General features: G+C 40.3%; 1 protein-coding gene and 2 pseudogenes across 1 annotated transcript; 2 read left to right on the forward strand and 1 right to left on the reverse strand.

Annotated features, from left to right (window-relative positions):
* Window positions 1–8071: 8071 nt before the first annotated feature.
* Window positions 8072–102644, reverse strand: PLS3 (plastin 3). The gene is made up of 17 exons (XM_075539280.1): window positions 102501–102644; window positions 54105–54202; window positions 52032–52114; window positions 36593–36756; window positions 28901–29030; window positions 28104–28236; window positions 26077–26158; window positions 23764–23929; window positions 21825–21967; window positions 18328–18423; window positions 16407–16602; window positions 14937–15015; window positions 14137–14251; window positions 13467–13600; window positions 10554–10677; window positions 10237–10361; window positions 8072–9302 (listed from the first exon to the last, which is right to left on the reverse strand). Exons 3-17 carry the CDS (start codon window positions 52102–52104, stop codon window positions 9170–9172), a joined length of 1893 nt encoding a protein of 630 aa, XP_075395395.1. The 5' UTR covers window positions 52105–52114; window positions 54105–54202; window positions 102501–102644; the 3' UTR covers window positions 8072–9169.
* A 7743-nt stretch (window positions 102645–110387) lies between these two features.
* LOC142434637 (dual specificity protein phosphatase 1 pseudogene) lies at window positions 110388–110910 on the forward strand (annotated as a pseudogene).
* Window positions 110911–142749: 31839 nt separating this feature from the next.
* LOC142434763 (transcription initiation factor IIA subunit 2 pseudogene) lies at window positions 142750–143203 on the forward strand (annotated as a pseudogene).
* The last annotated feature ends 976 nt before the right edge of the window (window positions 143204–144179 follow it).

Raw genomic sequence — 144179 nt, forward strand, 5'->3', positions numbered from 1 at the left:
ATAGAAGACAATAAGTATTGAAAGACCACTTTTATTTTCCCTTAAAAACTGAAATAGAATACGGAATCATCAAATGTAGTGGGGCAACACTGGCAGGGTCATATCTTTTGCTTTCCTTCTCCCGCAGTTGGTCCACGCAAGAATTCTGAACCAGCAGAAGGACACTGAGGTATATATCAGAAGCCTCCTAGTTCTTTGCCAGTAGGGGATATATTTCTAGTGACTGTTTGGCTATTGTGGTAGTTATGTAATTTCAAGTCCACTTGATAAATAAGTACAGGGGTGGAGTCTAGCCTGTCAAATCACAGCCTGATGGTGCCTCCTTGTGGGTGTGGACTTCTCACGGGGATTCTGGGAACTTGCTCTGTTTCTCCTTGGAGAAAGGCCACCTGCTCTCTCTGCTTCACCTTCCTGTGGAGGAGCCACACTTGGAGAGCTGGAGGAGCCACGTGGAGACTTCTCAAGACTTCTCACCCACCAGCTTGTGATCTTCCTGCATGTTGCATCATTGCATGTGACTGTGTGAGTCTGAAGGATTTTTGCACTAGTATTGAACTTATGAGCTAATATCAGACTTATGGATTTGATCTGGACTGGACTAGGATGTTTACTCAATATACAATTGCTCTTTGATATAAAGCTCTCTCTTACACACATATGAGTGTCTCTAGATTTGTTTCTCTAACCCACCCAGACTCACAGCTATTGGCTCCTGTAAAGAATTACAGTGTCTGGAACTCTGAGGGGGCAGTTCTACTTCTGTCCTATAGGGTTGATATGAGTTGGAATCACCTTGATGGCAGCAAGTTGTTGGGGTTTTTTGTTTGTTTTGGTTTTGGTTCGAGTGAATGGCAAAACTTCAAGCATATCATAGAGTTGGGTATTGTTCATCTGGGACCTTGTGAGGCTTTTGAACTTACCTGTGACACGCGCATCCAGGGAGCGCCATATAGCTTTCCACAAAGGTTGTACGGATTTACAATCCCATCTGCAGAGTATGAGCATTCCAGTCTCTTTGCACCCTTTCCAGCATGTTTTCTTTTTCCATGGCTGGTGTAAGGTGGTATTTCATCTTGTTTTCTATTAAATGTTTTTTATGCATTAATCATTATGATCATAAGATTTTTCTTCCTTAGCCTGTCAATATAGCAGTTAGCATTGATTGTTTTCAAATATTTAACCAACCTAGCATATCCCACTTGGTCATGGTGACACATTGTTGGATTGCATTTGCTAATGTTTTGTTGAGTATTTTTGCATCTAAGAATTCCTACACTTCGACGACAAAACAAAGAAAGCAATGGGAAAATAAGCAAGGAACTTGAATACACATTTCTCCAAAGATATACAAATGGTCAACATTCACAAGAAGCATTGCGTAAGGCCATCAGTAGCTCATTGCCACCGAGGCAAAACTGCAATGAGATACCACTTCACACCCAGTGTGATGACAATTATCAGAAAAATGAAAAATAAAACAAGTTTTGGTTCTCAAGGAGGTGGAGAAATTAGATCCCATTGTGCATAGCTGGCAGGAATGTAAAAGGTGTAACCACTGTGCAAAATAATCAGACAGTTCTTTAAAATCAACATGAAATTGCCATATGACACAAGAGTTTCACCCCCAAGTATGAGGAGGTGTCAAAAAGTTTGTGGGAAAATGGAATGCAAAGAGAATGGATATTTTCCATGAACTTTTAATCTGAACTAGTTTAAAGTGTTGAAAAATAAGACAAAGGGTGTTGTCACTCTACTTAATTCGACTTAGTAAAAGAGTGTGGTACTGGCAGGGGACAGGAACATGACTCAATGGAACATAATATTGACCTTAGGAATAGAAATAGATCTTGGACTTAGGTATGAGGTAGGGCTGATGGTGAACATGGCTATATAAAAGGTAGCATTAAGGACCCTTGTGACAGAGCCCTGGTGGTGCTGTCAGGTAAGTGTTGGACTGTTTCTCAGTGGTTCAAACCCACCAGCTACCCTATGGGGGAAAAACGAGGCTATCTGCTCCTGCAGAGATTTACAGCCATAGAAACCCTACATAGATAGGCTTTCTGAATAGGAACTGACTCAAGACAGTGGGTTTGCGTTTTCTGTGGTTCACTTCCTTATCTTGGTGCTCTTGGTAGTTCCATGAATCTGTCTACACATGATAAAATCTAATAGAATCTCACACACACGCACATGCACACACATGCTTATAAACAAAGTAAAACTGGTGAAATATGAATAAGCTGTGAATGGTACCAATGTCATTTTCCTGGTTTGCATAGTGTACTTCCTTTATTCCAAAATAAAAATAAAAACTCACTCTCCTACCCTAAATGTCCCGTATCACCTATCTAACTCTACTCACCTAATGAACTCCTTAAACGCATACCATGAATTTATTTAGACAAGGATTAGTAAATATTGTGTCTGACATGAGAGGAATGTTACATACTTCCCCTATTTTTCCAATACAATAAGTCCAAATTGTGGGACAGTCTATTAAAAATCTGAAGTCCTCAAAAATGTCACTAACTTAAGTGACATGAAAAGGCAACAGACTGTTGTAGAATCTTTTTTTTCCTTTTTTTGGTTTCAGAATCTTAAGGGGTACCCTAAGAGCATGACAAGCAAATGCAATGCAGCGTTTCCTTTTTAAAATCCCATCTTCAAAGCATACATTTTAAACCATTAAGAATGTTTGCATTTAAAAACTGTGTATATTATGTATATTATATCTCATACTTATTAGATGTATATTATATATCATACATGTTAATTTCCAAGAGTGTGATGTTATTGGAGTTTTGAAAGAGAATGCCCTTATTCTCAGAAAATGTATGCAGATTTAGAAGTGAGATGTCATGCTGCTTGAAGCTTACTTCTGATGATTTAGCAAACAAAATGTGTGTATATAGTATATATTTATATGTATACTATCTATAGCATATTAATACGTATGTGTGTATTTATCTCTCTGCATACACACACACACAGAGCGAAGAAAATATATCAAAATGCTACAAGTGGTGTATGTTGCTGCAGAATGCTTCAGTGTGCATGCCAAAGTTTTTCACTCCGCTGCGTGTTTAAAAAATGCATTATCTGTTGCTTACCTGATTATCATACTATGTTTTATCTTAACTTTCCTTTTAAACATATATAGAAGTATATAACACAAAAAGAGCAAAGCCCATGTTATCTATCACCTAGGCCTAAAAATCTATTTGCCTAGCTTGCTCAAGATGTTTTTCTATCATGTATTTAGAACAATGAGATTAAATGCAGACATATTTTCATGTGACTACATAGAGCTCTCTGACTCGTTTTAATGTGAAGATGGGGGATAGGGCGTCTTTCATGAAGCTTTGCAGGCATGTGCTGCATACAGTCCATTCAGGGCATTGCCCAGTGGCTTATACGACTGTGTTGTAGCTCCATTCGGAAATTCCAATTGGGAATGGGATGCAATGAACACCACAGCGCCCTGCAGGCCACACATATGATTGAGCGCCCTAGTGTACAATGGTTCCAAACTAAACCAAACCCACAGCTATAGAATCTATGCCAACTCACGGTGACCTTATAGGTCATGGTATAACTGCCCTGTGGGTTTCCAAGCCTGAAACTTGAAAAAATAATTATTTTTTTAAAAATAAATAATTTTATTGGGGGCTCTTAACAGCTCTTCTAACAACTGAAACATCAATTGTATCAAGTACATTTGTACATGTTGCCATCATCATTTTCAAAACATGTTCTATTTGGATCCTTGGTATCAGTTCCTCTTTTATCCTTCCCTCCCTCCCCCTCTCACCCTCGTGACCAGTTGATAAATTATTTTTATATCTCAAGCCCGTAACTCTTGATAGTAGAAAGCCTTATCTTTCTCCTTAGGAGCAGCAGGAGGTTTCTAGCTGCAGGACTTGCAGTTAGCTGCTCCGCTATGTCATCAGCACTGATGCACAATGAGAGAGAGCATATGTAACCTGAAGGCATGACTTGATATATAATAAATGCCTATGTTACTGGCTTGTTTGTGCAATATGTTGTACTGTCGTTTCTATCTACACTTTACTGTATAACAGGGTATGCTTTGACATGTTGGCAGCAGCATCCAGTCCCATGCATTGTGCATGTTGTAAGAGTGGTGTCAGTTTCATTTTCTTTTACAAATATTATGAATATGAAATTGTGCCATGCATCATGGCTCCCCAACCCAGCAAAACCAGGGACAGTGATTCCAGCAGCAAGAGGCACAGGAGTCATGTTAAGAAGTGAAACCAAAGGTTCCAAAATAACACAAAGTTGAACTATCAGTGAATGCTCCTGCTCCCTTTTTGGCGTGTTGTGCCGGACAATCAGCAAATCAAACCCACTGCCACTGTGCAGATTCGGACTCTTAGGGCCGAGAGGGTAGAACTGCTGTGGAGAGTCTGAAATGAAAGCTTTGGGGAGCCGACAGTCTCATTTTCCTTCTGGGAAGTTTGAACTGTGGAGCTTGCAGTTAGCAAGCCAATACGTAACCCAGTACATCACCAGGGATCTGAGCAGTCACGAGACGATTCTCAAAAACCAAAGAAAAATGTCCCAAGTTGTGACGGACTTAGCTCCACTGCAAGCTACATGGCTAATGAAATAGGAGTCGGGCCTGTAACCAATAGGGAGGCAGTAACTTGCAGGTTTGGTGAGGGGGCAGGGAGAGGATGGGGAGAAATGACAAGCTAATAATGCTGCCTACAATGGAGAAAATGTTTGAAACCCATTATGGTGACGATTGTCCAGCTGAATTGTATGACATGTGGATTCTATGCCAATAAAACTTTTGGGGAAAATCCTCACAACAGGATAAAACAACATGCTTATATAAGGAAAAAATAGGAAATTTATAATGATCTGGGCTGAAGACTCAACAGAAATAAGAATTCCTTTCAGTGCGTTGCAGGTCCCTAGTAAGACACAAATCTTGCTTGAGATGCTAAAGAACAAGCAGGACCAGACTACAATGGAGTTCTCCCACAATGTCTAAATCACGTCACATTCTGTTTTCATAAGAGACTAAGTGACCCTGTAGAGACTAAGTGAGCCTGGGGTGAAGTCAATTGCTTAAATTTGACTTTTCCATGTCTGTTTCTGGATTCCCCACCAAATGATTGGGTGGGACCATGTAAATAGGGTATGTGAGGCATTAAAAAAAGGGATTGGCTAGTTTTGCCATTTCACTGGGTATCTGAGAGAATCATCTCAGAAGCAGGAAGAACCTTGCGACATCAAGACAGCAGAGCCACCAGTGAAGTGTGTCTGAGATCCCTGCAGAGACGTCAGAGGCCACAGCAGCGAGCCCATGAGGCAGAGTGAGATTCTCCTTCTCCTTTGTGTACCCAGGAGGTTGGCTGTGGCTCCTATGCCACCTCCTCAGCACCATACGACAGTCGTACAATCGATGTATCGTGGGACACTCCCATACTCACTGGCTGCGGAACTGAAGCACAGGGTAGCGTTTAGTCTGAGAACTATTGCCAAATTGCCTTCAAGGAGGACTATACGCTGACCCTCTCTAAGGTGGTAGACAATGCCCGTCTACTCGTGCCTTCCCCACGACCGGATTAAATATCAAATCATTTAAATTGTATCATCAGTCTGATATATATATATATTTTTAAAGCAATGAATGAAGAAAGAATTCATTCTTGGTTGCTTCAAACTGTATAATCCTGAAGCCCTTTTTATGGTCATGGGTAAACTATTATAGTTTTCCTTGAATGACTATTCATCTGCTTTAGGGAGTTTGCGTTTAGATCACATCAATTTGCAAGAACTCCTAATACAGTCGTTGTGGTAGGCGATTATCATATGTGTCAGGAACCCTGGTGGGACAACCGTGAAGTGCTCAGTTTCCCACCGCAATGATAGCCGTTTTCACTCACCCACTGGGTCCCTGGAAGAAAAACCTGGCAACCTGCTTCTGTAAAGATGATAGCCGAGCTGGGACAGGTGATTGCTGAGTCAGACTCGACTAATAGCACACATCACCCCAACAGCATATGAGTATCAATTTGGGGGAAGAAGGAAGAGATATGGTGTTCAATCCCATTGCTTTAGATCAGTGTTTGCCGAAGTGGGTGATACTGCTCCCTGTGGGGTGCTGAACTATCTAGGAGGGTGTGGGGAGATGGGGAGCTATGAACTGTGAGTACAAGAATGACAAAAATGTTCTAAAGTTCATTGCGATGATTGCACAACTCTCCTTAATGTGTCTGAATTACTGAGCTGTATAGTATGAAAATTATATGCCAACAAAACGGCTTTGAAAAAGCAGACACTCACACTTTATTTTGGATTATGGGCCATAGTATTAAAGTTTGCAATGGTCAGAGGGGCACTACATAAATTTTTTTCTTGAAAAGAGGGAAGTAGTCCAAATACGTTCGCACACCTAGGCTTTAGGTCAGGGATGGGCAATCTTTTCCTGCCAAGGGTCATTTGGATATTTATAACATCATTCTCAGACAAAATTTAGCCCTGCTACCTATGTGACGGCTGGGGCTGCTTGTCTTTGGCCTGTGATGTGAGCTGCTGATTCTTTGGACCTTATATAGCCTACAGGCCAAACGTTCCCTACCTCTGCTTTAAGTGAAGAGCTTCTAACTCTCCAATCATGTATCCCTATAGGGGGTGGTCGAACTGAGGCCGTAACTCTTTCCCTCAGAGTGGCTGGTGGTTTCCACCAGCATACCTTGCGGAAAGCAGCCCCAAATGTAGCCACCTGTAGACAACTATATTGAGACTTTGTGCACTGCAAAAGCCAAGCTGCCACATGTCTTTCTTTTTGTTTCGGACTGTAGGGTTTTGAACCATAGAAAAGTTTTCTCTCAATTGATAAATGTAAGATATTTTATAATTATCAGCATGTAAACATATCCTCAACCCCCTGCTTCTTAGAGAGGGGTAATTTTGTTTCCCAGGGGAGATTTGACCGTGTGTGGAGATATTTTGGGGTGTCATAACTGGAGAATGCTAATGGCATCTAGTAGGTAAATGCCAGGAATGATGGTAAACAGTCTACAATGCACATGATGGCCCCAGATTGGCTGGTGGTTTTGAACTGCTGATCTTTTGGATTGCAACCCAACACCTAAGTGCTATATTGGTATAGGGAAGTGGAAGCGTTAGTCTGCTGTTAAGACTAGAAATGCTTAACATAATTGAAGATTTAATTTAAAATAAATCCAAAAAGGAACAGCACCCCTCCATTACAGGAAAAATCCCTTTTCGGTTTAATCAGCAGGGATGTTCCGACGGAGGAAGGAGGCTAACAAGGTCACTGAGATACGCATGTGGCCAGTCAGGAAGTACCCCAATTTGGATAAGCCAAGGAGTGTGGCGCTTCAAGGGGGTTGTGGCCAGGAGAAATGTTTGTCTAGATAATTTCCTAATGTTTGTTGAAATCTGCCTTGTTCAGAGTATCCATTGTCTCCTGTGACACTGTAAAACTCTGCTAATAATCTCTCCCGGTAATCACTGCAATGAAACAAGCACAGCAGCGACACTGTTTCTCCCCTATTCACTCGTGGGGTCAGAACGAGCTCGCTCTGACCACTGCTCAGAGGAGAAACCTGGCTGCTTGCCTTCTGCAAGTGCTTTTTGCTTGAGAGAATAAATTTAGGATTTTAGTCTGTTTGGGGCTAATCCAGTGACAGGTTTCTCAGAGCCCCTGCATCCACCAAAAGCACAACTGAGAAGTCCTGCTGCAAACCATCTCCGCTCCCTGACTGTTCAGATCCCCGTGGCCTCCGTCTTCCTGTATATTCCAGGATATTAAACGATTGAGGGAGGTGAGAAAAAGACCAGGGCGGGACGAGGATATGGAACACTTGGTAAAAGGGAGAGAGAGAAAGCCAACACATCCCATTTGTACTAGCCTTGACTCAGTCCCTCCCGTTTAGCTCTCAAAGGTCAAATTTACCAAACAGCATTGTGTAGAAGACACCAGAAAAATGCGTTGAGATACTGGACAACAAAAGTGGCTGACATCATTGGCAGACAACTAAGAGCCAGAGCCGGGAGAAGATAGGAATTATTATGCAAATGCCTTTATTTGAACTAATACATGGCTACCCGATTACATCACTTTTCAGAGTTAGAGTAACATGATATTGGAAACTATAGCAAACAGTGGGACACAGTAAGAGTACATTAAGTTCTACATATATATTTCTATTTTTTAGGGACCACATCTCTTAGGTGTAAAATGGAAAAAAATAGTGTACACTTAGCATACTTGGCCCTACTGCATCCTGGCTAACTTCTGAGCACTCTCTTCCTTCAAAAGTGTCCTATTCAACAGCATTTTCGATTTAAAGAGAGAGCTTGGTGATACAGGTTTCAAGAAAAAAAAAAAGAAGGATGTAGTTAACCAAGTATTTTAAGACAAAATATATCAATTGTTTATAGCTTGTGTGGCAGAAAGATGCAAATTTAAGGTACATTTCTCTTCTACTTATCATAATGTATGATTTGGGGGGGGGGTTTGGTTTTTTACTTACTTGAAGACCCCTTTAAAAAAGTAGCAAAATCAGCAGTCTTATTTAATGTAATCAAAATATTCTTAAACGTACAAAAAAGGATCATGTCGAAAGAATACTGTAAAAAGATACTGATTTTTAAGAGTAAACGAATATGAAAAGCCTCCGTGACATTCGGCAAATTTCCAGTCAGACATGCCTGCAGCTATCCTCGGCCTGGAGTTCTCCAAGAAGAACCAGCACACTGGCTGGAAAGGAAAATTACCATCAAATCATATTCCTATCTGATCATCTACACTAATCCCAAGAGGTGGATGATCTAAAAGGCAAAAAGATACATAGCGAGAAGTAACATACAGCCACAGGAAATGTCGAAGGCAGCAATCTAGGACAGAGTAAAATGGTTTGGGGCTATGAGTACATTTTAGGTGTGCCTGACCAATCCAACGCTGGCTATGAGACAGAACCCTCGTTTTTAGTAAGACTCTTTCTCCAAAGGGCTCTGAGGATCTAGTCTCATTCATCAACCTCAAAAGTCCTTTAAATGAGCACCGTTCGTAAGCCATGAGCACTTCACCTTGGAAATAGCTGACTTGCTGCTAAACATGCACCTGGGAGCAAAGGGTGTTTTACTTCGGACTCTGGGGAGTCTACACCCTCTTCATCCCCCTGCCCATCAAGCAGGCAAACACGGTCATGACCATCTTGGGCTTCACTTCTACAAGGTCTTCAGGGAGAGCGTACACTCTGGCTCCAATTCGTCTGGCCATTGACACAGCATACCTATATTTGTGGTTTGGGAAACAGAAATGAAGATGGCATTCTTGTCAGTCAAGAAGACGATAGGAAAGAGCTGTCGGTTCTCATGCAAAAATTCTATAATTAAAAGTGTTATCAGAGTTATTTCATTTGGAGGTCCAATATCCTCGGTTCCTTCTAGTTATGCTGGGTTCTTAGGGTCATTTTCACTCCCCTGCTCCAATATCAAATGCGACTTAAACTTGGAGCATGGACTTCATAGGAAATCTCATAGTTGACTCCGACTCATAATGCCCCTTAAGGCCGGGTCGAATGGCCCCTGTGGGTTTCCAGGACTGGAGCTCATCACAGGAGCGGCTGCTGACTTCAAACTGCTATCAGCTGTTGTACTGGGTGGACTTCAAACTGCTATCAGCTGTTGTACTGGGTGGACTTCAAATTGCTATCAGCTGTTGTACTGGGTGGACTGCAAACTGCTATCAGCTGTTGTACTGGGTGGGGCTTGTGCGTTGCTGCCCTTGCAGTCAGCAGCCCAACTCAGACTCCACAACACCATCACAGCAATCAATCTATCAATCTATTGATGTATTGATCTGTCAAAAAAAAAAACTATGGAGGGTGGAACCCTGGTGGTGTAGTGGTTACACGTTGGGCTGCAACCTGCACGGTGGGCAGTTCAAATGCACCAGAAGCTTCCCTGGAGAAAGATTGGGTGTTCTATTACCGCACACATGTACAGTCTCAGACACCCTTAGGGGGTTGTGATGAGTTAGCATTGACTTGATGGCAGTGATTTCATATATATAAATCTCCTACTTGGTGTCAGGTACAATGCGCAATCCTTTACTTACTCCCCTCCCCCATTAAATCTAAGTCAATCATTACTGCCCCTATTTTATTAATGAGGAAACCGCAGTTCACAATGGGTTCTCCCATGATCATCAGCATGCCCCCTTACTTGGCATTATTGTGCTTGTCATCTTCTGTTAGGGTGCCACTCTTCACGAGGTCATAATTAATGCAGCCTGGCTGGATGGCATCAATTAAATCCACAACTGCCAGACTGGAGCTGATAGTCTTGTCCTAGTGTAAAACGATAACCAATATGACAATTTTTCCAAAGCAATCTTGCATCCCTGATACCAAGGGTCTCAAAGCCCAGTAAATTCTGGTAAGAATTTAGCTCAACAACCATTCTCACTCCCAAAGTGGCTAATGATTGTTCTTCCACACTAGGCATGTCTTCTGGCAGGCATAACATTCAAGGATTCTTACCTTAAAACTCTGAATGGAAGTTGATTTTCCAGCATCCTTCAATGTTCTGTTCACCCAGTTTACGATGATGTCGTCATTAGCTTTCTGACCCTCTCCCAGATCTTCCAGGACATTCAGGGTGTATCTAAGTGAAAGAAGAGACGAGGTCACCATCTACTGTCTGAGAGAAAATGGAAATGCGACATTCAACACTGCGACTGACTCAAGTTGCACCTATGACAACCCCATGGGTTACAAAGTAGCTGCTCCGTGAGGTTGGACTCAAAACTCAGTGCCAACGTCTCCATGCGGACTCAGACCGACCATCCGGGACAGGGTAGAACTGCCCCTGTGGGTTTCTGAGACGAACTCTTTACTGAAGTAGAAAGCCTCATCTTTCTCCGTGGAGTGGCTGGTGGTTTTGCACTGATGACGTTGAGGTTAGCAGCCCAACATATGCCCATGACCCCACCTGGCCTCCTTTATAGGGCATCTGTGGTCATAATGTTCACAGGAGCAAATCATCAGCCCTTCCTTTTGCCGTGATGCTGGATGGGTCACACTCTCAACCTTAGGTGGTGCTGGCCTACTAACCACTGGCAGTTGAACACACACTGTGTGCCACCCAGAGATCTACGTCAGCGTGATGTTTCACCTTCTGTTTCCTGTTTCTTAGGTTGAAAGGCAAAAGATTGTATCCAGTGGTGTCTTGGCAATGTACCCTTGGCAAGGATGGAAAGATTTGTGCATGTGTGTGAGGTTCCCTCCCACTTATTTTGTTGTCGAGCAAATATACAGCAAAACATACATCAATTAAGCAGTCTGCCCAGGTACCAATGTTACTGATGACAGTCCTCAAATTATACCGCCATGCTCACATGCTTTTCGGGGTTGTTCCTACCTCGGTAACACAAACTCACTGCCTCCCAAAGCCCTGAGCTCATCTTTCCAGGGGGTCTGGACAATTTGATCCCATACAGGTAGTTAGTACAAGAGCAATTATGCTCAAGGCAGGCCTTTTTATTTCTTTTCTCTTAATCTAAATTTTTGTTCATTTTTCAGATGATTTGAAGGTAAGGTATCTAGATATTCTCAGAGAGTAGTTTCAGGGGTGCATGCGGTCTCCATCGCTCCATAAAGTCTCGCGTCCTTGAGTATTTGAAATTCTCTTCTTCCTTTCTCCACCTTTGATCCGGATTCTTCTAGCTTCACTGAGCAACAGGGTCCGTCCTAATAGGCAGGTCTTCCGGTCTCACAGCACAGGAGGCCCCTAGCTGTCCACAGAGGCAGCTAGACGCAGAGGCTACCTCCTTCTCTTCTTTCTGACTCTCTTTGCACCTCTGTTGGTCAAGGTGACCAGAGACCCACTGATATGCCTTTGGTGGCTGCTTGCAAGCTTGTAAGACCCAGGCAGTATACAATGTATTTGAAAGTAGAACAAAAACACTGCACACATTCTTAGGCTAAATACATTGGGCTGCTCCATGAGGTAGTTTATTGTGCCAACCTGGTTGATAAACACATGTGGGGTTAATTGAAGGGTAGAGGGATAAATGGCTCGGTGAGCCTCGCCTTTGGAGTTCTCGGGTCTCTTGCTTTCTGACAGTCAGACCAGGGTGCAGTTCTCTGCTTCAGCTGGCAAGACTCACTTCCTGCAAGACATCCCCAAGGAGAAGCCGCATGGACCTACCCCGATATAGCCCTGGGTGCTGGAGCAGCTGTGTGGAGACCCCTGCCAGCACTGAGATGCTTACACATTCACTGACTCGGCTTTCCTCTTGCAGTCGGCATCATTGCGTCTGTTTAGTGAGATGGAGGAGGATTTTGTGGATTGGTGTCGGACATAAGGGTTAATGTTGGACTTGTGGGCTTGAGCAACACTGGGTTGGGATGTTTTCTTGATGTGCACTTACCCTTTATATAAAACTCTCTCTTCTACATGAGTTTCTGTGGATTTGTTTCTCTAGAGCACCCAGACTAACACACTCCACAACCCCAAACTCCGATGCCAACAGATACTTTTGCCATTGTTGATCTTGTAAAAATATCTGTCATACACTTTTGCCAATGCAACTCTGAATAATCTATGGCAATAGCGAGCTATGGAACCCTACAGTTAATCCATGTGCTATTTCTGTCATCCTGACACGCCCTTCCTCTCCCTTCCACCGTAGGTAGCCACTAAATAAACTTTGGTCTCTGTACATTTGCCTTTCCTTGCCTTTTTACATAAGTGACATCACACGACATTTATCCGTCTGTGAGTGGCTTGTTTTGCTCAGCACCATGTCTTCACGTGCCATCCACACCGTAGACTGTATTCAAACGTCATTGCTCCTACTGGCACTGCGGGTAAGAGTAGGGACTCCCAACTACAAGACCGTCCATTCCGACCACCAGCTGCCCCATGGGGAAAAGATGAGGTGTTCGGCTCCCGTAAAGATTGACAGCCTCAGAAATCCTATCCACTGTGTGAGCACGGTCAGCAATGGGTTTTTTTCTTTGAAAGCGGGCTTCAGAAGCTCGGGAGAGGGCCAGGGAGAGGTGAGGTATAGGAGGAAATATAAATATAAAGAAGAAAGAATCACATCTCTAGGGGTAGGGGGTTTTACTAATTCGATTTGATGAGCTAAGCTGTGCAATTACACAGAATGTTTTATTTTTCTTTTAAAAAGCAAATACATAAGCCAATGAAGTTAAATTAAAAAACAGAAAAGAGTGAGAGCTGCCTGCCTTAACCCCACCCCACCCCAGACGCCTTCCGCCTCAGCTCTAAACACTGGTCTGAGCAGCTGTCAAAGGAGGAAGAGTCAAACTGAAGGGGACTTGGATTCTCTGGTGACAAACAAGTTCATTTCAAACAAATGAAAACCAAAATCAGATCACCTACTTATATTACAAAGAAGCTTTAAGAAATGCAATTGTGCACCATACCGTCTCATCAGTTGCCAGACTAAAGCTAGAGTCAGGGTTTGGTTGCCATCATTCAGATCTTGACCCCCAATGCCAACCAGGGAGAATTTGGCAGGATGCTTCCCTAACTCAACAGCATAGTTGCAGTTTTCCAGCTATAAAAACACAGAAGCAAAGAGTTACAGGTTGTCATTTGTGTCATTCGCCCACAGTCATGTGTGTGAGTGGTGCGACGCGCTCGGGACAAAAGGAATAATTAAGAAGATGATAACAGTTCCTGTCCTCAAGGCTTCCAAACAAAAACAAGTTGGTAACTCAAACCTTCCCGCCAAATGACAGACTCATAGAAAATTACTCTCACTTGTTAGGACCGTGCTCTTCAAAACGGTCATGTAAATGAAACCAATCATTCCACATTTATCCTGGACTAACAATCGGACCAGAAAGTAGAGGAGAGCCAGGGATGCTAAATCAATGGTAATCATGAAAAGGCTGACATATTGTGACAAATGTAACCAGTATCACTGAACAATACGTACTGTCATCTTCTTAATTTTTTTGGTCCCGAGCATGTAACTAAGTGAGAACATGCCATGCATAATAAAATATGAAAACTCACCAGAAGCATAATAAAATATGAAAACAACAAATTGAGAATGAAAATAATACACAGAGCACCATAGTGATCTACCTTTTTCATATTGGCTCCAAGTTTCGGGTATGGAGGCTTATTAACTTTGCTCCAATCAACAGGAACTTTAATTCGTTCATATAGTTGTAAGATGACCAGGGCATCCTGCAGGTCACTGACAGATTGAAAAATAACTGCATCAGTATTTTCAGGGAGTGGGGTCTTGGCTTTCCTTAAAACCCTTTAACACTTCGGGGCCAAGCAAAACAGATCTCTACGAACATTCAGATTTTCTTTCAACTTGAGCTGAAAATGGAGCTAAGGTGACCTCTATTCATTTCATAGCATTTCTTGAGAGCTCATGGCGAGAAAGACACAATTTTCTTGAGACTAGGCAGACGCAAGGTAAGAAATTCTGGTAGGTAAACAGGTACATGGGTCTATCCTTAACTAGGGTGAGAGAGTGACAGGTGGCAGTGAAGGAAAGCCTCTCTGAATTGGTGGTGAGCTTACAGAGACATGGGCAAAGAACATTCCAGGGCAAGAAGACAGGAAGCACAAAGGCCCTGAGGCATCAGGAATGGTCTTCCGAAGGCATGCCCAGATTTTTGGTTTCAAAACCGAAAATCCGTGCTCCCTAAGGTACTAGGGAGATATTTGTACATTCTATCACTTAGTCAATAACAATAATTTGGGATTTGGTATACTTGGCAAATAGTGGTGGAAGGCAGTCCTTCAATCTTTCCAATATAAATACTTTCTACAAATTAACATCTAGAAAACACCCAGAGCTACAATGATGTGTGTAACACCCCTTCCTGATGTTCAAAAACATTTAGAACAGCGGTAGGAAGACTTACGCATAGAGATGGTTTACGTGGGGGTTCACACCAAGAGAGTTCATCCAGTTACGGAAAGTTCTTTCTTCACGTGTTTCTCCTGTTAAAAATATTCATTGCCTTTATTTTTATGCACCTGAGATATCTGCAGTGTCATCCAGACGTGACATTATCTGATCCACTTTATGCAGATCTAAAAGGAGCCCGGGGGGATCCACAGTGATGGGGTCGGCAGTTCAAATCCACCAGCCACTCTGCCACAGAAAGATGAGACTTTCTGCTTTTGTCAAGATTTACAGCATTGGAAACCCCCTGGGGCCGTTCTGCCTTGTCCTGTAGGGTCACTTTTAGTTGGGAATGACTGAACCACGGATTTTTTAATACAGATCAAAAATATTTCTTTTAAATAAAGTGCTATGCACTCATTCTATCTAGGTACATACTTGTATTTTTGAGTTGTTGAATTTATGTAAAATAAAATATATACATACTTATAATCATTGGAGCCACTTAGAGTTTTATGCCCTCTTTATAGCTTCTAGCTAATCCTTCTCCAGCATCGTCCCCAAATCCCATATCTGAGAACAACTGCTGTGAAGTTTCATTCATCTTTTAAACTATTCTATCTTTATATGAGCCTCAATCACATGCTTCAGCTTTATCTCTTTTTTTACTGTTTAAAAAAATTGCTGAAAATCTACATACCTTTGATGAAAAACTCTGATTACTCCTTTAACACACCTATGTTACAAGAACAAATTACCGGAAACTTCCAAAGCATAAAAATGTGAAGATTTTAGAGTCATGCCATTGGACACCCAATGAACTAGCTGCGTTTGCTAACTGTAACATATTCTATTTCCTGTGCATATGCTCTGCAAAAGCAAATGCTGCCTTTGTAAAACTGAAATAACTCATTGCCATCACGTTGATTCCGATCCACACTAGCCCTATCTAGGGTTTCCGAGACGGCTCATCTTATGGAAGCAGCCAGTCTCACCTCTCTCCCATGGAACAGTTGGTGGATTTGAACCACCAACCGTGCAGGTAGCAATCTAAGTAATGCCTCGCCCACAGTGCCATCGGGGCTCCTTAGTAGCCACCATGTATTATTAAGTATTATTTGAGGAGGTCTGAGAGAAAACAGTCAGGGCTTATTCCATTCGGTCTGCTTGTAGAAGAATAAAGTGTGTGTGCGCGTATGTGTGTGAGCTGTAACTGTATAGGTCAACTCATAGGCATATGTACATTTTTATATAAAAAGTAATAAACTCCATAAATCCTAAAACAAAGCAAACCACTCGTTTACTAAACGTCCTTACATCAAGTGACCAGTCATCTCTTTCTACCAGGGGGCACGCTCTACTCATCCCGTCATGCCTACTTCGGGCAGATGTTTGCTGAAGGCAACGGGAGAGGGAGACCTCGTCAGCCAGGATCGTGAACCCCCTCGGTGTCCGCCACCACGGAACTGGAAGGGCCTTTGGTTACCTTCTAAGAGAGTCCAGTCAATATCCTGATTCTCGGGCTTGGTTAGTGCCGGATATTTATTAAACAGGTTAGCCACAAAGGCTAAATTCAGCTTGGGGTTTCCACTGACAACATCAGCGGGGGTAACGAACTGTCTGCACCCTAATTTGTCTGCTTGTTGGAGCATACTCTCAGCTCTCTGCAAATCATCCGTTTCCTGTGGAAGTCACAGAAGAAGACATTTCTTAAGAGGCCATACTAAAAATACAGAAATGTTTTCCTTCAATGATATGCCAGATAAACAATTCTACTTTCTCTTTGCCAACATATGGTACTTATTATAAAATTGTTGTGAATGCAAAAAAATAAAGGAAAAAGGTAGCTGTGCAGTACTTTGGAAATACCCTAGATGGCACCAAACCACAGTTCTTAACTACGAAATGCATTTAACTCAATGACGGTTGCGAGTATCATTCTCCGGTGCCCAAATGCAGCAAGGACGAACAACAAAGTCAAGACTCTTCAGAATTGTAAATTAGGCTGTGAAGTAGGTGTACGACTGAGAAAGAGGAAGGGCACTGGGAAATAAGGGGCATATATGAGCAAAGAGGCAGACTTAGAAAGTGAGTGAGGACACCTGAGGCGGCTGGATGATGGGAGAAGCCCAAGGTGAGGGGCATGCAGAGTAATGGGAAACATTGGCTATGAGTGATAGGAGACCTTACATGATGCAAACAGTTGACGATTCAAGTCTTCCTAGAGATGCCTTGGAAGAAAGGCCTGGCAATCTACTTCTGAAAAATCTGTCATTTAACCCACTTCTATTCTGACACCCAAGGAGTTGCCCCAAATCCCAGCTGACTAGACAACAACTGATCTAGGGGTGTTAGAGAAAAATGGGTGTGTAAAGCCTTAAGTGCTAAATGAGCATTTTAAACAGAATTCTAGCGGCACTGTGGGATTCTGAAAAGCATTCTGAAGAGAAAACAGAGAAATAAAAGTATATTTAAAGAAGGAAGGTCATTCAGGACTGACTAGAGAATCAGTAGGGCGGGTGCCATTTACCAAGGCACAAGAACAGACCCTTACCTAGCCATCTCAGACTCTTACTGCACAAGATGGGACCCTTATTCCAACCCAGAGTCCTATGAGCCCAAGAGTTTACTATACTGAACGAAACACGAGAGCCCAAGTCAGTTACAAATTTAGTACTGGAAGGGGCAATGCAAATGGTTTAGCCCGTAAAATCCATTCGATCCTGTTGTTTAATAGGCTAGGTAATTTGGTTTTCTTCATTATGATTAAGCAGCATTACATATCTGGTTGTCAAAATAATCATAAAAACTTAGAGCTGGAAGGAAATTAATTGTCCAGCCCAATTTCTTAACTTCATAGATGAGCAATGTGGAATCCAATTTTGAGCGGGCACCTGGTCCAAAGTGAACAAAGAAGTTAGTGATATAACCAAGACACAAGATCAATGACAGTGGTCCCCCAAATTGGAATTCATTCACGGATCATGAGTTTGCCAACCTATTCACAGTACCCCCGAGGCAGGAATATTAGAGCCCCATTTATGAATATATATGTATTAAATTTATGACCGTGATTATATTCCAAATACTAAGAAAAGGTTAGCCTCCAAAGAGTACCTAAAATTTCATTTCGTCCTCACTTGTCTTAGAGATGTTTTGACTATTTTAAGTCATCATATAAACCAATAAGATACCATTAAGGAGTTGAATAATACACTATCAAAATAAAGCAAATATTTCTGCTTCTTAATTACATGTACAGTACGTAATACAGTTTAAAAGGGATGCTTGGAAAGCACTGAAAACAATGCTTACAGTCAACACCATTGAATACAATGAAGACATTCTTTTATTGGTAACAATTGACATCAATTTTATAAGCCTGAAGAAATCAAAAGGACACTTACGTTGAAGCCCGACATGCTAATATCTATCCGTGATTCACCTTCCTTTTGTCCTTTGGGTGCAATTTGATTGAGAAGATGGAAATAGGCTCTGGAATCCTACAAATGAATTGCAAATGTCAGTGACATCACATTTACAAGGAATGAATATGTCCTATTGTCCCATGTTTGGGAGGATATTTACATTGGATTCTGTGTGACAGTAAGGCACAAATTTTCCCCAGGAAAGCCCATCAAGCTGGCCAAAGCTCTATCTCCAACAGGGAGGAATTGGGTTTTGCGAGGACTTTGCAATGGAGCAATGTTATCAATATAATGCTTGCAACCCCCAAACTAGTTTTGTACCTTCACCGAATTACTGAAGTCAGTGAGCTTGATAGAGAAAACACGCAAGAAAAAGAGAGCAGGCGAGTGAAAATCCAGGAAGCATGAGGAAAAAAACAAACAAACAGGTTATATCATCACAAAGCACCCGATAGACCAGAACCTTTGTCCAGGATGAATACAAGTGACAAAATTATTGAAATGAAGAGCATTTTAACTGGAACAATGGCATTCAACTCTTCGTGAATCTGAAGATACACAAGAAAACAAGCTTTTGCTTTTCCTTCAAAAACTCCAGAACTCTTTTATCACTTGGCAGTTCTCTTGGCATGCCAAGAGATCAAAAGCAAGGTGGAGGGCAGATGAGGTGCGGTGGGGGTGGGGGCTGCTATTTGAATTCACCAGGAGAAAGATGGTGCCGTCTGCTCCCATGAAGATGTACAGCCTCAGAAACCCACAGGGTCAGTTCGACTCTGTTCAGTCGGGTCCCTGTGAGTCAGAATGGACTTGGATGGCAGAGGGTTTAGTTTGGAGACTCTACAAAATACAGCTTGAAAATCACACAAATGCCAAGTCAATCCTCCCTCTGGAATACAGAAGAACAGGAAACTGAACAGAAATCCCTAACTTGGCTTTATGCAGTATGAAGACTTCTTTGCCAGTTCAAACAGTTTTCTATTCCTGGGCCTTGAAAATCCGGACAGATCACCAAGGTGTACTAGACCGTGCACTGCGAGACTGTCCTCAGTATGCGGGTTACTGGTTCCCACCCCAGAGCTGCTGGTGCTCCCTGAGAGCTCTCAAGGATGATGCACCTTCAGCCCAAGCAAGTTGAAACCCAATGCCATCAGTAATTCTGAAAACCTCACAACCATTGCGTTCATTCTGACTCATCATGACCCTATAAGACTCGGTAGAACTGACTCTGGGTTTACCGGGACTTTTAACTCTTTGGGGAGTAAAAAACTTCATCTTTCCCCCTCAGAGTGGCTGGTAGTCTCAAACAGCTGACCCCGAGCTTAGCAACCTCGTGTGTAACCTACTTTGGCAGCAGGGCGTGGAAATCGTTTCAGAACAATCCATGAAATGCCAATTCAAATCCTACTATCGGGAAGCACAGGGCTTCTTTCCATCTCAGGAACAGTATACGGCAGTTTCAAAACTCATAACCGCATGCTATGCTCTTGAACTCATAACCGCATGCTATGCTCTTGAGAAAATTAGTTAATAAGCAGCCCCCCAGCAGCAGAGTAGGCAACACACGGCCCCGAGAGAATACTGACAGCAGAAAACGGGAACGAAGATAAATTGGAAGTTATTTTTCAGATTCTTAGCCAATCCTCTGTTTAAAAAAGAAAAAAAAAATCCAAAGCAGAGCATGAGAAGGAAGTTGTCAATATTTTCCGATCATCCACAAAGACACACAATCATTTGCGCTATACTCTGAGGAGCTGTGGTTGGCTATAGATCCACGGGTTGTTCCTTGTGTCCCAAACATCAGGATTTTAGAGAAGATGCACTCAGTGATTAGGGTGTCACAATTATTTGCTATAGTAATTTTGGCTATCTCTCTGAGGGAGAAAGATGGGGCTTTCGACTTGTAATGAGTTCGAGTCTTGTAAAGTCACAGGGGCAGTTCCCCTCTGTGCTGAAGTGTTGCTAGGACTCAGTGTCCACAGAATGGCCGAAAGCTTTATCCTTGAGAAAAGGCACCAGATGCCCTTTGAGAGAGTGGAGGCGGGCTGCTCCCGGAAAGATTTACAAAGCCTTGGAAACTGTACACGGGGGCAGTGGGTTAGACCTGCAAAGACAAAGGCAGCCTGTGGTGAATGGAAGTCCCCAGTGTCTTCCTCAATTGCTGGTTTCTCTACTGTTTGTCCTAAGTAGTGAGCACATGGAGCGAGGGATTTCTTGCCTTCTATTCAAGAGCCCTGGATTTGATCCCAGTTGATGCACCTTATGTGTAGCTACGATCCTTCTGCCCATGAGGCTGGCATGTTACTATGAGGCTGGAGAGGTTCCAGATCAAGACAGAGGAGGGTGAACGGATCACAGACCTGTTTCTGAAAGGTGGCTAATTACGTCCCGGTGGCTCACAAGGATTTGATTAGCAATCAGTCACTGAGATGGCACAGGGCTGGGGAGCATTTTGTTTTATTGTGCATGGGGTAGGCTGGCGTCAGGACAATGGGATGCCAGGCAAGGAGAACATGTGTGCGCCAGAGACTGTGTGAGAAGTAGATTCCAGTGGGACAACACGAGGCCAAGGGATAAAGTTGAAGACCTATACCTAAATAGGACCTCATTACCACCTTCAAGAAACTTCACATTAGAGCAGGACGGGGAGGTGAGGGCGAGGCTATCTAGCCCAGGGGCCACATGAGGCCTACAACACCATCAATACCAGTTAACATTGCATGCCTCACCAAAGAGACGCACTTCCAGCCACTACAATAGGAGAGAGGTAATTAAATGTTTGACCAAATAGATCAAGCTATTTTTTTTAATTATCAAGAACAACTATCTATTCATGCTCACACAGATGCTACTAGTTACAAATGTGAATAGAAGTGGTCTTACTTCTCTGAGCCCATTCTTTTTAGACTCATCAAATAGGTTCCATACTTGTTTTGAAAGATCATTTTATTGGGAGCTCCGACAGCTCTTATAACAATTTTTAAGTTGATAATTTTGTAATGGTCCATGAATGATGTTAAGGATCAAATGGTCTTTGGCAGAAAAAAGGTTCACTACCCCTGATTAAAAGGTTGGCAAACAGGCTAGGCAGGAAACCAAACTGAATGGGGAAGAGAAATATTGTGGCTTTTCTTCCCTCTTCTGGGGCTTTACTAACAAGTATACCTAAGCCTAGCAAAGGCAGTTCGGAATAGAATAACCACTTTCCATATTTTTATATTCTGCATACAACAATGGGCGGTACGCGAAAGTTACGACTATAATAAATACTTCAATCCTTTCCTACAAAAAGCAAGAAAGACGTGGAGAACTTGTGCCTCTTATATGGCTCCATTGCTCGCCCGAAATCCACCCACAGGCGCCAAGAGCCCTCAAGGCTTGGCGATATAGGCTGTTCCTTCTGGTAAGTGGGCTAAAAAAATATCCCACACCAGGCTTCAACCAGCCCCACCAAATATTACGATTCTTTGCGTGGTTACCTTGATGTCAGCACTGAAATTGTTGATTTTTTGCCAGCCTGAGTTCTCCAAATGAAAGTTTGCCCATCGAAGCAGAAGCTCTTCTGGAGATAATTTCATAAGTTCCTCTAAAGTCTCACCATCTCGAAGTAAAGCAGCCAAGGCTGTAAGGGGGAAAAAAAATCCCACAATCAATGCCTATGATATGATAATAGTCACTGCAGGTCCGTGTCGTCTCTGAACCCTACTTATGGCACAATTGCTGGTTTCAAGGTGCTTATAATCGAATTGAAAAGAAAAATATAGATTGAGCTAATTACAATATAAGATGACACAGACTGGGTATTACAAGATTACAAAGTTTATTTTTTTTACTTCCCAAACACCAATGAGGACACAACATCTAAAGGTTTAAAATTTTCCAATGTTGACAGAAAATTGTCTTACTTAATTTTTAAATCATCAATTTAGTGAAGGATATGAGGAACATTTTACTTTCGCTTTGGATGAAAGGCGCATAGGCACCCTGACGGTGTTTACAGTTAAGGATAACCAACCTATGGACTCTGGAAGGTCCTAAAGAGACTTGAAGAGGAGGATCATTCAACCTGACCTTCTTGGTAGCAACTAATATCTACAAACCCCTTACTAATTCTTGCTATTATGGAATTGACTGTGGAAAAATCCAGGGGGGGGGGGGCTGGTGACTATTTCCATAGATAGCAGACAAAAAGTTTGGGTGTTTGCAAAAAGAGCTGTCTAAATATAAACCTTGTTTTAAAACAAAGTTGTACCATCTGTATGCAGTAATTCCCTTCCATATACTGCAGGGAGATTTATAATAAGCAAGAAGACTGAAATCAGCAGATTTATGAAGAAGGCCAAGGGATCCCTACATCAGATACACACCATGTCTGCAGGATTCTGCGTCATACGGTGTCATTCACAGATTTACCCGAGTAGAGGCAGCATGGTTCTTGCTACAGAATCTTCCCTCTGCTTCCTTTCTCCACCAAACCAGAGGCTAAAAAGAAATCAACAGCCTGCTTCCTGATCTCCACGACCGTGCCAAAGATAAAAGCTTTAGAAAGAACACATCAATGTCCTTTTGTTTTCCTCCCCTCCTTTGTCAACTGAGAGCTTCCATTTCTTTAAGAAGCCATCCACCCTTGTCAAGAAGGGCAACAACAAGAATAATTTTGCTGTTTCTCTCAGAAGATCAAAGTCCAAATGTACACAAGTCATGAAAAGTGTAATGGACAGGCCTGATCGGGTATGAATACGCAAGCTAAGGCAGCTGACAAACCCGGTGAAACCTCGGAAATCCCGAGAAGCCCAAAGATAGGTCTTTCCCCCAGAGGACCCGGGGATTGCAGTGGGGATGCTAGGGACTTTTCCAAGAAAATCTGCTCTGGGGAGTGAGGGGCAATCGTGTACACTTTCTTGCGGCAGGAGGATGCACTACTTCCTTGGCGCGGAAGGACCCTTGCATCCTATCTGCGCGTACATTCCTAGCAATCCATGTTGTGATGTATCAAGAACTCTGCTATGGAAATGGTAACACTTCTGCTGGTTCAGGAAGTGGGGCGCCATCAAGGTCAGCTCAGGGGGCTTTTGAAGAGGGACACATTGGAGATGGTGCACCGTGGTGGAGCTGAGGGTGGTGTCAGGGTAGGGGCTGTGTGGGCAGAGCGGAAGAGAATGGACGCCAAGTTTTGAGACTTGGGGAAAATGTATCAAGTGCTTTGTTGCAAGATGCAGCGGAAGGTGCCAGATAAATGTTAGTTAATACTGCAGAAAAAGTTTATAATTAGGCTGTTTGCCTGACTAACACTATAACATTCATTACCCTGTGTTAATTCTAGTGATCATCCAATTCAGTGGAAGCATAGCAGCCTGGAAGACTGGAGGAAGAAAAGTAAGCAATAAACAACCTTTAACATAATGACTGTCGCAGTACCTTCATTCCGGCTTAATTCAATGTCAGCAAACAAGCCGATCTTAATGATCTGCCAAAGGAGTCCCAAAACCAGATGAGGCTTCCCAGCCCGCAAATCCTCAGCACCGATGTTCACAACGTGACACCCAATGGCAGAGGCAGAGTTCAGTGCCAAGTTCAAGTTTTCCTGCAAGACAGCCAAGTTATACACTTGTGCTTGACCTTCCCATCCTCCAGCCCGTCTTCTTCTCCCTTCACTGGAAATAGCACTCAATGAGGAAATTCATGCCCCGTATGTATTCATTTCACCCATAAATGATCCATGAAAAACAAATTCCAGACTTTGGCTGTACAAAACACAGCTAAAATGAATCCCAGCCTTACTGCTATTGTCTCCTGCAGATTTCCATGGAAAGCTAACTCCGTAGGCGTCTTTGGTCCCTGACACTGAAGGGAAAGGCTTAGGGACTAGAGGACATACACCCTTGTGGGTAACCTGCCATAGTATGAGAAACACTGAACTAAACCCATGGCCCTGGACTTAATTCTCACTCATGGCGACTCTGTAGGGCAGCCTACAACAACCCCGTAAGTGTTTCAAGGCTGCACATCTTTTCAGAAGCAGACTGCCACAGCTTTCTCCCTAGAAGCAGTGGGTGGATTTGCGCTGCCAACTTTTGTATCAGTAGACCAGTGCGTAACTACTGCACAAACAAGGTTCCTTATTTCTAAAAACACCTCAGGCTAATATTACCAAGGGATTTCAGAGTTTTTGTATTAGAGTGCAATGAAACGATAATGGTGTGCATTTTCCATGTGGGCTCTGTTGCTTCTGAGTAAATGGCTGCTTGTTTATCTTCAAGTCTTTAAGACCCCAGACGCTATATCACCTGATAGGCATCAAATAACAAAAAAATTATATCATTGTGAAAATGAGGGGTAGTGCAGAGTGGGGACCCAAAGCCCATCTGTAGATAACGGGACATCTCCTTACAGAAGGGTCTCAGGGAGGAGGTGAGCCCACCAGGGTGCAGGGTAGCAATGATGAAACATATAACTTTCCTCTAGTTCTTAAATTCTTGTTCCCCTCACTATCATGATCCCAATTCTACTTTTCAAATCTGGCTAGACCAGAGAATGTACATTGGTACAGATAGCAACTGGAAACAATGGGACCAGTGGTGAGAGTGGTGATAACGGCAGGGTGGAGGGAAGGTGGGGTAGAAAGGGGGAACCAATTACAAGGACCTACATGTGACCTCCTCCCTGGGGGATAGACAACAGAAAAGTGGGTGAAGGGAGACGTCGGACAGTGTAAGACAAGAAAAAATAATTAATTTAAAATTATCAAGGGTTCATGAGGGAGGGGGAGCGGGGGCGTAAGGAAAAAATGAGGAGCTGATACCCAGGGGCTCAAGTAGAAAGCAAATGTTTTGAGAATGAGGAGGGCAACAAATGTACAAATATGCTTAACACAATGGATGGATGGATTGTGATAAGAGTTGTAAGAGCCCCCAATAAAATGATTTTTTTTAATTAAAAACATTTTATTAGGGGCTCATACAACTCTTATCATAATCCATACATATACATACATCAATTGTATAAAACACATCTGTACATTCTTTGCCCTAATCATTTTCTTTCTTTTTTTTTTTTAAAAAAGTAAAAAAAAATGATTTTTTTTAAAGAGAAAAGATAATGGATTTTTTTCCCATGAACTTTTGGAAATCTCCCGGTGGCACAGTGGTTATGCGATGGCCTGTCCACCGTTAGGTGAGCAGTTTGTCCGCCTCCAGCAGCTCCTTGGAGAAATAACTAGGCTTTCTACTCCCATGAAGAGTTAGTTTCAGAAACCCACAAGGGTAGTTTTACCCTGAAACTACCAGCAGCGAGATTGGAGTTTTATATTGGTATTACATACACCCAAACAAGGTCCAGAACTTACCAATATTCCTATTCCACAGGGTGCTTTTGCCCAAGGGAATTTAGTTTTCTAATCGTTTAATAATCACTCCAGGGGAAGCACAAATGTTCTACATCGTAAGCATGCCATACATAGTTAAGTATGTCAGTACCATTTGAACACTGGACTATGTCATGAAAAGAAACAGGACGTAGGAGCGTGATCTTGATTGGCACTCCAGTTCCAACATTCACCTTGAGCTCGTACAGAAAAACTTTCCTGAGTTCCAGCCTTTTATCCTCTACTAAATCTAGACATTACTGCCAAACTCCAAGGTGTGATGAAGATCAAACGAGACCACAGACGATATGATCTGTGCACACCCGCTTCTCAAATAGAAGTTGCCTGGGAAGGAGTGAGCAAGGTACCTGAATAATGAAGGGGGTAAGTTTCTTCTTGTTGATTGCTCTTTCGTCAATTGTATCAGGAACGGAAAGGTTAATCATTTTACTGAAACAAAGAGGTATGATAGTGAGTCCATTTGTTTTCAGAAAAGCCTGCAAATATCCACAAATACTTTTTCATAAAACTGCTCTCATGTAACTGGGGAGGACGTTGATGTAATAATTGATCTCCTCTCATGTTTATCCAGGATCCCGGGTAGCGTAGTGGTTATGTGTTAGGCTGCTGATTGCAAGGTTAGCAACTCGAAATCACCAGCTGCTCCGCACGAGAAAGGAGACTTTCTACTCCCATGAAGACCAATTCTGCCCTGTTCTCGAGGGTGGCTATGAGCCAGAATCAACCAGATGGCTGTCAGTGATCAGGTGATCACACACATGCAAGTCCACCACAAATGAAAAGCATGTTTTTTTTAAGTCTACAATGTTTAGAATAGTTGGGCATCCCTGAATAGGGAGGAGAGCACTCACTCCATTCTCATTTTAATTTGAGGAGAACTTTCATCTAGAAAACATAACTTGGATTCTTTAAAAAAAAATCAGCTTTACTGAATACATATTGTAAAGAAAAAAATTCTACAGCAACACTTAAAACTTGTAGATGATACAATGCACAATTACAAAGAGCTATTTTTTGACAAAGAGGTAAGATGAGTTGAGCATTTGGTTCTTTTCATTCACCAAGTATTTACTGATAAATTCTGACACTATATTTGGGGCTCATGCTACAGCAGGGAGAGAACGGAAAGTTATTTTAGTTATGGCCCCATCTATGACCCTATTAGGAAGAATCTGATTTGCTAAAATTGGGAGTGAGTCGCTAACAGTTTAGATGTTCCTTTATAACACTGCCCTAGAAAAGTTTATTAGGCAGAGGGAAAAACACGTTTCCTACTGTACAAAACGTAATTACCAAATAAGTAATGCCGTCAATGACCTCTTATCAAAATATCATGGGAAACTCTGGCTTTAATAGCTTATAAATGGACAAAAAAGAGGAGAATCTCTTATATTTATTTTTCAAACAGTTTTTCAGTCTGTCAAAATAATTTCTTTTAAGAAAATTGTACACAATTCACATTGTCATCTGCTATATATAATATATATCTCCCTGTTTTAAGCACTTTCTATGTAGTAACAATGCGCACAACAGCTTTGGGAGGTAAATGCAATAAAATGGGGATCATAAGAGATGTGAAAATGGGAAGGGTTGCTTGCATATCTTCGATGGCAGTTGTATAGCTCTTGAGTGGCCGAGCCTGACTATGGCTCTCTCACAAGCAAACTCAGCTCCTTGCCATCAAGTTGATTCCAACCCATAAGAAGCTTGAATTGGATTCTTTGAGGCTGTACACCTTTATGGGAGCAAATAGCTCCAACTTTGTCCCTTTGGAGTGTCTAGAGGATTTGAATCACTGACCTTGTGATGATCATCTCAATGCCTAACCCACAGCAGCACCAGGGTTCCTTCGTACGAACCAAGGCAGACAGACTATGGAGCATCCTCTTAAGTCTTGTGCTGAATGAGCTCTATGCATGAGAACATTGACGGCACACTGTCGATCTAGCATGCCTGCCAAGGGACTGTTGGCTCTAGGGCAGTAGCAGCTAGCCGAAATGCATTCTTGTCACTAGGTCATTAGTAGTCTTGTTTATCCTACTTTTTGAAAGGCACCATACTCTAGAAGAAATATATCGTGATACATTTAAATTCAACTTAACCTTACTCTTCTGAGAGTCAGTGATGAGAAGAAATTAGAAACAGAAGAGGGATTCCCTGTTAAGTCTCCTTTGGAAATGAATGAGTTTTAGAATCACCTTTGGATGGTGCCTTCGAAGACAGACACAAAGAAGAAATTTAATAGAGAACTTGGCCAAGAGTAGGTCCAAATTATTTCCTAAGGTGAAGCTGTTTAGTCCCCAGAAACAGGTTGCAGCAAATAGGTAGAAAACAATTTCTGGAAATCTGGCTATGAAGTAAGCTAGCCTCTTACCAAAGCACAATTCCGTCACCGACAGCTTTGAACAGGTCATCAGTATTTGGGTTCATAGGTATAACATGCCTGCAATCGGGATCATTTTCCAGGGCTTTGTTTATCCAGTTGACAAAAGCATATTTTTCTTCCTCTACAATTAGGTAGAGTAACAAGGAAATGGTTACATTAGATTCAATAGTCGTTAGATGTGTGTCATGTGGCTACATGAACACGAACAGTAGGTAGTAACCATCACAACAGTGACAAATACAACAGAGCGGGATTCCCTGCCCCTTCAAGGAGTTATTGAAACATTATTTTCCAAATACGTTTGTATGATTGTAGAACTCCACTGTAATAAAGCTTATCAACACCCATATTTGTGTAGTATGTGTCCCCAAAGCTAACAAAGTGGACTGAAATATACATATAGAAGGTACTGAATTGGAGAATGTTTTGTTGTGTATATTGTTCCCACAGGTAAAAATAACAATGATTACACTAAGAGTGAATACAAGGAAGAAAATTTACTAAAATTGTTTGTGATAATGACTGTACAATTTTTCTTGATATGGTCAAACTATTAAATTGAATGATATGTGGCACTGTATGGGGAAACTCTTGAAAAAAGAAAACAACTAGCAAAGCCACACAATAAAGACTTTATGGCCAGGTAGTTTCAAATACAGGTTATGAAAGAAAATTATAACAGTCTTAGTAAAGGGAGAAATGTTATTCAAGAGATCGACTTTACCGATCACAGCACCCACCCTGTCTCGTTCCATGTGCCCATCGAAGACACCCCAAACTGTTACCTGAATAAGAATGCTGGGTTCCTTCACTGGACAGCTCAGAAGTGCCTCCAAGAGCACAGATGCCCTCTTTCCTGTTAATGGCCTTGCGGAAGGTTTTAGCAATATCACTGCTCTTGACCTCTTGGAAGATCTATTGATTCAAAGATATTGTGGATTCACAATTAGTATTGAATCAGGCATGACAACAGGCATCTTTGGTTAAACCGTGTGCTCGCCTACATACCTCCCCAGCCCCCGCCTCAGGTGATGCGTGTTAAAAGTCATAAAAAACGTGTCTTGACTTTGTGAAATGCCACACTAGAGCGACAATGCTGCTACTGACAATGAAAGCACCAGCTGATCAATTGCACACACCTTGGCAAAAACATTAAGTGCTACATGCATGGGCTCCAATGGATGCCAAAGAGCTAGTGGGGTTTAAAGGCACAGGTCAATCTGTTTCTTTTCTATGAACATGGAATGGTTTGCTCTTTTCCTGGGGAGAAAAGGCCGAGGACTCTCCCTTCGTGAATGACAAGTCTTAGCAAAGAAAAAGTCCAAGACTCAACCAGAATCCCACTTTGTGATGTGCTGAGGTAGCTTCAGGGAGAGGCTGTTGAATTGAAAGTTTTGTAGATAATGAAGGTGAAACACATGTATCAAGTCGCCAGCAATGCAGAAATGGCAACAAACACGGAAAAGAACAAGCACATCCACAAAGAGGCTTTTGAGTGCTTATCTTGTTTGGCTGTTTGTGAAGTTCAGCTTTTCATCACAAGGAAGAACACGGTTGGTAAAAGGAATTTGTATAAGCCAAAGTTTTCAACAAAGCGAATTCTACATTCTAGCATAAAACCTTTCTAGAAGGAATGGACATTTTGTAAGTCTTATTTGTATTCAATTCTATAATTTATCTAACCCCAAATTTGTTCCTAATCTCCCAATGTTATTACGCAGTTCTTTTGGCAACTGAAGATGGCTAAATTAGGCACCGCTGGTGAAACAGGAGCAAGATGCAGCAACTACAAAAAACTTTCCTCCAATGGTGTTTGATGCTGTTATATTAGGTGCCGTTGAGTCGATTTGCACCTCACAGCAACCTCGTGTGATGGAGAAGTGCCCCATGGGGTGTTCTAGGTTGTCATCTCTATGGGAGTAGATTGATGGGCAATTTGGACTCACCAACCAACTCCATGGGTCAAAGATGAGGCGCTCGACTTCCATAAAGGGTGACAGTGTCTGGAACTCATTAGGGGCAGTTCCGCTCTGTCTTAGAAGGTCGTTAGGAATCAGAAATGGCCTGCATGGCAGTGAGTTTCTCCCATGGAGCTTCTGGGTGGCTTCACACAGCCAACCTGTTAGCCAGGGAGCACTTAACCATGGAGTCACCAGAGCTCCTCAAAGGCTGTGTAGAACACCATCCATGGGGATTTATCCGGGGGAAAAATTACGGCCCTGATGGAACAGTTGCCAAACACATGAACAAATGCAAAATAATGCAAATGCCTTCAGCATTCTTGACAACCTGCGACACACACTGGAGCATACAGCCAAACACGTCAGGACCGGGCAGCCTCTGTGTGCGCCGCACAGAGTGGGCCCTGACACAGCCCGATGGTTTCCACCTGGCCCGAGAGGAGCTCACATCGCATCTAGGTCCTGCAACACTCACCGAGCCTTGTGGGTTGGACAAGACTCAGTCAGGCTGAAAGGAGTGCTTTAGAGGATGGAGTCTTCCCTGCAAGGTGCCTTTTTGTAATTAATCCATCCACACAGAGTAACTTTTCATGGCTGTCAGTGGCCCTGTCGAATGCATCATTTTCTAGTTATTTTTTCTCAATCCCAACTTGTCTTGGATCTATCAAAGGACAATTTAATTGAGGAAGGCAGTAAGTGTCTACACAATCATGCCTGTTCTACTCCCAGAGCTGCGAGTTCCTGCTTTCCCTGCCATTTCAGAGGCAATTTTCAAATGGACACATGTGTGTCCCCTCACACATATACACCAGAAACCCTACATACCACACATCATCAATGACTTCCTCCCTACCCTCCTCAAGACCATTACACTGCTATCAGCTCACCAGTAGTCATGTCCTGCTGCCTCATACTCTCCAGGGAAGTGTGAAGTTATGAACATTTATTTTCACTTACAATCTGTTGTTCTTAGCCCAGCCCTAATTTCATTAAGTTGGCCTGAATGTCGAAGCCAAGTTTTATCTACCGAAGTGGTTGCACAGGAAAGTAGCGAAGTCTTAGCCGTGATGTCTTTTGTCCCTAAAGTTCGTTTGATAGTAATACTTCTGCCTGGTGACAAAGCAATATAAACTGGCCTGTGTCATTCAGAACTCCGTTGCATTTAGTGATGCATTCTGTAGTACATGAAAGGTGTGCACTTCCTCAGCATTGACATACCATCGTTCACTGGAAGGGCACACAAATAATACTGTTGCCTTAGAACAACGAGAAATGAAACATTTTTTGTTTTCTTTTCTGGCTTAATATCTGGTTTAACATCACAGATCGTTGGCTTCTGGAAACTTGCTTCTGATCCATGACAGAGTGAGATAAAAACACGGAGAGCTCAAATTCTTATTAAAAACAAAAAAGGCCAGTAAAATTGTAACCATAGAAAACAGAGGACGTTGAGACTCTTGCCCTGAGCCATTCTTTAAAGTTAGAGTCGAGCCAATCCTCTGAGTTCCTCTTTTATCGAAAAAACAGAGTGGCACACAAAAGAAAGGACATTACCAGTAAGGTCAGTGGCCTACTTAGAAAACATCAGAATGAAACCAAAAGGTTGACAACTATTCAAAAAGAACAAGATAAGGGGGGAAGGAAATTGGAGCTCTGGCATGGGAGTTGAACCCAGAGACAATGCTAATACACTGAGATAAATCCAAAACAAACAAACAAGCCCAAACTCACTGCCATCATCTCACAGACCCTCGGGGACAGGGTAGAACTGCCTGGTGCGTTTCTGAGACTATAAACGCCCTACGAGTAAAAAAACCTCATCTTTCTCCCAACACGCCTGAGCCCTTCATGTGGAAACCGTCGAATGGGAACTTTTTGCTAAACCTAAAAAAAAAAAAAAATTAAAAAATAGGTTTTTTTAAACAGCTATAATTTGTGTAAAAAGAAATCCAAAGTTATAGGTACGATGGAAATGAGGAATAATTCAAATGCAAAAAATAACGCTTCTGTTGTGTAATAAAGGCATCCTGGTGGCACAGAGGATTAAATGCTGGGTTAAGCAAGTTGGTGGCTTCCAACCCATCAGCTGCCCCACCAGAGAGAGAGGAGACCGTGTGATAAAGATTTGCCTCCTTAGAAATCATACGGTGTAGTTCTCTGTTTTAGAAAGTTGCTAGGAGTCAAAATGGACTCGATGGCAGTCAGTTGTCTAGGACACGAATGAAATAACTTCCATAAACCCATCATCAAATCCATTCTGACTCAGAGGCTCAATAGGTCACAGTACAACTGTCCCTGTGCGTTCCTAAGACGAACTCTTTGTGGGAGCAGAAAGCCTCATCTTTCTCCTGCGGAGTGGCTGGCAGTTTGAACTACTGACCTTGTGAGGAGCAACCCAATGTATATATAGCCCAATACACTACCCAAAACTCCTAACTTGGGAATGACCTGCAACTTTGTACTTAAATTTGTGAACTGTCGATTGTTCTTATCAACCTTACACGATCTTCATCTTGTAAACATTGCCGATTACAAATGTTGTTGTTGCAAGTATTCCTCAATTAATTACTGCAGTCCAGATTAAAGAGTGCTGAAGACTGCCTTCATTCTCGAAGCTGCCCAAGCCCTCAGAAAAGCGCCAGTCCCATCTTTGCGTGCTTGCCGCCGATTGTGCTGCGCCGGGGATGTCGAGCTGGTGGCAGCCCTATGTGCTGAAGATTAAATCAAGCGAATTAAGGCTGATGACCACAAGAAACTAGGGGAGTGGACAGGCCTTTGCAAAACGGACAAGGGAATTAAAACCCGTAAAAGTGTTGGGTTGCAGTTGCGTGCTTGTTAAGGACTACGGCAAAGAGTCTCAGGCCAAGGGTGTCAGCAGAGGGTATCTCAAATGCAATATATATACACACATCTATATGCAAATAACACTTGGTTCCCCCTGTAAATAAAAATGTCAATGATTTAGAGCGCTATTAAATTCATTTACAACATTAGAGTGTGTGTTGTGCCTTTTATTTTCTAGTTTAGAAAGGAAATTTCTCGAGTAGATGATCCAGCTATTGGCTCATACGCTTTGGTTTAACAAAAATCTCTGAAATCAGAGATAACACATGGCCAACTACTGTGCTGGAGTCGCCTCAATGAATCTTTTCAACGTTGCCCATCGTGACACTGATGAGCTCACTGTTTTGTTGTGCCTTTTCTCTCTGAGGAAGGGCTTGCTTTATCATCTGCCAGCCAACTCCTGGTAGACAGGTCTCAGGAGGCATGCTCCACTCCCTGGTCTCTACATCTTTTTCTCTTTCTTTTATGGAATCTTAGAACTACTCTTCCTTTGATTAAAAGGTTCGTGGCCTTCCTCTCAAGGACCCTCAGCCAGAAGCTAATTCCTTTTGATCCCAGTTAGTTCAGTCCAGGACTACTAGGCAAAGTCATCCTGAGGCATATGACTTTAGCGGCAGAAAATATTTCAGAAAAAATTGCCAATTGCCAAACACTGTTGACTGGCTTCCAGTGTTTGGGGCCTGTTTCTCAAGTTGTTTCCAAAGTAACAGTTTTAAATTTTCCCTTTATTTGGGATTTATTACAGAGCTAAACATAGTAATAACAGGAAGATTGCTTAAACAAATAAAGTGAACGACCCCAACAACTATGGATCCACTGTGGGTTCTCAGAATGTGACTCATTAAAGGAGTAGAAAGTCTCATCTAACTCCTGCAGAGTGGCTGGTGGTAGTTTCAAACTGCTGACCTTGTCAACAAGGCTCCATTCTGTCTTTATTAAACCAAACTCCAAGCTCACTGCCCTTGAGCCCAATAGTGACCCCTATAGGACAGGGTAAATCTTTACAGGAGTAGTAAACCTCATCTTTCTTCTGTGGAGTGGCTGGTGGTTTAGAACTGCTGACCTCATTATTTGCAGTCCAATGAGTAGCCAAGTACCATTCTGAAACTTCAAGAAGATTATTCTACTGTCCTCTCAAAACAACAACAACAAAAACCTAACACACTGCCATCGAGTCAATTCCAACTCATAGCAACCCTAGAGGACAGAGTAGAACTGCTTCTGTGGGTTTCCAAGACTGTAACCATTTTTACAGGAGTAGAAAATCTAATTTATGACCTGATACTTCCCTATAGAGGAAGGTCCTCAACAAAAGGGATTGACACGCTGGTTGCAACAATGGGCTTGAGGATGGCGCAATACTGGGCAGTGTTTTGTCATGTTGTACATAGGGCACAACAGAAAGCTCAGGGTCACTGAGTTGGAGGCCACTCGATGCACCTGACAACATAGCTTTCAAATCCCTTGAATAGTCCGGAGGTGACGCTGCAGAAAAAGCCATTAGTCCTCTGTGTAACGTCCAGCAAGTAACTTCCTTTCCAGAAACTGAGCTCTTCGCTTCTTTTCCCCTTTCTTAATTTGCAAAATGAGTGGAAGTATAAGGCTTCCTTAAAACTCTAAAAAAAAAACCCTCAAACTACCCTCATTACATTTTCATTTTTAAAATATCCGATGATGGCAAAATCAACAGGCATACTCTTTCCTCCACAAACACATACTAAGGTAGTAATGCATGCTCATTTGAAAGTCATATACAGCTGTGTAGAAAGGGCAACATTTCAAATACATCATTTAACAAATTCCCTCTCAAAATTATGTTTCATAGACACTTTCAAATTTCCCCCTTAAGATTATCTGAAATAATCTTAAAAGGTCTAGTAAATTTTAAAAATTGTGAGCAATCTATGAAATCAAACGCAACCAATCAGAGTTAACTAGTGCTCTCAGCTGTTTTAAATTCACCATGAAACATGCAGTTATAAGGGGAGCAAGTTATAGACCAGGCATGCAAGTGCTCAAAATTGCAAATCAATTGCAACTTACTATTCATCATAGAATTCAAAACAAAAGGCTTGGCAATAACTGGAGATTAAAAAAAAAGTAGGGGGGAACTCAGTATTTCCAAAGACAAAGGCAAGAAGATACCATTACAATTACGACACAAGTCTGTATTTTTAAATAATAACATCCTCTCAAAATGCTGTCAGCTGAGCATTACTTAGTCAATTTGCCTCTTAGACACCAACTGTGCTCTAAAGGATTTCATTCTAATTGGAGCGAACATCCCAGAATTTCACTTGCGATTGTGAACCATGATTACTAAGAGGAGTAGCTGGTGGCGTCGGGACTGGGAAGGGCTCAAAAGTTCCTGGGGGGAAATGGAATAGAAACATCATGGCATTTCTCTCTGAACTCTGTGAAGTCTCTGAGTAAACTACCATTTCAAGTGTCCTGAAGCCAAACTAACAGGGAAAATGATGGGCAGAAATGCCAGAAGGTCTGTTTGTGGTAACTTCAAAAAAAAATCAAACTCCCTGCCATTGAGGTGTCGCTGACTCATAGTGACCCTAGAGCACAAGGGAGAACTGTCCCTGTGAGTTTCTGAGATGGGAACTCTGTACCTGAGAAGAAATCCTCCTCTTTCTCCCTCGGCGTGACTGCTGGTTTCAAACTGCTGACCTTGGGCAGCCTAAGGCATAACCACTGTGCTATCAGAGCTACTTCCCTTAGTGATAATTAATAGGTGCTAATTTCTAGTTGACACTCTGCAGTAAGGAGTGCCTAATAAGATATAGTCCAGATCTCAGCTTTTAAGTTAATTAGGCGATTTAAAAATAATATATCTTAAGGATGTTCCTCATAGAACAAAGAGGCAACACTTGTTTTACAAGACATAGCTAAAGTACTTTGCTCATGAAAACAGAACGAAAATGGCCAAAGTCTAGAAAGTCTAGATCTCACTTATTAACGGCTTTAATAACCTACCATGTCCCACACACATACTCTCCAACTATTGGCTTGGGAAGTGGAAGAAATAAGACCACCCGGTCCCTACCCTTCAAGAGCATATGATGACACAGGAGCGGAAAACACACATTTTGAATGCCTCTTCTCATGAGCTAAAAGAGACACACTTCTAACTTTTAATTATCAAAATGATCATCCAAGAGAAAATGGTACAGTTAAGTACTACTACCACAAGAGCAGGACACGCCTTTTTTCATGAGCACGTTGAAATCTGGAAGCTTCCAAGACTGAGTCCGGTCATAGTGCTCAACAGGGGGAGAGAAAGAGGACTTCAGGCAATGCCCCCGAAAGGTGTCCTCCCAGGCAACTGCACACCACAGACAGTAAGGGCTGCCATATTTCTTTGTCAGTGCTCCCCCCCCCAATTCTTTGGTTAAAATAAACAAAAAAATAGCTTAAAATATAAAAAAAACTTAATCTAATAGGCCCAGGAAGGGAAGTGTTATTAGCTATAAAGGCAGCATTAAAACGATCTAGACAGGGACTTAAAGGGAATCCATTATATTTTCATTCCATTGTCCACGAAATTTTTGAAGCCCCAGTCCTAAAAAACTTAATGTTCAAATCCTAATCTCTACAATTCAAACCGCATTAGACAAAGGGACAATCATTAATTCTAATAATGGTGCATTTTAACATACTTACATAAACAAATTCATCAAAACTGATCTTCCCATCTTTATTCCTGTCACCATCCAGCATGAGTTTTTGAATGATTTCTCTTACTTTATATCCCGGTAATGGCATATTAGCTTCCTTGAAGAGCTCATGAAGTTCATAGTCACAAATGAATCCATTGCTGTTGAGATCTTTGTAAAATGAAGAAAAAATTGGAGGGGGGTAGAGATTTAGAGAAATAAGTTAACCATTTAAGAGTATTTTTTCTTCATCTGTGCCTCCGCTCATAAGGTTTTCTAACCAACTTTTCCCATGGTTTTTTCCATTATGCACAGGAGTTTCATGAATTATCGCTTTTATATTTTGAAGTACACCTGGAATGCAGTGACTTCCTGCAGGGCCTTTTTTTCCCTAAAGAATTTTTTTTAATCATTTTATTGGGGGCTCATACAACTCTTATCACAATCCATCCATCCATCCATTGTGTCAAGCACATTTGTACATTTATTGCCATCAACATTCTCAAAACATTTGCTTTCTACTTGAGCCCCTGGTATCAGCTCCTCAGTTTTCCCTCACCGCCCCCCCCCATGAACCCTTGATAATTTATAAATTGTTATCGTTTTGTCATGTCTTACACTCTCTGACATGTCCCTTCACCCACTTTTCTGTTGCCCATTCCCTAGGAAGGGGGTTATATGTAGATCCTTATAATCTGTTTCCCCTTTCTCCCCCACCTTCCCTCCTCCACCCTCCCGGTATCGCCACTCGAACCACTGGTCCTGAAGGGATCATCCACCCTGGATTCCCTGTCTTTCCAGTCCCTATCTTTACCAGTGTACATCCTCTGGTCTAGCCAGGTTTGTAAGGTAGAATTCTTCCCAAAGAATTTAAACAAACGACCCAAGACAAATAGTTTATGTAGATAAATGCAAGGCTGAATAAAGCTGATAGATGTTTAAACAATCCCAAACCAAATCAAACCCACTGCCAGTGAGGAGAATCCAACTCACAGTTTCCCTACAGTGCAGGGTAAAATTTCTCCCTTTGGGTTTCTGAGAATTCAAATGTTTACGGGAGCAGGAAGCTTCGTTTTCCTCCAATGGTAGTTAGCAGCCAAGTATGTAGCCCATTACACCAAGGGAACCTCTTCTGATGTCTAACATGACACTATGAATAATTTTTGTTTCTTTTTGTACTACTACAGTTTTACAAGCGTGTGTATCTATATAATGATTGATTGAATGGTGCCCATTCCGACACTGAAAATACAAGAGCAGTGATCAAAATATGAAGTTACAGATACGGGTCCAATATCCTGAGGGTGGTAGTCAACTTCACGATAGGAGTATTTTTTGTGCATGTGTGAAGAACTGGGTACCGTAATGTTTGACAATCTCCAGCAACTTTAAATACTCCAAGCCAAAAAAAACCAACCTCACTGCCATCAAGTCGATGCTGACTCATAGTGACCCTATAGGGATCCTATGGAACAAGGTACAATTGCTCCTGAGGATTTTAGAGAGTTTTAACTCCTTATGGAAGTAGAAAGCTCTGTCTTTCTCCCTGGAATTGACTGGTAATTTCGAACTACTAACCTTGAGGTTATCAGCCCAACTCGTAACCACTATACTACCAGGGCCCTTGAACTTTAAATACTAGTGTCCAATCATGCTTATTATTCTTTAGGTGCCCACTGATTTTCAAATATACATTTAATTAACTTAATAATAGGAAACAATCTGATTAGAGGATGACCAGAGCACTGCAAAATACCTTATTATGAATAGTTCACCCACTTAATACATTAACTAAAACTCCCTCATAGGTATTGTTCTTGAGAGTAACTATATCCACAATGAACAAAATAAGGGGTTGCTCTCAAAGATGTCACACTCTAGTGACATTTAATAAATAACCTATGTACATGAGGGGTCTCCAAAAGTTTGTGGGAAAATAATATCATCTTTTAATTCCCAGTATATTTAAGGTCCTTTGTAGATTATGAGGTATAAATATAAAATGTAATTTAACAAAAGTGTCATGAAAAAAACATAATAAACGGTTAGGTTAGGGGCTATTTTGACTCCCCTTAGGGGTCATTCTTGCACCCTGGTGGCACAGTGGTTAAATAGCTAAACAGATAACCAAAAGGTTGCTGTTGGAACCGTCAGCTGCTTCCTGACAGACAGTCTGCTTTGGGAAAGACTGGCAGCCTTGGAAATCCTATGGGGCTGTCCTATTCTGTCTTAACTCAATGGAAACAGGTTTCCAAGACATTGAGAAATGCCTCACGGCATTTTTGTTGGATTAAGATGTTCTTGGAATCTAATGAGGAAGAGCCAGAGATTCTGCAAAACATCCTATGAGGCCTAGGACCACTCCTCCCTCGCAACACAGAATGATGCATCTGAAAGTGCCAGTAGCTCCCAGCTTTAGAAACCCTGGTTTAGAGTGACATGGGAGAATGATGTTGACAGGATTTTATTTAGACAAGACAGCTCAAGGACCCTCATTGACAGTTCCCACAGCCTCCTGACTCTATATCCTGTTGGGGTACTGAGAAACAGACTTCAAGTGAAAGAGCTGGCCTGGAGAGTTCACTACGGGAGTCCTCAGCCAAGGTGGGAGCTGAGGCACTAGAAGGGTATTTGAACTACCATTCATAGACAACTTACTGTGCCAGGTGCTGTGCCAAAGTTCCATTACGTAGTTGCTAATTCTTACAAAAGGAGCCCGGGTGGTGTAGTTGTACCTGTTAGGCGACTAACTCAAGGTCAGCAGTTCTAAACCACCAGCTGCTCTGTGGGAAAAAGACGGGGCTTTCTACTGCCATAAACAGTTACAGTTTCAGAAACTTACAGGGTTGGTTGAACCTTGGCCAATAGGGTCGCTATCAGTTGGAATCAACTGGATGGCAGGGCGCTTGTCTTTGGAAGGTCGGGTGACCAGTTTATTTCTGTCTGGATGAAGAATACATCAAGGGAGCAAATCATGTGCGTATCTAGGGAGTGAAACTTCAGCTGGAGGGAACAGCAAACGCAAACACAGTGCGGTAGACGTGTGCTTGGTATGATTGCAGGACAACAACGACCACTAGGACTTTAGTGATGTACTTAAGGGGGAGAATGAGAGATGATGGCAAGGAGTTTATCCTGACATAAGTACTGATGGACCATGGGATGTACTGTGGAGTTCATTTTAAGTCTGGTCGAAACACAATACATATTCGCCAATTCATGATTTTGTTTCTATAAAGCATACTTTTAAAGTCGACCTATTTTTCTCAGACAGAGATGGTTGTGAGTGGCTGCTGAATCGCTTTGGTCTCCTGTGGACTCCATGTGTACAGAGAAGAACCGTTTCATTATGTTTTCAAAGTTGTGACTCTTTAAAAGTCCATTGTCAGGCCTGCGCTCCGCAGTGCCTCTGGGTTGGTTTGAGTTGCCAACTTTTGGGTTAGCTGTGAAGTACAGAATCTTTGCTGCCATTCAAACATCTGTGCACCCAGATTACTATGTATTATGGCTTGTGCCTATTCCAGAGAAAGGTGACTCAACAGAACGTGGAATTTATTGAACAATGTCAATCATATTACAAGCAAGTAAAATTTTGCATGCTTGGTAGAGAATCACCCCCAAAGAGGAAGGCCCTCACGGAGATGGATTGACATAGTGGCTGCAACACTGGCCTCCAACAGCAACAACAGTGAGGCTGGCCCAAGGCTGGGCAGTGTTTCCTTCAGTCACACACAGGGCTGCTATGAGTCGGAATAGATTGCCTGGCACTTAGGAACAGTGACAACATGTACTGAATTGTATCCCTGCCCCCATGAGTCCTAACTCCTATACCTGGGAAAGCCATGCCATAGGGGAATGGATTTTTCTTTGTCACGTTAATGAGGCCATACCAGAGTGTCTGCAAGCAATTACTTTTGAGATATCCAAAAAGCAAATTATGCAGAGACAAGGAAGCACAGATAGGGGAAGGGAGAAGCCATGCCGCATAGAGATCACCAAAGACCCCAAACTGCAAAGAGATAAGATTTCTCCTTCCCTACTGGCTGGCAGAGAAAGCTGCTTGTACAACCAGTACCCTGAATTGGAACTTTGAGCATCGTAGACTGTGAGAAAATTATTTTTTGTAAATTCAAGCCACCCAGTTGTTACAGTGAATCGAAAGGAAAAGAAAACCCAAAGTCGTTGTCATGCCATCCATTCTGACTCGGGGAATGTACAGGACAGAGTCGAGCTGCCCTCGAGCACTTCTGAGGCTTTAACACTTGACAGGAGGAGAAAGCCTCTTCTTTCTCCCCAAAGAGCAAGAAACTTTGTTTCAAATCTCTCAATGATGACACCTGTACTGTTAAAACTTCTTCACCAAACTATCTCACACTTCCTTACAAAAATCATGTACAGTTCCCTTTGAGGGAAAGCACTTAATTCTCTAGGGCACAGGCTCTCTTTGCTTTGAATTCATAACAAGGTACACATCAAACACTTTATTGGTAACGTGTTTACATGTCTAAATCAATCCAGCAACAACATCTGCAGTCACTAAAAAGTACAAAGTAATCCCCATATCACGGAAGCAAAATCCTACCAATTCTTGAATCAAATTCTTGTGTTTAAGCTAACACACTTTCTCCTCTGCACAGGGGGGCTAAAAATGAAGTGGAAAAAATGGCATGAAAAGATTATAACATTTTCCCACATACTTTGTGAAGCTCCCCTCATACAATTTCTTTGGCCTATTTTCTTTTTAAAAGTTCTTTAACAGAGTCAGTGAGGCACAGTGGACAGGACACAGCAGTGGGACTAATGGGGCAGATAATCGAATTTCACCTCTGCAGGGCTTTGCTTTTCGCTCCGAACCAAAGGATCTCTAAGGTCTGGTTCGAGCACACTCCAATTTTACATGTGAGTATACAAACACAAAGACTCACTACTCCCCCACCCCCACCCTGCCACACACACATCTTGGGGTAGGGGCGGAAGCAAAGCTGGAGTTTGAACCATACTGCATATTACAATTTAGTAAAGTGGTCAGCGACCTTCTTTCAACTAGCTAATTTTCAATAGAAAAATCTGGAAGATATCACATCACTTTCCCTTGGCTTTTGAAATAATAATGTTGCTGGGTGCCACCGGGTGGCTTCCGATTCATCGCAGCCCTGTGTACAAGAGAAGGAAACACTGCCCACTCCAGAGTCAGCCTCACCATTGTTGTTCGGTTGACGCCCATTGTTGCAGCCATTGTCCAGCCATCTCAGTGAGGGTCTTCCTCTTTTCCACTGACCCTCGATTTTACCAAGCAGGGCGTATTTTCCAGGGACTGGTCTTTCCTGATCATTGTCTCAAATGAGATGAAATCCTACCATCCTTCCTTCTAATACCAACGTTTGAATCAAATGCAGGTGTACAGTAATAATATGCCTATGGGTGATATAGTACATAGAGCACTAATCCTCTATCTCATACCTCTTACAATTCCTTCATTTTTGGACAGCTTAAGAAAAGGGATTCGCTCACTCCTTTCAACAATCAAAACTTTGTTCACTGTGGTTGATTATCTTGGTTTGTTCTTTTGAAACCAGCGGTGTGTCATGAAACAATTTAAGTTTCCATGTTCCTTTCCTCCTCTTGTAACCACTCAGACCAGTGTTTAGGTGTGATAGATAAGGAAGCTAGAGGGCTTTCTCTCTCTCTTTTATTTTAAAATGTTATTCCTTATTATAACTCTCTTACTATTTCTCCACTTTGGTTAATTTTTGCTAGAAAATGTTGGCAAAGCTGAATCTAGTCTAATATTTTGTTGTTGACTCCACATTTGGCCTGCTATAAAGTGATGCTGAATAATTGTTCTTTTTGGATTCTCAGGGACGCAACTGGATGTCCAAGGTATTGTAAACAACAAATTGCAGCACTATTATGGATTCAAATCCACAAGAAATGAGCTGAGGCAGAGTGCGTTCTTTGTTATACTGGATAGAGGTTTAAGCAGTGTAGAGAAGTGTGATTTGCATGAACCTCTCTGAAATAACCTCTCTTGAGCATAAATTAGAAGACAGCTCACTGATCTGATTAAAAGATGTCGGGAAGTAGTCACCCAACATGTAACTAACAAAAAATAACTACATGTGGAAACTCCATTTTGAAGTGAGGGTAGTAATAATAGATCCTTTTAATAATCGAGGAGGAAAATTTAAGGGGAGCTGGGAAAATAAGCTTTTGCCATTGCACGGCAATCTTCCTGAGTAGGTTACATAGCTCTGAATAATGATTTTTTAACATTCTTTTTTATCTCCAGCTGTATTGGACAGGGTTCTCAGGAGAGACAAACCAGATTGCTAGTAATTATATAGAAATATATTTATAAAGATAGATATATAATTCAAGAAATAAACCGTTAAATAATATACAGATAGATAATACAAGAAATTAACAGTTAAATTATAAAGCAGTGAGACTAGCAGTCCTTCAAGTTTTGAGAGCTGCCAGGTGCCAGTCCCCTTTTGTAGAGAGAGCTGGGCTATATATCTCCAGGCAGCAAACAGCAAGGCAGGTTACCAACTGTCATCAACTGTCAGTCCCCAGCTCCAGAGACGAACATTCCAATCGTGTGGGCTTAAAGGGACCTCAACTTACAGCGACACAGCCCACAGGCTAGGCATCCCACAGGTAGTGTACCCCTTTAAACCGAGGCACAGAACAACCAAGGTGAGGCTCACCGAACCATTTATCCCTCTGCCCTTCAGTTAATCCTACTTGTGTTTATCGGCCAGGCTGGCACAATAAACCATAGCACCCCCCATATGCAGAACAAAATATATAATATTATGCCATGAAAAATGTATTTTTCTATAATCACTAATTCTCAGAGATTGACCAAGGAAAAGATCCTTTAATTCTTAATGAGCACTTTTGAGACAACACTAAACAAGTAACAATAAACACCCAACAGAAATAGCACAAAAGGACTCCAATGGCAATTCATCAGGACACATCAACTTGATAGTGTTCCTTGAATAACGTTTGAGCTCATTCCCTCTGTTTCATCCTAGACCTCCTCTGCGGCCTTCAGAGCTGTAATTTGGTGGAGCCTTGGGGGTGGCACATGGAGCTGCTGAGGAAACCACAAGGTCAGCGGGTGGACCCCACCCTGATGGTGGAGAGATGAGGCTATTCTCTCAAGATCGAGTCTTGAAACCCCAACGAAGCAGTTCTATTCTGTCCTACACTCACTGAGCATCCTGTCGATGCCGACTCAGAGCGACCCAACAGGACAGGGTAGAACTGCCCTTCTGGGTTTCCGAGACTGAACCTCTTTCGAGAGCAGAGAGCCTTGCGGTTCTCACATGAAGCAGCTGGTGGTTTCGAATTGCTGATCTCAGTTAGCATCCCAATGTGTCACCACTCTGGCACCAAGGGTCGTCACAGAAAGTCGTCGGACTGCAGTGGGTAATGAGGAGTTGAACATACTAACCAAAGAGTGAGTGCCTTATTAGACAAACAGTAGTGGCTTTCAGGTCAGGTCTTCTCTGTTCTCCTTCATTCACAAATGTGCTTGGCATTTATATCACATGAGTCAACCTCTATTGTGTGCCTGCTTTGTGCAAAGTATTGTGCTAGGCACCAAAGCTAGAGAAATCAATCAGATCTATTCCCTGGCTTTTAATTGAAACTGTAGCTTCAAATGCCTTCTAAAACGTCTTGATTCTCATGGGTTATCAATCCTGGATCTTTCCTCAGAGGAGCACAGGTTCACTGTGCATGTGTTACCTAGTTTGGTATATTTTAAAAGGTTCACCTACCTGTTAGTTTAAAATATTTTATTGATAGATGTTAATCTGAATTGTCCTACCCTGTTTTGATCAATGACATTTGAATGTTAGTATTATAAAATTATATTAGAGTATTTCTTTGAGCTTCTCAATCATATCGTTTTAGGGGGAAAAAAGAATTTCAATTTTAAGAGGTGGCAGAAGGAGCTTGAAAAGGCAGCTAGCAATTAATTTGACACAAAAAAACCATCTGGTAAAGTGCTTGAGAGATAAAATTGCATGTAATTACTTGTAAATAGTGTATGCTAATTTTTTTTAAATACCCAGTCCCCCCAAAAGGGATAAAGAAAACACATCCTCAAACAATATCATGAATCTAATCTGCTTGAGAAGTGCAGAAAATAAAATAGCATAATGGCATTTTTAAAAAGCTTCCCTCTCATCACTGTCATTAATCAGGAGCTCAAAACTATGCTTGATTAAAACCACCTTCTTCTATTCTAAGCTTTGACACAGGCATGCAAATAAACTGACCCCACTCCAAAATAAATAAATAGATAAATAACAAAAGAAAACCCGACAGACTTAGATTGAGAAGAGTTTTTAATGACCAGAAACAAACAGAATATCCAGTTTCCAGGTCTGATGGCAGTCCTTATTTCCTCATTAAAGCTGCCAATTATCTGATTCCTTTTTGGTTTAGTTGCCACTTCAGTAACTATACTCGGGGCTGGGGTGGGATAGGAAAGGCTGTGTATTTGGGCAACTCTTTGGTTTAAGAATCATATTTTCTACAACCTTAAACAAGTACATCAGAATTTCCATGTAGCCTGTCTTATCCTGAGACGTCCTAATGTTTCCACCAGTCCGTGCGCACGTCCCAACTTCTTGGTTCAGAAAACGTGGTCAATATAGGTAGACATATGGAGCCCTGGTGGTGTGTGTAGTGGTTAGGTGTTGGGCTGCTAACCACCAGGTCAGCAGTTTGAAACCACCAGTCACTCAGCAGGAGAAAGATGAGGCTTTTTACTCCAATGAGGATCCCTGGTTATGTAGTGGTTACTCATTGGGCTGAGACTCACAAGATTAGCAGTTTCAAACCACCAGCCAATTCCTACTCTCCTAAGGGATTATAATTTCAGAAACTCACAGAGGCAGTTCTACCCTATCCCCAAATTTTGCTACAGGTCAGCATCAACTCGATGGTCAACAGATTTACAGTCTCAGAAACCCACAGGGGTAGTTCTACTCTGTCCTACAGGGCTGCTATGAGTCGGAACCAATTTGATGGCTAAGTGAGTTAGTTTTCTTGCGTAGGAGACATAGAAGACACAAGTGGCACTTTTGAGTAAGCACTAGGCAAGGCTGGTGGTTCAAATCCACCAGTCGGTCTGAGGGAGAAAGAGAAGGCTTTGTGCTCCCATAACAATTTGCAGTCTTGGAAAACTTATATTTGGAATTGTCTCAATCACAGTACTTTTTATTTTGTTTTGCTTTTGTTCAGCAGGCATTAACAAGTAGCCGGGGGAAAGAAAGACCCCTTACCCACCGGAAATTCCCACAGAAGGTAAAGAACTGCATTTCAATAGATTGGTCAAATGCTTTGATTTTTAAAAAAGAAAACTAACTATCCTTTAAAATCTTGCTAAGACTTTCACACTTCCTAATATGGCTCCAGTCAGGTCCTTTTTCCAATGGGACTTCTGAATTCAGAAAACAATCAGCTGTTATTAACAACCGAAGATTCTTCTTACTTTCTCTCTCTCCTCATTTCCCTCCCTCTCTGACTCTCTCTTTGGAGGATGACGCATGTAGGTTCACATCTGCATTTCGTAGGAAAGGAAATCTCATTATGTTTTTCTATCCCAAGTATTATTTTAAATGCCAGTTAACTCCCCAACACCCTCCTCCCAGTAACCTGAAAGTAAATAAACTTATTATACAGCCATGTTCCTGCAAAATTTTGAATCACACCAAGAATGCCTAGCCTTAAAAGGAAATGTTTTTCCCTCCCCTTGCATCCTGTTATTTAAGCTATTTTAAGGACTTGTCTGGAGAAAGCTGAGCCAAAATTCAAGTGGTTTTGATTTTAGCTGCTGTTTTACACTGCCCAGGGCCAGGTGGTATGTGGTGAAATCAATCACTTCAAATGCATCTTTAGGGGTTGCTACATTGCCTTATAAATCAGACACTTGGAAGACCAAGACTCCCCGCTTCATGCTGTGTGTGTGTGTGAGAGAGAGAGAGAGAGAGAGAGAGAGAGAGAGAGAGAGAGAGAGAGAGAGAGAGAGAGACAATTAGAGAATTGCTTTTAAATATCTATGAAACTGTCTAAATCTCATGCCTTTCTGCACTAAGATGTTGCAGACGTGTTTCGTTTAAAGGCTCACTAGGGACAGGCCAGTGCCCATAAGGCCGTAGAGAAGAAAGCCTATCATGGGCAGGTAGACGTATATCCTTTGTATAAAGATGGGCTTACAGTTTCCATTTACTTCTAGAACTGTATATCACAACTTTCTTTGTACTAAGCATCATGAATTCACATCCCACCCTCTCTCACAAGATTTTGGATGTCTATGAAAACACACAACAGAGTTAAAATACTCAGCCACAAGACTTGTGTCACAGAATTAGGTTGTATCCTCAGATCTAAAGCAGTAACATCAAGCTTTCATTAGTCATTAAAACTTTTTTAAAAATCACACTGCCAGATGGTGAGCTAAGGATGGGGTTGTCATTTTATAGTGTGTGGACCTTTTGCGGCAGCATGAGTCCCAGCTGGGGGTAGACTAGAGGTTGCTATATAAAAGCTGATCCTAATCGTGTATTCCCCATGGTGGTGGGTCAAGTGTAGCTGAGGTTTGAAAGTACCAACCCAAATGAGGTGTGTATCAAGCCTATTGCAACTCAAAAATTCCTCTAGGTGAGTCTTCATTTTCAACCTGCTAGCACGCTCATGGTTTAGAAACACATGCATGCACACATACTTACGGTTCACAGGAGCATGTTCTGCCCCATGTATACACTGTGACTTTGGCTCATGCACCCACGTGTGTATACTACTCCTACTACCTGGCCTACCACCCAAACAGGATTTTCCGAGTGTCCCAATAGCATTGCTTCTGGAGTGACAGAGATAGGTAACCAGGTGGTGCATTGAAGAGCACTGGCTGAGCCTTTTCATTTTATGTCTTAGGTGGCTACAGTTGCTTATTTGTTCTAAGGCGTAATGAAACAAGTATGTACTGCTGAAGTCCCACTGAATACTAAATGTAAATTGAACTCAACCACCAGGCTTCTCGAGGAATCAGCCTGAATCATCAAGTCATTCGAAACAACTCAATGGCCTGGGATGAGAGAAATTCTGTTTCAGCTAAAATCACCACAATCATTTTCTTGGCTTTGTGTGGTGAGCAGCCTCAAAGGAATATGCCCACGCAATTCCTAGTCATTTAAACAATCCCGTTCCTCTTCTGCTGCTTCTTGCAAAAGTGTGGCATTCATGTTTTTCGTTTTCTTTTTAAAAATTATTTTAGTAGGAATATCCCAGCGGGGAATGGGGAGCTGAAGGTGTCAAAGGAAGTGTTTGTAAGGCTAAAATGAACCTGACAAGATTTATGTTATGTGGATTTGCCTTTATGACAGATAATCACTAAAAGGATCCCTAGCTTCTGTAGCTGATAAAATATTTACTCCTTATGTGTTATTATTTTTTTAAAAGCTTGATCTATTCCGCTTAAAAAAATAAATGTTAGACAGTATTGAAGCATTAAATTAAAACAGATACTTTATGAACTAGGAAATAAAAGAAGTGGGCCAAGGCTTCTGCTGTCCCAATGGGAAATACGAGAAGCAATTGTTGAGAAAATGAAAACAATGATATGAAAATATACTTCTTGGAGCTTAACACTAAGCAGGTGCAGAAAGGGAGTGAGGCGTAAACTTTAATCTTAATACTCAATTTATTGCTCATAAAAAGAGTTTCAAAGAGTTATTAATTGATTGAACAAAACCTATGATTAGAGGTAATTACAGAAATTTCCTCCACACACTACGACTCTGCAGCATTTCTAAGACGATAATCAGGGCTATTATTGTTAATAGATGGGGGGGATGAGACAATGATTTCCATATTGTGTCACAATTGAACTGAGACAAAGCAGCCCTCGCTCCTCTCTCACTGAAAGTAGAAAACAATTGCCCTTGACAGGCGAATGCATTAGAGAGCCCAGTTTTAAAAGAAGTTTCCCCTTAATGAAAAAGAAAAAAAAAAGATTTGTCGGATATAACACCTTTGACAGTTGCCTGAGGCCTCCATAACTAATGAAACATTACAAAGACTTGCACTAGAGGACAATTTAAAAAAAATCATGCTTTTCTAAAAGGAACATTACAAACTGAAAATTATAGAAATATTATCCACGGCCACGTAATGGTCCTGACTTTTATTAATAATTCAATTATGATAAAAATATTCCTATCAAAGAAGCTTTTCAATTTCCAGTGCAAGACCACAAAATTCCAATACATCACAATACTATGTGTAGTTTCTGGGGAGTCAAGGAAACATTTGGGGGGACCTAATGTGTGCACAGCACTATGTCACATATGGAAGGGAGAGAAAAAATAGAATAGACCACGTGAGCAAATCTTTAGCCCCAGAATTCTTTTTTATAGCATATATAGTCATGAAAGCCTTTATTGCTATATATGCTATCTTAAAAATTTAAGAAGGAAATTTATCTGAAGTTATGCTAAAAACTGAAGAAGGATGTTAGGTGTCGTCAAGTTAATATACTGCCGTGGTTGCTGTGAGGGGCTATAGAGTCGGCTGTGATCCCCAGGGTCCCTTTGGTCAACAAGAACGAAACACTTCCTGGCCCTGCGCCCTCCTCACAATTGTGCCCATGCCCGAGCCCACTGTTGCAGCCACTGTGTCACTCCTTCTTGTTGAGGTCCCTCCTCTTTTCCACTGCCCCTCCACTTTACCAAGCATGATGTCCTTCTCCAGGGTCTCTCCTGACAACATGTCCAAAGGATGTGAGACGAAGTCAGGCTCTCCTTGCCTCTGAGAAGCACTCCAATCTCACTTCTTCCAACATAGATTGGTTGTCCTTTGTTATTTTCAAAATTCTTCTCTACCACCAGAATTCTATGCATCGCTTCTTCTACAGCCCTTAGGTAGCTGCTTGCTTGCACTAAACCCTCCAAGTGTTTGTTTTACAGTAAGATACTAGTTTCACAGTGACATTTTTAGACCCAAAGCTGTCATTGATCCTTCATTTACTGAGATTTAACCCCATTTTCCTCGATGAAGAGAACTGGCCAACATTCCTTATTACCATTAAGTTTTTAAGGACAATTAAGTTCTTTTAATGATAAAAGTACTTCAAGCCCATCAGGTAAACACTTCCTGAATTTGTTTTATGTTTAAAATATACTTTGCGTATGGTTTTGTTCTGGGTCTTAGATGCCTGATACCTGATCCCATCGATACCTAATGATCGCACAGGCTGGTGTGCTTCCTCCATGTGGGCTTTGTTGCTTCTCAGCTAGATGGTCGCTTGTTTATCTTTAAGTCTTTAAGACCCCAGATGCTATATCTTTTGATAGCCGGGCACCATCAGCTTTCTTCACCACATTTGCTTATGCACTCATTTTGTCTTCAGCGATTGTGTCGGGTTGGACAGCCCCTCACAGAGGTGTCACAGGGAGGAGATGAGCCAGTTAGGGTGCAGTATAGCACTGATGAGACACACAACTTTCCTCTAGATCTTAGGTGGTTCCTTCACCCCACTATCATGACCTCAATTCTACCTTACAAATAGGATTAAACCAGAGCCTGCAAACTGCTATAGGTAAGAGCCCACAAAACAGGGAATCCAGGATAGATAAACCGCTCAGGGCCACCAGTGAGAGTAGAGATACCAAGAGGATTAGGGGAAATTGGGGCGAGAAAGGGGGAGTTGATCACAAGCATCAATTAGAACCCCCTCCCAGGGGGACGAATAATGCAAAAGTGGGTTAGGGGTGATGGAGGATATGTAAGATATGGAAATAATAATCTATAATTTATCAAGGGTTTGTGAGGGACAGTGGATGAGGGAGGGAGGCAGGGGGAAGAAATGGGGAGCTGGTATCAGGGACTCAAGTGGGAAGAGAATGTTTTCAAGATGATGATGATGGCATATATGCTTGACACACTGGATGAATGTATGGTTGTGATAAGAGATGTAAGAACACCCAGTAAAAGTATGTAAAAAATAAATAAAAATAATAAAACATACTTTGCAAACAAATATTTCCAAAATACTGCACAGGAGAACAAAGCTTATATTCAACAGCAAGCATATATTTACAGTGGCAAAACACTGAGATTGAACAACAAAAATAATAAGACACTGTCCCAACTCCTAAATTCTATTCATAAATAAACAAATTAAGTTATCACCAACCCTGAAAGGTGTACATAAATGAAAGAGAAGATTCAAAGGAGATGTAATCGTAAAACAATTATAAGACCATTTCTACAGAGTAAGCCTAGAGAAAGATTTTAAAATTCTTCTGCAATTAGGAACGCACCTATTACCTTTCCTTATTAATCTGATACTAGACTGTACACTGCTTTTCTTACAGGAAAGGGCTATCTATGTTAAGTCAATTGGCTTTCTTTTACACACACATGCTATTGTGTTAGATTCTGAGCTATATGATTTTTTTCTTGCATGAATTCTGATGGGATTATAACACTCACTCTGGAAGAGAAGGTGGCGGGGAGGGGGGGGGCGGGTGTCAGCATTCTTCCCAAGGCAGGCTACTATACTGCTAACTGCCTTCATATATGAGAATAGAGATGTACTTTCCAACATAGATCTAAAAGTAGACTCTGCTTCCAATATGAAATTATGAATCTAATAGCATGCACTTTACTCCTCAATGAAATATCAAATCCTCAGAAGTACATAGTGACTCATGTGTTTATACACATCAAATATATGAGTTATTACCCTTCGTCTGTTTTTAAAAATTATCTTCTACTGAGTTACCCAAGTGCTGACATTTAGAAAGGGCATATTATATAGGACAGGGCTTCAAAAAATTCATGAAAAAATTTCATTATATTTTAATTCTATTTTTCCAAAACCTTTTTGAAGTGCTCTTGTACTTCTTCCATTATTGATCAATTCTAATACATGTTCAGGTTATAGGGAACTAAGGGATAAATCAAATGGCACATTATGTCTTCCTATCTTATATTAGTGCAATAATTTAGTATGGGAAGGGAGAAAAATCTCAATAAAACCAAGCACTCAGGGAAGAGGAAAACATTATCTAATGGTTCTTAATGATTCTTTTTAATGGGAGATTATGCTGAATTCTTCAAATGCTTTCCTCCCCAGAAAGCAAAATTTTAAACAAAATACAATTTGGTGGGGTATAAATTTTAGGACACACAGTAGCCCCCAATTACGGATTGGGGCCTTGGGTTGAAACTTCTTGACTATATTAGATATAACTAGAAATAATACTTTTCTAAGTGTAGCTTCAAAAACTTTCTCCCAACTACTTTAACCATTTCATCTTTAAAGCAATTTTATTTTTTTTTTGTTTATTTTTTTAAATAACTTTGGTTAGGATCCAATAAAGATGGCATGATTGTAATTATGTAACAAAAATACTCACCAACTTTTGCAAAGGCCTCTTTGAGTTCATCAAGCTCATCTTTGGAAATCTGAGCGGTAGCCATCTCATCCATTTAACAATACCTATAGCGAAATGAAAAGGTTTCAGGCTTTTAAGAAACATTTTTTAAAAACAATAAAGAGATAAAACATGTGAAAAGTCAGGGTATTCAGAAGAAAACATCATCCTTTCAAGGATTCTCTCAAGGAGAAAATGGTAAATGACACTCGAAGAATATAAACAGGGTCAAGGTACACAGAAGTATAGGAAAGAGATATGTAATAAAGATTGTTGATTACATGTGCCCAAGCTAAATGTCAGCATTAGATGACCAATAATTTCTGCATGATGCCACTTTCCCATTAAGCCACTTTCTAAAATAATTCACTGAAAATACATTTTTCAAATATCATACTGCCTACCTACCTATTAGCCATTCCAGTTATATGATTGGTCAAGAGGAGTCAAAAACTGTATTTGGCTTTGACATATAAATGCATACAGCTGTGTGCACACACCCGCTACGCTTGTTATTATAATCCCAAAGGGAATGCGTTTGTTAGATTAATGAGACCATATTCATGTAAGGTGTGTCTTAAATCAATCTCTTTTGAGACATAAAGCAATTAATCAAGTAAATAAGCAGAGACAGGGGAAGAGAGATGCCAAGCCACTTGGAGATGGCCGAACAGCCAAAGCTCAGAAGAGTTTAGGAACTTCTTTCAAAGCAGGAAGAGACAGAAAGTCTTCCCCAGGGCCAACATGTGAATTCAGACATTTAGCCTCCTGAACTCTTCAATTTCTCTTACAGCCACCCAATTATGGCATTTCCCTAACAGAAGCACTAGATAACTGAGGCAATATCCATTCCAATTTGGCCCCATTTAATTTATTTAACCACTAGAGAAAGGGCGAAAATTCTAAGACACTAAATAAATCTAAACCAACATGGTTTTTGTCTGGTCCCCAAACTAAGAATGATTTTTACAGATGAACATTAACAGTCAATGTTGATAAGATGGCACATTTATTTTGAAACAAATTAGGTGAAAAGTTAGCCTGGGCATGAGGGGTGGGGGTGGAAAGGGGATTTTCCCATTCTTTACATCAGTAGCCCCGTATCACAAATCACTATGGTCAATCATTGTCTTCTTAATTTTGTCAATAAAATATTTTGTGGAATTCATTTTCACTCGTTATGCCCAGATAAGGAGAACAGTGGTCAGCTGGTTTCTCCACTCTCTCTAGCCATACAGCGGGAGAAAGATGTAGCATTTTAGGTCCATGAAGACTTGCAGTCTTGGAAATGCTTTGAGACAGTTCTACTCTACTGTATAGAGGTATTATGTGTTGGAAGCTACTTGATCGCAATGTGTGTTTTGGGGGGGGGTAGAGAGGGGGACTAGGAGGTCTGTGCCTTGATTGCAAAGCTTTAACCCTGATAATCCCCAAATATACATTTGTTGACGATGTTTGACAGGAGGATAATGGAAATAATTACGTGTTGTCTTTTCTAAAAGTATTAAACCCATTTGAAGTATGCAAAATAGGAATGTCAGGTATTATATATTCCCTTTTGGATATTTCGTGAAAAATTAAATTAATCAACTCATCTTTTCAATGATAAACCAAAGGTTTATTATGGAGAAATGGGGTATGACATGACAGAGCCTAGGCCATGTGTGGCTTTGAACAACGATCGCCAAATTTTGAACACTTATCACTGTCTCTGGCACAAAGGAAGCACTCAATAAAACAGTATTTTGATTATCCATTCATTCAACAACTATGTGCCAAACACGACATTAAATAAACACTCGCAAGTCTTATGAGGTAAAAATTGTTACCTTCTTTTTTTTTTAATTGAGATTAACAGACTCAGAGGGACAATGAAATTTGAATTCCAACTCAAGATATCCCAAATCCCAGGGATGTTTTGAAATAGCCATATTTTACTATTAGCTAAGATTTTACCATAGTGTTACACTATGGTAAATATTTATGTTGGCCGTTTTTAAAAAAAATTAAGTGAAGGCATATTTTAAAAATATTTTTAAACAGAACTTTTCTTACTTGTTATAAGAGAAAGCCACTGTGCAAGGCAACTTCTCAGCAGATAAACTGGATTAAAACAACAAAAGACACCACGCCTTTCAGAGGAGTCTCAAGATCTGTGAAACAGAGAAAGATGTTGGGTTAGATATGAAGTTAGGCATTTTGAAAATTAAGAATAAAAATAGTTCCCATAAATTAAGTTGAAACATAATAATAGTGCTTTTCAAAGTATTTCATGATGGAAAACCCTAGGAACAGAGCAGTTGAAAATGACGAACATAGCTCATGTCAATGTGCTGCCTGTGTGAAGATTGTTGAAATGGTATATGTTTTGTTATTTATATATATATATATATATATATATATATATATATATATATATATATATATATATATAAATCATCATTCCAAAAAAAAGAGAAAAAAGATGAACGGGATTTAGAAGGGAAGAGAACTAGAAGAGGGTGTGGTGAATTGAGTAATAGCTTAATGATGCCCACATCCTAATCTCTAAAACACACACACACACACACACACACACACACGGAAGAGTAGAACTGCTCATGTGAGTTTCCAAGACTCTAGCTTTTCTCCTTGGAAGTACAGCTGCTGGTGGTTTCGAAATGCTTACCTTGCAGTTAGCAGCCTGATGCATAAGCATGGTGTCACCAAGGCTTCTTCCTAATCCCTAAAACCTGTGAATATGTTACTTTAAGTGGTCCACAGGGGTTTTACAGATTTAATTAAGGTTTTTGAAATGGGGAGGTAATTCTAGATTATCTGGATGTGCCTAGTGTAATCACAAAGATACTTATAAGAGGGAGATAGGATGAAATAACAGAAGTAAGAGGTTGGAGTCAGTCAAGGAAGGGTCCAAAAGCCCCAGGAAAGCAAGTAGTCTCTTGAGCAGTTTCCCAAAGTGGGCAATATCGCCCCCTGGGGGTTACTGTAATGATCCAGGGGAGCTGCACCTGCAGATACCTACACTTTATGTTGGGCTATAGTGCAAACGTTTTTCATTGCCAAGGGGGTGTTGAGTAATCTTTTTTTTTTTTCCTGACAAAGGGGCAGTAGACCAAATTAGTTTGGGACCATATGCTGTAACAAACGACAAGGGAGTCAAAATCTTCCCTGGGGTCTCCAAAAGGAACCGGCAACGCCAACATCTTGATTTTAGTGAGAAAGTTTATGGACTTCATACCTCCCAAATTTTCAAACAATCAATCTGTATTATTTGAAGTAATTGAAAGACAAAACAATATTCTATCCAAAATGATTCCCTATTTCACTTATAGGCGCCTCAATACTGCTGATTACAGAAATAGTATGCAGGATTTACACAGATTTCCTTTATACCTATTTTTAAGCTATCAGGTTTTCCATAGAAAATCATAAACTACCTTTTCCATAAATTACGGAGAAAGACAATACAGAACTTTGAAAGTGAGGCTATCTCACAAAATCCCAAACATGGCCTTTCCTCTATCATTAAAAGTCTTTTCTAGTTTGAGCAATTTATGAGTCAATAATAAATTATGTGAGTTAAAAAAATACCAAAAGATGGCGGGTATTATTTCCATGTTAGTGTATCACTTCTATATATGAGAGAAAATTAGATGCAGGTGGTTTTGTCTCCTGACCAGGTGGGGTCTGGCTAAAGTCTTTTAGCAGAGCTGAATGGAACAATAAGGAAAACAGGAAGAAATAGGAAATCTGTTTTTGTACCGTCTTTTATACTCATTTCAAACTGTCTTCTACTCCCCCCACACATACACCTCTATCATCCCACAATTTTACCATCAGTTTAGTAATCAGTATATGTCTAGTTCCTGCCCTCAAGGAATTTACAACCTATGGGAGGCAAGCATATAAAAATGATAATACAGCAAAGAGCGAATTGATGGCTGCAATGAAGGATGTAAATATCCCATTTTTAGAAAGCGCTGGACATTTTAATGATTATTAATTCTTTCTCAGGTATGTGAGGAAAGTAGCATTTTTGTTCTTCCTACAAAATTAGTAAGTAGATTTTCTTGGGAGTGTGGATCTCATAGAAATTATTTGAAAGCATCAGTCTCTTCTCAAAAAGTATTAATCAAATGTAGCATTTGATATATCTTTATGCTCTCCAGTGTCCAATTTTCAAATTTCTGATTCCTGTCTGATTATTTTAATGAAAGTCTACAGGTTTTCCATCTATTGGAAACATGGAGACATACTTGAACAAAAATTAGAAATTACTGGAGTATATCTTTATGGACAAAACATTCCCGGGCACCTAAGATTCTCTCTTGTGCTCTCTCTCTTTCATTAAAAAAAAAAGACAAAGCAAGATGAAACTTTTTTATTGTGAATTAGGTGGAGGTTTACTATTCAGAAAACTACTTTTGTATTCAACAACTGAAACTACTGATCAAACATCCCAAGAGCTTGCCCAAATTTTGGATAACTAATTTTGCAAATAAATAAACTCATCTTTCAAGTGTCTGGCCTAAAGCTAAAATACAAAGCCAAAGGTTCAAAAGCTCACAATTTTCTAGTTGATATGGCTAACAATTGTAAACGTGCCATTGGAAGCTTCAAATCATTTAATGATGTTTTTTTTCTCACTATAAAGAGAAGAAGGGTTGGGGTTACTAAGACTACTTCTAGGTACTTGATGGTATCTTTAAGGAAATAAAGCAATTAAGTACTGCCTTGGGAGGAAACATCATATTAAATAACTGGGAAAAGATTGCCAGGTAAGTAGTATTACGAGTTCTTTTTTTTTAATTAAAAGTTAATACATAATAGCAATGGAAAAACTCTAGTCTCTTCATCGCCACTCGCTGTATTTCAGGCCCACCGCAGGGAATAAAACATCCTAGGTTGAGGCTGACCAAGCAAAACAGAATATTTGTTACCATTACTCTGCTCTTGTGGACATTTCATTTAATCTCGAGTATGCTATACCCAGCTGTTGCTGCTCCCCCAACGAGGAGGTGTGCTGTAATAGAAAGAAGGTTGGACTTGGAATCAGAAGGTCTCAATGAATGCCCTGCTTCTGTTATTTCATAGTAGTGTGTCCATGAGTCAGATTATTTAATCTCTCTAAGCCTCACTTTCCACATTTGAATACAGGGATAATAATGCCTACTCGCCCAGGGTCCTAATGGAGATTAAAGATGGCATGTAGGAAGGTACATTATAAACTGCAAGTATTATATGGCAACTTCAAATCCTTAATGAAAGAAGATGGGAAATAAATGAACGGCTAAGTAATGGTAAGAGGTTATATAAATACAAATCATTAAGTTGAACTAAGAGCCCCTGAGATGGGATACATGAAAAGTTATCTCATTTGCTCTATAATTACTGACTACCGAGCATAATGGATCTGCCTTATATATAAAAATTATAAGCCTTTAATCAAAGTTATTTAAAATACTGGACCTAAAGAAAATCTGTCAGGAAACTTTTATCCAACTCAATGAGCATTTTCTTCATTGTGGCAAGTTCTTGGTTTGGTTTTGAATGCCACTTTAAAAGCTCAAAAGGACTATTTCAAAAAGATATCATTTTTAATTTACATATTTCAGAGCCACGTTTTAAAATGCTAATAGCTTCACAATCCAGTAATATCCCTCCCAACTTGTATATCATTCCGTGTAATGAAAAATAAAAGGTGACAAAATGTCTTTTAAAGTTGATATTATATACTGAAGGCAAATTTCAACTCAATTTCCCAATATGTGATGGGTTGGCTTAAAAAGAGATCGACATTCGAAATTCCTTATCTTTTTCTCAGTCATTTCCTCCACAAGAAATGAAAAAATTTAACACAAGGGGAAAGAGAACTAGGTAATCTAAGAAACAGAATGATATTTTACACACATCCCTTTGAAAATTCAATGCATGAAATACTAATCCAGAGGAAATTCTTCTCAGAGTCGGACATTTTTCTGAATTCTCTAGTCTGCAAAGCACTTTGATCTTTCTCAAACTGTTTCCTGTCTAGAGTCTTGCTTGCCTTTTCTACAAAGGGAAACATTAGAAGAAAAGGCAAACCCTTGCTCTCTAACCATCTGAGACACAGGACAACAGATTTTCAAATAAGGGAATAAACCAAAAGCAAGCAAAACCTTTCTTGTTTACGTTTCATCAAAGGATATGGTGTACAACTGGGTATGAATTCAGGGCGTCACCCATAGAAGAATCTTATGCCTATGAAGTCATCCCTAATTACAGAGGCTGACAAACAATACAGCAATTATGAAGCCACTGCACTGGCTCATTCAATCATACGCAAATCCGGAACACACATCGCTGCTGAGAAAGGTGTATCCCCAACTACACGAAACTATTACTCAAACTTGAGGGAAAATAGGGTGTTCTGTTCTCATTTCCTCTAGCATTCATCTCCGGAATGTGCTCAATGAAATAACCTACTGCTCTGTGTCATCTAGTACCATGTAAGAAAGGTGACAAAAGCTTTATTTGAGAGGGCTGCAAGGCACAATTCCATTGTCTTTCAATTCTATTTTTCCTCCAACTGGCTGAAGCCCCCTCACACATATGTATATAGCTATGCATTGGTTCCCTCTTGAAATTGAAATGCAGCTCGAGGAGAAAAGCTTTATCCCAGAGGCTAGGAAACACAGACAGGCTTGGTGGTGAGAGACTCACAAAAGGGTGAACAAGCAAACCTGCAAGCACCGTTCTGTGTGAGCAACTCTCAACAAAATGGAGTGAGCACATCAGCTTCCCCCATCCCAGAGAGGCCGTGCTTTGGAGCACCCACACGTCACAGCGCTGTACCAACAGAAACTGCCCCCTTGCCCCTCCCTAGTTCAGTAAGTCAACAGCACTGGTCTCCGGGTTAAATGAACATGCAATACTCGGTGGGCTGAAGCACACCTCCTCCTACTTATGCTTACTCAAACCCCAGTCTCAGGTTTCCAAATGACTTTTCAAAGATTTTATCTTGAGTGTCTCTGTCCACACACTTACTCTTTTACATTCGCAGAGCCTTAACTGAAGGCCACGGCTGTGCCAGGTTCTGTGTGGGTGGCGCAGTCACGAAGAATTAGTACACCCAATTCCTGTCTCTCTGGCAGAGCTGAGGGTGTAGTGGAAGACACAGATGGAAAAACAATGACGTAAGATATTGATGTTATTGTCATATATACTGAGTACTGGGGCTGTCGGGAATGATTGTCCAGAGGAGGTGACTGTCGGCCTTTGTCTGAGAGCATGAATAGGAAGTTCTCTGCCATACATCCCTAAGAAAGCAGGAACACACAAAAAAGATGATAGTCTGGCACTACCAGAAGTTACTGTTTGCAGTCCTGTGCCTAGGGATACAATTGGAGCCTAAGGCAAGGGATTTTGCATTGCTAAATTATCTTCCTAAAGAGATGATCTGATCCTACTTTTTATTCAATAGAAAAACAAGTCATCTGTTTAGCACAATGTTCAAGGCCCCATACTAGATACCTGCCTTTCTTTCAAAAAGTTACTTCCTGCTCTGCGCATAGTCCCACTGAATCCTATACTGTAAAGATAGCATCTTACCCGAAACATGCCATTGCCCCACCTCCATTCCTTTTATCTGGTTTTCCCCAGGGGAATGCTCTTCATCAGACTGTTTCAGGAAATCTCTTCGGATTGTCCCAATCCCAAACAATCCTCCCATGCCTAAACACTCCCTACTGCAGCCGGACCTACAAATTTTCTTATATTGCTCTCCTGTTAAGTATTTGGTTTCATGGTCAGATCCTATGTACCATGATTTGATTGAGAAACTATAGTCACCGTAAGGATGGCAAGGACCAAATCTCAGTCCTTGTCTCATCCCTGGTGGCATAGTGGTTATGCAAGGTTAGCAGTTCGAAACTACCAGCTGATCCATGGGAGACGGAAGAGGCTTTCTACTCCCATGTGCAGTTAGTTCTACTCTGTACTACTCTTTCTCAATCTGTCCTAAAAGGTCGCTAGGGGTCAGCATCGGCTGGATGTCAGCGAGTTTGGTTTTTGGTTTTGGTCACAGAACCAGCATAAAGAAAGAAATAATGAAACTTGAAGTGATACATCGTTGTAAGTTTGCATCAGAGCAGCTGATCATTATAGAAGGATTTCTTACTGGGTACTTTGTGAAAGACTTCAGATTAATATGAACCAGGTGATCTTGTTATTTTATGAAGCACAAACAAGCTTGGAGGAGTGGAGTAAAGTGGCCAAGGTCACATAGCTTATAAGAAGTGGAGCCAGTTCCCCAATCTAGTTCTGTCTGATAAAACAAGGCTGTTTTCTCGACCACTCTGCCACATAGCCTCCTCAATAAGTGCTTGTTGAATGAATGAATGTACAGGCCCACATCATTTGAACTCTATTAGCATGACATCCAGGTCCCATAAGGTTTTAATATAGTATTTGCACCATGTCCAAATCTTATCACATCCTGTTTCACAAAATGTGCCATGGACATTAAGTGACACACATCTTCATTTTCTTAACTAGTCTGGAAATGTATTAAGGATAGAAAGGACAGCTCACTCATCTTGGTATCTCTCAAAAAGCTCGGAATACACTAACTCTTCACTGACTGACAAGGTTAAGTGCCAAAGGCCAGGTTGTTATGTGGAAATTGGCATTGTGGACAACTTCAATGACCAACTGCGCTTCCATTCGGAATGCAAATACTCTTCAGGTTCCCAAAGATATTACGGAGGTGGCCCCGCGGGGCTGTTCCCTTCCCAGTAGCAGCAGGCCCAAGCTCACTGTTTCTGTGCCTTGGCTTCTAACTCTGTGACATGATTTCTCTACTTTGTAACTTCAGTACTGGTGCCAAGTGGGTTGGCTTCGGCCACTGGAAAGCACAGACCAAAGGTGATCAGGTCAATTTGTTAACCCATCACTGGACCAGGGTGCGCACTCTCTGTCCTATGTAGTAAACGCAAACTGCAGATAACGAGATGAGATCTATAAGCCAGGGGCAGCGTAGCCTCAATAAAGAGCACAGCTTTGGAATCACAAATGAGGGCCCATGGATACTACCCACAAGCATTTTGCTCAAGCTCCTTAATAAAAGCTCTCGTTCCTCATGCATAATAGATTGCGTTTCATCTCGGCATGGCATTGCAGGCTCTCTACAGTGGTCCTAATAGGCACACTAAACCAGTTTTCACCTTTCAACCCCCTTCAGAATAAGTATTTGGATCAAACCTTTTTCCTGAAAAAGTCCTACTCACTTTGGTACCTTTGGTTTTATCCTGTTCCTCCCTCTTCCTCTTTCCCTCTCCAACTGATCCCCTCCTGTCTTTTCCTCTCACACTTACAATGCCCTCCTCGTTAGTTTTTTCTTTCCTCCTATCCAAATTCTAGGGAGCCTGGTGGCATACTCGTTACTTGCTGGGATGTGGTTTTCTATGGCATAAGTTTGAAACCAGCAGCTGCTGGGTGGGAGAAAGATTGGGCTTTCTGCACCCATAAAGAATTACAGTCTCAGAAACTCACAGGGGCCTGTCCTATAGTGTCACTATGAGTCAGATTCAACTCATTGGAAGTGAGTGATCCAAACTGTACTCAACCTGGAGCGTTCAGTAGATAACTCATCCCCTCCCAAGGTATGTTTCCCAATGACTACATCCCATACTTGTCTTTCTCTTCAACTCCCACAGAATTTAAAATCTTACCACAGAATGCAGCAATTTAATTATAGACTCCCTATTATAGTTATATAAGCGAATGTGAAGATAGTTTGGCTGGAACAGCCATCATGCTACTGAGACTGACTTCATATTGTAAATCAGCCTCCTCCACATAGCTCTACCATTCTTCCATTAAGACCACGCAAATACGTGTCTCATTACCTGCTCCATAGCTGTATTTTAGGAATGTTTCTTACGAGGAAAGACTAAACTTCGTCTTTCTCTTGCATACTCCCATAATATCTTGCTCCATGCTTGATACATAGTCAGGGTTCAAAGACTATTTTGACTGAAATATTTCCAGGCCAGTGATAATCCCTATCAAGTCAAATTCAAGGGTCACAGAAATTAGAATTCTAAAGGTGATACGTTTCTAGGGTTCTCGGTTTTCATCCTTTCAATTATATTAGGAATCCCAGTTGTAGAGTAGGTTAAATATTGAACGCAGGGTTCACCCTACCAGTGGCTCCTTGGGAGATAGAGGAGCCTGTCTGCATCCATAAAGATTTAGTCTCTCTGATGCCCACAGGAGCAGTTCTATTCTGGCCTATAGAATCGTTATGAGACAGAGGGTTTGATTGGGTTGGAGAATTGTATTAAGGAAGAAACTATGTAGCCAATGTAAAATTAAAAGAATGCGGATGAGAAGGCAAATTACTAAACAAGGAACCCTGGTGGTGTCATGACTTACACACTGGGCCGTTACCACCAAGATCAGCAGTTTGATACCATCAGCTGCTCCTGGGAGAAAGATTAGCCTTTCTACTTCCTTAAAGAGTTACAGTCTTTGGGCAGTTTTACCCTGGGCTGTAAGGGTTGCTATGAGTCAGACTTGACTCCGCGGCAGTGAATTTTGGGTTGCAAATTTCCATAAACTCAGAAACCCACAGGGTCAGCTCTATTCTGTCCTATACGGTTGCTTTGAGTCAGAATTGAGTCAATCACAGTGCTGGTTTTTATTACCATAACAACAAAGGCTATATACTGCTTGCAGTGAGATGAGCCTGGCATCACATATTACACACACACACACACACACACACTTGTTTAGCACAAACTGAAGGTTTTTTACAAATCTATGTTGAGCAAGACTATTGATGGCCATTTTTCCAATGGCAAATGCTCACTTCCTATCTGTTCCCCATATTGGTATTTCTCACAATTTTTCTAGCTTTTCAAAGTGTTTTTTGCAAGCTTAATAGACAATGATGTAGAATACACATAACCTTTATGTACACCGGGATAATTCTGTAGAAGGGATACCAAGTTTATTGCAATATTTACTTTCTCCTTTTTGCAGTGGTCTGCAAATTCACATTTCCAAGGTAGGCCTGTACTTTGATAGAAGACAAACATCCTAACCAAAAATGTGACTATAAAGCCAAGAAATGAGAGTGGTTGTTGGAAAACGAAGATAGCTTCTCCTCTGCTAATGCCTGTTTTCAGTCATTTAAGGATGAGAGATTCTCTTTAAACCTGGTCCCAAATAACCAAAAGTGTAATTCTGTGAAACACACAAGATCTAAGCAATCAAAGCTTTTGTATTATGAGAAGTCTAGAAGTTCTTTCTGTATACATTTGGCTTAACAGGAGCCCTGGTAGAGGAGTGGTTACTCGCTCATTGGGCTGCGATCCACAAGATCCCCAGTTTGAAATCACCAGCCACTCTGTGGGAGAAAGTCGGGGCTTGGTACTCTTGTAAAGAGTTACAGTCTCTGAAACTCACCAGGGCAGTTCTCCCCTGTCCTATCGGGTGGCTACAAGTTGGCATCAAATCTATGGCAGTGTGTTTGAGTTTGAGACCAACTTGAAAATAAACAGACAAAAAAGAGTGTTGCTCTCATGGCACACACAGTCCATATATGACAATATTTTCTGTCATCGTATTTTAATATTGTTTACGTTCAACCTCTTGAGCACCAAGTACTTTGCCCAACCACTCCCATTTGATCAGTATTAACAACGAGTCTTACTATAAACAGGGCCAAGCACTTAAGGGTCTATGTGATGATTTTTTATTTAAGGCTAATTTTCCATACACAAAAGCTATCACTATGGTTGATCATTTGGCAGTTGTTGTTTTTGAATAGCTTTACTCTTGCAACTGGTTTTTTCAGGAACAAGGGCTTTAGAGTTTTGTTTCCTTCCTCTTAGAAAACTTTTAAGGCAATCTTAGTAAAGGAGCAATTGTAATAGCATACACAATGCTCAGGTTAATGGTTTATGGGCCTGAACATCAAAACAAGTGAGCCACACCCTAACTACTCTCACATTTCATAAGTTCCGATGCCTGAAGGTTAAAGGAAGGTTAAACCAGAACAAGTGTTGAAGTGTTGTGCTGCTCATTAAGTCGAGCATCTCAAAAGTGCTAAAAACTGCTACCCATATATAGTCAGTAGGGTGAACAAATGTCTACAAATGCAATATTCCAAATGAAAGCATACTTTGCTTAATCAAAACCAAACCCAATGCCACCAATTCAATTCTAACTCATCACAGCCCCATTGGACAGACTAGAACTGCCCCTTTGTGGTTTCGAGGCTGTAAATCTTTACAGGGGCAAATAGCCTCATCTTTCTCCTGAAGATTTGGCAGGTGGGGTATCAAAGAACAAAAAAATAATATCATTGTGTGCTCACCTCCCTGATGCGATGGCTGGAGGCAAATGGGTGCATAAGTAAATGTGGTGAAGAAAGCTGATGGTGCCCGGCTATCAAAAGATATAGCGTCTGTGGTCTTAAAGGCTTGAAGGTAAACAAGCGGCCATCTAGATCATAGCAACAAAGCCCACATGGAAGAAGCACATCAGCCAGTGCGATCACGAAGTGTTGAAGAGATCAAGTATCATCAGAACAAAAAATAATGTCACTGTGAATGGGGGGGGGAGAGTGTAGAGTGGAGACCCAAAGCCCATTTGTAGGCCACCGGACATCCCCTTACAGAAGGGTTTCGTGGAGGAGACGAGCCAGTCAGGGTGCTATGTAGCAATGATGAAACTGACAACTTTCCTCTAGTTCCTAAATGCTTCCTCCTCCTCCACTATCATGATCCCAATTCTACCTTACAAATATGGCTAAAACAGAGGATGTATATTGGTACAGATAGGAACTGGAAACACAGAATCCATGGCCAATGATGGCTTCAGGACCAGTGGTGTGGGTGGCAATACTGGGAGGGTGGAGGGAGGGTGGGTTGGAAAGGGGGAACCCATTACAAGGATCTACATATAACCTCCTCCCTGGGGGACTTAAAACAGAAAAGCGGGTGAAGGGAGATGTCGGACAGGGCAAGATATGACAAAATAATAATTTATAAATTATCAAGGGCACATGAGAGAAGGTAGAGCGGGGAGGGAGGGGAAAAATGAGGAGCTGATGCCAGGGGCTTAAGTGGAGAGCAAATGTTTTGAGAGTGATGAGGGCAATGAATGGGCAAATGTGCTAAAAAAAACAATAAGCTACAGAGTGGCAGAATAGATTTTTTTTTTAAAAAGAAGCATCCTTGTGGAGAGCAAATGTTTTGAAAATGATGAGGGTAACGAATGTACAAATGTGCTTTATACAACTGATGCATGTATGGATTGTGATAAGAGTTGTATGCAACCGCATTAAAATGATTTTAAAAAAAAGATTGACTGGTGGGTTCAAATTGCTGTGATTTGCTGACCTTGTGGTTGGCAGCCAAAGCATCATCATCTACCATACCACCAGGACTCTATAAGGTCATCTCTAGGTGCATAAAATAAAATGGATAGCATCTTTACATGAGGCATTGGTATACATGCTGATGGAGTTATATAGTATTAAGCATTAGAGACAATATAAATATTGTCCAGTTTATGAAATATAAATCTATACCATTTCAAGGATAATCTGGCAGTGATATAAAAAATTGTATCTAGTATATCTGTGGTAAAATATGTTAAACTCCAAATGCTTTGAGAAATGAACTACCCTTTAACCAACTTCATGAAGCTTCCTACTGAATAACTGCAATTTTGCCATAGATCAATCCAAAAAGAATGTCTTAAAACATTAGCCTTCTTAAGGGGAAGAAGAAATCTTGTAGGTAGACTGCCCCAACACTCCCTGAGGATGCATGAGAGAAACATAAATACTAAGTAAGACGGGCAGGGAAGCAGTGATAGCAGTTATGCGCAAAGCCATGCGGTTAACCGAAGCAAAATAACCCACCTGCAATAATTTGCGACTACCCACAGTCAATGTAAAGCATCGCCAATATTCTGTCTGTATTGCTCACAAGGAGCTGCAAGCAACCATAGGGTCTTAGATGTTAGTAGTCACTTCCCTGCCCCCTCCTCCTTTGAATAACTTTCCGTATGTGATACCCACCTACTCCCATCTCTCTCTCCACCAGCCCCTTGAAAGCAGGTTTGGTATCTTAATTTGACATAGTATCTTCGTTCACAGTAAGTATATCCGAAATATTTATAGAATACATTTTGTTAGAGGGGAGTAGTAAGGGACATGGAGATTTAAACATTATGCATGCTATCTAGAGGGGCGCTGTTCCAAAATCATACTTTTTTAGAGAAAGCTATGAACAAAATAATCAAAACAAAACAATGCTCCCACATTTTTCACATGCAATTGGCCTGACAGCATGCTTTAACCACCTGCTCTTATTTGGTCCTTCAAGAGACTACAAAAACTCTTGATGATGCCTGTAATGTGCCCTTTGAGTTTAGCTGAAAGTCAAATAGAAACAGATTTTCCTTGCAACCATTTTGGCACTCCAGTAGCATACTTCACGTTCACAATCATTTGTCGCTAAGCATCACGTGCAAATCATGTCTTTTAATAGACCTGTCATTTATAAATAAAAGTCAACATATAGGGAGAAATATAAATCACCCCCAAATGAAAGCAATACTTAATTTTTAAATTTAAGATGTCAAATACATATAAATGTAAAAGAATGATAAAGTGCATGCTTATAAACTCATCATCCAGATTTCATATATAATATTTATGAGTCACAATCCCTACAGGGTTGGACAATTCTGTCATTTCCTGTAAGAATCTCAAATACCTTAATTTTAAGGGGGGAGGGGAATTCCCTTTTGCCCTTTTCATACTTCATAATCAAAAATAAAATCTTAAAGTAGTAGCTAATTAAAACTGAGTAAATAAATTGTTTTTCTAATGCTAGAACATTCAAATCTATTTAGTCAGACTGAGGCATTCTTTAAATGCTTGCATTGAAGATTTTTGTAGATAGTTTCTTCAAGTTTCAGTTATGGTCTAAAAGTCCCGTTTCCCGTGACAAAGAACACAGTATTCAACTTGTACACCTGGAAAATGCCAAACTGGCAAGTAGTATGTTCGCTAGTAAGAAAATCTGGTGGCACAGTGGTTCAGCACTCAGCTATTGACATAAAGCTCACTGATCTGAACTCAGCAGTCGTTCAGTGGCAGAAAGCTACAACAGTCTACGTCAGAGAAATATGAACAGCTTTGGAACCCCGAGGGAGCAGTTCTCCTCTGTCCTTAAAGGGCTGCTGGGAGTTGGGAGTGACTCGGTAGAAGTGGGCTTAATTTGGTTCGGGTGTTATACAAGGGAGGGGTTAAAAAGTTGCATAAAGATAGAATCATCTGATCTAAAAGGAACAGTAAAAATGAAAAGCAAAAATTGATAGCACTGGATATGTTACAATTTATATTCTGTGATCCATGAAAAAAGAAATTTTATCTGCATAAATAGATAAATGTAATAATTGCATTTGCAAATTATATAGAGATCAGTAAATATTTACAATATCACGCTGGCAATGTTTTAAACATGAAAGGTAGAAAGCAAATTTAACATGGTATTTTCTGAATAAAATATATTGACTGACCTTGAAAAAAATCATGGGAACTTTTCACGACAAAAAATACTAGTTATAGCAAACACAAAGGACACAGCAAGGTGACATCTCCCCTTCCCCTAGTTTTAAAAAAAGCTAAGGTGTTTGTGTGTCTTTGTTTGAAATAATTACACCTCTTTTAAAAGATTATGTGTTCATTTTAATATATTCCATAATACTTAAGCAAACTTTAACAACCATCTAAAATCTGAATACCTTATGGAAACATCAATCTGCTGTTAATGAAATTAATTACCTTCCACACCTAAGGGATATTTCCACTCTTTTTTACTAAGAAAATCTAGATAGAACAGGTTGAGTGAAGCCGAGGGCAACCTTCAAGTATTATATATATATATATAACAAGGCAAGATGAGACTAGTTAGGCCTGCTTCAACTCAAAACAACAATAAAAGCCATAAAATAGATAGCCTAGCTTTCAGAAATCACTAGCAACAAAATTTCAGCTTAACCTTTCAGTGTATTATTAGTGGCTCCTGAAGTGTTATGTATCCCGTCTGCAAGCATTCAAGTAGAAGGCTCGTTCATTGGGAAAGCTAGACTTGTTCCTCTCATGCTTCACGTACTGCTCAGTGCTCACGGTTGGAGAGGAGAACCTTCTCTCAGCCTACACTTCCTGCTGTATATATGACTAGCTGCGTTCCTCTGCATGAAATCAGAAGCGAAACCTGTATGTTCACCCTCCATGTGGTGGAAGATCTCGGTGAGTTTATGAGCCCCACAGTACAATCACAGCCACGAAAAATTCTTCACCAATCATTCTCATTTAATTTGTGGATTATAAATAGGCACTAGGGCAGCCATTTGACATAAGTAAGTCACCTGATAAGCAAAGAATACCAATGTAATCATGGCATGTTGCTAGGACAGTGACTTTTGAGTTCACAGAAATTATGAAAAAAATCAATGAACAGAGATCAAAACGATTGGAACCCTGACCTCCTCTCCCCCAGACAGTGGGTAACGTTGGAGGCTGGGGGAAAGTGCTGGCCATTTAAATTTTGAGGCCACACGTTTGATAAGTACATGTTTAATTAAGGTTTCAAAATCTTTTGCTTTAAAGCACAAAATTCCTATAATACTCCTCAAGGAGAAAAAGCAGCCTCGACCTAGAGAACAGGTTGATTCTAAAAGGGAAATCTTGCTTTCTTACAACAAACTGGATTCTACACAGAAAAATCAGATTTAGAAAATAACTCCCAGTGTTTAACGACCCAAGCAAATCATAGGGATGCCAGGGTTTTCAGTATACATTTCTACCGAAAACATTCCATCATTTGAAAGATAGTCTCATTAAGATATTAAAGTAGTTACCCTCATAACTCCAAGTGTTTAAACTACCCAAACAAAGAATAGGAATATCAAGCTTTTCAATATATATATATATTCCTATTTAAATCTTCAGTCGTCCAAAAGGTAGGGCCTAATACAATATTAAAATAGTTACCGTCCTGCGGCAGCGAGAGCCAAGCTGGTTCTTTCCTTTCTCAGTGCAGGAATAGAAGGAACCTTCTCCCACGCCCAGAAAGCCAATCTGGAAACCCAACATTCTTCTTACAATTGCAACTTTCAAGAGCAAGTCACAACACTTCCTGCTAGAAAAGAGAACACCCTGGCTAAAGAATGATACAACACTTACGAATCCTCTTCCTGTCAACCTCACAGGCCAAGAGTTTAATCAATGTGAACTTAACAGACAGCATTCACAGAAAATTTGCCATTTTCTTTCAGCACCAGTAAAATCGGACATCAGAGAATTTAAAGTTGGCTCAGGTCAAAGAGCTCCAACCCATATACCTACTTAGAATTTGAACACGGGCCAAGTAGCCTGCTTATTTTAGAACACATAAAACCAGCTTCCCTCCAGCGCCCAGGTCACTCCTCTAGAGTAAAGCACAGCACACAGAAAGGAAAATCAACTGTCTCACGCCACTGATCTTCTCTAGTATTCATTTCAACCCATACACGTCCATGTCATCATACATCTTTTATATTCCATATGCTAGGTGCTGTGTGGCTTTTAGATCTGTCCTGTTTTCTGATGAAACTGTAATCTCTTGTTTTCTGGTAAAACTGAAGGCTCCTTTTGATAAAGGCCGTTGCAGCAAGCCTATTTCCTTTTGGCATCGATCATTGGAATGAAGTTAATACTTGCTGAACCGAGCAATTTCTACAGCGTAGTTGAGTGTATGGGCTCTGGTGTCACATGGCGTCCAAACCCAGGCTCCATAATTCAGCAGTTCTGAGTGTCCTTAGGCAAATTGCTCACATTCTTTGTGCCTCCATTTTCTTTTGCTGATAATAGAACTATTTCAGATAATAGCTAAGGACTTTATAGGTTATTGTGAGGCTTAGATGATTTAATGTGTCAAGAACTTTGAGCAGAGCCTGCCACATACATAATAAGCACTCGATATGTGATGACTGCTATTCTCATTATTGAAATTTGTTTTTAACTGGTCTGGCGACTGTAATCTGCTTGATCACGGACCACCTTAGTTCAGAAGTGCCTTTTATGGGAGAAAAGAGAAAAAGCAACAAAAATTCCTGACTTGGCTCAAAAAACCATCCTTTTCAACTATTCACATAGGGCAAGTTAGTTATCTGCAAGAAAAATGAGAAACATCCATGTCCTTATGACAGAGTTGGACTGACATCTGTGTGGCCATGAACAAATTATGGAGCTTCTCTGCACCCCGTTTCTTTCTGAAAAACCGAGCTAATGCCACACACATTATAGGAACGCTAGGGTGATTACAAGAGATGATCAAGCTGTAAGTACATAAGATTATCTGGCTCCAGTAAGGTGCTCAGGAAGTGTTAGATATTATTATACCCTATCTAGGATATAACTGGCTCAACCTCCTGAAGAATGAAGACTAAAGTCAAATGCTATGGCAGTCCTTTGTAAATAATAAAACAAAGCGAAACATTTTAGGATAGCACATTGATTTCTCCACCTTAGGAGGTAGGATACCTGAAAAGGGAACCGAATCAGCACTGTACTGTACACATTGTGAGGCAGAGATTGTTCTTCTGTCCATGTCACTCATCACCATTAGAAAATACCGTGTGACGGTTTGTCTCCTTAATGGATGCATTTTAATAATATATTTCATCAATGACCCCCCCAAAAAAGGTTCAGAAAATATCAAAAACCAACAGACTCCAAAAATAGAACAGAAGAAATTTAGCAGCCAGAGTCTGAGGACATGTTTTTTCCATCTGCCTTTGTTGCTGACTCACCATGTGAAACCTTTGCGACATTCTCTGAGTCTTTTTGTAAAACAGGCCCAGCACTTTTCCCTGTGACCTGTTGGGAATACTTGAGCTTGTAAGAACGCTTTAGCCCATTGAATCAGTAGGAAGAAAGGATATATATGTACGGACTGTAAGGATTATTATACCATTCATAGCAAAAACCAGGACACAGGCGATTGCAGTAAATAGACAGTGTCCGTAGTATAACATTTAAATGTTGGGTTTTTCTCCGCCTTATTTTTTTTCTTCAACCACACTTGTTGCCTCAGAGCGCATGGATAGGTCTATCTCATGTGCTATGTAACTACTTTTTTGATAGGTAACAGTGGAGAAGCTAATGTTTTAAATATCTAATGCTCCACATTAAAGGATTACATTTCCCCCCTCGGCAAATAAAATTTACAAGGTCATTATAACAGGGGTCCTGGTAGCACTGTGGGATAAGCATTGGGTGGCTTGCTAACCACAAGGTTGCTGTTTCGGCCCACTAGCAAAAAGGGCATGGGATAAAGATGAAGCTCTCTGCTTCCAGAAAGATTTACCTCCTCAGAAGCCCTATAGTATAGAGCCTCTCTCTGACAACATTGCTACCTGAAAACTGCTCCCTTGACCTTCCTGTCCTTGGACATCTGCAATGTATATGGTTTCTAGTTTTACAACCACCAGCACTGATCTTTGATCAAAGTAAAATCTGTCAACACTAAATAGCTTATCTTCAAGTCTATTGAAATAACATAAAATAAGAGTATTAATTTAAACTGCAAATCAGCTGCAAAACATTCAAGGAATGGATTTACAACAGCTTAGTATGGGTACAATGACAGATAGAGCAATGAATCAGAACAGAGAATCCAGAAGTACGAGTACAACCAAGCACCTACAGACATTGAGTTTTTAAAACAGTTTTAAGGCATATAATCTGCATATCACAAAATGCAATAGCTAAATAATATTAAGAAGAATTATAAAATCATCACCACATGTGGAGGGAGGGGGAAAAATGAGGTGGTGCTATTAGGGGCTCAAGTGGAAGGCAAATGTTTTGAGAATGATGATGGCGGCAGGTGTACAAATGTGCTTGACACAATGGATGTATGTAAGGATTGTGATAAGAATTGTACGAGCCCCCAATAAAATTATTTTTTAAAAATCATCACCACAACCAAGTTTAGAACATTGTTTCTTTCTTATACTCATTGTGATTAGCTCCTCATTTCCCTCCCTGCCATATTCTCAAGCAACCATGACTCCAGTTACTGTCTCTATAAATTAACCTATCCTGGATTTCACAGACAGGAAAACATACCCCAAACAAAAACAGCAACCAAAAAAATAACAATAACAAAGTAAAACAGAAAACTTAATCGAAAAGAAAGTACAAAATATAAAAAATTAGAGAAAAATTGAAATGACAAAGGACTGAAAAACATTAAATGAGAATATCAAAAACTCTATGCCATTGAGTTGATGCCAACTCACAGGAAAAGAGAGTCTTTTCACTAAACAGGGCCGGAAAAATTGGATCTCCAACTACAAAAATATTAAACAAGGCCCATTCCTCACACCATGAATAAAAATGTACTCAAGAATGGTTACAGATCTAAAGATAATCAGCAGAACCATAAAGATTGTCAATGGGAAAAAAGCACAAAATTAGGGAGCCATAGTCAAGGCATACTCTTCCAAATATAATGAAAAACACATTACAAAAGACAAAATAGAGGACTGGGATATCCCGAAGCTACAGCACTTTTGCACATTAAAAGACCTCATCTAAAGAGTAAAAAGAGAACCCAGACATTCGGATAAATATTGGCAAGGATTCATCAGCGTGCGGGCTAATTTTTTTTTAATCACTAGAAAACTACAACACCTCATTTAGAAAAATACAAATAATGTAATGAAAAAAATGGGCACACGACATGAGTAGACAATTGACTGAAAATGACATCCATCTGGTCAATAGTCTTATGAAGAAAGACTAGTCATCATTCGAGACAAGAGAAATACTAAATAAAACATCCAGATACTCCCTCCCAAGAATACTCCTAACACATTTTTTTAGAAACAGAAAGTAATAAATGCTGGAGAAGATGTGGCAAGATTAAAATGCTCAAATATTAAAATGCACTGATGGAACTTCAGAATTGTACCTGTACTGCCTCTTCGGAAAACAGTATGGTGCTTCTTTAAATGCAAATAGAAATAAACAGTCGCAGAAACCCACAGTGGGTCACTATGATTTACCATTGCCACGATGGCAAGGACTTTATGTTTAGAAAAGTTAGACCATCTTATAGAGATAAGTATTTCATGACACCACTATTATAAAGGAACAAAAACTGGATTTCACACCCAAGGAAAATACTTTGAAGACTATGAGAAGGCGAGGGGCCTGAGGGGAAAGGGAAGAATGGGGAGAGGGGTTGGACAGGGGGAGAAAAGATGAGTGGGGGGCTGTTCACTGGGGTGCTGTCATAGTTCTGGTGCAATGGGCCGGCTGTGCAAATACGTAGAGAATGTTTTTTTCTTATCATATTACTATTTTTCAACCATTTTATTGGGGGCTAGTACGTTTTTTCTTGATGTGTGCTATATTCCACAAATAAAAAGAAAAAATATATAAATTTATATAAAACATATAAATGTTTATAATGTTTTAAAAATAAAAGTGTCACAGCCTTAAAAGCCCCGCAGGATCCTTACTCGTCAGATGTCAACCCTGGTCTGAGTACAAAGTCTGAGGAAAAGTACAACAGAAACTGGCTTCAATGCTTTGCAGACACACAAGCTATTGTCAAACAAAAATAAATAAATGAATAACATGCAAAGCCCCCCAAAATGTACCATCTCTTCCCTGGTATTTAATATAGCATTTCCCCCCAAAAAATGTTCAGTCACATAAGTAGTTCCACATATTTCAGTCTGTTGTAAAAAGCTCTAAGTGTTGGTATCTGAGGGGTATATATACATGTGGGGGCTGGGGGAAATATGTCTGTGTATGTGCAAGTGTAGGACTGCGTAGAGGATCAGATTTTGATTATGGGTAATGCAAATGGGTTTGGAATAGATGGTGGCAATGACTGTGTCATAAATTACACACTTCTACAAGCCGGCCACAGAATGGAAACAACGTTTGCATTGCCTTCCAAATTCATTAGGACGAATGCTGAGAAAGAACCAATGGAAACCAATCTGTATTTTATCTGTGTATGTAAGTCTTTCCCTTTTCGGCTTCCTCCCTTTCACTGCCTCTTTCTTAGATGCTGTGACCAGGTGCTCAATGTTAGGAGTTCACCCACTGTACCCAGAGACACACACATTTCTCGGGGTGGCATGAAAGGCAAGGGGAACACCCAGAAGGGCTGGGTGAGAATTTCATTGTCTCGATGTAATACGTAGTGAAAGCGCGAGATCTGAACATAGTAATTTAAAACTTCCCTTTCAACTCTCATCCCAACGTCCTACTCTACCACGCCCTGAATGAGTGTGCTTTTTCCCGTGTGTGACATGTACATTGAAGGCCTCTCCCACAGTGGCTCATGCATGACACACTTCAATAACACTGATCCATTTTACTTCAGGGGAACGGGGTTTAACTGACTTAACAAATAAATAAGTTCAATAAATAAATAATACTGACAGTGAGTGAGACATGGAAGCTAAGGGACTGTTCATATAAATGAGGTACCAAACTAACACATAGGAAAATGGCACTATGCTTTTGGAAAGTTTAGGAAACTTTTACTAGAAGACGCTGATTGAGGTTTCCGGCTGCATTGACACTGTGTCATTTGTAACCCTCCAGTAGATCTGGTGTATGTAATCATCTTTTTCATATTTAGGGAGGATACTAAGCACCACCAAGGTATTTTAATTTCAGTATTGCAAGGGATGTCTCTACAATAGTATTTATTAACTATGTAATCATGTGACACAGTAAACAAAATGTGAAAACAAAACAGGATGTCTTCTTGTAAACTGAATTAGGTACTTTGCACTAAGGGACTAAGAGCACCAGAGGAGGCTGTTTGAAGTCTGACTTCACACACTGTCAACAGAGCTACCCAAGGGGTAAGGAACTGAGGTATAAGACACCTGTGATAAGAGGTGCATGAGCCCCCTGTAAAATTATTAAATAAAAAGAAGCAAACAAGAAAAACAAGACACCTGTGCTGTAAGTAAGAGAAGTATGCAAAGCAACCACTGGGATACTCTAGTAGAGTGTACAACTTTGCATTCTGAGGGCGTCTCACTCCAAAAACAATAGGAAATAACAGAAACAACAACAAGAAAAACAAACTACCTCAGCCATTTCAAAATTTTTTGGATTCGGGATAGTTCACGTTCTTAAAAGTTACCGAAAATGCCAAAGACTTTTAAAAACTGTCCATTATATCTATCAGTGTACTTACTGGTCTAGAAGTGTTCATTGAGATACTAATGCATTCATTCTAAAATAATATCACAAATAATGGACTTTAATGCAAAGTACGTCACTTTTTAAGTAATGAACAGAGTAGCATTGTTTATATTTCTGTAAATCTCCTAAAGGTCTGAAAATAGGTAGCAATTGGTTAATCTTTGGCTTAATTAAGACAGCAACATCTGTATTCAATGTATGTGAAGAAAAATCAGGCTTGCCCCTGATATGCTGTAGAAAATTAGTTGAAAAATTATTTTCCAATCATTGTGTATATGTACATCTATATTTACTTTTCTTGGTTTTATTTATTCTTAACATACTTATTGACATATAACTCACGTATGATACAATTCAATCACATCAAGAAGAGACGTACAATCATCACCACAATCAGTTTTAGAACATTTTCTTTCTTTCTGTACTCGTCTTTGTTAGCTCCCTACTTCCCCTCAAGCTTCTGCTACACCCCATTCATCCAGTCACTGTCTCTAGAACTTTACCTATCCTGGAGTTCACATACAGGAAAAAATGAAAATAAAACTAACAATAACAAAGCAAATCACATAAAAATCTCGATAGAAAAGCAAACAGAAAATATTCAAAGTTAGAACAAATTTGAACGGATAATTAAGAGAGATCATATGGTAAATTTTATGGGTGATAAATTTTAACCTAACTGCATTTGCAACAATCCACTTTCCAAAGCATTCTGCAAGATAGCAAGACTATTCACATCCCTGGTCCATGGTCAGAGGGGATTCACCAGGGGTTTCATCCACAAGTATTTCCACTTTTTATTTTTGTTTTGTTTTTTAACTGAAACAGCTTTAAAATGGGTCAAAAGGAAGGTCACATGTTATTAAATTTGACCCATGTATTCCACAATTCGCTTTAAGTGCTCTCTGTCGAATAATCCATGCTTGGACTTTGGGCTTCTACTGTCATCCATAGCCTTCTGTAGATCAGGTTTCCACACTTTAGTGCGGATACCATTTCCTCCTTTTTATTTTTGCGATGAAGAAAATATTCCGTTTATTTTGTATAAAATTAAAATTGTGCTGTGTGGCATGAGTTGGGGGGGTACCAGCCCCCCACCAGTAATCATGGGTTCAGTAAGCACAATTGTATGGTTGAGATATATAAGTATTATATTAAAGTCATCAAGAACATGAGAGATAGAAGGGAGAGTCAAATAATGGAGTCAGACACACATTTCATAGTAGCATTGCTCACCTCAGCCCTGCTTGGCGGTCCAAGTGGAGAGAGGGAAGGGAAGGAGGACCAGGGGAAAGGGAGTGTGGATGGGAGAGAAGAGGAGGAGGAGGAGGAGGAGGAGGAGGAGGAGGAGGAGGAGGAGAGAGAGAGAGAGAGAGAGAGAGAGAGAGAGAGAGAGAGAGAGAGAGAGAGAGAGAGAGAGACAGACATTTCCTCCTTTAGATTTGGATTATATTATTTACAATCCTTGGATCACATAGGTTGATGTGTGTTTTTTTATGTGGACTTAGCTGATGCCTCATTTACAGAGTTGCTTATTTGAAAACAAGCCTTTAAGACCCCAGATACTTTTCTTACTGGTTGCCGGGCAACATCTATTTTCTTCACCACATTTTGCTAAAGCACCTATTTTTTTCAATGATCTCTTCATGGGGGTGAGCATCAAGCAGGGCTTTGTCAATAAGAACTAACTGTTCTGAGATTAGGGCTAGAATTAAGTGCAAACCCCAAATGAATATGGGGTTTTAATATTTAACCGAAACTTGAAAAGTGGTAGTTTCTTAAGGATAGTTGCAATGTGGAAGTTGAAACCATATCAATGAATTTTTCACAGTTACATTAAATGTCATTGGGTAACATACCTTATATTTATGGATGCAAATAAATTGAAAGTAAAAGGACAGAAAATATCCCATGCAAATAATAATCAAAAGACAGCTGCGTGGCGATTTAAGAAAAATCTATTACAAGAGATAATGATGCACATTATAGTGATAAAAGAATCAATTCTTCAAGATTATTTATCAGTCTTGACTACATACGTATGTGTATATATATATGTATATATATATATATATATATATATATATATATATATATATATATATAGTACCAGAGAACCTAAACATATAACACAAACACTGACAGAATTGAAGGGGAAAAGGGGGGAAGATTAAAAAAGTTAATAGAAAAATATTTCTCACACTTGTTTAAGCCCCTCTTCGATGGCACCCCAATGTGTACTCTTTTATGAATAGCGTATGTTGTCTAAGTATATTTGAAAACTGTGCCTTTCACACATCAAGTATTTTCACAAGCACACTACACTGATTTTTTTACTTGATGAGGTATTTTTGGAAGTGTTTTTATGTCAATTTATATTATCTGATGCTCTTTAAAAATTAGTATAACATGCTTACTAAAATACCTCACCCAGAAGGGTGTCATTGGCAAAGAAATATAGGTGTGTTTTGCTACCATTAAAATATGGCAATAGTTTGACATTTCAATATACAACTATCAATATTGCACAGAAGAAGATCCATGCTAAAATAGAGATCAGGATGGCAATATAAACCAACTAGGCTTAAAAGATACATATTTATAATACTTCTCTCAATTATAGTACGATACACATTCTACTTCAGAACAAATAGACCATTCTCCAGAAGTGTCCACATATTTGATCACAAAATAAGTCTCAATAAACAGTCAATAGGTATGGGTCTTAATTAATGTTCTCTGTTTTACCTCTCAATCGTTTCTAATATATATTGGAGTGGCTACACAGAATGCACCGAGAAAATTCATCATTAAAGGGTTTATTAAGGAAGTTAACAAGTTGCCATGCCGGTGTGAAAGGTCTAGTGATGACTTATCTGGACACGTTACAAAGTTCTTTCAAGTCTGGTAAAAATTCCCCAATAGGCTATCAAGTACTCAAAGGGCATCCCACTCTGCTACAGGATCTAGGAACAGGCTTCTTCTAGTGGGTATGAACATGTTCTTCATGGGACCTGAGAAACCTATAATGTGATGTCAGAGAAACATTTAAATAAGGAAAGTGCTTCCCAAAGTAGTTCCATAATAAAGTGGAAATGGTTCATACTGGAACAAGTGACTAGATGGCACTGACAGTGTATTCACGAATATGTCAACCCCTTCCCCAATGATTGTATCCTGGAACCACCTGAGAAGCTGCTAGAGCCTACTTTCACCTGGACAGAACCCTATGGACAACTTTCTGCTGACCAGCAGAGGGTTGATTCGTGCAGTTCCACGATACATAGACAACATTCTATATGGAAAGCTGCTGTACTAAGACCAGCCATTGGAAAGACCTTGATTGAGGAAGGCAAGAACAGATAGGGTCAATGGGCTGAACTTCATGCTGTTTTGCTAGTGGTGATGGAAGGACTGGACCGTGGTGAGAGTGCAGGTTTTTACTGATTCATGGGCATTTACTGATTTACTGGCTATATGGTCAAGCAAATGGGCGATGGAAAAACTAAACTATTAAGGAACACCTGTATGGGTCAAGTACTTATGGAAAGCACTATGGGACTTTAAAGGGCACGTCAGAGTAGGACATGTTGTGATACCCACCACAAGTACCCCACCCCACCCCCGAATCCAGATGACACCTACAACATCAGAGGAGCAGCAGGAGAACCAAGACCTAGAACATGGAATAGAGTATAGACTTATTAACCCACATGGCAAGTAAAGCTGAGAGCTGACTGGCTTATGGAGTGAGGTAATTCTGGGCACTTAATTGGGGAAACTGGATTGGCTGACACACTGAAGCGGAGCTCAGTGCCTTTGGGCTGATGCATGCTAAATTGAGGTTCCTCTGGGCATTTCCAAGGGGGTATCCCCAAAAAAAGTGCCCCCTACCCGATTTGTTTAATTTATTTTTTTAAACAAAACGACCCTATCACCTTCACAATACTCACCATTACATTTGTCAAATCTGCGATTCCATACTTAGGAACATTGTCCAAACTCATCTGTTTGCATGACTGAAAGCATCTCCCTCGGTTTTTTTCTTCACCTCTTCTACTTCGTCAAATCGCCTTTCCTTTCATGCCCCTCATGTGTGGAAACAAAAAGAAGCTGAAAGGAGTGAGGCCAGGTGACTCAGGTACGTGGGCTAAGAGAGGCATGCCAAAAAGTGGTGCACTGAGATGACTGTGTGAGCAAGTGCATTGTTGTGGTGGCAAAACCAGTCCCGTCTGCCACAAATCAAGCTTCTTTTTTGTCACACACTGTTATACAATCTTTACAGAACCTTTTAATAGAAATGTTTGCTAATAGTCTGACCTGGTAGAACAAACTCCAAAAGCACTACAAGTCAACATTTTCATCCACTTGGGAAGCTGACATATATCTAGAAGGAGGTTTGTCATCACTCACCATTTAATCTTTTTTGAAATGAGAAAACCACTCGTACACTTGAATTTTTCCCATAGTGCTGTCCTTGTAAGCTGCGTTCAACTTCACAGCAGTTTCTGCAGCATTTGTTCCCCAAGTAGGAAACAAAATTTCACAGCCACATGCTATGCTCTTAAATCTGCCATCACAAAAAAACAAGGTTCAAGGGAAACAGCTTTCATGAAAAAATTAACTGTGACCAAAACGAACCTTCCCAGGTGACAGCACCGGGTGCACTAACTCAGAGAGAGTTGCTCAAGTATGAAAACTCTGTCCAATGGAGCTTTTTCATTGTGGTTGTGGTTGTTGCTGTTTGGGGGGTTAACCCCCTCATAATTCAGGAAGGTGGGTTTGTTGACCCATGGAGCTTAAGTCTTTGGGTTGAGGCTTATAGGACAGTGGTATACCCTTTGGGCATTTGTTATCAGCCCTGAGAGAACTTTGTAACTGGCATTACAATTTGTTAACTTCCTTAATAAATCCTTTAATTTTTTTCTGTGAGTTCTGTGTGGCCATTGCAATGGATATTAGAAATTAGAGCGATACAATAGTGCACACTAGACAATTTAAAGTTGGTGTCAGAAGTGGAATGTATCTAACTTCAGCCCATTGCTGCAGTACCCCCATTCCCAATCATCTCATGGACCCAATTGGCCACCTCAAAGAAGCTTGCCATCTTGTCCACTTCCTGGTTCCAATCATCTTCTAATCCATTATAAGTAACAGTAGGAGGATAAAAATCAAACTGTGTTTGATTCACATTCTCTACTAAGGTAAAGACTTAATTGCATCCTATTTCTGTTTGTTAGCAGATAATACCCACCAATATGGGACTCTGGCCACCAGTTATATGAAATCTGGAATAATAACATAGAAGAGAATATGCTGGAAGGGTCATATTAATGGTGCATAACTCAATAATATACTCCTACAGACTATTTTCTTTGACCACAAGGTAATGAAGCAAGAAATCCATTGGAGGAACAGAAATGTGGAAATTTAACAACACACTATTAACCTACCAATGTAGTAAGAAAGAAATCTGAAAGGAAATCACAATTTCTTAGTCAACTGAAAGTATCACATACTAAAATTCATGGAATGCCACAGACAGTATTCAGAAGAAAACAGAGAGCAATACATGCTTATGGGAAAAAGTATAAAGTTTTCAAATCAACAGTCTAACTCAATAAATCTTGAGGACCGACCGAGAAAAAGAAGAGCGAACTAAGCCTACTTACCAGTAGAAAGGAATAGCATAGCCAAAGCAGAAGAAAATTAAGTCAAAAACAGAGAAACAAGAAAGAATCAATAAAGCCAGAAATTGGCCCTTTGAAAAGATGGGTAAAGTGAATAAATCTTTAGAATGACTGAAAAAGAAACAGATGCAAATAACCAAAATAAGAAAGATGGAACATTACAAATGACTTGACAGAAATATAAAGAGAAATATGACAGAGCATTATAAACAACTACAGAGCAATAAAGTTTATAACCTACCGTAGATGAAATGGTCAGATTTTTAGAAGACTATAACCTACCCAAGCAAACTTGATAAGAAATATATTATCTCAACAGAGTCATAACAAGAAGAGATTGAAACATTTATCACTGACCCTCTGGGGGGAAAAAACAATCCTGAACCAGATGGCTTCACTGGGAAAGGTCAGCAAATTTCTTTGAGAAAAAATGAAAGCTCACTTGCTTAAACTCCTCTAAAAGGGAGAGATGGAAGAAATACTCCCTAACACATTTTATGGCACAAATATAAACTGAGACCAAAACAAGACAAAGAAAACACAATACAGTCCAATATATTTTATGAATATAGGAGGGTCAGTAAAATGTATCGCTACTAGGGTAGCGGTTATTACAGACACAGCTTTATTCCAAGCAAAGCATGTTTAAACATGTCTTTGCAATCACATGGAAACAATTAGACCAATGGACTACAGGACCATGACCCTAAGAACACAAGAACTGGGTGGTGGTGCCCTGAGACTACTAGCAATTGCTCCACAAGGGATCCCATTAGAAGATCTCAGACAGAGTGGGAGAACAATGTGGAACAAAACTCAAAATCATAAAAGGGCTATGATTACTGTTTGGATAGAGACTGGTGGAACCTCCACATTGTGATCCTTCGTGCATTTTCAGCCAAACTACAAGTCTATGAAGGCAACAATAACACTAAGAAGGTGTGCACAACTTAGGACAATAAACCATGAGATCAAAATGCTAGCATTTACCCAAAGAAAATGTTCATAAAGTTAGGGAAGAAGGAATGGAAACCAAAGACACAAAGAGGAATTGGGATAATTGATGCTACACTGTGATTGCAATCAATGGCATGAAACAAACAATCATGTATGAACGATTGAATGGAAAACTGATGTGCTCTGTAAACTTTCACCCAATTCACATTAGAGTAAAAAGAAAACCAAAACCCCTATTTCTGTTGTGAGTGAGTGAATGGCAGCAGACACGTTCTCTTGCTAATGTGCTTGTCTTAGCTTCTTTAGGGTGCTTAAAAAATAATTTTAAATGGTCCATTCGAAACCAGGGTTTCTATGAGGATCTGGCGGCCATTAAATTCAAGGCAGAGAGGTCAACTCAGAAAGCCATGGTCATTGTTCTTTGGAATTCCATGATAGATTCTCTTAAAGGTTACAGAATGATCACAGCAGCTTATTAAGAAGTCATAAGAAAATGGAAAATTGAATTGATGCTTTAAAAGGGCCAGGAACATTACTCAGAGAATTTTCCCCCATCACTACAAATTTATACTTTGAAGATATCAAGTTCTGATTTATGAGAAAGTCATTGGGAAATCTTACGCCATCTACCCTACAGCCTTCGATTTGTCCCTTTAGACTCATTTTCCTTCGTCAAACTCAACGTATATTCCAAATGAACAGTTTTTGAGTCCCTTGAGAATGATAAAACTGCAGTTTGGCCAGGGAGTAAATCAAAGAGTATAGATTTGGGGAGGGGGAGGTTAGAGAGATGGAAACAGTCTTCAGAAGTCTATAGACAGAGTGTGGATCAACTTTACATTTTTCTATTTAGTAATATTTATAAGACTCACCCGAGTTTAGAGAGATACAACAACAACAACAAAATGACTATACATAGGTTTTAGAACTCAAATAAATCTCAAACTTAGTGATGCTGGCAACATATGTACAAACATGCTTGATACAGTGGCTGTATGGATTGTTCTAAGAGGTTTAAGAGGCCCCAACAAAATGATCTTAAAATCTCAAAATGAGAATACAATGATCAGAATTGCAGATTTGGATTTTAAGCTTAGCTTTGCACTGTTGATCTGTGAAAAGAAAAATAACCTACTGAGTTTCCATTCTGAGGGGACTCCGGTCAGATTATCTGCACCAAAGCACAATCTGCTCAATCAGGTTCATATTCACAACCCATGACTTACTTTATCATGGTCCTGGCAGTGCAGTGACAATCTTTTTATACATTTAGGGAAAGATTGAGATCGTTGATTTATTTGTTACCAAACTATTTTTAAACCTTCCATTTCATATGTAGGAAGTTAGAGCTAGATTTTTCTCCTGACAAGCAATAGAGTTTCCTTCTGTGACACAAACTAGCACAGAGCTTGAACCATTTGAAAGGCAAATCATTATAATACAAATTTTCATGGGAGGAGGGTTTGAGAAAGAAAATACAAAAAGGACAATTTGAAAATAAGAAAGGACACGCTCCTTAGTTTGCCTCTATAAAAGGAAAGGAGTAATAGATGTGAGCGAACATGGGCCTAACCACAGCCCGTCTTCTTTCACTGCAGAACAGGAACCATCATGTCATCTCCTCTGAGTCAGCTCTGGTCGTACTCACATAGACCAAAATAGCCAACGGGACATTCGCGTCCCGCAGGGAACATGAAATATATGAAGTATCTTTTAATTCTTTAAGTGATAAAAGCCACATAACGTCCTGGGATACCCTAGATGGTCACACCCATATGCAGTCTGCCTTAAAGGACAAGTCCACAAGTCAAACTGGTAACATTTCTCACTCAAGTGGTCTCAATAACACTGATACATCAAACATTGGGAATCAAAAAGGAAAACGTTTCCTTCAGTTATTAGCTGCCAGCCTCGGTCTACATTCCAAACTGTCGAGTTCTCTCTAACTTCAACTTCAGATGAAAGTGTGCATAAGTAATAATGGATTCTTCCCTACTTAAGAGTACATTGTAAGCACTTGGCTCTTTATGCAAATTAAGTAAATAAGCATAAACACATTGACTCCTATCCTGATGAGTTTTGCACTGTTGGTCTGTGAGAAGAAAAAGTGTGAATCCCCCGAGGTAAACTGCCCACAGCAAATGGGAGGCTATGTTCTCTGACCTGGAGCCACGGTGGTACAGCTTGTGAAGCGCTGGGCTGTGATCTGCATGGTTGACAATCAGGAGAAAGAATGGGCTTTCTACTCCGGTAAATACGTAGTCTCAGAAACCCACTGGCTCGGCGTCGACATTGGCTTGAGGGCAGTGAGCGAATGAGATCATCTCCCATACCACCCAACACATCCACGGTCATCCTTGTCGGCTTTTCTCCCATTTCTCAGGAAAAGGTCAGGTACCAAAGTGCTATCAAAGTGTTCCTCAAACTTAACACGCGAAAAGAAAAATCGCACTTAGCTTTCCAAGATTCTACGGCTTCACCTTTTTCAACTTTCAACGACTACTTTTTGACCTCAAAAGAATCAGGAAACCTTCCAAAGGTCCGCCTTAGCATTTCCTGCCTGACTGCCCTAGTCCAAGATTAACCTTGTCAGTTCTTAGGAAGACAAATAAAAGCCCCTTTTAAATGACTAATTCAGATGATGTGGTAACATGAAGCCTTGGTTTAGAAGAAGCTGGTTTCTACTTGTTACCAGATGTTGCCATCACTTCAAAGTGTTAAGTGCATCCATGAAGAGTTTCAGAGATGTTTGCATGTGGAATATTTTCTGAAGTGCCGATATTTTTGTGGAGACATGTTCCCAGGGAAACACTGCTGCCTCGCTGTCTAATAAAATGTCTGAGGCTGCTGATATTCACTTCAAGAACCACTAAGTACCTCTGTCAGTCTGATACTTCTTCCATATAATTCATGCAAACACACATCCACATATCAAACACCAACACAAATGATTTCCATTTTCACAGGAAGTTCCCTAGCTAAGTGTCTTTTTTGACTTTGTTTTTCAGAGGGGGGTGATATTTCGCAGAAAGGTCATGCTGAAGAATCGTACTATGCCTGTGTATTTTTGGAACTGCTTTTATAGACAAGTAAACATTCTGTGGCTTTACAATTCAAATGCTCTCTGCTTCTAACCCCCCCCCCTCTGGCTAATGTAGCTGGTTGATGTTTACCACTAAAGGTTTTACTAGCTTAATTTCAACTTCTTTTTTTTTTTTTTAATCTCCAGAGTTTGATTCAGTACAATGGTGTTATTTTCTGAACATAATGGTCATTGTTAAATTTGGCCCAGAACAATTTCATGAACACAATATAGATGTATCCTTAAGATAGACTGCAAAAATACCAACATCTCATATAGTGTTGAATGCCTTTCCATTCAGAAGTACAGAGGTTACCCCACAAATTGTTATTTATTTGTGCTGAGATGTTCCAATAAATTGCAGGATATAACTGAATACTTGGTAAACTTATCACTATACTGGCTCAGATTTCTGATAAATATTAGATTATCATTTGCCAATCAAGCTTGCTCAGTATTTCATTTGATAGTTTCTTAGCTGACCCAAACACACAAAACTTATTATAATTCTGCCATCACATGTCAAAAACCATAGTCTTAGAAAAAAAGTTGTGCATGCAGAAGTTACCACTCTCCTCTCTCAGTTTCTCTCTCTCCTAGGTACTAAATTATCTCAGAAACTGGCTCACGTTCTTTTGCTGGGTAAACAGTTGTAAGCTTGCTAGGTATGAGAATGCCTTGATTTTTTCATGAATGAGACTTTTTAAACAAGTCTCTAATTGGTAGCAAATAAGTGCCAAACGTGATGAGATCATGATATATGTTTATAATGAATTCCACTGTGTGGAATTCTTCCTTCAATCACACTTTTTTAATGACAGGATAAGTATTACTGCAGCTGTGACTGTTCTCTAACCAGGGTTAGGAGGCGATGGGAAAGAGAGATAAGCAGGGGTTAATTCATGGTAATGAAAATAGTAATATAAGCCATAGGTTTTTCCGCTTCGAAGAATTTCCATTAAAAAGAAGTCAACCTGATAGTTGTATGAGAGACCTGAAGGTGTTTGCCAAGAAATAAAATTGTTGTTAGTTGCCATTGCCTCCTAGTGCTCTGTTGTAAGAGAGAAACACGCTCTGGTCCTTCTCCATCCCCACAACTGTTGCCATATTCGAGCCCATTGCTATAGACATTGTTCCAGTCCACTTCATCGAGGGGTCTCCCCTCCTCCTTCCGACCCTCCCCTAATCCAAGCCTGATGTTCTTCTCCAGGGGCTGGGGCTTCCCTGATAACAAGCCCGATGTACATGAGACAAAACCTCATCATCCATTCTCTGGGTCATTCTGGTTGTACTTTGTCCATGACCGATCTCTTTCTTATTCTGGCAGTCCATGGCATATTTAATATGCTTTCCCGACACCGTAATTAAAATCCATCAATTCTTCTCTCATTTTCATTGTTAATTTTTAATTTCCTGCTTGTGCATACACATGAGGTGATTGAAAACACCATGTCTTGGGTCAGATGTGCATCTTAGTCTCCAAAATAACTGGAGTTAACCTACATCACTGTTATAGAATCGAGTCAGAGTCATATTGGACTTACAAAACAGGACAGAACATCCACGTGTGGGTTTTCTGGGGCCGTAAATCTTTAAAGGAACAGAAAAGCTTAATCTTTCTCCTACGGGGCAGCTGGTGGTTTTGAACTGCTGACTTTGTGGTTAGCAGGCCAACATTTAATCCACTACACAACTAGGGCTGTATTCAGGCCAGTGCAATTAAACTGTGGTTTTTAAATTCCTGCTTTCTGACTACCTTATCCCATATTAATACCTTTAATGCCACTAGCAGCATATTTTGTGAAAGCAGTAAGAGCCCATTTAGAACATATACAGGATTTGGCGGGAGGTGGGGGGGGTCCAAGAGGTTTTGTTCAGTGCTTCCCACACTGAAGAATAACTCACAAAGAGTGGGAAAGTTTTATGTTCTGAAAGACAAGGCAAAATGAAAGCATGCCCCCATTCAAACGCTCTATTTTGCAGAATTAGTGATCAAGACTTGAAAATGCACACAAGCTTTCAATTTGAAAACGTTTTCAACTTATTCGCCATGATTAATAACATGATCACAAATGTCAATATCCTGAAACCCAGGCTTTTGCGACATATTTCAATTGGCTATTTTGGGAAATGGCATGGCTTGAAGCATCATGCTTGCTTTCCCTAAGGCAGAACAATAGGCTTAGGAATTTTTTTTTACCCAGAATGGGTGGTCTTTAAAAATTTCAGAAGTAATGTTCTTCAAAATGTTTCTTTCAAAACATTTCAGTTATTTAGAATTGAAAAGCCATACACTGAATTCAAGGATTCTTTGAAGAAGTTGTAATTTTGACAAATTAAAAAAAAACCCACATTCTCTCTGAAGAGAAACTACAGATTCATATTAATTCAGATTTTTTTAAAATCACAAAACGGCATCCCTTAAAAAATAAGACCTATAGACTATGAAATCAAATAAATTATCTCTCTAATGGAATCATCATTTTTACTTTAATAACACGAAAGATGTGATCTCAAGTACCAAATTCATCCATGTGCTTCCTATTGATATCCCACCCTGGAATTTGGAGACCTAAACAAGCTTATTATAACATTTTCATGAGCAGGAACATGAATTATGAGAATGATGAGTGCAACAAATGTATAAGAGTGCTTTGCTCAATTGATGTATGTACAGATTGTGATAAGAGCCTTATTAACCCCAAGAAAAAGATTTTTAAAAATTAGATGAAATTGGTGAGATTACTCTACTTGATATTAAGGCTTATTGTGCAGTAAGGAGGCAATGGTGGCGGCTCCCAGGAAGAATTCTTGCTTTCCCTGCACAGTAGACCCAGGTTCGATTCCTAGCCAAAGCACCTCCTGAGGGTGTGGTACTGCTATGATACTGAAGAGATTTCAGTGGAATTTCCAGAACAGTATGGACTGGGAAGAAAGGACTGGTAATCTAATTCTGGGAATCAGCCAACAAAAAGACAGTTAAAATTAGCACCTACATATGAATCAACGCAGTATGCAATATTATTCTATATGACAGACATACAGAATAATAGAAACAGAGTAGAACATCCAGAAATAGACCTAAAAAATTGTGCTTAATGTTTTTATTTACAAAGGTACCAAAAAATAAAAAGACATTTCAACAAATGGTACGGGAGCAGTTGTATAAACCATAAAAAATTTAAAAGTACCTTCACCTAAACATCATATCTTACATAAAATTTAATTCGAATGGATCACACACTTAAATATAAAACATTTAGGGAAAAATGGGTGCAATTATTCAGGAACCATAGCCTGATGAAGAGTTCTTAGATATGACACCAAAAATACTATCCATAAAAGGATATATCAATAATTTGGACCTCATTAAAATGAAAAGCATTTGCTGAGAAAATGCTCTGTGTTTATAGGATGATAGAATATATACATATATATCTGCCAACCACATATCTGACAACGTGCTAATATCTAGAACACCTAAATGAACACTTGAAGTCCAACATTAAAATAAATTAATTAGAAAATGGGTAACACACACAAACAGACAATTCACTGAAAAGGATATACAAATGACCACCACCAACAACAACAGATCTCATGGCCATCCAGTCCATTGGGACTCACAGTGACTCTACAGGTCTGGGTAGAACTGCCCCTGTGCGTTTCCGAGAGTGAAACTCTTTATGGGGGTAGAAAGCACTGCTGTTCTCAGGAGGAGCAGCTCATGGTATTGAACTGCTGACTTCAAAGATCACAGCCTTACGTGTAACCACTAAGCCATTAGGGCTCCTTCCAGGACCAACAAATGTATGAAAATATGTTCAAATATCAGTAGTCAGCAGGGAAATACAAATTAAAAGATGATGAGAATTCATTGCACAACTACCAGAAATAGTTAAAGTAAAAAATTGCAGTCACACCAACTGCTACTCATGCATGTGGAAAAATTGGTTATCCCATACATTGCTTTGGAGATATTAAACGGTACTAGTATTCTGGAAATTTGGCAGTTTGTGATTTAAAACTAATTCCAAAATTACCATACAGTGCAGCTTTTTTCAGCATTTACCCCAGAGAAATGAAATTTTCTATCCACACAAAACATAGGCAAACTGTATGTACAATAGCAATGGCCCAGACAGCTTTCAACAGGTGAATGTTGCGTCAACAAACTGGTACCTCTATACCATGGAATTCTATGTAGTGATAAAGGAAGAAGCTGTTGGTATAAAAAACAACTTAGGTGAATTTCCAGAGTAAAGAAAGTCAATCCCCAAAGTTTACACATTGTATGATAGCATTATTTCACATTTTTGAAAAGATCAAATGTTCGAAATGGGCAAGAGATTAGTGGTGTCCTGGATTCAGGGAATGAAGTGGATGTGGTTATAAAAGGGTAACACAGGGGATCCTTGTGGTGAGAGAACTGTTCTGTGTCTTCGTGGTAAAGGTAACAATGGCACCAATATTCAGAGATGCTGCACAACCACTATACTGGAATGCTTTTCTCAGCACTGAGGAGCCGAGTTATGACGGAAACGAATTAAAACGGGGGGGCAGCAAAAAAGAGGGAGACCTTCGAGGAGATGGATTGATACAGTGGCTGCAACGATGGGTTCAAGCATAAAATAATTGTAAGGATGGTGCAGGACTGGGCAGTGTTTGTACCTCGGGTCGCTCTGAGTTGAAACTGACTCAAGGGCACCTAAAGAAGTTGTATATATAAAAAAAGAAGTTGTGTACACTGATTCCATGGCTTACTTATTATTCAGGGGTTTACTAATCATCAAGAATTACTTTAATTAAACACAGTTGAGAACCCTGAATGTGTTGCTTAAATTTCTAGTGAGAAGAGAAATGCTAAGTAGGGTAGGGAGCAGGAGACTCATCTTCCACCACTGTCGTCTATATCGCTTTAGATGATCAGTAAAAACAGTCAAACTCACTGCCACTGAGTTGATTCTGACTCATAGCAACCTTCTAGGACAGAATAGAATTGTCCCAATCGATCTCCAGACTATAAAGCTTTAAAGGAATAGAGATTCTCGTCTGTCTCCCAAGGAGCAGCTGCTGGTTTCAAACTGATGACCTACCTGTTAAAAGCCCAAGACATAACCCACTGAGAAATAAAGTTACGGGGATAACAAACCAGTAACAACAACAAATTTCACTGCCACCCAGCCCGTTCTGACTCAGTGATTCCACAAGTCAGGGTAGAACTGCCCCTGCAGGTTTCTGAGAGTGTAACTTTTTAGGGGCGTAGAAACCACTGTCTTTCTCAGGAGGAAGCAAACCAGTGAGCAACAAGAAATGGGAAGAAAAAAAAAAACAGATATCCCGAGATAGAAAATTAAATAGTGCTCAATCCAAGCAAGAATTGGCATGAACGACATCCACAAAAATCAAAATTCACTACCATCAAGTCAGTTTCAGCTCCACGCTCCAAGCTTCATTTGCTCTCTTGGGATGGCTGGTGCATTAGCACCAATGTGCTTACCGTTAACAGCCCAATGGCTAACCCATAGCATTGCTAGGGTCACAAGTGAGAAATGAAACATCACAACAACAATCTTGTATCACCTCTACGCATTAGCCAGTATGTGGTTAGCCATTTAATATCCTTGTCCTAGTTTCCTTTTGGATTCTAGAGTTCTCACAAAAAGCCATCCATAACGTTCACTCATAATCACCTGCTGAAAGCAACTGAAAGACAAAGAAAACCAGACGGTCATTTGCATAGTTTTGCTATAGGTTCACGCCGCACATATTTTAATCCATGATCCATGAATTGCTAATTAGGTTTCCCAATGTAACACACACCCCCACCCCCACCTCACACACACATAAACTTTGATCATCAAGGACCATTCATGGCCACTCATTTTTCATCCCTTCACACATATATTAAACATCTGCTGTCATTGACACAATGTAAAATAACCTGGAAAATGGCCCTTATTCCCAAGGCTTATTGTACTTTCATGCCAGAAGAACACATCTTTGCTTGGTACATAGCAGGTATTGAGTACTGACATTGAAAAAGCCACATACAGCAGATATAGAGTATGTGGCTTTGATCTTTTCTCACCACGTGGAATACTTATCAGATTTGAAACCCCAGGACTCTCTACACTGTTTAAAATCGGTGACAATCCAGAAGTTCAGGCAAGTGCCACTATGTCTGTAGTTACTTGCTATTATTCTCTGTTGAATTAATTAAAACTTACTAGCACACTGTACTGCAGAAAGGATGAGCTCTCTCTACACGTAATCACAAATTGGTGCTTTTTAAGGCCTTCTGCATACGTGAACATTTCCACAGCTGCTGAAACTACAGAAGGACACGCGGAGCACAACATCTACAATTTAGTAAAGCTGGAAAGAATTTTATTTTTGTAAGAACGAAATGGGGTGTGGTTCATTTTCTTGCCAAAGGGCTATTTTACTCCAAGGCACTAGTGTCTGCTGACCTTCATTTATAGGCTGAGCAATGTTCTATTTAAGTAAAATTAACTCATCGTGGGCTCTGTCTCAAGGATATGATAATTATTGCAAAGAAATAACAATGTTTAAGTTTGATGTGTTCTTAGTTTAGATTTGATTATATTTGGTCATAAGTGAATGCCTTTGTTCGCACAAGGTTTAAATTTAAAAATTATTTGATGTTGAGAAAAAAAGGCCATATTTAAGTTTAGTTTCTACATGGTGAATATATTTAGCGTCATAAAATACAGTACTATCTTTGAGTGTTTCTCTTCTTGTAGAATGTGAGAATCTCTTATTCATCCTTGCAGTCCTAGCCCCTAATAGTCTTCAGAAAACTTTTGTTGTTAGTTGAATGAACATTATTATTCTACAAATTGGTTAACTATGAATCCATCTGTAGGTCGTACTTCTCACTAACCGCTTGAAAACGTAGATCACAGTTTAAAGTTTTCCACTGTTTTATCACAAGCTTTGGGCTTTCTTTTATGAAATACATACTTCAAAGGCCTTAACTTGACTTTCCTTCATCCTTACATCTTTTCATTGGGGGAAGTTCTTGCTTTTCTATTGGCACCCACAAATAAATTCTAGTTCACCTTTTTCCTAAGAAGCATTGAAAACTAAGGTGTTTGGATTTAGGCTAAGGCACCAAATGGAAGGACTGACCAATAATTTTAGACATGTAAATTTATCACCCTTGCTTATTGTTGATCCAAGCTTTGACTAAACCCACTACAAGTCAGGTTGATTGGGCTCATAGTGATCATGTATAGGGTCTCCGAGGCTGTACATCTGCATGGGATATCAGGATAGTCTTATTGGTATCTCTCTTTGATTATGACTTACCTACATATACTTTTTAAATCACTATAGGAAAAGATCTAAAGTTTTGACTGTTCATAAGCACTAACAATGATGATTTCGCTGCTGTTTTAACCCAGAGACTCAAACTGCTCAAAAATATGTGTTGAATACGCCAGCATCCTTCATTCATCATCCAAATTTGCAAGGCCTTTACTTTGAAAGTTTTCCACAAGAGGAAATAATGGGCATCATAAATGTTAAGATTGATATGTTTCGGATATACCTATTTCTAATGGCTACAGGCAGCCTTGGAAGGATGGGCTCTCTCCATCATGGTGGTGGTCTAGTGGGTAATTGCTGCTAATGGCAATGTACTGCTAACTTCAAGGTCAGCAGTTTGAAGCCAGCCACTCCATGGCAGAAAAATTAAGCTTTCTACACTTGTACAGAGTTACGGTTTTGGAAACCCGAAGAGGCAGTTCTACCCTAACTTGGTTTCTATGAGCAAGAATTGATTCAATAGCAATGGATTTGTTTTAGTTGGCTCTCTCCATCATTTTAGATTCTGACTAGTTTATTTTCCATTTTCATTTGGGAGCTAGTTCTTTAGACTGCTTGATAGTATGCACTCAGTAAAGGATAAATTAAATGTCAAATGTGCTTCTTAGCTAAGCCATGGTGCTTCTTCAACTTTGAACATTGGAAAAAATCCCACCCCTTTAGATAGAAGCCTTTTCTTACAATGTCACCTAATAATATAGGGGGCAGAAACTTATCTATACGGTGACTGTGAGTGAGAATCAACTCAATGGCAGCGAGAGTGAGAGAATTAATAATACTTAAGGAAAAGTGTTTGAAGTAAAAGAAATGAAGAGAGTAGCACAAAACAATATTAGCATTCTGCCTGTAAATGCAAACATTTATTGAACACCAAGTGGTTGCGTGCTGGGCTGTAAACCTCATGGGGCGGCAGTTTGAACCCACCAGCAGCTCCTCGGGAGAAAGACTGGGCTTTCCACTCCCATAAACAGTTACAATCTTGGAAACCCACAGGGCGTAGTTATGAAGCAGCATAGACTCCGGGGCAGTGAGTTTGGTTCTAGTAATACGCTAGTTGCTTTGTAAATATTCTCTTTTAATTGTAAGGGCAACACGTAAACAGCAAGTGGTGCTATTCTCATTTTATAAATGGGGAAATTGAGATTTAGAGAATTAGAGATACAACCCAACTGTCACAAAGGTATAAAATAGCTAAGTCACTGGAATCGACAACTTAAGTTTAAACTCATGTTGACTATCATAGGTATGTCCACAATCCCCTAAAGAAATAATTAAATCAAGTTGTTGATTCAAACAAGTCTTCCACAGCACTTCTGGGTCATAAAGGAAGCCCAAGCCATTGTAGTCCTTAGGCTGGTGAACTGGAGAACAGACGAAAATAGCAAATACCAGGAAAGGGATTGGGAATCAACAAGGACTATGTTTGAAGGAGGCCATTCAAAATAGACATAATATTTGTAAGGCGAGTGCTTACAATCTAGGAAGTCACCAAATATTGAAACCAGGTGAAAACTAAGTGGCAACGTGTGAATTTTTACTATTCATAGATCTATGTTTTGTTATCTTAAGGGAGTCCTGGTAGTGCTGTAGAACAAGCACTGAATTGCTGAATTCTAGGTCCACTATTCTCACCCACTAGCTGTTAGATAGAGAACAAAGAGGCTAGGCTACCTGGTCCCGTAAGATGTAGTCTTGGAAACCCTGCATAGGGTCACCAAGAGTTGGAATTGACTTGATGGAAGAAGGTTTGGTATGCTTACATTATGTAAGTAGCCTGAATACAGTAATATAAAACTTTGGATTTACAGTGGCAGTGTTTAAGTAATTGAAGTGACAATCACTTAAGGCAAAAGGTATCGCTCAATATGCACAGACACTTAACCAACTGCACGATTAGAAGTCTCGCTAGGACACTGAACATTTAAAGGCACAAATAAACTTTGAACTTTCTAACCGTGAAAAGCTATTTTAAAATCAACTTGCCTCCTTCCCCTACTAACGAGCAAGTATTCAAAAAATAGAACTTCCTATGATTGTACACCCCACAGGATTCTACTTCATCCTGCTTCACACCTGCTAACTAGATCAGAGGACACCAAAATATTTCAAGACATATACTTAACTTAAACTAGTTCCAGCTTAGATTCACATATGCTACACTATTTAAAGAGTAGGGGATTGGCTTTGTTCGGTTTTGCTTTTTGCTTTGAAATACCACGGTGTGAGATTTTAGGGGTTTCCTTTTGGTCAAGCCAATGTTACTATTTCAGAGACTTCCCAAGGAATTGATCTTTAAAATAAAATAAATTTAAATTTCTCTTTCAGGTACTTATCCTATGGATATCACAGAGTTGCAATATGATTTTCCCAAGAATGGACATTGAAGGTTATGGGATATGGAAACAATCTAAATGGACTATCCATTACAAATACTCAGTAATTTTAAACATTTTCCAATATATTTATTTACATGAAAACACCTTCATCATGTACAAGTGAAAATGGGACACATATTATATGACATACAATATAGTCTCAAATTTTAGATAGTGTCCCTCTTGACATACGAAAGAAACAGATAAAATACATGAACAGGTGTTATAATTATGAGTAATTTTCACTTTCTCCGTAAACTCATGTTGACTTTTTCTTGAAAATGTTTGCCATGAACTTGTATTTTGTTTAATCCAAAGGAAAGTGATTTTGAAAATATCAAACATATAGTCCTTTAGATACTGCCCCAGTAGACAGAGTACAGTAATTCATATACATGAATTATTTTAGCAATAGGTATACCCTTGGAAACATTACATGAACACTTTGCAGCATAGTCTGGCAATTCTCCCTGACAGAAGCCCACAAATGTTGAAAAGAACGTTCAAAAAAGGCCAAAATGGAAACACGAGTAATTTAAGAAATTCAAGGGGAAAGGCATCTTTAAGTACTGCATTTCTCCATGGAGACAGTGTCAGCAGTATACTGTCAATGAGTGTTCACACTATATTAAATATTGCATTTCTCTATGGAGACAGTATCAGTAGTATACTGCCAATGAATGTCTTATAGAAAATACAAGCTAATATATGCCAGTTTTACTTTAAGGGACCAAGAGTTATATTTTCAATGATTGGGTTATAAGAAAGAAAAAACATGCTTGTTATTTAATCTTATACACCAGAGATGATAGAAAGATTAGATTTTCACAAAAGGCACAGATTTTCAGTAACAAAAAGAACCCCCTCTTCTGAACTAGTTTTAGGAGACCAAGGTACTTTGAAGAAAATAATTGAGCTCAGGGTTTTCTGGATGTCATTTTACTGGCTTATAATCAGTTGATATAAATAAGAGCTTGAAAATTTTATCAAATATCATCTTAAACCATAAAATGACAACAGCATTGAATGACAGTTAAAAAATCCATCCTCTAATTGGCACGATGAAACAAAACATTGAAAAGTAGATACAAGTTCATAGTTTTGAGGGAGAGAGCTTAAAATTGACCTCAGATTTTATCCTTTTTTTTTTTCAGAAGAAGGTCTACATTAATCTTACACTGTCCCGTTTTAAGGATTATGTACTTTTCCATATCCTATGTTGTCTTCCTTTAGGTTTCAATTATGAGGGGGCATATTAGATGTTTTCTGCATCATTTTACACAAAACCTCTTATAACAGACAATCACAAAAGTATAAATGAAGTGTAATAAGCTAGTGCACTCTATCATGATTGCCAATGAAGTCCAAAATATTACTCAGCAGTTAACAGAGACAAACACACCACTACCTAGGGCTTTCGCAGGCCATTTTGCACAATACATGAGGGATTTTTAAATTTTCATAAAACATGTTTGTTGCATATTTTTGCTAACCATTTCTCTTATATCTCACTGCATCTCTTCCTTGTTGCTCAAAACTGTTTAGCTGGAGAAAATTTACAATCTAGGGAAAATGGTGCAAGACGATGAGACCTGGATCATCTCTCTGAAGTCTTTGGACAACCTTACTGTTTCTATGATATACTCCTCTATACAATACTTTTGAGTTCAGATAGCACGTGTCGGCTATAAGGCTACAGCTACACAGAACTGATCCTTTCAGCACGGCCAGAAGGCAGAGAGAGTGTAAACTGATGGGTGGAAGAAAAGGAAAATGCATAGAGAACTTCAGTCAGTTACTCAAACAGGACTAACTGTGCAGACTGCACAAGGCTACTCAATCAACCCTGGTTTGTGCTCAATGACCTTTTCAATAAACACCACTACCCTCTTATCATAAAACCAGCTTCTAAGCTCTTGCGAACAACTAAACTCTGATCATAAAATCGGTAGGTTTAATATGCCAAAACCCTTGGCAAAAAATGATAAAAATGGTCCCTCGTGCTAGTCAGGTATGCAATTCGTCTCCCTACATTGAATCCAGTTGCCAAGCAAGCATTGCATTTGGCTCACTGTAGTTTGTATTTATATTTGGAAAATTAACTGATAAATAAAATTACAGAAAACCAGACAGTAAGTATAAGCATACCCTGGCAACATTACAGATTTGGGTTGAGACCACTGCAGTAGAGTATATCACAAGAGAGTGAGTCACAAGAAATGTGTGGCTTCCTAGTGTCATGGTGGCAGAGTTTGGTTTGGTTCGACTAGCCTGCTACATGTGAACGGTGTGTTATGAAAAAGTTGTGAGATATCGTGAGAAGTACCAAAATGCAAGCACATGCTGCTGGACAAATGGAGTTAATGGGCTTGCTCAACGCAAGGTTACCACAAACTTTCCATTTGTTAAGCAGAGTTACTTATCTGCCCAGCTCCACAAAGCGAAGCGCAATAAAATGAGGTGTGTCTGTATTTAGTAAGCAGGGAAAATTTTTTAATCATTTTATTAGGAACTCTTACAGATATCATAACATGCCATACTTCAATTACCTCCTGTAGTCTTGTACAATTGCTATCACAATCCCTTTCAAACAATTTTCTCCTTGAACTCCTTGATCCTCTACCCTTATCCCCTGCCTCGCCCACCCTACCCTGAGGAACCACTATTCCTTTTTGTCCTATAACTTTTTGGCCATTATCTTATACAATCCAATATATCCATGCACATACAATTCTGTTATTTGATCCCATGGAGTGGGGTTAGACAGTCAGCAATGCTATCAGCTTCCCATTTCCCCTCCCCCTCCCTGTACCCCTGGGGATCCATTACTCCTATTATTGTTTCTTTTATTATGATTAAATAATATTTTATTGGCATATCTTACTCATTCCAATATATCCCTCCCCTTCCCATACAGTTCTGTTGTTCAATCCCATTGAGTGGGGCTGTACCAGCAGTTCTCAACCTGTGGGTCGCGACCCTTTGGGGGGGGGTCGCACGACCCTTTCACAGGGATTGCCTGATTCATAACAGTAGCAAAATGACAGTGATGAAGAAGCAACGAAAATAATTTTATGGTTGGGAGGGTCACTACAACATGAGGAACTTTATGAAAGGGTGGTGGCATTAGGAAGGTTTGGGCTATACAATCATCTAGAAGGGCTATCAACTCCCCTCTCCCCGCCCCCCCTTCTCTCCCATTCTCTCATTTCCCGCAACCTCAGGGAATCCTTACTCCTGTCAGTGTTTCTCATGTACCGAGCAATCTTAACTGTACTTAAATGTACAAATGAACCTACACAAATCTAACATGACTCTTCTAAGAGGGATTGAAGCAGGAAAAATATAAAAACATAAAAATCCTAGCAAGCCAGAAATCCTAAACCATTTTCATAATTTTATAAATGAGAAAATGCAGAGTGTCTGTCATGTCCTCAATTGATGATAGTTATTCAAGGTCAAACAATGAATCAGTGGCTGAGTCAGTTGCAGAGTCTAGTTCAACTGCAGCCAAATTCAACATCCTCTTCTCCCGATCAGCAGACAGATGAGGCTTTCTACTCCTGTTAAGATTTACACTCTCAGAAACCCTAGTGGAGGGTGGGGGGTGGGGGTGCAGTTCCACTCTGTCCAATAGGGTCATTATGAGTCAGAATTGACTCGATGGCTGTGAGTATGTTTAGTTTTTGGCATTCCTGTGATGTTTCAATTTGCATTTTAACATTAATGCTTCTTCAACTCTTAACCAGGTTTCACTCACTGATATTTGTCAAGGGCTAAGAATGAAGCAAACTCAGTACTGCTAAGATTACTGTGAGTTCTTTGATAATGTCTTATCTCCATAAGTACAACAAAATGGCCCAAGTCAAATCAGATTTGGCAGGTTTTAAAAATAATATTTTGAAGTCAAACAATAGCCAAAGTTCTAGCGAAAATCAGCTAGGTCTAACACTGATACCTAAAAGAGATTCCTAAGCTATAATGTATCCCAAAAGGTCTAGAAACTTTCAAACACAATGAACATGCATATCGAACATCACTCTCGAAAATAACTTGACATACTCAAGACATGACCTGGCTGTGTTTTTTCCAAACTGAGTCTTATTATTGTTATCAATCCAATTTTGATCCCGCTGGATTATTTTTTACCCAAAGTGGAATTGTCACTTGAACACATATGAAATAATTCTAAACACACATACTCAAGTAGTCATGTAATGGCACATGTTTATTTTCAAATTCTATTTGATACTATACATTTTTGGAAACTATATGTACCAAAGACCCAACACACACAAAAGAACCTGGCATTATACATTCACCTAGCATCTAAGTCCTACATGATGCTAGTTAAAACACAGTATCAAACTGTGCTAAGATTATTGTGTCAGTATATTTCTTGGAACTCCAAGTAGAAATAATCCCTAAAATAGAATTTGCAATAATCAAAAGTGGACTTTCTTCTCTTTTCAGTTGTACGGAAAAGAATCACTTTGGGGCTCAATTCCATGGCCAAGCTAACCCTTTTCTTTTCGGGGACTGTCATATTGTTTGCCTGGGCACAAAATTAACTTGGTTTATAAGCGTGCCCTGGGTCCCCAAATCCTGCCAATATAAAATTTCCAGGTCAAGTCTATAATGTGCATGGTACTGTTGGTAGAAAAAACAATTTCACCAAAAATATAGAATTAATATTTCTGTCCAACATAGCATTTACCTCATTTTTTAAAAGCAAATGAGTCTAGATAATGACAGGAGATTAGAAACCTTGGTGTTCAATGGTGACTGGGTGCACCTCAAGATAAAACACAAGTTCTTTGGTTCTCCACTCCGATTTCACAGGGAAAGAAAGGTATTTGTAATTTGTTGGAGCTAATAGCAGATATTAAAAAATTATACCCCCTTCCAGTTTTTAAAAGAACTTTGATTTTTTTGAATCATACCCCACCCACCCCAAAATAAGTCAGCCTTAAGGTTGATTTTACATGGGAAGGGTGGGGGGCATCCCCAAACAATTAAATTCTGTGGGCTGAGAGCCTTAGGGATAAGGTATCCAATTCCTTACAGAATCAGATCGCCTCATCTTTTTTTCCGTGGAGTCACTTGTGGGTTCGAACAGCAGACGTTTGGGTTTGATGCCAAGCACTGAAATACTACACCACCGGGCTGCTTCTACTGTAGTTAACTCCAGTTTAAACCCATTCCCAACTAATCTATGTCACAAATTGAGCCTTGGGGTCAGAAGCATGTTTTAAATATTTAAAGTTAGTGCTATCTTTTTTAAGGCTGAATGCCCAGGAAATAAAAAGAAATGCGTAAGTTATTCAAAGGTTGCAGTAGTAGACAAAGGGTTTTTGACTGATGGATGCATCCAAAGCCCAAATCTTGGAAATGGTCCCAGTTTCATTTTTGTAGCTTCTGCCCTACCTGTTTCCAGCCTGAATGTGTTATCAACTGGAACCATTTTTGAAAATAATTAAAGCTTTTCAACTCCCGGCCTCAGAGATTTCTCTGCCCATGTCTATACCCTGCAATATGGAATCTGCCCAGGAAAATTGCCATGTTTTTTTTTCCCCAACAGCAACCTCAACTTGAGCCACCTGGTGGATATGAGTCAATAAAGGAAAATTTCCTCATGTCTCTTATGATTCCACCAAACCAGTGACAGGCAAAGCCCACCAAAGCAAACCCACAAATCCACCAAACCAATGACAGCCAACCCTCCAACCAGTCCATGCATTGAATTTAGTGCTGACTGGGTTTGTCTGTGGTTTCTGATTCATGTAATTCCAACGTACAATTAACTGATGGTTAAATTTAGTCAAAAGATTATCCACCCCTTCATGTAGATGCCTGATATCGAAAACCATCCAAGTTGAATATAGGCCAAAGCAAGGAATATGGAAGTCCCCTTTAAAGCATGATCTTATGGAATATGACTTCAAAGCTAGCATTAGGGATGAACTAAGGACTGAGCAAAAGATGATTTTCCTAGAAAGGAATGAAAAAACCATCTTTAGATTTTCAAAAAGTCATTATCTGGACTGACAGGGAGTCGGGGTATGAGCATGAGCACCTTCCAGCAGTCAATCGAAGCTCTTGCTTTATAACCAGTTGCTGTTTTTATTTTGGATAAAATCTGCATGCCAAATTCTGTTCCCCTCAACCAAATCCCAGCAAAATTCACTCCACCCTACTCCATTGCTTTTTCAGGGAGGTAATTAATGGAATATGGTTCTTCATTACATTAGCTTTAAAGTCACAAGAAGTTATGTGGCCATCAGGCCTGGGGCGTGTGCGGAAGTGGGGCCATTCAGTTGCAAACTAAACATCCAGGATCCAATTCAGGATCTCAAACACATTGTGGCACCCAAGAAAGTAGAGGGCTGGCTTACCACCCCGGGGCCCCTGCAAGTCATTTCATTTACATTGTCTATCGACTGGGCCGCCAGCCAGGCTCCCCTCTCCACCTCCTCTCCTGCCTAACAGACCCGGTTCTCCCAGTATCCGGTCTCATCCTAAAGGAACAAGGCTCTCCAATCCACTTGCTCAACCATCTGCATACCTGTGGGGAGGTTGTGAAGAGCAGGTGGGGCGCCAGACGCATTGCCTACTTGAAGTGTAAAACAGCATTCATCCCATTCCACCCCCCAGTCTGGAACCTTCCAAAGTCTCCGAGCCTGGCGGGCCAGCCCACACAGCAGCAGTAGCAACTTTGGTACTGGCTAGAAGCCAGGGCCAGGGGTAATCTGCATCCCCCTGGCCTCTCTTTTGAGCGCCAAAGTATTGCTGATGGCCAAAAGTCAACACCAGCCAGTTCAGCAGCATGTCCTCTTTGCTTCTGCCCCTCAAAGTCCTCAGCGGCTGCCGCCCCGACCACGCACTGAGGACTGAGTTGCCAACAGAGCCCAGAAGGGAGCAGAAAGGCGGCGGCGTGGGGTCTGGGGCGCTGGGCACTGACAGGTACTGCCCTTCATGGCCTGGGGGTGGTAGGCCACCAAAGCAGAAAGGGGTAGTGGGTGGGGAGAGACAGAGAAAAAGTGCTTACTCATAGGGAGATGCGGTGCGCTCGCGACGCTCCCGCAAATGGGCAGGGAAGCCAGCCGAAGGCAGGCAGGCAGGCAAACTGGAGCCTGGTTTGGTCCCGAGGCCTCGGCGCCCAGCCTGCCCGCCTGGAGCCCCGAGGCCGGTGGAAGCCCGCGGGGTCTGCAGAGGCGGGCGGGCCAGGGCTGGAAGCGGCGCCGGCGGCTGGCTCCCGGGTTTCCTGAGTCCGGGGTGGGGGCTGGAGGTGGGGGGGCAGGAATGCAGGAGGGAAAAGTTGGGCTCTCCGTCCCCACGGCTGGGCCCGCAGGCGCGCAAAGGGAGAGGAGGGCCGGGGGCGGGCGGGGGCGTCCAGGCTTCCAGCCCAAGGTTGGCAACAAGTTCACATCAACTCGTGAGAGAGCCTTAAGGGGAGAGAATGGGTTCGCGGCGGGTGGAGGGCGCGGGCCGGGGCTCGGTCTCTCCCACCCATCCTGGCTGCGAAGGATTACCTGGGCGCCCAGAGCCCGGGATGGAAAATTCTCCAACCCTCACCCCCGGCAGCCTCCGTCTGAGCGGAGCCCGTCCCTCCTGAAGTTGGGGGAGATGCTTAGCTAGGGACCCTCCCGGGTCGAAGCTCCCGCGCGCGCCCGCCAGGAGCCACCCAGCACTTACGGAAAGTCTCGCCGAGTCTGGGTCCAGCCCGACCGCCCCACACCAATGGGCTCCGCCAACTTCTGCCCCTCGGACTCTTTGCAGCTGCCCTTCTAAAGCCAGCGCTCCCGCCCCCTGCCGGCCCCCTCCGCCCCCTCGGCCGCTGCCATTGGCTCTGGTGGTGCGAGCAGCCGGCCTGGGAACCTGGAAGGCGATTGGGCCACGAGCCTGTCACATCAACTGGGTGGGGCCCTGAGAGACTGGGCTTGGGCTTGGGCGCCCTGGAGGGATGGGGATAGTAAGTCTTAGGCCTGCAGAAGAGGCTGGTCCCTGTGCTCCAGTTCCCCTGCCCCGCCCTGAGATAAAAAGAGGTGAGAGGCTCAAGAGTCACTGTTCAAAACTATCCTGTGGAAGAGATGAAGCCAGGGGAATGGCAGGAACCCGAGTTTGAATGTCACCAAGAAGCCTCTATTTGAGTCTCCTGCGTGTACGCTTCCTGCCTGTCCGGAATCGAGGAGAGAAACAGCCAGCGTGGGAAGGGACATTGCTAATTTCATTCCCTACCCAGCGCAGGGGCCCACCACCCAGAGGAGAAACCTCAAGACACCTTTGCACCATAAGAGGTCTAGGAATTGGAATATGATCAGAATAGGTACAGGGCGGGGCCACCAAGTATTTGGCTTTGAGCCAAGTGTTTTGTTGACCAAAAATCCAACTCTGGTATGTTTCCTCCTCCTCAAAGCCTTGAAAGGTGGCCTGGGAGGAGGTGGTGGACGTAACTTGCTTCCACGGGTTTTGCTGGGATTGAGTGTCCATTCTCAGCCATCATCTTTCACCAGAAAAAAAAAAAAACCTTGGAGATATGCTCTTGCTCTCCACAGTACCACTTCGCTGCCCACGAGATTATCTCCATCTCAAAGCTGACATTTTTCATTAATATGAGAGCCAGGATGGCGTAGCCAACCTCTCTGCAGAAGACTTGAGGCTTTCCACTTCTGTAAAGAATGAACAGTCTTGGAAACTTACAGGGAGCGTGGGCATTTCTATCCTGTCCTATAGGGTCACTGTGAGTCGGCATCAACTCTCGCAGTGGGTTTGCTTTTGTTTTGGGTTTGGTGGCCTTATTTACATTCCATCATTGGCATATGCCAGGGCCAAAATTGGGTCAGAGGGCCAGAGTTGGAGGGATTTTCCAGCGACAGGTCAAGAGTGTGACTCATGGGACAACTGCAAAAAAGAAAGTCGAAGCTGTAACAGTTGTGATCCGTAATGGTGTGGTTGGAAAGTTCTGTGAAAATTGGTTCACTCAAAATTCCTTTTCTTTTTTTAAATTAAAAAATTCATTTTATTGGGGCTCGTACAACTCATCACAGTCCATACATCATTTGAATGAGGCATGTTAGTATATATGCTGCCCTCAATTCTGTTCTAGACATTTACTTTCTTTTTTATCGTTTTATAAGGGGCTCGTACAACTCTTATCACAATCTATACATACAGCAATTGCGTAAAGCACATGTGTACATTCATTGCCCTCATCATTCTCAAAACATTTGCTCTCCACCTAAGCCCCTGGCGTCAGTTCTTCCTTTTTCCCTTCTCTCCCCACTCCCCCCGCCCTCATGAGCCCTTGATACTTTATAAATTATTATTTTGTCATATCTTGCCCTGTCCGACGTCTCCCTTCACCCACTTTTCTGTTGTCCGTCCCCCAGGGAGCAGGTTATATGTAGATCCTTGTAACCGGTTTCCCCTTTCCAACCCACCCTCCTTCTACCCTCCCAGTATCGCCACTCACACCACTGGTCCTGAAGGGATCATCCGCCCCGGATTCCCTGTGTTTCCAGTTCCTGTCTGTACCAATTCACATCCTCTGGTCCAGCCAGACTTATAAGGTAAAATTGGGATCATGATAGTGGGTGGGGAGGAAGCATTTAGGAACTACAGGAAAGTTGTATGTTTCATCATCACACCCTCACTGGCTCATCTCCTCCCCAAGACCCTTCTGTAAGGGGATGTTCAGTGCCTTACAAATGGGCTTTGGGTCCCCACTCCGCACTACCCCCCTTATTCACTATGGTAAGATTTTTTGTTCTGATGATGTCTGATACCTGATCCCTTCGACACCTCGTGATCGCACAGGCTGGTGTGCTTCTTCCATGTGGGCGGTGTTGCCTTTGTTGGACAGGTCCATGTGAGGAAGATGGCCGCTTGTTTACATTTAAGCCTTCAGGATTCCTTTTCTCTGCACTAAAAAAGCTCTAAGTGATAGAGGCCTTTGGACTGGAATAATCTTCTCAAGGAACCACCCACTTCATCTGCTATTATGAATGTCCTTGGAGAAATGTGCCTGTATTGAGTGCTAGGGCTTCGTAAATGGGCGGGAGTGATGCGTTCACATATGGCCTAAAAGCTAGATGTGCAGAGAAGGGCATGGCATTGGGGGGAAAAGGCTTGTTAAATATTAATTAATGATTGACCAACTGGAAGAACTTATGAAAAGCACAGGAAGGTGAAATAGAAATGGGAGGGCCATCAAGCTTTCAAAGACATGATGGTTCTGTGATGAGAGCTTTTGGACTGGGTCAAGATTAGGTCAACACCACACTACTGATTGCAGCGCATTGCCACGCACCTTTACCATCAATTCCAAAAGGAGATTTCTGGCTTTCAATACTTGACCCCACATATAGCTTCCAGAATTCTTTCCACAAAACTTCTAGAAACACCAGACATGGCACCTTTCCTACCTTTGTTGGTGTTCCTAAGTCAGCCTTGAAGAGTTTCCATATGCATTTAAAGCTAAATTATAGCGTTAGGAAAGCATGGAGATTCTCTGCAAACTGTGTTTCTTAATACGGATAGAGGAGTCTCCATTGTTGACCTTTGTATTCTAATTTTTACTTTATCTTTCAAGCTCTAGAATTTCAAAGAAGCCCAAATATTGAATCCTTCAGGTGCATATGATATTTATGTTTCCCTGGTTCTTATTTCAAAAAGCCTGCATAGAAGCTTTAACAGAAGTCTTCCTTTACCATTACTTCTGAGGATGTTAGATTTTAGCAAAAGGGTTGGTTTGTTTGTTTTGGTCAAGGAATATCGGTTTCTTGGAAGTGCAGTAAGTAGTTCATAGTTTCAAATGTTACATGATGCCCAGGAGGTGGCACTAACTCTCAGGGCCTCAGTAACTTTTAATTAAAGCATGCCTTAAATGCAGCAGTTCCCATTTGGATAGTAGTTACAATTCCGATTTATCAGGCTAAACAATCCAATCCACATAGAACACCATTTCTAAATATATAATTTATGTCATTTTTCTTGTTTTTGAGAGGATACACAACAGAACATACACCAACCCAACAATTTCTGAATGTTAAATTCAGTGACATTGATCACAGTCTTTGAGTTGGACAACTTTTCTCACTTTCCTTTTCCAAACTGTTCCTTCCCCTTTAAACACATTGTCAGTCTTTCATATACCGTATATACTAGAATATAAGCCAACCCAAGTATAAGCCGAGGTACCTAATTATTATCTGGGAAACAGGAAAACTGATTGACTCGAGTCTAAGCCTAGGGTGGGAAATGCAGGATGTGAATTAACCCAGAGACCAGAGGGGAGAGACAGAACGCAGCCACAGACACATCCTTACAAGTTCAGCTGCTGGCTTAAGTGAATCACTACGGGTGCTTCTGCGAATTGGAGCCATCCATGTCATAGGACGGCTCTGATTGGTTAGATGTGAGTAAACAAACATTCAAAGCCCTGCAGTGTCAGCGGGACTTTGAATGAACAGTGGAGGAACGGCAATCACCCGCGAGATGTTATACCTTGCTGGGGTACCACTGACCTGTGTATAAGCGGAACCCCAGTTTTTAACTCGGCTTATACACGAGTATATACGGTAGATGTCAAAAAAAGAAAAACGAAACTCATTGCCATCAAGTCGGTTCAACTCATCGTGATAGGGATATGGCAGAGTTGACCTGGCCCTGTAGGTTTCTTAGACTGTAACTCTTTATGGGAGTAGAAAGCCTCATCTTTCTTCTGCAGAGCGACTGATGGTTGCAAGGGCAGACCTTGTGCTTAAGCGATCCATTGTGTAACCACTACACCACCAGGGCTCCTACACTCAACATGCATGGTCTGAAGCAATTGGTTTAAAGTTTTAGGTGTAAAGATTATGGCAGGACAATAGATAGCTTCAGGAGTTTATCCCAAATTCCATGACTCTAGAAGTTCTCGATTCCATGAGAACATAACATTCTGTTCTGTTGTCTCTCTTTTAATCAGGATTTCGCTATAAAATCTTTGCTCAAAATATTCAGTAGTGGTAGTTGGTACCATCCAGTCCCTTTGGTTTCATGGTAAAGAAAGCAGTTGTTCATGGAAGAAATTAGTCATACTTTCCAGTTCTGACTCAGTTGCTCCCATTGAAAAGAGACCAGATGTACCGAATTATTGATGGCTAGGAACCCAGGTACCAGCAGCAAAGTAGGAAGTAGAACAGAAGCATCAAATAACGTTACTAGACCAAATTAACTGGGATACCCATGAAACTAGTCCCTAAACCTTCAGACTAAAGAACCAAATACAATGAGAGTTTGGTTTGACATAAGCACTCTCAGCAGCTACTTGTGTGTGTGTGTCATTGTTGTGAGTGTATCACACAGGCTTTCCTAATTCAACTTTCTAGAACTGTACAAGAGATTGGGAGAAATTGTGTTAATAAACCGTGAAAACCTACCCTTCATTGGTGTGATTTTTTTCTTCACAGTAAACTGAAACTCAGCACTCCATAAATGAGGTGACATGGACCTCTCACTTTCCCTGGGTTCAATAGGCTAAAAGAAAAATCTAACTCCACACCCACCCAAGGCCAATTGCCACAAAGCAGATGTCAGACATGCCTCCAACATGCATCATTTTTTTTAACCCTATTCTGACACCAACGATGCCTCCCATGACACGCTACTTTTTTCTCTTCTGGCTCCATAATCCATTGCAATGGCGACAATCAAAATATGATTATGGGGATTTATTATGGAAGCTAATGAGTTACCACAAGTTAGGATCATAAAACATTAAGGATGCAGTCTTTAGTCCACATTCGTGCCTCTCCTCAGTCAGCAGCCATCTCTTTCAGGTCCTCAGCCTTCCAGCTATCTGGTCTTTTGGCTTCTGCCTTGTTCTGTGGTCCTGCTCCTCTGTCTCAGTCTCATGGTCCCTGGTCTCAGACCTGCAGCTCCTCTACTCTGTGCCTGGGGTGTCAAGTGGCAAGGCCTCTGCTGCTTCCACCACGTTAGGCAGGAATATTGAACAGGCTCCACCGGTGGCTTTTCTTATTTGATCGTCATGGGAATTCTCTTTCTTCCTGCTCCTGAGATGGCTCTGTTATACAAAGAACTAATTAATCTCCAGTTCAGAGTCCTCTACGTCCTCTTTGCATGGACCAGGAACAATATAATCACTTGGTGGGAGTTATAGAGAGATGGATAAAAGAGCCAGAAGACATTAATTTCACTCAAGCACAATAAGTTTTAACCTCTCACTTCCCAAAAAACCAAACCAAACTCAATGCTGTCCAGTCTATGGGGACTCAGGTGACCACAGGGAACAAAGAAGAACTGCTCGTGTGGGTTTCTGAGACTGTAACTATTTATAGGCGTAGAAAGCATCATCTTTCTCTTGAAGAGGCTTGGTGGCTTATGAACCGCTGACCTTGTAGTTAGCAGTCCAACTGGTAACTCCCTATGCCACCAGAGAACAACCTCTCCCTTACCCCTTCTATAATAATTACAAAATACTATTTTCATATGTATTTGCAATTTTCTTTGTTTATCTATGAAACCAAACTCAATGCCATTGAGTCAATGTTAAGTCACAGTGAGCCTCCTGTGGGTTTCCGAGAGTGTAACTGTTTACAGGAGTAGAAAGCCCAGTCTCTCTCCCAAGAAGCAGCTGACAGTTTGGAACTGCCTATGATGATGGTCTCAGCCCGTGTGTAGCCACTACACCACCAGGGCTCCTCTTTTTATATCAGTGAGGTCATCTATGAGTTAACCTTTTGTCCTCAACTTATTTCACTCAGTATAATGTCTTCACACATCCATATCTTAGATGGAGCCAAGAACTGTTTGCAGAAGTTGAGAGAATGAACTGTCCTGGATTAGTAACCCACACTATATTTGAGATCTCTTAACTCTGTAGCAGGGATTTTGTTGACATGTGAACACGTATGTCTCAAGATTTCTTTTTCTCTTCCTGGCTGAGTTGTATTCCGTTATCTATATGTGCCATATTTTGTTTATCTGATTGATCATCTTTTCATGGACATTTAACATATTTTCACCACTTGGAAACTGTGAATACTGCCGCAATATTTGACCTCTGTTTTTAAGTCTTTGGTTCTATACGAGGGACTTTGAAAAGTTTGTGGAGAACTTGAATTGTTAATCATGGATATTGAGTGTTTACATATCTATTTGTGTTGTGGCTCTTATTTCTCTGTATATCCCAAATAGGTGATGGTTGGGTCATAAGGTGTGTTAGGCCGCATTCTCTAGAGCAGCGGTTCTCAACCTGGGGGTCGCAATCCCTTTGGGGGTCAAATGACCCTTTCATGGGGTCACCCAATTCATAACAGTAGCAAACTTACAGTTATGAAGTAGCAACGAAAATAATTTGATGGTTGGGGGGTCAGCCCAACATGAGGAACTGTATTAAAGGGTTGCGTCATTAGGAAGGTTGAGAACCACTGCTCTAGAGAAACAAATCCAGTGACACTCATATATATGAATCCATAATTGCCTTTCAGGCTCACGTAGCCACAGGCCTGTGATACAAAATGGTGAAAACTGGGAAACAGTGGGTGCAGGGTTGCATGGATCCAAAGTTAAGTGGAAGTATGACAGGGTATAAACAGCTTTCAGGGTTGGATGGCCATCCCTGGAGGCCGCCTCAGAGTCTCAGTGAAGTCCCAACAAGGAGAAAGGCAAAGAGAGAGAGAGAGAGAGAGAGAGAGAGAGAGAGAGAGAGAGGTGCTTTGCTCTTATACAACAAGAAAGTGGCATCAGACTGCAACTTGATTGACAGGTTTAACTCCATCCCTAGCTAGAAGGGTCTCATTGACAAAATCCTTATCTACCACACAAGGTATTTTTATGTCAAAAAGTTTTAAAAATAATTTGATTAGCATATACTTCTCATATCATCCAATGTAGCCAATCGCATTAAGAGTTGTGCAATCATGACCAAAATGAACATTTTCTTCTCATTCTCACTGCTAACTCTCCATTTCCCCTAACCTTCCCTACTATGCCCCTAGGCAAATATGAATTTCAGTTACTCTGTCTCTCTAGATTTACCTATCCTGGATTTCATATACAGAAAATCACACAAAACTCAAACAAGCGAACAAACAAAACCCAATAATAACAAACCATAACAGAAAAGCCTCAATGGAAAAGAAAGTAAGAAATATAAAAATTGGAAACAACTTTAAAATGGGTCAAAGGGCAATGAAATCATAAGGTGATACATTTTAACCTAACTATATCTGCAATAATTGCTTTTGCAGTGCTCTCTGAGTGAGATCAAGGCTCTTCACATGTCTGGACTATGGACAGAGGCGATTCACCAGAGGCCTAATCCATGTGGGGACCCTGCAAATGGATTTTGAGTTTCTGCTGTAACCAATAACCTTCTGCAAATCGAAGTGTTCACAATTTGAGCTCTGATTTGGATTTTATTCTTTACAATCCTTGCATTACACAGGCTGGTGTGGCTGCTTTCATGTGGACTTAGTTGTATGTCCAACTTTTAAAATTTCTTTGTAGTTTATTTTTTTCAACAGTTTTATTGGCATGTGATTGACATATCATATTCACATCAAGAAGATTGGTCCTATGCTGGATGTCTTGGACATCACCATCTTGATCAATGTCTCCGCCAATTTTCCTAACCATTACGAGGGTCACTATCAGTACAAGAGCATCCCGGGAGAGGACAACCAGAAGGCAGACATCAGCTCCTGGCTCATCGAGGCCATCGGCTTTAGATTCCAACAAGGACGCTGGTGGAAGGGTGTTTGTCCAGTGCCAGGCAGGCATTTCAAAGTCAGCGACCATCTGCCTGGCTTACCTCATGAGGACTAACTGAGTCAAGCTGGACGAGGTCTTTGAGTTTGTGAAGCAGTGGAGGAGCATCATCTCCCCCAACTTCAGCTTCATGGGCCAGCTGATGCAATTTGAGTCACAAGTCCTGGCCCCACACTGCTCGGCTGAGGCTGGGAGCCCTGTGATGGCCGTGCTCGACCAAGCTGCCTCCACCACCACTGTCTTCAACTTCCCCATCTCTATCCCTGTCCACTCCACGAACAGTGCCTTGAGCTACCTCCAGAGCCCCATCACGACCTCTCCCAGTTGCTAAAGTGGGTGATCCCAGGACACGCAGCTGTCTTCCAGGCAGAGGAAGAAAAGCACCAACTCCAGGCAGGGGTCTTGGGAGGGTTGGCCCCTATTTATTCAATTTCACCTGAAGGGGTTCCTAAACAGTCACAAGGGTGATGACTTTGAGGCAAGACAATTACTGACCTCAGCGAATTCAGGGCCAATCTCTTGTGGGTACATCAATCCCTCTGACACAAAGGGGCAGAAGGAAAGGACTGTACACGAGCCAGTGTCTTTTTGCTTGTCCCCATTTTTTTTCTTTTGTAGCCACTCTTCATGCGTGACATATCTAACAAGTATTACCATTCCTGATGACACATATACACATGAGACTATCCCTTATTTATATTTGTGTGGGTGATCTGCCTTCACAACGTCAGCGTCTACTCTTAGAGAAACCAAATACCTCAATTTTTGTGTTCTAAGTACTGTAACATCCTGTAAATAGATCCGAAGCCAGTTTGTTTTCGTCACTGATAGGAAACATCAATGTTGTTCTGTTCTGTTTTGTTTTTTAGTTGCCAACAGTTGTATGTTTGCTGGTTATTTATGACCTGAAATAATATATTTCTTCTTAAGAAGACATTTTATTACATAAGAATGACCTTTTTTATACCACAGAATAAATTATAGTATTTCTATTGGGAAAAAAGAAGAGTGGTCCTATCAGCACAATCAGTTTTAGAACATGCTTTTTTTATTATTGGAAGTTAATACTTATATCATTCCAAAGTTCAAAGAATATTTTCTTCACTCTTGTACTCATCGTGAGTAACTCCCTATTTCTCCCTAACCTCTTTTGCCATGCCCCCAAGAAACCAGTCATCCAGTTATTGTCTCTATAGATCTACCTGTCCTGGATTTCGTAGGCAGAAAAAAAAACCTTTAATAAATGAAAACTAACAACAATAACCAAGTAAACCATGCAAGAACCTCAATTTAAAAGAAAGCAGAAAATATTTTTTAAAAAACCAGGACACATTTTACATGGCATGTCCCCCTTTTTGAGGAAGAAATATACTGCTTTTCACAGTGGTTGAACCATTTAACAGTCTCCCAGCCACGCATGAGGGTTCTGATCTCTTCACACCCTCCATAGCCTTCTCTCTCTTTTTTAACTTAGCTCTTATGATAAGGTGAGATGTCTCACTGTTGTTTTGATTTGTTTCTTCCTAATGGCTAAGGGTGGCAAGCTTTTCTTTTTATGTTTGTTGGCCACCTAAGTGTCTGCTTTGACGAAGTATATCTGTTAATGCTCCGTGTGCACTTTCAATTGGATACTTTGGCTTTTTCTTGTTGAGGTGTTGAAGTTTTATTTAAACTTTGGAAATTAGTTCGATACATTATTGCCAAATTTCCCCCAGTCTGTGGGTTCTCTCTTGCTGAAATTTTTTGAGGGCCCTAAGTGGTCTAATTTCTAAGAGGCCTAAGTCATCGAGTTTGTCATTAGCTGTTTGTGTGTTTTCAGCTGTGTGACAGTGTATTCATTCCATATTTTAGGGCCTTTATGTTTGTTCCTATATTTTCATTTATGATCTTTATAGATCTAGGTTTTACACTTAGGTCTTTGATTCTTCTTGAGATGCAGGTTTTACATGTAAGGTTTTGATCCATCTTGAATCTGGAAGACATTGTGGTAAATATTGTATGACATCACTCTGTTAGGTCTGATTGTCTAGAGAACCAAATTCAGTGACACTCATCTCTGTATAAGAAAGAACTTTGTATCAAGAAGTCATTATCTGTGAAGGTAGCACCCCAGTCCAGGCCAACTCAAGTCCATAAGTTTGATGTTATTTCATACGTTTGATATTAGTCCATATGCCTCTCTTTAGACGTACCTAGCCACATGCTATGATGCAGAATGCAGGAAGATCACAGGCTGGTGGGTCCAGAGTCATGTGGATCGACGTTGGTGGAACCATGGTAGATCTCAGAGTCAGTGGCAGTGTCCTAGCAAGCAGGAAAGCAAAGCTACAGAGAGAGAGAGAGAGGGGGGGGGCAGTTCCTAGTTTTCCCTGGTTATTAGGAGGCCACAACGTCAAGGAGGCATCATCAGGCTGTGACCTGAGTGACAGGTTGGACTTCACCTTCTACACTTTTATACATCTTCAAGCTGACATAAAATCATTTAACTACCACACCATTATTATAAAATGTCAAGAAAATATTTTCATACTAAAAGAATTTTTCTTTGATGATTCTTAAGAGGGAGAGGAAAGGGAAGTCTGGGCGGAGTAGACAAGTGTTAACTTGGGTGAAGAGGAAGGCAATATACAATAAGAAGGAGGTTGGTGGAAAATGATAAAGGCAGGGGATGACAAGGGATGGAAAACAAGAGTTAAAGGAAACAAGCAAATGTTATCAAAAATGTAATCATGCAATATTGGTCCAGAGATAGACAGGTAGGTTGAACAAGTTGAGAGGGAGAATGGAAGCATACCCATAAATATACGCATACTTCTGGATTCTCAATTCTGTTCCCTGGGTCTCTATGTCTATTGTTATACTAGTATCAGGCTGTTTTGATTACTGTGGCTGAGTTGCACATTTTAAAATCGGGAAATATGAGTCCTTCAATTTTATCCTTCCCCTTCAACAACAATCTAGCTTTTCAGGGTTGCTTACAATTGCATATAATGTTGAGATTTGTTTTCTCAATTTCTATAAGGAAGGCTGTTAGACTTTTGATTGGAGTTATATTGCACCTACAGATTGCTTTGAGTAGCATTGACAGCTTAATATCGCATGCTTTTCATTAAATAAATCTTTTACATTCCTGTTTAAATTCATTCCTAGAAAAACAATAAATTTATTGCTAGGAATTTTATTCTGTAAGATGCTATTATAAATTACATCATAGCTGTAATTTCCCTTTCAGATTTCTTATCTCTGGTATATAGGACTCTCGCGATTTTTGTTTGGTGACCTGGTACCCTGCAAGTTTGCTAAATTATAGCTCATCCGATATAACTAAGGCACCTTGTGTAGCCCATAATCTCAAAGGCCTTTTCCAAATTTAGCGTTTTGCTTTAAGAAAGGCACTTCATACTCAAAGCTTGATGCCAACAGCATTTGTGTGTCTGAACTCATCCATAACATGACGTTTGCTATCAATACTATTTCCTTTCTCGACCACAGGACTTGCCCAGATGATCTCTCTGACCCTTTTCATCTGCTCATAGGCACTCACTCATCATCACAGGACCTCCTACAGCACCCAGCACACAGACGTTTGGTAAGTGTTTATGGTAGTAATGGATATTTTATTGTTTTATTCTTGTTTAAAAAAGCCTATAAATAGGTCTTTCAAAAATTCCGTGAATCAATAATCCTTTCTTCCGATCATGCCATTGTCATAAATAACTTAAAATCGATAACATAAAAATTTGCGAGACATTTCTTCTTCCTTTCCTCCTTGGAGGTCCCAGGCGGCTCCAATTACCCCTTTAGATTTTCTCTCTGTCCAAGCTGCCTTTTCTTATGACATGAACTCCCCTCCACCCACCCCCTTATTTTTCCTCTCCTATTGCCCACTCCCCTGTACCCTGTAGGCTACTGTGTGAAGTTGGAAATTTATGTTGTGCATATAATTTGAGTGTTTTTCTGAAATGTTGGATCCATTCTGTTTCTGTTGGATCCATTTCCTATTTTTAGAAGCTGTCCTTTCACAGTCTATTAGAATGTTGCTTTGCCACACAGGCATTTTATAATTGATGTAAGGGTTAACTTTAAAAAATTGGATCTATTGAATAGTAAATAATGTATTTAAGTCGTCTAAATAAAGCTTTGCTCACAGAGTGGTCCCACACTCAGATGCTAGCCAAATGATCAGGGAAAGGCAGACGTGGCCATCCATTCAACTCATAGGGACCCTGTATAGGATTTCTGAGGCTGTGAATCTCTATGGGAGCTGATAGCCACATCTTTCCTCTGAGGTGTAAACAGCATGGTGCAAGAAAAACAGAGACTGAAAAGAGGCTGATTTGAATGTCAGAAGCAATTAATTCTGTAGAACAGATGACTCTATAGGGTCCCTATGAGTTGGAATCGAGGTGCAGGCAGTGGATCTGGCTTTTCTTTTGGCATGGTTTATACCAGCCCTTTGGATGGCACAAATGGTTTATACTCGACTACTAACCTAACGCTTGCCAGTTTGAACCCACCCAGTGGCACTGTAGAAGAAACACCTGATGATTTGCTTCCATTAAAATAGCCAAGAAGCCCTTACAGCCCTGAGTTCTACCCTAGCACAGAAAGGGTGGTCATCTGTCAGAATCAACTCCAAGGCAATGGGTTTGGTGAGGTTTGCTTTGTTTTATTTTGTTTTACGGTGTATAAATGTAATTCTAGTTCATGTTATATTGCACTCAGTTTCTTGAACTGATCTTCTATTGCTCTTTGATCCAGTGATTTATATTTTGTTAAAAATACAGCTTTATATGATAACATTAAAAGCCAATAATTATAGAAAAGAAAATTAAGTGTGTTTTTTTTAAAGGCTTCTTTTATTCTTAAAATATAAAGCATGAGTTGGGTGAAGGTTTATAGAGCAGATAATCAATTTTACATGCAACAGTTCATACACATTTTGTTTCTTGTCATTCATTACAATCCCTCAATGTCATATCACTTATCCCACTTCCTCCCTGTGTTTCCTGTTTATATTTCTTCTCTCAGAACCCTCTGAACTTTGACCTTGGGTAAATAATACCCTTGAGTAAGTACTGTCCTTTTGATGTCAAATGATTGATTATTCTAAGATGTGCTACCTTTCTAGTACTTTTGATCCTTTTTTAGATCTATTGGTAGGCTGAAAACGGACCTACGGAGGTGAGTTTAGTTCCAGACCTGAAGGGTGACTAAGGGCTATACTCTTGGGGGTTGCACCAGTCTCTATCTGGCCAGTAAGCCTGGTTTTCTTTATGATTTTGAGTTTTGCTCACACACAAACACACACACACACACACACACACACACACACACATCTCGCGCCCTGCCTCCCCATTTTATTTGTTCTAATGTTTCCTTTCAAAATACTTAGTAGTTATAGGCAGGCAGTATGGAGTTCTTCAGGTCTCAGGATTGTGGAGGCTGATGTTGGCGTGGTCCATTGGGCTAAATGCTTCCAAGTGTAGAAAGCAATGAAATGGCATGGTGTGGCATCTGACCCCTTCCAGAACCCAAGGCTAATTGCTACAAGGTAAAGGTCAGGCATGCCTCTACCCTCCATCCCTTCTTACTCTATTCTGACACCAACCATTCATTCCAAGGTACTCTACTTCTGTGGCTGGGCCCACTAATTCATTGTAGTTACCATACAAAACCCACAGATACTTATAATTATGGGGTTTTAATAGGGAATTTAACAGGATCCAACTCAGGCGAGGAATGCTCAGAACACAGTTGTTCAGTCAGGAGAGTTTCTTATTTGCCTTACCTGTAGGCAGGCCTCTCTAGAGGCCTCGGCTGCATGGCCTGGCCTGGCCTGGCCTCTGCCCTCTCAGGTAATGTTACAAAGCTCATTTAGGGCTGCTGATAAATTCCCAATGGGTTTGCTATTCTGCCATAAGCCGCAACCTGAAGGCACTCAGCTCCAGTTCCATGGTCAACAAGCCTAGCTCTCTGAATTACGTAACTCTCCAGATCCACCACACTCCACAAACCAACTTGCACTCAGCTCTGTAGGCCGGGAAACCCACCAATGTGTCTCTTAGATTAAGGAGGTTAAATTCATAGTGATCTGAGGTCCAAAGGACACGCTTTATCCCTGGCTCTTCTTTCTTGCTGGTAGTAAACTCTTTCCTGGCTGTTGCTGTGATTGCTCACTTTATACCCAGTAGGATGGCAAGCAAAATTATCTGTTACCAATCACTCAAAAATGAATCATATATAGTCTCTTCTGCCCCCTTCTTACCCAGGCCCATCAGGAAAACTAAGGTCATTTGATCGGAGGAACAAAGGCTATGAGAAGAGTCATACTGAATGATTAACTGCATGGCAGTGTGTCTTCGATTCTCATCGCTCTTTGTTCCTCCAGAGTTCAAGAGTTGCAGCTTAGTTGCTCATGAGCTTTAAGTGCCAAGCATTACTTAACCAAAGTAGGATGTCGATAATTGTCTTTGAGAACTATATTATGTCAAACTTTTTTTAAGCCTCAGAGCCTAATATAAGTTGGAATGTCTGCTAAACCAGAGCAATGATCTTTAAAGAAATTTTTCTTGGTATATAATCCACATATCATACAATTGAATAACTCCATCCTACTAAGAAAATTTGTGCAATCATCACTATAATCAATTTCAGAACACTTTTTCTTTCTCATATTCATCGTTCTTAGCTCCCCATTTCCCCCTCCACTTCCTATGTCATGTCCCCTGGTAATTATTAATCCAGTTACTGTCTCTATAGCTTTACATATCCTGCATTTCATACACAGAAAGTCATACAAAACAATAAGAAGCAAACAAACAAAACCCCAAAATAATGAACAAAGAAAACATAGAAAAAAACCTCAGTGAAAAAAGGAGCATAAACATATTAGCAATGGAAAGGTCTAAGGGAAGATCAAATGATAAGGGATTACACTTTAACCTAAAGACATCAGTCATAATTGACTTGACAATGCTCTCTGGAAGATAGCAAGACTGTGGTCAGAGGGGATTCACTGAAGGCTTACACTCTGCAAATGGATTTTGGGTTTCCAGTCAGTGCCTTTTGTAAACCAGGTGTTCACAATTTAAGCATTAATACCGTTCCTCCTTCAGATTTGGATTTTATTATTTACAGTCCTTTGATAACACAGCCCACTGTGGACTTAGTTGATGCTTCACTTGGATGGCTGCTTGTTTTAAGAAGATCCTTTAAGGCCCCAGACATGATTTTTCTGATTGCCCGCCACCATCTGATCAGAGCAATGATAAGCAAGTTTCATGAGGCAATTATTGTGGAATGTCTAAATATTTCAACTTTTTTACCGCAAACATAAAATAACACTCCCATCAACGGAATTGTCTTTTATAGAATGAAAACAACTAGTACAACAAAAAACTTTGTGAGCTGATCCTGACTCATGGTGACCGCACCTGTGTCACAATAGAAATGCACTTCATAGATTTTGCAGTGGCTGTGACCTTTTTGCAAGCAGATTGACAGGATTTGCTCCTCAGGCATCTCTGGGTGGACTTGAACCACTAACCTTTCAGTAAACAACCAAATGTTACTGCAAACCAGTCGCTCTTCCGAAGGTAAAGACATAGGTAGTCAACATTAAACCATTATGTAAACACAATAAAGGTCACTAATGTTACTGTTAATACAATTAAAGTGTTTTCCCAGGTGTTAAATATATAAGTAATCAACAATAGTCTTTTAAGTACCATTTAGTTTTCAGTAGGACTCAACAGGTGGCACAAGTGCTGAGGTAGGAATAACATAATGAATCATTTCCATGTGGTTTACATGACACATCGGCACTCATTACTTTTAGAGGAAAAATGTAAGTGTCTGTAAGTGTTGGGTGCTCTACTGTACATATATATTTTGTCTTCACCATATTATGTGTCTGTGAAATGCTCTATAGCTTCAGTAGAATATATTCAAATATTGGAAGTTTTCTATGAAAAGGGTTCTTTAAGGATATGTAAACCACGTTTAAAATCAATTTAAGGTCATAGTTCAAATTCATAAGGATGATCCATAAGTCTCCACAAAACTAACCAGATTCCTAAAGAAATATTCATGACCAGCCTGTTATGTTTGATTCTGACATGAATTTAGGAGTCTATGCTTATGTATGATGTGCACGCGGGTGTGAGAGAATGTGTAATCAGATCTTAAATACTATCATTTTATTGTTTTATAAATGTTCTTAGTTAGATAGTTAGATATTTGTGTCTGTGTTTACTAAATATGCCAAACATGATTTTAAAAAGAGATGGACAGTGTTGCAACTGACAGTAGTATGCTAAGTGAAAGAAGACTGCCATGAAATATTTTATTTATATGAAATCCTCCAAAGAGGTGAATTTAGAGCTAACAACTAGATTTGTGATTGATTGATTGATTGAGAGCACTTGGGTTTGGGAGAAATGGGGAGTATGGGGCTTCTTTTGCAGGATGATGAAAATGTTCTAAAATAGATTGTGGCGATGGTTTCACAACTCTGTGAATATACTAAAAAACATTGAATCGCATACTTTACACAGATGAATAGTGTAATTTCTGAGTTATATTTCAATGAAGCTCTTATTTACAATACAGAGATTCACCTCCCTGATGTGATCTTTGAAGATAAAATGGGTGCCTCACCAAATATGGTGAAGAAAGCTAATGGTGCCTGGCTATTAAAAGATATACCATCTGGGGTCTTAAAAGCTTGTAGTTCAACAAGCACAGGAGCATGACTGATGGTTTCATCTTCCTTCTCACTTCCATGTACAATTAGATACCCCACTGGCAGTAAATACCTTCAATAAGTAGGCATGTTATTATAGTCATGCCTATTGGAAATGCTAGCTGTGCATGATAACATGTATTTATTATCTCATCATTCCACCCATGATGTTTTCTTCCCATCAAATTGCACTGTTAACTGTGAAGAACAAGCCAATGGATCCATGTAATAGATACTTATGTCAATGGCAGCAGGAAGAGCATCTTCCTCTTTAGCAATTTCTTTTAGGTGATGCCCAGGATTAGTAACTTACATATTTGGTACTCTGCTGACTAGAAAGCAGTGGATAGTTTATTTTCAGGCTATGTTCTACTAGGCATTAAAGCACAGAGTAAAGGAAAAGTTCAGGGAGAATATTAATCTAACAAGTGGTGTACACACAACAGATTTTTACCTTATCTTTTAGGTGAGATATACACAAAGGCATCATTTACCAAAATGTCCAGCAAAGGCATTCTTATAGCTCAAGTTGTAGTCCTACATGATTACCTCTAAATTATGAGTCACACAAATTATTGTAGGGGTATTTTAAAGTAGATTTAGCATGTTCTTAAGTAAATAACAAAAAACAACCATGGCATATGGCTGTTGTTTTAATTTTTTTTATATAGAGTTTGCTGCAGCATCAAATGGAAAAAGTAAAACAAATAATGTGCCATGTAGAATATTGGGATTTTTTTGTATTAGAAGGCACCATTTAAGTCAGAGATTCTCAACCTTCCTAATGCCGTGACCCTTTAATACAGTTCCTCATGTTGTGGTGACCCCCACAACCCTAAAATTATTTTCCTTGCTACTTCATAACTTTAATTTTGCTACTGTTATGAATCAGGCGACCCCTGTGAAAGGTTCATTCAGCCCTCCAAAGGGGTCGTGACCCACATGCTGAGAACCCCTGATTTAGGCCATCCTCCTCACTTTAGAGATTAGGGAACCTGAGTCTCTTGTGAGCAAAATTAATTGCCTTGATCTTTTGGTTCTTTCTAAGTCCTTTTATAAAGTTACTTTAACAGGTGGCGATTTGAGGATTCTAGTTTCCTTTCTATATAATTTAATTGTCAGTGTTGATTTAAGATAACACTAGATAATGCTGTATTCCAGTGGATTTGTCATAACCCATTCTGGATAGTAGGATGGAGTCCCTTCCTGCTGATGTCAAATAGCAGGTGGAGTATAAGTGCCAAGAAGCTCTGGTGACGCAATGGTTAAGCCCTTGACTGCTAACCCAAAGGTTAACAGCAGTTGGAACCCACCAGCTGTTCTATAGGAGAAAGATGTGGCATTCTTCCTCCATAAAGAATGGCAGCCTTAGAAATCCAAAAGAATAGATCGACTGTCTTATTGGGGTAGTATGAGTTAGAACTGACAGTGGGTTTGGGTTTTGATTTTTAAAGTAGCTTTCCAAAACCCTGAACCTGTGTATCAAAGTAGGTCCAGGGCTGACCAGGATCTGGAGTCTTGTTTGCCAAAGGAAATGCGCAATCCAGGCTTTGAGGCTCAAAATCAAGATAGCACCTTCAAAGGAAGCAAGGCAAAGCAGAAAGAAACCTGAAAAGCAGCTCAGCAGGGATGGTTTAGGTTTGAGCCCATCCTCCCCCAGATCACACAATGCAAAATCCCTTCTTCCTGCTGCTTCTTCCTTCGGCTCTAATTAGTTACCCAGATTCCAAGAGGCATGAGAGTTCGAGCATTATTCCTTTGGAGTCTGGAGTCCATTATTTACAAAATGCATGAACAATTATCAGTGTCTGCAAAAGGGTCACTTGTCAGATCTTCCTGCCACACAATGGAAAGGCTTCATTTGCGTTTCTTCCTTAGTTCTTAGCCTCCCTTGACTTACCGTTGCATAGACGACATCCTCTCTCCTCTGTTAAAGGAGAATGAAGCCCTTTCTCTTCAACAAATATGAGAAAGAAATTCTAGCATCATTTCTCCTTTCCTATTTCTTTCTGCTCCTCTTCCTGCTCCTTCTTCTTCTTAACTTAGAATGAAGGAGACACTGCCTGTTAAAATGAATCAGTGTCACTTATAATGGTAACAGAGCAGAAAACCCACCTAGGCGAGAAGGATAGGTAACATGTTGTAAAGGGCTGACATCAAGTGCTTTGAACAAATACAAATGCCTTGACTACAAATACCAACCGCTCCTGACTCCCAGCAACAAAATGGCTAGGTGCTGGAGCTTCCCAGATGCAGAGAATGTGTGTCCATGACTAGAACCACTTGGTTATAGTTCTTTCCTCTTTATAATTTACCTCAGAATATTTAACATGCAATGCATATCATTCTCTTTACCAGAAGTGATTCTGAACATTAAGGTCTTTTCTATTTTTAATTAAATTTTAAATGTTTCAAAAATGAATACCTTCATTAATATTGATATTAATCCAATGTTGCTGGAGGATGGGAAATCCTAAGTGCAGCACAGGCAATTGGAATAATTGAATGCTTATCAGTGTATGTGAATAATTTTGTCCAAACGTCTCATACTTTCATAAATAATTAGAAATAGAAATTCCATTTTGGAGAGGGAAATTGATACATAAATTCAAGAAGTGCATAACCATTCATATGCTCTTTCAATTATTTAAAGTGACATAAAATGAAAGTGTCATGCTCATAGTTAATTTCTGTTGTCAATTTATTCCTATTAAGAACCGTTCAGTTATGTGCAGTGCTTCAGTGCTTCATGGAAGCGTAATATTTGCTTAAACATTAACATCTCCAAACATAAAATCATCATCTTAAATCTCAGCATGGCGATTATTTTCCATGATCACTAAGATAGGTCAGTTCAACCACTGCCCTCCAGGCTTAATAGAACTCTCGTGAAGTGACTGCTGCTTTGCCCTCCTCAACAAATCAATTTGTATGGCAAATTTTTTGCTTTGGAGTTGACTTAACACACTTTGGAATACTTTCAAGAGATTTCATCTTCTTAAAAGGAATTTTCAAAGTACGTATCTGTAGCTTTGGGCCATGCTTTTTGAAATTTGAAAATATGAAACTTAACAGCATACCCAAACCCACTGTCATTGAGTACATTTCTACTCATAGCAACCCAATAAGGCTTTCAGAGACTGGAAGTGTTTCAGGGAAGAGATAGCCTCATCCTGCATAGGGGCTGGGGGGCTAGAACCACCGGCCTTGCTTTTTGGCAGCCCAAACCCTAACCCACAGGCCCACTGAGGCTCCGGAAGCACAACGTATTTAGAGTGCAAAAGGAAGATTGTCATGTTCACTTGGTTCTCTTCTCCATGTTTGCCTTGGCGAGCTGATCGCTCATCATGGGTTGATTTCTGGAACACGGAAAAGCTAGTTGCTACATCTTTATGATGTTTTAAAGTAATAGTAAGCAAGGAGAAAATATTGCTCAGAGAATCAATTTTACATTCTTCTCAGGCACCCCCCCAACATTGTGGGGTCATACGTTTGTTCTTTAAAAAAAAACCAAAACATCTAAAAGCTATCACTGTGCCTGTTCCAGGATCATTTTTGGGAAGTCATAAAAGAAGAATGTATTTCTCCTTTTGTAAAATCAAATGCAAATGATCAGGTATGTAAACCTCTTTAACATGCAAATTAATGAAACATTCCACAGATTTTCTGCTGCCACTTCCAAACATCCCCCTACTCCCCACATTCCCTCATGTGCTAGCCAAGCCAGATGATTCATCATTTTCCAATATGCCTGTATACTTACATAATCTGTCTTCTTGGGGGAGGGGGAAGGAATACTTTGGAATAGAAAACTGTGTTTAGGAGAGAGTCAAAAATTGCTTTGACTCTCTTATTACTCCTGGGGGCCTCAGGGAGGTCACTTATCCTATGTATGTCTTAGTCGATGATGTTTGCGAAAATTTGTACTTATTTTTATAGCCTAGTGCTAGGCATGGCGCAGGTGCTCAATAAATTGTTACCGAATGAAGGATCAAAATACAATAAGTATCCAGCACCTAAAGATGAAGCTTTCTGCTCTGGAAAAGATTTGCGGCCTTAGAGACCCAAAGCAGGCTGTGCTACGCTGGCCATAACGCTGCTACGAGTCACAATTGAATCGATGGCAGTGAGTTTCAGTTTTCGTAATTTTTTTAATACAATGTATGGCCTATCGTGACTTGTATCCTTTATCTTTTGTCTGTGAAGTCTGCCTTCACCTTTTCTAACAACCAACCCCTACCCATCCTTCAAGGCCCAGCTCACATGACACCTCTCTGGAGATGCCTTTTCCAGCGTCTCTAGGCAGAGGTAATGTCTCTCTCTCTGCATGCTCATTACATCCCAATCTTCGCCTGGTGCCTCATTGACATTGCTGATGTGCTTTATCCTCAAGCAGACTGTAATAGGGTTCCTAAGGTTGATGACCCTGTCCTATTGGCCTTTTTATCCCGAGTTTCTAACTAAGTCCCAAGTACATAATAGAGTAAATAAATGCTGTGTTGTCTGCCAAAAGCTTTTGCTAGAACATAGAAGTTGACTGCACCGTTTGATTTACATAACTATTCCTCACTAGACGATGAAATGTTTAAGGTGAGATCCCTTACCTTTTGCCTCCTTGTATTTGCAGTCGCTGCCACAGAGCCTCGTTCAGTAAATGTCTGTTGAATTAAGGCAGGCAACAATTTATCCTGCGGGCTCTTCCATTCATTCATAGCTGAGTGGTGCTTTCCTCTGGTCTCCTCCACCCTTTACCCCACTACACAGGATCCATGCAATACAAACATCTGCCTTTCCTGGCAACTTCTCAGCTCTCTTTTGAGCATACATGTACCAGAGCATACATTTGAGTCATCTCTGTTCATGTGTTTTAATTAGCTAACTCCTTACTATTCTTCCCAATTCAGTGTTAGGGGACATGTCCTGGGAAATAATGGTGTTTCAGGGCTTATGATAGAGAGATATTTGGATGCAGGGACCTGAAAATATCTTTCAAAGATCATTGTGCATAGTGGCTACCGAGGGTGTCAATCAGCATATCTAGCCCTGGACAGAAACTAAATGAGTCAGTTATGGTGCTTCAACCTGTGAGTGCTTCTAGTTTTGTTCTTATGGAGAATTTAACTCTCTGAATCTAATCCCTCTCTCCCTTTGAGTTTGGGGGTGGATGGGCAGTGCTCCCATGGAGCTGGTAGAAAATTCTGCCTCTGTCTTTTCCTCAGATTAAGGGAAGTGGTTCCCCTCCCCCTCTCTTTTGTTTGCTCAATAAGTAAGGAGGGGTCATTCTTCAACTGATTTTAATATGAATTTATTTGGGTTTTGCATGGTTATTTTGGTTAATAAGTAGTGTACTGGCTATATCTCTGTCCACTGGTCTATCAATTAGGATCAATTCAATGCCTTCCTCGGATGTTTTGGCATTTTCTCAGACAAATTTGGTCCCTGGTGTCTTGGATAAATAACCCAGCATACATCATCTTCATTTTCAGTAGTCTGCTTATTAAAGTTATTCTCCACACAACTATCCAACTTTCAAGGACTAGATAAAAGATTCTTCTAATAATCAAATTGGAAAATTCTGTGAGGGAAGCCTTTTCTGTTTACAAGAAGAAAGGAAAAAACACACATACATAAATGTTGATGGTGCTGGTTATGTTGATCAGTTGAAGTACAAGGTGAAAACATTTGGTCTAAGAGTCTTAATTTAGAATAGGGTTCGGTTTAGGGTTGTGAGTAAGCTTTCTTTTTCCTTTCCCTTGATACTTGTTTTATCTCCCTTGACATTCAGACATCTGTTCTCAGAGACTGTTGTCTTTTCTGCATATCCCCCTCTTTCAATTAAGGAGACAGATAAGCAGTTGTCTTGAGAATATAAGGTCACTGGCATTCCATAAATGGATTCCAGTGCATTCTAAAGGAACAAGTAGTGAGTGTTCTCTGTCACTTGCAAACTATAAATCAATTAGGTCGACAGCTTTTCCTTTTTTATGCCATACTTTCTGAGGGATCTTTGAACATATCATCTATTGCATTTTATGACTATAAAATTAACATATGGTCATTGTAGAGAATTGGTAGTACAAAGAACAGGAAAATAAAGATCTCAAAACCCAGAGATGACAGTTCTTAACGTTTTGATGTATTTATTCAGAGCTTTATTATATGCATATAAAATATTTAAAAAGAAAATTGAGATCACATTCTATGTGAATAATATATCTTGCTTTTCCAAAATATTTTTATATTGGAAACTTTTTCAAGTGCCATTAGATGTTTGAATGCACCATTTAAAATTGCTAACTTATATTCTGCCATCCAATGTGATGATTTGTTTATTAAGAGTACTATTTTATTGTTTGACTTTTAATTGGATTTTAAAAATTGCCATCTTAAAAATGATTCTGTGATGAACATTTTTGTGCTTAACCCATTGTCTGAAATTCTGATACTTTTATTAGACTTCTACAAAAAAATTTCTGAGGCCAAATGATGTGATTTTTTCCCCCAAGGAACATGCATAATAGCAATTCAAAAATAGTTTTAAACACTTTTTGTTCCAGTCCATTTTGCCGAACTCTCTTCCAATCACTTACAAAATTTTAATCTGATTGGGAAAAAACATACCCCTGACAAATTGTGGTATCACCAATGTTTTAGAATGTTGAACATTTTTTAAAAGTCCATGCATTAGGTATTTGAATTCTCAAAAGTATTTATTTTGGTTCTTGGTCATTTTCCTTCTTGACTTTTATGAGATTTAAAAAAAATTAAGATCGTCAGTCTTTAGTAATGGTTATTACGTTTTTTAGTTGGTGACTTTTCTTTTAGCATCTTTTCTTTAATAATAACTGCAGTTATTTTTTTCTCCATTTTTGTATAGTGCAAATCTATTGATTTTCCTGCTTGTGGTTTCTTCCACACCTTATATGCTGAAAAGTACCATTCATATTCATTAGAGTTTCTGTTCGTTTTAATCAGCCAGGCTTATAATTTTGAAGTCAATGGATTAGTTCTACACAAGTGCAAATATAGCTATGGCTGTCCTTTATTCATTTTAAATATTTTATAGACAGATTCGGGAGTGTTAGTTATAAAAGTAGGAGCTGCTGTAATTCCTTTTAAACAGGACCATATGTGGGGAGAGCAATTCTTAAGAATGCTTTTGAAAAAAACATTGAAATGTTGTCATTTTATTTGCCGTGAACAACTGTGTTGATTGAATGTTCCACATTATTCATTTCACATTGTGTAAGAGCCCTGTAACTGAAGGCAACACTCACAATCCTCCAGTTTTCACTTCGAAGATGATTAGATTGAAGCCTTATTTCAAAGAAGCCGACACAGTATTTCTCACAGAGTGGTCTTTGGATTCCGTGCATAGTCATCACCTGGGATACTGGTTTAGGTGAGGAATCCTGTCTTTTCCGAATCAACAGTTCCCTTGGAATTGAGGTCTCATCGTTCACATCTAACCAAGCATCCTAGATAAGTCTGATGGACCCTAAAGTTTGAGAACCCATGGGTTAGGGAGGGACAGTCATTGCAGAAGCAGTGTCATCGAGGCAAAGAACATAAAGCAAGGAGGAGATGGCTTGCCAAAAATAGATCTGAAACTAGTATACCAGTCAACAGACAGAGTGCAGATAAGAGAGGATTGATCTAGTCATCAGGCAAAGGAGCTTTGACACTTTTAGGACAACGTATAACTCTTTAGGCTTTGTATCCTTAAAATGAAATACATGTGTCCAACTCTACAAGATTGTAGGTGAAATAATGACTATAACAATGCCTTATAAACTTTATCATTTTTCTCATGGTTAATAACAGAAGCAAATGAAGGTCTTCTGGTGAGTGGCTGGTGTGGTTGACAAGCTTAGGATCAAAACATCCCATTGCTGGAAGGATTTGAAGTTAGAGGGGCTGAAGAGAGAGGAGGCGAAGAAGGCAGGAAATCAACTGCCATACAGAACTGCAAATACAGTGGGACAGTTATTGGAGTCCTACAGTAGCAGAGGAACAGACTTGCACATTTCTCCCAGTGGTCTCAGTCTTGTTGAACGACTCAAACAATGAACACAGTGCTACTACATCAGGCTCAACCCACACGAAGACCATTCTTTTAGAACAATATTCGGCATTGAATTAAACTGAGAAAATATTGAGGTTGTCAAGTATTTCATTGTACTTGGAACTATAATCAACACCCATGGAAGTGATTGTTATCAAGTCAAGAATTCAAATGATGTGTGGCATTGGACAAATCTATTGTAAAATATCTCTTTGAATGTCACCTTGAGAACTGAAATGGGCCTGACCCAAGCCATTCAGTTTCCAATTACTTTATCTTCTTTGCAAAGCTGGAGAATTGATATAAATGTGTGGGTAAAATATTTTGGATATACCCTTGACTGCCAGGAGAACCACCAAAGTGCCTTGGAAGAAGGAAAGCCAGAATGCTCCTTAGAAGCAAGGATGGCAAGACTTTGTTTCACGACAGCAAAAAAGAGTATGTACTGAAATAGCGACTGCAACAATAGATTAAAATATGACATGGATTGTGGGGGGTGGCCCCAGCCCTGGCAAAGCTCAGTTCTCTTAGACATTGGGTCACTGTGAGTTGCAGCCAGCTCTAGGGCACCTCACAACAACAAGATGAAGGCAGCAGGTTTAAGGACAAATACTCATGGGCGATAATCGAACAAAATTCCCTGTCATGGAATTTATTCCAATCAATCGTGACCCCATGAGACAGAGTAGAAGTGTCCCTGTGGGTTTCCTGTGGGTAACTCTTTTAAGGGAATTGTTGTCAGGTGCCTTTGAGTCAATTCTGACTCGTAGTGACCTTATGTGCAACAAAACTAAACACTGCCCAATCCTGCGCCATCCTCAAAAAGGTTCTGATGTTTGAACCACTGGGTCAATCCATCTTGTCAAAGGCCTTCCTCTTTTTCGCTGCTTCTCTAGTAAGCATGATGCCCTTCTCCAGGATCCGGTCTCTCTTGACAACATGTCCAAAGCACATGAGATGGAGTTTCACCAGCCTTGTCTATAGGAGCATTCTGGCTGTATTTCTTCCAAAACAATTTTGTCGTTCTTTTGGCAGTCTATGGGACTTTCAATATTCTTCACCAACACCATCATTCAAATGCACGGACACTTCTCCCAATATCATGCTTCATCTTCCTCCCGTGGAGACACTGGCAGTTGCAAACTTCTGATTTTGCAGTTCCCAATCCAACCTGTAACCTAGTTCCCCACCAGAGCTTCGGTTGCTGCTATCAGGCATCATAGCAAACCTATGTACAACAGGGTGAAACACTGCCCAGACCGAAGCTTCTAGATATGGAGAATAAGAGAAGAAACTTCCCTTTTCCTCCAGTTCTTTCAGAATTCACTTTGAATACCTTGCAATGGTAAAAAGCTTTCTTTGTCTTTCTGAAAAGTATGTTTCTTTTGGGACCTGGGAGTCATCTTTTTTGAAGGAAAGCTCATGCTTTGACCTGTCTCCAGTTCCTGGAAGAGATAAGCATACCTTAGGGTCCCCTGTCATAAAGACACTAGGAAACGAGTCCTCTTATTTTAAAACCTAAACGAAAGGAGTTCTATCCACTCAGCTTTATGAAGAGGAAGATTTCGTTCTCTGTTCTGTGAAAGAATGGAAAGAGGTGAAGGTGTGTTCGGGGTGGGACGAGGGAGGTGCAAGGAATCCTAGCATGGACTTTTGCTGCTGTCCCAACCACATAACTGTGCCTTTTAATCTCTCTCCTCTGTAGGGTTCCACTCGCCTTTCTTCACTACAACATTCACTTCGATGTGTCCAAATTCTAGTATGAACAAATAGACTACAAAGGAATAAATATACCGAACATAACTCAGCTTCTCTAAAAGTCTGGACTTACTAGACCAATTGAAACCAGGAGCTTCCCTGAGACAACAGGCCAGAGGTACTCTTTAACTCTTGAATGAAACTGTCTCCGGAGGTCACCTGAGCAGCCCACAAACCAAGGATATTTCCCGTAATCTAGTGCCCCATGAAAAACCCATCAAGAGGAGGCCAAAAGGCCAACCATTACTTTAAAGCAAAGGGGAGAAGCTGAGAGGACAGGAAAACTAGAGCACTGTAAACGGAACAATCAGAACACAGAGAAACCCTTGACACACTGTAACTGATGTCACTGAACAATTCATATGGAAATTGCCAAATGGGAACCTTCTTTGCTGTGTGAACTTTTACAGAAAACACAATTATATTTTAAAGAAACAAATATAGATACCCATCCAAGCCTGCCTTGTTTATCGTGCTTCATTTTATTGTGTTTTTGTAGTTTTTTCAATTTTTACAAATGGAAGGTTTCTGCCTTGAAAAAGTCTGTTGACTCCAGTTCTCTAAGAGCATGTGCTGACTCATTCATTCGTCTGTGTCACATTTCGGTAATGCTCACAATAGTGCAAACATTTTCCTAATGCTGTTCCACACTTAAAAAAACACTGCAGTATAAACTTTTATATGCCCCAAGAAACGAAAGAAAGAAGTCACATGACTCGCTTTATTGTGGTCATCTGGAACCAAACCAAAGATATTGCTGAGGTCAGTCTCCAGTTACTTGAACCAGCCAAATCCTACCTTACCTTTACTTATTAATTATAGTGGCAAGAACATAAGCTGTCGTCTATCAGGAACCACCTGGGTTATTCCTGATGGGAAATTCCCATTCTATTTGCAACCTGTATGAACTTGATTATGGTGCCTAAATGAGCTATTTTCTCCTTTTATTTTTATTATTCTTTTTATTGTGAGTTGGGTGAAGGCTTATGGAGCAAATCAGTTTTTCATCCACAATGCATACACAGTTTGTTTCAGCTCATTCATTGCTATCCCCTCAATTTACCATGTGTTTCCCTTTCTCTTTCCTAACTATTTTGAACATTGTTCCTGGGTAAATGCTGCCCTTTTGATCTCCAATGGTTGATTATTCTAAGGTGTGCTTACCTCACAAGTGTTACTGTTCTTTGAAAAGCCTTGTCTATAGTTTGGCTGAAAATTGAACCTTCCTGGGGAGATCAGTTCCAAATGTGAGAGGCTCTGAGGTTCTGCCAGTCTCTATTCAACCAGTAGTTTTGAGCTTTGTTCCACATTTTCCTCCGACTTTATCCAGGATCTTCTTTTGTGTGATCCCTTTCAATGCAGTCTGATAGTGGTACCTGATCACCATCGAGCTCTGCTCTCAGTGTTGGGGGCCAGATGTTTGCATGGTAGATGAGTCCATTCGATATGCCTATATTTTCAAAGGTTAGAAAATGGAGAGAAAAGTATTCCCTTAGCTAGTTGTTTTGAGGATTAAATGGTCTATTATAGTAAAAAAAATTAGTATATCCTAAATACCTATTATACTTTCTTCTTAAGCTCATTTTATTGGGGGCTCTTACAGCTCTTATAACAATCCATGCATCCATTGTGTTAAGCATATTTGTACATATGTTGCCATCATCATTTTCAAAACATTTTCTTTGTACTTGAGCCCTTGGTACCAGCTTCTCATTTTTTCCTCCCTTCCCCACCCTCCATCTCTCTCTCATGAACCCTTGATAATTTATAAATTATTATTTTCATATTTTACACCAACTGCTGTCTCCCTTCACCTATGTTTCTGTTGTTTGTCCTCCTTGGGTGAGGGGGCGGTTATACATTGATCACTGTGATCAGTTCGGCATTTTTACCCTCCTCCCCCACTTTTCCCTACCTTCATGGTATCCCTACTCCAATTATTGTTCCTGATGGGTTTATCTGTCCTGAATTTCCTGTGTTGTGAGCTTTTATCTCTACTGGTGTACATGCTCTGTTCTAGCGGGATTTGTAAGGTAGAATTGGGTCATGATAGTGATGGGGAGCATTAAAGAACTAGAGGAATGTTGTATGTTTCTTTGATACTATACTGCACCATGGCTTGTTTGTCCCTTCCTTGTGATCCTTCTGTGAGGGGATGTCCAATTGTCTGCCAATGGGCTTTGGGCCTCCTCTCAGCCCCCTACCCCCAAACCCCATTCATATTTATATGATTGTTCTGGGTCTTCTGATGCCTGATCCCTGATTCCATCAACACCTCATGATCACACAGGCTGGTGTACTCCTTTATGTGGACTTTGTTGCTTCCTAGTTAGATCACAGCTTGTTTAGTCTTCAAGCCTTTAAGACCCCAGACACTATATCTTTTGAAAGCCAGGCACCATCAGCTTTCCTCACCACATTTGCTTACGCACACATTTATCTCCAGGGATCTTGTTGGGAAGATGAGTATCACAGAATGCCAGGTTATTAGAACAAAGTGTTCTTGCACTGAGGGAATACTTGAATAGAGGCCCACTGTCCATCTGCTACTTTAATACTTAACATATAAATATATGTACATCGATTGATTTCCCTATAATTATATAAAAAATATATTTACATATGTATGTGCCTGTATTTACACCTCTATAAATGTCCGTTGTCTCTAGTTCTTTCCTCTATTTCCTTTGACTTCTGGAATGCTTTCTTAAGTGATTAACCACACCTTAATAATTCTTATCATCTGGCCTTCATTTTACACCTATAGGATCTACAAATTCTTTCTTACTAGGAAAGATCAGGTGAAACAACATTTGTAACACTGCTAAATAAATTTTATACGTTTTTTGTGGTTGAGGGGCTGGTTGGTGGTGGTCAAGATCTGCAAGATGTGCTGCCATGCCCCACTAACCCATCGTTGATAAGTTCAGGTCAACTGCTGGATCCACCTCACCATGTTTCTTCTATCTCTTTTTTGTTCTCTTTGCCCAACTTAATTTCTAGGGAAGGAGATTCCTTCTGGAATCCAAGACCACTTTTCTGAAAAACAAAAACAAAACCAGAAAAAAGGTCGAGCTTTAGTCTCCTAAAAACTCTAGTCTTTTACTTAGAGGAATCTCTCTAAACCACCCTCCCAATCATTCCATGTCTCCTTCCTTAAATTTTCCATTATGCTTCATCCTGAGGTTGTATGCAAGGCTTTTTTTTCACCTCCCTTCCCCTCATTCCACCGAATTTTTCGAGTCTTTCCATGTTGTTGGGTTTTTTTGTCCTTATTTTGGCTACATGTAAGAAACCCTATGAATGTACAAAAAATGCACTGAACTAAAATCCAAGTCATGAAGAATAGTATCCCACCCAGGCTTGAGTTATCACCACTTGTCCCTGAGAGTATAAGAGAACTGTCTTCACATTCTGGAACACCCTGCCTTTACCACTCAACACTTCTCTACTTCCATGCGATGGCCCAAGAAGTTAATTTATTTGCTCAAATTTAATTACTTTTGAGACTGTGTCTATCATAAAAGCCAAACCTTTCTCTTCATACTCTTTTTTAAAGTATATTCAGGATTATATGGGGAATGTGAAGTCTTTTTTTCAAGTTATGTAACAGAAGAGGCTCCTTCCTGAGAGAGTTGCTGGAAGGGTCCATCTATCTGGCCGTAGTGTGGTTGTTAGCTGCTGTTTAATCATCCCTGGATGGGGCAACCCCATGCACAACTGAACAAAAGTACTGCACAGCCCTCTGCCATCTCGATGATCAATTGCAGATGTAATCATTGTGACCCACAGGTATTTCATTGGTGGTTTTTGGAGAGTAGTTCTCCAGGCCTTCCTTCCTAGTCACTCTTGAGTTGGAAACTTTGTTTCCAGCACCATAGCAAGACACAAGCTTCCACTCTGGGGGCTGTGTAAGAGGCACATTAGCTAAGAATTGAACCTGGTTTCCTTTAGGGACAGTGAAAATTCAATGAGGGAAACATCAGTGCTCCTATGATTGTGCTGTAGGTAGCACACATTCATTCACTCAATGAGGATTTATGAAGAACTTACAATGTACAAATGGAAAGTTCTAGATGAAAAGATTCTCAAACTATGGACTCTACTCTTTGAGATATTATGGCTCAGTAAGGGAGATAAACCATATGCATGTGGGATAAGACATAGCATAAAGGGATACGTACTAGAGAAAGCAGAGATTCCTCCAGTTGAAAACATCAGTGATTAGTTTCCTTCCTCAGCGACTGACCGGATGATCCGTCGATCTCATGAAGCCAGCCCCTGTGACAAGATTTTAAAATATTTCAACCCTATATAAAGAAGAAATGAGATTCAATTGTCTCAACAATGAACACAGTGTCATTGGCTGAGGGCAGCCCGTGGGCACCAAAAGCTCTGAAAATTGCAGTGCTCCATCTTTAAAGAGTTCTTTCTTTACTTCAGGTTGTGGAAATCAACTAAAACAGCCCTCAAAAGTGCAAAGTGGAGAATTTGCCATTTTGGCCTCTAATGAAAGGTTTGCTGGCGTTGAATAGAATGAAAATAATGATGGGTCTTTTGCCACCAAAGCATAATGACCCTTGTGGCCTTTTGCCTCACTCTGTACCCTGTACTTTACATGGCAAACAACAATTTCAATGGCAATATTGAAAAAGATTTTAACCCTCTGTTGCTCTGCAAGGGTGAAGCCTACACAGAGGTCGCATTGTGCTCACTGCTTCAAGACCGATAGCAAAGTGGTGTTCCTGAAATATCCCCCCACCCTCAAGCTCACAGAAACCCTAAACCTGAGATTACTAAATCAAGGCTCTGACTGAGAAGGCAGGGAGAACCCATGGATGGCTAGGAGACTTAACAAATCTAGAACTTGTAATAATATTGGCACTGTTTAGGAGCGTAGAATTTAAATCCTGAAGATGTAATAATCACCATTTTTAACTTTTAGAAAAGTAATGGAACAGGAACAGTTAGGATTCAATTTCTCTTTCTTCTTTCTTTCTTTCTTTCTTTTTTGCAAAGAAAAAAATGTTATGTGTTCTCTCAGTACAAAAACCCTGGGATGGTTTCATATAGTCAGTGAAATTGTAAAACATGACTCTGAATTTTAAATCCACAGATGGAAGGGCATACTATGACATTCTATAGCTTTGCCAGATGTAATGAAGAAAAATATAAGATGCCTTGTTAAATTTGATATTTTCTAATAAATAATGAACATCTTTTTGTATAAGCATGTCTCATTTGAAATAGTTGGCAGGCCTTCCCTTAGAGATAATTGCTTGGTTGTATAACATTGCTTGGTTAGCTTGGTGAGTGGGTTAATTTTTAAGAGGCAGTTTGGCCTCAAGTCCCCAGGTTTTCATGGTTCCCCATTCCTTCATGTTTTTTTTTTTTAGCACAGAAGGTTTCTTGGAATGCATGAAAAAAAATCTTCTGTGAAGAAACCATTCATTTTGTAAAATTTAAAGCCCTGAATCCATCTATAGAAAAAAAGTGAATAAAAAGGCAAGTTTTGGTCCCCTTTGGCGTTTCCTGAATTTGTTCTTCACTTGAGTTGGGTTGAATCATCCACATACTTGTAAGTGCCTCAACACTCTACTATTTTTAGGATAAAAGCTGAGTCAAGAATGGCCATGGGGTGGGAGCCTAGGATACAGCCTAAATGTCTATCAGTAGAAGAATGGGTAAAGACACTTTGGTTCATATGCACAATTGAATACCATGCATCACGAAAAACAATGTTGAAACCATACAGCACCTCATGGCAGGAATCAACCTGGAGAAGATTATGCTGAGTGAAATCAGCCAATCACAAGAGACAAATGTTGTATGAGATCACTGCTCCACTGTTTAAATGGGGGGGGGGAGGGCTGCGACCAAGACAATGATTTTCATACTAAAAGGAACACACTTTGGAAGTCGCCAAGTTACTTTGGGCAGGGGAAGTTCAGATGAACAATAGGCTAGACTAGAGCGTCAGTTGGCAAACGGTGGCTCAGGAGCCATATATGCAAATGGCTCTGAAGTGCAATTGAAAAAATTTAAGGATGTTATGCAGCTAATGGTGATTTCATTTGTTTATAAAAATATATTTGTTGCTCTTTTAAAATTGTTTAAAAATAATTTTTACATATACAGTTCAGTTTTATGAATTACTTTCAAATATTGTACAACCATTACTAGCATCCATTTTGAACATTTTCCATCACCCTTACTCAAAATGCAGTGTCCTCATCCTTCCTGGCTCTGGTATCACTTAATAAACTTTGGCCACTATACCTTTTCTTATTCTAGATATTTCATATTAGTGGAATCATATCACATTTGTTCTTTTGTGACTGACATGTCACTCAGCATAATGTCTGCAAGGTTCCTCTCTGTTGTAACATGTATGGCATTTTTCTTTGTGGCAGAGTAGTAAGCGTTTCATTATGTACATATACCACATTTTATTTATCCATTCATTTGTTGATGGCCCCTTAGGTTGTTTCAACTTTTTTAATATTGTAAATCATGATGCATTGAACATTGCAGAACAAGTATCTGTTTGCTTTAAATTCTTATCCCTACTAGTGGAATTGCTGGGTCATATGGTAAAGGTAAATAAACGGAAATTGTCCGGGATTTCATTCTTCTTGGATTAATATTCAATGTCCATGGAAGCAACAGTCAAGAAATCAGACAACGTAATTAATTTGACAAAACTGCCATGAAAGACCTTTGGGGAAAAACTGAAATGGTAAAGGAGGGGATTGGCTCTTCTGTATCAAAAGTTTGCTGAACACTGGGCTAGAGGGTGCCCAGCTATGAACTTGGGTGAAGGGGAAGATAGTAATCCACAAGAGAGAGAAGGGTAATGGAAGGAGGAGGGTAAACTAGTGGGTGGTTTGATAAGTAATTTAAATTGTTGAATATAAAACTGAGGATCATAAATGTAAATCCACACCTAATTCACAATTTTAAAATGTTATCAAAAAGGATGACTTAATTGAGCTGGAATACATAACATAATAAACATTTCAAAGCAAAGCTTGACATAATGATAAACAAATCTACAGTAATAATATAAGGTTTTAACACCCTTTATCAGTGTCTTGCATAAGCATAATTTAAAAATCTGAATTCACTGACAACTGAAAAAGATGCATTTGCATCAATTACAAAAGAAATATTAATTATAAATATAAGTAAGCAGGTTGAAAATATACTGTCCTTGTTGTCCAGGAGAAAGGACATATGTCTTTTCCATAAATTGATTCTCAATAAATTTCAAAGGATATAAAATTATGCAGTATATCCTCTTTGATTGAAATGCAAATGAGATAAAAATGACTACTGAAAACAGAACTTGTTAGATGAACTCCTTGTGACTTTCTGAAGCGTTACCTATTCCAGAAGCCATCTTCACAATCATTGCTATGATTGAATCCATTATCGCAGACACTGTGCCTATCCATTTCATTGAGAGTCTCCGTTTTTTACCTGTTCCTCTCTAATTTACTGAGTATGATATCTTTCGCCAGTGATTAGTGCCACCTGATGCATGCCCAAAGGAAACAAGGTGAACCCCCCCCCCCCATACTTTATTGTAAGGAGCATTGTAGACATACTTCCTCCAAGACAGATTAGTTCATTTTTCAGCTAGCCCATATTAATTTCAATATTCATCCCAACACCACAATTCAAAGGAATGAATCGTCCCTCTCCCTTTTTATTGACCAGCTTTCACATGCAGTTGAGGCAGTTAAGACTGTGACTTGAGTCAAGTGCACCTTACTCCTTAAAGTGCCCACTTTGCTTTATGGCACTTTAAACAACTTTTGTGCAACAGCTTGCCCAATTTCTTGAAAGCTGTTCCCAAGGGCACTGATTGTTGATCCCAGAAGAATGAAATCCTTGATAACTTGAGTTTGTCATTGAGCATGACTTTGTTTTTAGTACAGTTGTGAAGATTTTAATTTTCTTTGTGTTCAGGTGTAAACCATTGTGATAGTTAGGTCTATTGTGCCAACCTGGCCAATAGGAACATGTGGAATTAATCAGTTTGATTGCAGGGCAAAGAGATAAATGCCTCTGCAAGGCCCTCCCCCCAACCCCACCCCCGCCAACCCCCTTGCTCTTTGGCGATCTGACCAGCCTGCTGCTGCTTTAGCTAATTCTCTGCTAGTTACCTGTGTGGGCCAAATCAACTGTGGATCATGTTGCTAGAGCTTGAGGCTCCTTTGAGACCTGCTTCCCATGCTGCTGGTTTGGAGCTTGAGGCTGGTGGATCCTGTCGCCTTGCATTGCTTGTATTAGATATCCCATTCAGGCCTGCCTCACTAAGCTCCTGAGCTACTGACCGTTGCTGACTCACCAGGCTGTTTGCTGCCTGTGGGCAGACTCTGCCTGCCTTGTGTGAGGGAGGACTCTGCTGTCTGCTTCCTTGACCTTCAACTTGGCAGCCCACGTGAGTTTAAGGACAGTATATTAACTATTCCATGGGTGTGAGTTAAAATGAATCCCCGGTACTGCTGTTTGGACGAATTAGCTGTTATATTCCTTCTTGTTGTATAAACCTATCCTCTTATGTATATACAATCATGAATGTCCTGGTTCTGTTTCGCAAGAGAACTCTGCTTAACACATCCATAATGAAGGCTGTAGTCCTCTATTTCATCAAAAAGTGCTTCAGGAGATCTTCACTTTGTGTAAGCAAGGTTGTGTCATCTGAATATCACAGGCTGTCAATGTGCCTTCTTTCAATCTTTTTGCTGCATTTTCTTCATAGAATCCAGCCTCTCTGATCCTTTGCTCACTCTACAGATGGAATAAGTATAGTGGAAGGGTACAACACTGATGAACACCCTCCTGATTGGAACTCAGGCAGTATACTGTTGTTGTTTGCACAACTGACTTTTGATCCATGTACAGGTTCCACATGAGCACAATGATTCCCATTCATCTCAAGGTTATCCATATTTTCTTATGCTCCACACAGTTGAATGTCTTTGCATAGTGGGGGAAAAAAAACCTAAAATTTTTTCTGGTATTCTTTGCTTTCAGTCCAGAACCATCTGATATCAGCATTGATAATCTTGTTCCGTGTCCTGTTCGGAATCTGTCCTGAACCTTTGGCAGCTCCTGGTAAGTATGCTGCTGCAACCATTGTTAGATGATATTCAGCAACATTTTACTCGCATAAGACATAAATGTTGTTGTTCTCTAATTTGAGCATTCTGTTGTGTTACCTGTCTTTGGAATGGGTACAAATATGGATCTCTTCTAGTTAATTGGACAGTAGCTGTCTTCCAAATTTCTTGGCATAGAAGAGTGAGTACTTCTAGTGTTACATCAGCTTGTTGAAACATATCAGTTGGTATTCCATCAGTTCCTGGAGCCTTGTTTTGGGCTAGTACTCTCAGGGCAACGTGTACTTCTGTCTTCAGTACCATGGGTTCTTGCTCATATGCTGCCTTCTGAAATGGTGGAATGTGAATAACTTCTTTTTGGCACAGTGCTCATGTATTCTTTCCATTTTCCTTTAACCAACAGAAATGCATCAAATCTTTCGTAACCAATGTAATGCAACTCATTACTGTCCTTAATTTTCCGATGCTCTGTTTTTCTTAATTTTGTCTGGCGAGAACACCATTTGATATGTTCTAGAAGTTTTGAACACTTTATCACTTCCTGGCATAAATTATTTTTCATGTCCTTGCTCATGAATCAAGAGCCCTGGGGGTATGGTAGTTATGAGTTGGACTGCTAACCTCAAGGGCAGCAGGTTGAAACCACCAGCTGCTCTTCAGGAGAAAGACGGGTTTTTTTGTACTCATGTAAAGAGTTACAGTCTTGGAAACTAACAGGTGCCATTCTACTCTGTACGATCAGGTCGCTATGAGTCAGAATTGACTTGATGTCACTGAGCTTGGAGTGTCATAAATTAGGATACAGAAGTTTATTGTTGTTAGCTACCAGTGAGTCAGTTCTGATTTATAGCACCAGAATGAAACCCTTCCCAGTCCTGCGCCATCTTCACAATTGATGTTAGGTTTGAGCCCATTGTTGGAGCCACTGCCACTCCATCTAGTTGAGGGGTTTCCTCTGACTTGCGGATCTTCTTCTCTTTCAAGTCTAATGTTCTGTTCCCAGGACAAGTCCTGGGAACATGTTTAAGGTACACCAGATGAAGTCACGCCGTGCTCTCTGGTAGGAAGCATTCTAGCTGTACTTAGTCCCAGACAAATTTATTCATTACCCCTGCAATCCGTGGACATGAGTATTTTTCCTAACTCCACAATCTGCTCCTACTATTGTTTTATATATTAACCTCTTTAAACCCAGCATGTTTTCACAGGTTGCTCCTCCAGTTTGCTAAGTTTAACATTACATCACATGTTTAAAGAATGTTTCCCACTGATGGTATATAGTCAAATTATTATGTTTCAAGTGCTTGGATTCACTGATGTATATTTTTTCCTGTGTTGTTCTTTTGTCAATTTTTACACAACTGCATGATCTTTTTTTGTAGTTACTATCATTTCTGTATGTATTCCATATAATTTCTCGTCACAGTCTGTCTTCATGTTTCAATGTCACATCATAATATAGTGTTCCAAGAGACAAAGCTATGCAAATATTATAGTCAGATAAGTGACCTTCCTTATTCTTCCCCACGAAGGGAAGAGGAATCAAAGGAGGGGGTAGAGTCAGTTATTGGGCAGGGGGATGGAGTGGGAGTTGGGTTGTTGGATACAAAATTGAAAATCTGAAATGTAAACCCTCCACTTAGCTCACAATAAAATAATCTTAACAAAAACACCCCCATAAGATATAATAATGAACCACAACTAAAGTAGTCATATTGGAAATGAGAATTTGGAGAGCATCTAAAATGAAAAGGTAAGTAGTCTAATGGGTAGATCTGGCATGGACTATTTCTTTCATGAAAGCATCTACTCTCCATAGAAATAACTCCAAAGGTGTACCTGTTCTGATCATTTCAATGATCATTCAATTCACCCTTTCATCAAATAATTCTGAAAACTGAAAAGCAAAATGATGCTTCTGTATTTTATTCTTAACCTTATACAAAGGGATTACAAAATTTCATTTTCTTTCCATCTCCCCTTGAACTTTTGGAAGCTCCCTCATATTTTTGAAAGGATATCAAATGAGGCAAATAAAAACTGAAATACATATTACCTATTTTCTGTATTTGTTTTATTGTGTCAAAACACTTCATATCTTTTCCTTAAGGTATTAGCTCCAGTATACTAAAGAGCATGATGATGAAATGACCTGGAATCTCATCTGCTATTTTTTAAAGTATTGCTCTTAAAGCAGTTCTTCTAAAGTCTAAAACAGTGTAATTGGAAAAATATGATGCTCATAGTCTTTTCTATGTGGTAATGTTTACATGTGGGGTACAGTGAAATTATTTTCTTATACCCTTTCTGTAGGAGCCCTGGTGGGGTAGTGGTTGTGTATTGGGATGTGGTCTGCATGGACAGAAGTTCTAAACCACCAGTAGCGTTGAAGCATAAAGACTGTGCTTTCTACTTTCGTAAACATTTGCAGTCACAGAGGGTTAAAATGAGTCTGCATTGACTCAATGGCAGTGAGGTTGTTGTTCTTTTGGGTTGTTTTTTTGTTTTGTTTTGGTCTCTTCTATTTATCTATAATGCTCACAAAATCATTGGGTGAGACCATGCAAACAGTGTGTGTGAAACACCACTAGAAGGGACTGGTAATTTTTTCCATTGTTCTGGGTATAAGATAGCCATCTAAGAAGCCCAAACCATCAGAATCATGTGATCGCCAAAACAAAGAGCAACCAGTGAAACACTCTGCCTGAAGGCAATGGAGGCAGCAGCGACCATGCTACCCTGAGAATGTGAGGAGGCAGAGGGATGGCCTTCCCAGCTCATAGAGCAGTGGTTGTCAACCTGTGGGTCGCGACCCCTTTGGAGGTCGAACAACCTTTTCACAGGGATCACCTGACTCATAACAGTAACAAAATTACAATTGTGAAGTAGCAACGAAAATAATTTTAAGGTTGGGGATCACCACAACATGAGGACCTGTATGAAAGGGTCATGGCATTAGGAGGTTGAGAACCACTGCCCTAGAGCGAGGTAGAAGCCACGGGCTGAGAGGCCGAGAGAAAGACTGGTTTAGAAGAGGCACTGCCATAGAAAAATGATTCTACCCTTACTGTTCACTGCTCTTGACTTGAGATAGGCCTTTTAAGACTTTCCCAATAAACCTCCATATTCAACAGTATTGTTTGTGAGTTCCGTGTAGCCATTGCAATGGATTATTAAGCCCAGCAGAAAAGTAAGAGGGTTATGGGAGGGATGGTTGGTGTTGAAATAAGGTAAAAAAGAATGAAGGTTGGAAGTATATCTCAAATTTTCCTTGTGGCAGTTGGCCTTGGACTGGTACAGAGTTTGATCTTCTTCTCCCAAATGAATCTAGGGGAAGTCAGATGTAGCCCCCATATCATCATTTCCTCAATATGCTTTAAAATTGCTTTCTTATAATGTAGAAAGTGATTTTATGGACAACATCATACTTAAAATTTAAATAATCCCATGCGTTATATGATAATACTTTGTTTCACCAATGAAAATTATTGACGGTCAGAAAGGTTAAGTGATTTGCAGAGTGTCACATCCTAGCAATAAGGTTTTAAATGATCTCTTGACTTGGGAAAGCACTCTGTTCAGGCATTTTCATATCTCCTACTGGCTCTTTCAGGAATCTTTTTAATGGAACAATATTGGTGTGCTTCCATTTATGATGTTTCTTAAATAAATTTGTTCTTGCCCATAGAAAACTATATAGACTTAAAAGGAAGTCTTGTCCTCATAGTACTGGTATAAAGAAAAATACATCTTCAATGCCTTATTAAAATATACATTCTCTGTAAATGCCTTTATTTATTCTATAACACGCCTTTTGTCCAAGGAAACTTACATAAATACGGATAGGCAGATATTATTGCTGTTGTTAGGTGCTTTCAAATTGGTTCCAACTTATGGTACTCAAAGAAACATCACCCGGTCTAAGGTCATTCTCGCATTTTTTGCTATGTTAGAACCCATTGTTTCAGTCACTGCATGAGCGCATGTCATCAAGGGTCTTTCTCTTTGCTGTTGGCCCTCTGCTAAAAAGCCAGCAGCTCTTCTTCAGTCCTACTTTGAGTTCCTTCAAATCAGAAGGACTCATCCTCGGGCCCTACATCTGATAATGTTCCGCACCACTCATGTGGTCTTAAGTGGCTGATCCCTCAAAAATGACGAGTCCATTCCTTCTTCCTAGTCTGCTCTTAGTTTGGAAGCTCCACTGAAACCTGTTCTCCATGGGTGACCCTTCTGGTTTTGGAACACTGGTTGCATAGCTTCCAGTATCATGGAAAGACACAAACTACCACAGTATGACAAACTACAGATGATTGGTAGGATGTGCAGTCTATTTTAAGGTAGTTTTGAAATGTCTGATTCATTGAAATACATATGTTAAAAAGTAATATTGGAATTCATAAAATTAAGTACAGTAAAATATATTACCTAAGATTCCAATCCGCAGCCCTGCAGTTTCTGTGGCTGCTGAAGAAGTGCTCTGTCGGGAAGTGGGCGCCTCCGCTGGGCTTCTGTCCGCTCCGCGGCAGGAAGCGCCTTCCCTACAGGACATCAATGCAAGCCTGAGTAAGAAAAAACGACATCTTCCACTTAAGCCATGGCATGTCAGTTATACAGAAACACCACTCTGGGAAACAGTCTTCAGGAGAGCCTAGATGAGCTCATACAGTCTCAACAGATCACCCCTCAACTTGCCCTTCAAGTTCTTCTTCAGTTTGATAAGGCTATAAATTCAGCCTTGGCTCAGAGGGTCAGGAACAGAGTGAATTTCAGGGGCTCTCTAAATACGTACAGATTCTGCGAGAATGTGTGGACTTTTGTTTTGAATGAAGTTGAATTCAGAGAGGTGACAGAGCTTATTAAAGTGGCTAAAGTGAAAATTGTAGCTTGTGATGGTAAAAATCCCGGCTCCAGCACTACAGAATGAATAAAGGAAACGGGCTTGGTCTGGCCGTCTTCTCTTGTTTATGGCTTTTTGCGGAGAAGCATAGAAGAGACTTTTAAAATTTATTCTAGCAGTGCAGAAATGACTACGCTGTGCTGCACTGGCCCAGACTCCCCCTAGAAAGAAGCTTAGAGCTGTAGCCTCTTACCTTACTAGACAGCATGGAAACACTGAGCTTTTTTTAATGACAATTCAGAAGTTGTTGCCTTCCTACAAGCGTTCTGTAAGAAACTCATTTTAAAACGTGAAAAAAAGATGGAAAATTAGTCATAGCTTAGGACTGAGTCTATATTTTCCCTTTTATTTTTGAAAGTTTTACTAAGGAAATCAGTAAGACAAGCAATGCTTAATGTATGTACTCTGAGAACTTTTCAAGTACACACACACACACTGTTGTAAGATGCTGTCGATTCCTCTCTGACTTAGAGCAACCTTGTGTACAACACAAGGAAACATTGCCTCATCCAGTTTCTTGGAGGTCACTGTTGCCGTCACTTGTCAGTCCATCTTGTGGAGAGCCTTTAACTCTTTCTGACCCTCTACTTTATCAACGATGAGGTCTTTACAGTTAGCAGTCTGTAAAGAGATGGATATACAAAATAGTGATTTCAGGAGATTACAGCATTGGGGTAGGATAGTGGCAACACCACAGACTGCTAGAAGAATGAATAAATCTGTCTTGGAACAGATTACATTACATCTGGAATGCTCCCTAAAAGACAGGATGGCAAAACTTCACCTTGCATACTTTAAATAGGTCATCAGAAGGGAACAGTTGGGGAGAAGGACATTATATGTGGAAAAGCAGGGAGGTGGGGTCAGTAAATCCAAGGATGATCCTCAAGTAGGTAGATTGACAGTAACTCCAACAATGGGCTCAATCATAACATTAATCCTGAAGATGGCACAGGACTCAATGTTACTTAACCACAAAAAGGTCCATACCTTAATTTATAAA

This window comes from Tenrec ecaudatus, chromosome X, assembly GCF_050624435.1.
Source record: "Tenrec ecaudatus isolate mTenEca1 chromosome X, mTenEca1.hap1, whole genome shotgun sequence".
Classification (NCBI taxonomy): Eukaryota; Metazoa; Chordata; class Mammalia; order Afrosoricida; family Tenrecidae; genus Tenrec; species Tenrec ecaudatus.

What these genes read in the sequence shown, in the direction of transcription:
- PLS3 (XM_075539280.1), bottom strand. Translation starts at nt 52,104, where the DNA reads ATGGATGAGATGGCTACCGCTCAGATTTCCAAAGATGAGCTTGATGAA. An exon ending in TTACCCCCTTCATTATTCAG is followed by an intron (nt 23,930 to 26,076) that starts GTACCTTGCTCA and finishes GCTGTCTTGCAG; the next exon opens with GAAAACTTGAACTTGGCACT. An exon ending in CACGTAAACCATCTCTATGC is followed by an intron (nt 14,252 to 14,936) that starts GTAAGTCTTCCT and finishes TCAATCTGTCAG; the next exon opens with TGACCTGCAGGATGCCCTGG.